Source organism: Xyrauchen texanus, chromosome 25, assembly GCF_025860055.1.
Source record: "Xyrauchen texanus isolate HMW12.3.18 chromosome 25, RBS_HiC_50CHRs, whole genome shotgun sequence".
NCBI lineage: Eukaryota > Metazoa > Chordata > Actinopteri > Cypriniformes > Catostomidae > Xyrauchen > Xyrauchen texanus.
The window spans coordinates 4,501,664-4,617,632 of record NC_068300.1 but is presented as its reverse complement, the minus strand read 5'-3'; the positions used below and the strand labels follow the sequence as shown (position 1 = coordinate 4,617,632).

General features: G+C 39.1%; 6 protein-coding genes, 1 long non-coding RNA gene and 2 pseudogenes across 9 annotated transcripts; 5 read left to right on the top strand and 4 right to left on the bottom strand.

Moving 5' to 3' along the window:
- The first annotated feature begins 2,042 nt into the window (after positions 1-2,042).
- Positions 2,043-19,522, top strand: LOC127618554 (zinc finger protein ZFP2-like). 2 transcript variants are annotated; one of them, XM_052091073.1, is made up of 4 exons: positions 2,043-2,062; positions 10,079-10,219; positions 10,316-11,543; positions 18,219-19,522. In XM_052091073.1, the coding sequence occupies exons 1-4, from the start codon at positions 2,051-2,053 to the stop codon at positions 19,301-19,303; spliced, it is 2,466 nt and encodes an 821-aa protein (XP_051947033.1). In that variant the 5' UTR covers positions 2,043-2,050; the 3' UTR covers positions 19,304-19,522. The 2 variants fall into 2 exon arrangements, with proteins under 2 accessions (XP_051947033.1, XP_051947032.1); XM_052091072.1 differs by lacking the exon at positions 2,043-2,062 and adding an exon at positions 9,542-9,695 and having other exon boundaries at positions 10,042-10,219.
- Positions 2,207-8,792, top strand: LOC127618617 (gastrula zinc finger protein XlCGF49.1-like). 2 transcript variants are annotated; one of them, XM_052091187.1, is made up of 3 exons: positions 2,207-2,342; positions 4,681-4,749; positions 6,256-8,792. In XM_052091187.1, exon 3 carries the CDS (start codon positions 6,261-6,263, stop codon positions 6,960-6,962), a length of 702 nt encoding a protein of 233 aa, XP_051947147.1. In that variant the 5' UTR covers positions 2,207-2,342; positions 4,681-4,749; positions 6,256-6,260; the 3' UTR covers positions 6,963-8,792. The 2 variants fall into 2 exon arrangements, with proteins under 2 accessions (XP_051947147.1, XP_051947148.1); XM_052091188.1 differs by lacking the exons at positions 2,207-2,342; positions 4,681-4,749 and adding an exon at positions 5,747-5,788.
- A 10,781-nt stretch (positions 19,523-30,303) lies between the features above and the next one.
- LOC127618944 (gastrula zinc finger protein XlCGF7.1-like) lies at positions 30,304-31,170 on the top strand. The gene has a single exon (XM_052091646.1). The coding sequence runs from the start codon at positions 30,304-30,306 to the stop codon at positions 31,168-31,170; it is 867 nt and encodes a 288-aa protein (XP_051947606.1).
- Positions 31,171-33,610: 2,440 nt separating this feature from the next.
- LOC127618556 (zinc finger protein 721-like) lies at positions 33,611-54,641 on the top strand (annotated as a pseudogene).
- A 2,690-nt stretch (positions 54,642-57,331) lies between these two features.
- On the bottom strand, positions 57,332-66,460 carry LOC127618585 (E3 ubiquitin-protein ligase TRIM39-like). Its single transcript, XM_052091136.1, has 8 exons — positions 66,312-66,460; positions 65,595-65,681; positions 64,146-64,705; positions 63,959-64,054; positions 63,643-63,876; positions 63,422-63,560; positions 63,312-63,338; positions 57,332-63,143 (listed from the first exon to the last, which is right to left on the bottom strand). The coding sequence occupies exons 2-8, from the start codon at positions 65,659-65,661 to the stop codon at positions 62,599-62,601; spliced, it is 1,668 nt and encodes a 555-aa protein (XP_051947096.1). The 5' UTR covers positions 65,662-65,681; positions 66,312-66,460; the 3' UTR covers positions 57,332-62,598.
- A 14,888-nt stretch (positions 66,461-81,348) lies between these two features.
- LOC127618641 (uncharacterized) lies at positions 81,349-82,605 on the bottom strand. Its single transcript, XR_007967474.1, has 3 exons — positions 82,122-82,605; positions 81,895-81,995; positions 81,349-81,616 (listed from the first exon to the last, which is right to left on the bottom strand). It is a non-coding gene; the product is annotated as an uncharacterized LOC127618641 (long non-coding RNA).
- Positions 82,606-86,395: 3,790 nt separating this feature from the next.
- On the bottom strand, positions 86,396-91,301 carry LOC127618581 (zinc finger protein RFP-like). The gene is made up of 9 exons (XM_052091132.1): positions 91,154-91,301; positions 90,539-90,574; positions 89,080-89,166; positions 88,328-88,869; positions 88,123-88,218; positions 87,808-88,041; positions 87,575-87,725; positions 87,465-87,491; positions 86,396-87,296 (listed from the first exon to the last, which is right to left on the bottom strand). The coding sequence occupies exons 2-9, from the start codon at positions 90,555-90,557 to the stop codon at positions 86,749-86,751; spliced, it is 1,704 nt and encodes a 567-aa protein (XP_051947092.1). The 5' UTR covers positions 90,558-90,574; positions 91,154-91,301; the 3' UTR covers positions 86,396-86,748.
- Positions 91,302-97,392: 6,091 nt separating this feature from the next.
- Positions 97,393-102,229, bottom strand: LOC127618582 (E3 ubiquitin-protein ligase TRIM39-like; annotated as a pseudogene).
- Positions 102,230-105,071: 2,842 nt separating this feature from the next.
- Positions 105,072-112,942, top strand: LOC127618564 (gastrula zinc finger protein XlCGF57.1-like). The gene is made up of 3 exons (XM_052091089.1): positions 105,072-105,123; positions 106,364-106,835; positions 111,396-112,942. Exons 2-3 carry the CDS (start codon positions 106,364-106,366, stop codon positions 112,913-112,915), a joined length of 1,992 nt encoding a protein of 663 aa, XP_051947049.1. The 5' UTR covers positions 105,072-105,123; the 3' UTR covers positions 112,916-112,942.
- Positions 112,943-115,969: the final 3,027 nt, after the last annotated feature.

Sequence of the window (115,969 nt, the reverse complement as noted above, 5' to 3'; positions counted from 1 at the left end):
TGGACGAATGGCTGGAGACCGTGGGTATGAGACAGCGAGCGGGGAGGGGCTCCTGGAGCGGGAGAACCGCTGCCAGGGGCAGTGGAAACTCCTTCTGTTTCCCGAGAACACGGCGGGGCGTTCTGTCCGCCAGGGGCCGGAAGATTGCCTCCGATCCGTCTGGGGAGGTGCAGCTGTCATCCATTGGAGGTTGGAGGATTGGGCGAGGACCAAGCTATGGCATAACGGAGAACCGGCGAATAAGTGTTTTTTTCTCTCTCCTCTCTCTCTCCCAATGTCACTCTATGTTGGCCTTTCCTTCTCTTTTTAAAATGTTTTGTTCATTTGGCACAATCACCTTTACAGCGTGTAGGTGCCACATTTTTGGTTTGTTTGGGATAAAGACCAACAGGAGACTGCAGTGGGACAGAGAGAGAGATTTACGGGCAGCTATTATATATATTGTCAAGCCGGTTCTTGCCTCCTCCTCCTTTCCATTAATCCTTTTACAGCATTTGGTTTAGAGAATTGGGTTTATTGTTTTTGTAAATCGTTTTCCCACGGCCCATCTTTTTTCAAGCGCTTGTTGTCATCTAGTGGAATGAAATGAGACCTTTTAAAGTGAGGTAGAGTGAACCGAACCAGAATTACATTTTTACAAAGTTAGGGCCAAGAAGAAAAAAAGATTAAAATAAAATCTGTTTATCATAAGGTTATAAACACACACAATATTATTTATTATTTACTTGCTTGTTTTGGTTATTAGAGGTGGCACAGAGTTTAATGGTTCAGGACAATATATACCACATTATTAAATTATCACATTGTATTAGGTTTATATAACAATTTTACAGGATGCACACATATTGAATATAATGAAAAGATCGTGAATGAATACAATGTTTTTTCCTTTTATACTCCAGTCCAGTAGGTGGCGGTAAAGCATCAAGAGGTGGTTTATAAACCGGTAATAACTCCGAAGAAGAAGAGGAACTCCATTCGGTATGTGTTCACTGTGTTTACATCATTTATGAGATTTATGTTTATTTGTATATTTTTTTTGTGGATTTTGTTTTTCACTCTTTGGCGTTTTAATGATTATAAATGGAGTTTAATCGCCGTATGTGGCGCTTTTGTGTTCAGTTTCAAAAGAAACAAGCGGAAATCTGAGAATATCACGTTTAATTCTTGATTTATGAGCTCGTTAAATCCATCGGATGATTGTAAATTATTTCAATGAAGACGGTTGTGTGTTGTACTTAGACTTCTATTGACAAATTTCAGGGGTTTTCTGGGCCAGAAATGGTCTTTGTTGGTGGTTGACGACATGATCATCAAAGTTGGTTTAACACGTTTTTACTATATATTATTATTTAAAGTTATGTAGTTGTATATAATGTCTATATACAACTTTTTTTATTCATCTTGTAAGCATCTAACTTAAATGTAATTATCATCTTCTAAAGTGTTTGTTATAATATTCTGACTGTACATGAATACACACATTTCTGAGTTGAGATTGTGATTTTAGTGAAAATGTTTGTTTTTACTCCTTCACAGATATTAACATAAAATCTTTTAATTAGACTCTAAATTATTTTAATAATCTTTATGAATATCTGAAGGCAAACATGGCCAGTTTGTTTCCTGATATTGATATCATTAAAACAACATATTTTACACTGGAGGAGAAATTTGTTCATAATATGATCATAATTCTTGGAGGTCCGGACTTTAAAGCCCTTTTTTCTACAGGTGAAACAAGCAGAAATATCTGAATATCATGTTTGATTTCTGAAATATGAGGTTGTTAATTCCATCGGTTGATTGTAAATGAGTTCAGTGAATGTGATTATATGTTGAGTAAAGTCTGTTATAGGCTTAAAACCAATAATATTCTTGCTGTCATGAAAATGAAACCAAACACAAAGCACACATTTGTATTTATACCTTCTCAGAAACAGATTTTGTTTAACAGAGCTGTTCATGTGTATAAGCTTATAATAATTTTTTACATTTGATGAATGTCAGTTTATTATAATCATGATGTTTCTGTGTTCAGATGTTCATCATGAGAGAGCAGGTGGATGTGATCTACACTGGAGAACAGCAGATGCTGCAGACACCAGTGAAGATTAAAGTGAAACAGGAGGAGATAAAAAGAGAAATCACAGCAGAGCAACAACAGAGAGATGATGATGATGATGATCAAACCTCCACAGAGTCTCTGACTTCTGTCTGTAATGCTGGAGAACAGCAGATGCTGCAGACACCAGTGAAGATTGAAGTGAAACAGGAGATAGAAACAGAAATCACAGCAGAGGAAGATCAAAGTGAAGATGATGAAGATTTTATTCCTTCAGGTATGTTTCTTTAATGATGTTTAACATTTGCAAGACAATCGACTGTCATGTTGGGATCTGTTACCAGATTATTTTTGACACTCAAGTCACAATAGTCCCTCATTGGTTTTATTGTTTATAAGTGCTCAGTTGTCTTTTAGAAAGGTAAATCTTTTTGTAATATTTGTTTTTATTTTTCCAAATTCATAACAGTTCTGCAGTGACAGTGACTCTGTTTCTGCTTAATGTCTTAATTATCATTATTGTTAGTTTTTTTATGGCACTAAAGGAATTGTCCACCCAAAATGCTAATTTTGTTCAATTCATGCTCAATTTTTCCATTTATTAAATGTTCCTTTGTGTCTGATAAGTTGAAAGATGCAAGATAGATACGCATTTAAAAAAGCACTAATATGACATTGTAGCGCTTTTAAAGGTTGCGTTTTCAGAAACTAGAAAAAACTGCTGTCTACCATTTAAAACACATTTTTTTTTCTCATTCAATAAATTTAGTGCTCAATATATATATATATAATTTAACAGAATTTTTCACAATTCCTGACATTTCATCATAGAAAACATTCCCTGTCTTAGGTCAGTTTGGATCACTACTTTATTTTAAGAATGTGAAATGTCAGAATAATAGTAGAGAGAATTATTTCAGCTTTTATTTCATCACATTCTCAGAGGGTCAGAAGTTTAGATACACATTCTTAGTATTTTGTAGCATTGCCTTTAAATTGTTTAACTTGGGTCAAATGTTTTTGGTAGCCTTCCACAAACTTCTCACTATAAGTTGCTGGAAATTTGGCCCATTCCTCCAGACAGAACTGGTGTAACTGAGTCAGGTTTGTAGGCATCCATGCCCACACACGCTTTTTCAGTTCTGTCCACAAACTTTATATTTGATTGAGGTCAGGGCTTTGTGATGGTCACTTTAATACCTTGACTTTGTTGTTTTTAAGCCATTTTGCCACAACTTTGGAGGTATGCCTGGGGTCATTGTCCATTTGGAAGATCCATTTGTGACTAAGCTTTAACTTCCTGGCTATGTCTTGAGATTTTACTTCAATATATCCACATATTTTGAGAAGTGCAACAGTCCCTCCTGCACCAAAGCACCCCCACAACTTGATGCTGCCACCCCCATGCTTCACGGTTGGGATGGTGTTCTTCGGCTTCCAAGCCTCACCCTTTTTCCTCCAAACATAACAATGGTCATTTTGGCCAAACAGTTACATTTTTGTTTCAACAAACCAGAGGATATTTCTCCAAAAAGTAAGATCTTTGTCCCCATGTGCACTTGGAAACTGCATTCTGGTGTTTTTATGTTGGTTTTGGAGCAGTGGTTTCTTCCTTAATGAGCACCCTTTCAGGTTATGTCGATATAGGACTTGTTTTACTGTGGATATAGATACTTGTCTACCTGTTTCCTTCAGCATCTTCACAAGGTCCTTTGCTGTTGTTCTGGGATTGATTTTCACTTTTCACACCAAACTACTTTCATCTCTAGGAGACAGAATGCGTCTCCTTCCTGAGCAGTATGATGGCTGTGTGGTCACATGGTGTTTATACTTGCGTGCTACTGTTTGTACAGATGAATGTGGCACCTTTAGGCATTTGGAAATTGCTCCCAAGGATGAACCAGACATTGATTTTTTTTTTCTGAGGTCTTGGCTGATTTCTTTTGATTTTCCCATGATGCCAAGCAAAGAGGCACTGAGTTTGAAGGTAGGCCTTAAATACATCCACAGGTACACCACCAATTGACTCCAATTAGCCAAAGCTAATCAGAAGCTAATGGGCTTGACATCATTTTCTGGGATTTTCCAAGCTGCTTAGAGGCACAGTTTACTTAGTGATTGCAAACCTCTGACCCACTGGAATTCTGATATAGTCTATTAAAAGTGAAACCATCTGTCTGTAAACAATTGTTGGAAAAATTACTCATTTCATGCACAAAGTAGATGTCCTAAACAACTTGCCAAACTGTATTTGCTAATATTAAATCTGTGTACTGTTTAAAAAATGAGTTTTAATGACTTCAACTTAAGTGTATGTAAACTTCTGACTTCAAACTGTACACACACACACATATATATATATATATATATATATATATATATATATATATATATATATATATATATATATATATATATATATTAGTGCCCGACCGATTTATCGATATTAGCCTTTCACAGATTTATCGTATCGGCGTATAGGTTTTCCAATATGTGCAGATATTAAATGGTTTTTTCAGAACATATACTGCAGAAAACAATGCTTGGGGTGATTTAGAATTGGTGTCATAACGTAGTTTGTCCAGTAGAGCGCGCTCTGACTCCATTGTTTACAGAGCTGAGCTGATGGTGGTTCTGGTGATGGTGGTTCTGCAGACAGGGTGGAGTTAAGCGGTGTCTTCACGGTAAGTTACGAACTAATTTGTGAAATACATATAGGAAAGTTAATAAACAATGACCCCATAATTTTCCCTTATCAATATAACTAAGATAACATTAACCCTGTCTCTTACAACCATGTCACTCATGTTTATCACATCTGTTTGCTATGTTAGCCAGCTGTAGTTTGTCAGTGCAGTCAGTAATGTAGCATATTGAAAGTTAAGCATCAGAGCATCTTTTTGCTGCTCAGCAAACAATGGTGCGGTGGTGGATTGTGTCAGTTGAGTGTTGATTTCATGCTACATTATTACCTAGTTGGTGAGACGCAATGCTAGAAAGTAAATAAAGTCAGTAAATAAATCTAACTAGCTAACCACATAGCTACTTTAATTGCTTGTCAGCTGAGTGGAAGCTAATGTGTAAGCATGTATTCACAAAACTGTTTTGTTTAGGATTCACAGTTTGGTGCCCCCTTCAACCAAACAATTCCAGTCGTTGCATTTACAAAATGTAACATTTAAAAGTCTGGTTTTCCACATTGAAAGTTTCCCCTGAACTTGTATAGCAGAATACACTGTAATATCGCTGCTGCTGTTTATCTCTTGACTCAGCAGCAGCGAACCATGAGTTATTGTTTTTACTTTTTTGTTAAACATTAACAGCGAAATATTGCTGATGATGTTTTGATAAGCAAGAAAACTGTACTTTAGTACAATTTAGAGGTATTTGTACTTGAGTTTTATTATTACTTAATACTTCCACTACATTTCAGAGGGAAATATAGTTTTTTAACAACTATAGTTACTAGTTAATTTTCAGATCAATATTTTAATACGTAAAATATCATTAAAATGTACTGTTATCTCTACATTTAAAAAATGCTCAGTTTAAATAAAATGTTCTTTCCTCTATCACCTACAGATGGCCGAAAAGCGACAGCGAACGGGCAGTAAGGTGTGAGACTACTTCTCCAAAGATGGATTTGTAGTTGTCTAGAATACCTGCAAAGCAAAGATAAGCCAGGGATCTAGCAAATCCAGTCAAAAGAATACCACCAATTTGGTGAGACCAGCTCAGAAATTAACTATATCGGCCACCATATCGATAATCGGTAAATTTTCCCCCTCTAAAATCGGTGTCGTCTCAAAAAACCCATATCGGTCGGGCTCTATTTTATATATATATGCAATTTTATGTATGTTTTATTTATTATATTAAATCGTGTGGGATATCATAATTATATCTGTTCTCTGGATATCATATCAACCATTAAAAAAACTATATTAGTCAACCATTGGTTAAAACAACTTCTATATCAAATCACGTTAATAATAAAAAAAATCACAATACATATTGAATTAACATCTAAAAATCGTTGTAACATCCAATTGGGAGGTGTGTGGCAATACCCAACCCTAATAAATTCTGGAGATTTGTTCTGCTATAAATTAAATTAGGGTTCAGTTTGATTTCTTTTTATATTTGTCCCTCTTGATTTGATTTCTATCCAATTACTGTGTTCATTGTAGATCTGATGGAAGTCAAAGAGGAAAGTCAAGAGCTGAACGAAGTGGAGGAGAAACTTCAGTATCAGAAACATCATGATTTCACAACTGGAGACGAATCTTTGAGTGACTCAAAGACTAAGAATTTCTCACCAGAAAAGTCTCAAAGAAGCACAGCAAAAAATACTTTCACCTGCTCACAGTGTGGAAAGAGTTTCCCATATAAAAGCTGGCTTCATAGACACCTTAGAGTTCATGCTGGAGAGAAACCCTACATGTGCCATCGGTGTGGAAAAAGTTTCACTTTTAAAGGAAACCTTAATGCCCACGTGAAAACTCACACAGGAGAGAAGCCTTACACGTGTCATCAGTGTGGGAAAGGTTTTAAATGTATAAAATATCTTAAGGTGCACACAAGAGTTCACACTGGAGAGAAGCGTTTCTCATGCCATCAGTGCGGGAAAAGTTTTCTTCAAAAAGAACATCTTAATGTACACATGAGAATTCACACTGGAGAGAAACCTTACAAGTGTTCACACTGTGGAAAGAGTTTAATTTGTTCACATAGCCTGAAAGCACATGAGAGAATCCATACTGGAGAGAAACCATACCACTGCTCTTCATGTGGGAAGAGCTTTAACCAATCAGGTCACCTACAGAAACATTTAAAAAATAATTGCTCAAGAGTCAGTGAACAAAAAACATCAGGCCCAACGGTATCAAGTAAATAGTTTTATCTAAATAGTAATAGTGAATTCAGATAAACCCAAAGAGCAAATATCTCCCAAGAGCTGCATCATCTAAGATCAATACAAAGGATATTTAAGACTTATTCAGAGAACTGAATTTTTGAATGGGCTAAATTAATATTTTACTGGAAACGAAAGAGACTTAAGTTTCTTATTACCTTACAGTTATGAAATTTGGCTGACAATTAATTTTTCAAACAAATAATTGCAATTATGATGATTAATTGTAATACAAATTGTCACCTTAAAAAGTTATTGATATTTAACTTGCAATCATAAAATAAGGATGTGTGATTCCCCTTAAAGCTTTAAAAACGTATGGACCACACTTCGCTCTCCGATTGAACCCACAGTTCCTTATTTTTCATGAAGACTGAAGGAAGAGATTCAGTGATTTTGAAAATCGATTTCTTCATTCTATCATCTCCACAGAAATAAAGTGTTCTCCTCATCTGTGTCACTGCGTGTCCTTAACACTGCATGCATGAACCCACAACGACCAAGAACATTTGCCATTACACAATTGTAACATTTAATATTGAATATGAATATTTTTGACCAATCCCGATTTTAACAAAGAACTATTGGCTGATACCGATAGTCAGACATCAGATCAATGTTTTGCTCAGGAATTAAATTTTAAAAATGTACAGAGGCAAAAAAGCTTTTGTTCTAGCAATAAATAATTTCCATTGAACTTGGATTGAATCTGTTGAACACATGACAGGCCAAAGGTAAAGATAAAATTAAAAAAAAATTACGAATATGATAACACAATGATTGACATTTTTTTTATTTTGTACTTCTAAAACATTTTTGCACATTTGTTTTTGCAGTTCAAAACAACATAACTCACATTTGACATGTTTGTACTGTATACAGTATAATAGAACATCACAAATTCGTATTATGCATATGCTGGGCAATTCCATGGAAATTTTAACCACATCATGGAAAAATAAAATGTTACCAAAGGAACAAAACACCCTTTCAAGTTCTATCGTTGTGTAATGTATAATGAAAAACGCTGTCCAGACCGCTAGAGGGTGCCGCATGCTTACACAATGCTGACTGAAGTGCAGTTTGCAGTCTAGTTTTAAACGCAGGCTTTCAAGCTTTTGTAATCACGCAAAACCATATTGTGATTTCAATCTTAATCAAGCAGTCTAAATTGATTCCATAATAATGCTCAGAAGTCAACATTTGCTGGTTTCAAAGCATTTTGATGAATATAAGTGCCGTTTTCACTACTGTCACGTCTGTAACGATGGTTTTTCCTCGCTTATGTGAGAACGAGAAATGTTCTTAGGAGTGCCAACCATTCTACGTTCTCTGGCTATCATTATTATCCATTTGTATTCACAGAGTTTTTACAAAGTGTGTTGATAATTATAAATTAACCATCTGTTTTTCATATCTGTGTTTTCATGTTTATTTTTATGCGATTTTCCTATGGTTTTAATTTGGCCAATAATTGGCTGATAAATATTGTCGGCTGATACATTGATGCATTCCCGCAAGACTTTTTTGACTGTGATGGCCCATGTGGGTACAGACTCATTCAAGGGTGGCACGATGCGTAACTCAACATCCCTGATGTTATTATTATTAATATTAAGGTGTACATTTTCATGGACATTTTAATAGCTGAATGTTACTTGGCTAAATAATTGATTAACTGATTTTAAATATTAATACTGCAAAACAGATTCAGTATAATTTGAATGTATGTAGTGTCCCTTGAAACTGCATAAATTTGATGGACACTGCTAATATGAACTATTTTGTTGAGTTGTTGCTGTTGGAGGGATGACCGTATTGTGACGTAATACTATCAAGTATGCCACTGTTTAATTGAAGACAATAAAGATATTGAAGATATTTCTTAATCTTATCATAGGCCTACACATAGTTTTGTTTAGGCTCCTCAATTTAGCCAAATACTGGGACTGCCAAATGTAATTTGATTAATTATGCAGTGCTTAAAAACAACTTGAATAATTTTATATTAAAAATGTTTTCCTGATTTCCAAAAATAATACAAATTTTGCATCTTAAGACAAAGGAAATAAATACAGGCTATATGAAGACTCAACTTTCTGCTAATTAAAAAATTGGTAGGTGTATTTATTTAATTTGAACTCCCAACACATGATTATGATAAAGAACCTGCCCAATTTTACAAGCCAAAATCCCTTAGATTAGATTATATTAACAGAATTTTTAAATGATCTAAGAGTCTGTTTTTGAATGTTCTTGATTTCAAACTTCAGCGGCCAAAACTTACACACAATCCATTTAATCTGCTTTAAAATGCTCTTTCTTTCTTTCTTTCTTTTAATCTTACTGTAAGACCTGTACAAACTTTAAGCATTTTAAACTACTTTTTGTCAAGACTAAGATTTGACTCACTAAACCACAAATCTAGACTTCCACTCCTTTAATTTGACTAAAAACAAACCAATTAATTTCTGTGTAGTTACTTATGGGATTGTGAAGCTTACATTTGCTCGTATAGTTAAAAAAAAGACACATTTGCGACAATTTATTTATTTTTATAAACTTTTTTGTAATAAGACTTTTATTATTTAAATGCATACATTGTAATACAATATCAAACCCATAATGAGTTTTCTCAAGCGCGTGCACACTCCAGTCCAGCAGTTGGCGGGAAAGCGCCATTAAACACAAGAAGAAGAAGTCAGCCCTCAGTCGGTATATGTTCAATGTGTTTAACTTAATTTGTGAGATTTATATGTTATATTTTTTGCACATGTTGTACTTTTTTTTTTCTTTGGCGTTTTAAGAAGCGTAAAAGAAGCTTATTATCGCCGTATGTGGCGGTTTTGTGACGGACGCTTTAAAATATTCAGTTTCAAAAGAAACAAGCAGAAATCTGAGAATATAATGTTTAGTTTTTGTTAAATCAAGCAGCTGATTGTAAATGAGTTAAATGAAGGCGATTGTATGTTGAATAAAGCGTATTAAGGGTTGTATTCCGATATTCCTGCTGTCAGGAAAATAAAGCCAAACACAAAGCACACTTTTTTTTGTTTTACAGAGCTGTTTGTGTTCAGATGTTCATCATGAGAGCGCAGGTGGATGTGATCTGCTGTAAATCAGTAGGAACTGATCTGTCCATGCTGGATATTGATGATTTCATCACAGAAATCTCTCAGCTGAAGAAAGAGGTGACGTCACTGAAGACAAAACTGATGGAGAGAGACGACAGGTTACAGGTTAAACATTCATTTCATCCTTAAAGTTGAGATTGTAAGCTTTCAAATGATGTGATATGATGGACGGTACAGATGTGATTGTGTTGTGTTTGTCAGGAGCTGGAAAAGGTTTCCTGTCAATTTTCAGTGTGTGTGACTGATGGGACCTCCACAGAATGTCAGGATTCAGTGTGGAGCGGCAGAGATCAGTCCACACCACAGCGACTGCTGGACAAACTCTCTGAACAGAGATCCAGAGACACACAGGACTCACAGCTCACTTTACTCTGTTCTACTGACGGTAATCAGGGTGATCAAACCTCCACAGAGTCTCAGACTTCTGTCTGTAATGCTGGAGAACAGCAGATGCTGCAGATACCTGTGAAGAATGAAGTGAAGCTGGAGGAGATAAATGAAGAAAACACAGCAGAGGAACAACAGAGAGAAGATGATGATGATGATGATGATGATGATGATCAAACCTCCACAGAGTCTCTGACTTCTGTCTGTAATGCTGGAGAACAGCAGATGCTGCAGATACCAGTGAAGATTGAAGTGAAGCTGGAGGAGATAAATGAAGAAAACACAGCAGAGGAACAACAGAGAGAAGATGATGATGATGATGATGATGATGGTAATCAGGGTGATCAATCCTCCACAGAGTCTCTGACTTCTGTCTGTAACGCTGTAGAACAGCAGATGATGCAGACACCAGTGAAGGTGAAGATGTGTTCAGTGAATCTGCTGGACTGCAGGAACCTGATGAAGATGAGAGAAACCACAGCAGAGGAACAACAGAGTTATGATGGTGATGATGATGATGATGGTAATCAGGGTGATCAATCCTCCACAGAGTCTCTGACTTCTGTCTGTAATGCTGGAGAACAGCAGATGCTGCAGATACCAGTGAAGATTGAAGTGAAGCTGGAGGAGATAAATGAAGAAAACACAGCAGAGGAACAACAGAGAGAAGATGATGATGATGATGATGATGATGGTAATCAGGGTGATCAATCCTCCACAGAGTCTCTGACTTCTGTCTGTAACGCTGTAGAACAGCAGATGATGCAGACACCAGTGAAGGTGAAGATGTGTTCAGTGAATCTGCTGGACTGCAGGAACCTGATGAAGATGAGAGAAACCACAGCAGAGGAACAACAGAGTTATGATGGTGATGATGATGATGATGGTAATCAGGGTGATCAATCCTCCACAGAGTCTCTGACTTCTGTCTGTAACACTGGAGAACAGCAGATGCTGCAGATACCAGTGAAGAATGAAGTGAAACTGCTGGAGATAAAACAAGAGGAACACAGTGATGAAGATGGCTATTTTATTCCTCCAGGTATGTTTCTTCCTTTAATGTTTTACATTTTCATTAAAATAGACTCATGTGAGGACCACTTGAAAAATTATGTTTTTTGTCATTTAAAAGTCAAACTCTGGTTTTACGCTTTTTAAGATGTTAAAAGGTACAGGTTTTACATAATTGAAAATAATGTTATAACTCGTGTTTACTCGATGTTTTACTGTTTATTCACTGTACATATGAGGGTATATTGGCACCACTTAGCATTCATTAATTGAAAATGTTAAACGAAGAACATATTGCAGCTGTTTTGGTTACTTTTATGTTTCTAGATTTTGACATTACATCTATAAAATATTTATTTCCATTTCAAGCACTGCAAAAAGTGACTTGCTGTTTGAAGATGAGCATTTATGAATATTAAATTTACTGGGAAATAAAATGCAATTTATAATGAATCCGCACCATTGGAGATCCTTAACATTAAAACCAAAAATTACATTAGTAAATCAGTGGGAGAAAAAATTGGGAGACAGTTTCAGGGGAACCTTTACAAAAAATATAGTAACTTCACAATTCAAAACACACTGAATAAAACACAAAGTAGTAAAAGCAAATACAAATGCAAAAATCGATTGTATTTTTTTTCTCCCCGGTTACTTTAAGAATGGATTATTGTCCTTCAATTTTACTTTTTCTAAATTGTGACAAGAATTATTATTTTTGTTTATGAATAATTGACTTATCATCAATTGTAATTGTAAATTGCCTTGCAATTTGTGCTGTGAGCTGTTCTATTAGCACAGGGTGTGGGTTAGGGAATGGACTGCATGTAAGTTGAGAAATAGTTTAAAAGGCTTTCCCAGGGGTCGACGAAGGCGCATGTGCCACCTTTGTCACGTGGAGAGGTTGGCACGCGGGCAGTAGCAAGAGAGTGGACAAACCATTCGCTTGACCCACTGAGCGCCAACTTGGTGGCAAGCACATCTCTACACTAAGCGGGTCGCACAAGCACAAAGGGTTCGGCTTTGCGTTTTTAACTCCACGCAGTGTATGAAAGGGGTTTGATCTCTCGCTGGCTGGCAGAAGCTGGCACTGAAGGGTCACATGTCAGTCCTCCTGCCACTTGAATCCCTTTTTTCTCTAAGTTTAATTATAAAGCAGATTAGACTAGCAATAAACAATGGTGACCTCTTCTGAATTGCTTTTCATTTCCTTTTAAATTTAGGGTTATTAAACTTACGAATTAAGACTTTTATACATTGTTTACTTGCAATTTACTATGTCAGTTTATCCTTGTACTACGTTCCAAGATGGCGGTGCGGTAGCACGCAGAGGCCACACCAGATCCAAAATGGTGCTATTTTTGTCATTTAGCCCGACTTTTACGGCACATGGACATCGGAGCAACTGGTGTTCGTGTCTACCATCGCCAGACACTGTTAATATATAAGATTCATCTAACAACCAAGCTGCATGATGATCTGCAGGAGTTGCTACGCAAACTCTGCTTGTTGCGGAGACCAGGCCTCCAGTCCTCGGCGTCGCCTAATGCAGGTGCCCGGGGGAGGGGATGTCGTAAACGGTGTGCGAGGAAGCGAAAGCACGGCAAGAGGGCGGGGTCCATGCTAGGCTAAAAACAAACCCTAGCCGGCCGGCTCTCCAGTCTATCCTGCTCTCAAATGTTTGCTCCCTGGACAATAAACAGGACTACATCCGACTCCAGCAGACTACGCAGCGTGAACTTGGAGACTGCTACCTCTTTGTTTTCACGGAGACGCGGCTCAGCGACAGAGTTCCGGACGCCGACATTCAGCTAGACGGGCTCACCTCGTTTTGTGCCGACAGAAATGCAGCTCTGTGTGGTAAGACGCGGTGGTGGCTTGTGTGTTTACATCAACAAGGAATGGTGCAATAACTCTATGCTAGTGTCTAGTTACTGCTCATCGCTGGTGGAGCTTGTGACTTTTAGATGCAGACCTTTTTATTTACCAAGGGAATTCACCACTGTTATTATAACCAGAGTTTACATTCCCCCCAACGCTAATGCTAAGGAAGCGCTCTGTGAATTGTATGGGGCTATGAGCGAACTGCAGAACGCTCAACCTGACAGACTGTTTATTGTTGCCGGAGATTTCAACCATGCAAATCTCAAGACAGTGCTCCCTAAATTCCATCAGTATGTGGACTTTGCAACGAGAGGGGCGAACACGCTTGATCTTATTTACACAAACATCTCAGGCGCGTACCGGGCAGAGCTCCGCCCCCACCTCGACTACTCAGACCACATCTCTGTTATGCTAATTCCAGCATACAGACCGCTCTTCAGACGCACAAAACCACTCCAGAAGCAGGTGAAAACCTGGCCAGCAGGAGCCATCTCTGCTCTTCAGGTCTGTTTTGAGTGTACTGACTGGCACATGTTCAGGGAGGCTGCAACATATGGCAACTCAACCAACTTGGAGGAATACACAGCATCAGTGACCAATTACATCAGCAAGTGCATTGATGATTTCACCTTCTCCAAGTCCATCACCACACGCTCCAACCAGAAACCGTTGATGACTGCGGAGGTGCGTGTGCTGCTGAGGACCCAAGACTCCGCCTTCAGAGCAGATGACAAGGCTGCCCTAAGAACAGCGAGGGCCAAACTGTCCTGGGCCATCAGAGAGTCAAAGCGCGCACACGCCCAGAAAATCCCTGGTCACTTCCAGGACAGTGCATGTGGCAGGGCATCCAGGCCATCACCAACTACAGGACAACATCAGTTGCCTGTGACAAAGATGGCTCCCTTCCAGATGCGCTAAACGACATCTACGCTAGGTTTGAAGCACAGAACGACATGGTGGCAAGGAAGACCACCCCTCCTCCCAACAACCAGGTACTCTGTCTTAACGGCTGATGTGAGGAAAACTCTATGTAGAGTCAACCCAAGGAAGGCTGCTGGACCAGACAACATTCCTGGCAGAGTGCTCCGAGGATGTGCAGACCAGCTGGCAGATGTTCTTACCGACATCTTCATCTCTCTGAGCAGCGCCATCGTTCCAACGTGCTTCAAGGCCACCACAATCGTCCCTATGCCAAAGAAGTCTTCAGTGTCCTGCCTCAACAACTACTGTCCCGTCGCACTCGCACCCATCATCATGAAGTGCTTCGAGAGGCTCGTCATGAGGCACATTAAGACCCAGCTGCCCCCCTCAACAATAAAAAACCACTTGACTTAATTTCTAATAGTAAGGAAAATTTTACTCATGTTGGCTGGCTGGCTGAGTGCCAGCTGCTTATTGCGTTGAACAGTTCAGAATGTTGCCCTCCTCACTCCAAGGAATTACATTATTCTATTCTTATAGATCTTTAATGCCTTTTTACGGAATTTACTTGCCATTGAGAGCAGTTGAAATACCGAACTGGCAGAAAACTGCTACATACGGGTAAAAATAGCAAATTAGTCATGTCAGTTATTCCAAAAATAATTTCTAATGTCAAAGTTTAGAAAAAAGTAAAATTGAAGAAAATTAGAGAAAAGAGAAGTTATCCATTCTTGAGGAACCAGACAAAAATGAAAGTTTCAAACTGTTTATCTATTTTTGCATGGATTGGTATGATCTGAAAAATGAATTGCAAAGTGTTAAATGAACGACACAGCGACCTGAAAACTGTATATTTATGATGTGATGCAAATAAATTGAGATGCTCAAAGCGTTCGTCTTACACGTGTACATTCATGTGTCTTTAGCAAAGCACTTATAGTAAGTCTCGGACTGATTGAGGAATTCAATTGCGAAATGGATTGCTGTGGACTGTGGGCCAATAGCCCCTTTCACAGATGCAACAAGGTAAATTACAGGAAAATTGTTGGGTTGCTTTTACTATTAAATGTACCACACATGCTATTCACACATTCAATGACTTGCAAAGGCTTCTTGTTTAAAAACATGGCAGGATAGTATTTTGTACAGTTGAAGTCAGCAGTGTACATACACTTTGGATCAATAAAACAAATTTTTTTTAACTACTCTGCAAATTTAATATTAGCAAGTAGATTTGGCAAGTTGTTTAGAACATCATCTTTGTTCATGACATGAGTAATGTTTTCAACAATTGTTTACAGCGAGATTGTTTAACTTGTAATTAATTGACTGTGTTACAATTCAAGTGGGTCAGAAGTTTACATACACTTAAGTTAACAGTGCCTTTAAGCATCCTGGAAAATTCCAGAAAATTATATCAAGCATTTAGACAGTTAGCTTCTGATAGGAGGTGTACTGAATTGGAGATGTACCTGTGGATGTATTTTTAAGGTCTACCTTCATACACCGTGCCTCTACTTGACATCATGGGAAATTCAAAAGAAATCAGCCAAGACCTCAGAAAAACAAATTGGTTTGGTTCATCCTTGGGAGTAATTCTCAAATGCCTAAAGGTACCACGTTCATCTGTACAAACAATAGTATGCCAGTATAAACACCATGGGACCACGCCGTTCATACCTTTCTGGAAGGAGGCGCATTGTGTTTCCTAGAGATGAACGTAGTTTGATGGGAAAAGTGCAAATCAATTCCAGAACAACAGCAAAAGACCTTGTGAAGATGCTGGAGGAAACAGGTAGACAAGTATCTATATCCACAGGGAAACAAGTCCTATATCGACATAACCTGAAAGGCTGCTCCTCAAGGAAGAAGCCACTGCTCCAAAATGCCATATAAAAAAAGCCAGACTACAGTTTGCAAGTGCACATGGGGACAAAGATCTTACTTTTTGTAGAAATGTCCACTGGTCTAATGAAACAAAAATGTAACTGTTTGGCCATAATTACCATTGTTATGTTTGGAGGAAAAAGGGTGAAGCTTGCAAGCCGAAGAACACCATCCCAACCGTGAAGCATGGGGGTGGCAGCATCATGTTGTGGGGGTGCTTTGCTACACGAGAGACTGGTGCACTTCACAAAATAGATGGCATAATGAGGAAGGAAAATTATGTGGATCTATTAAAGCAACATTCAAAGACATCACTCAGGAAGTTAAAGCTTGATCGCAAATGGGTCTTCCAAATGGACAATGATCCTCTAAATTTGTGAAAAAATGGCTTAAGGACAACAAAGTCAATGTATTAGTGTCAATCAGAAAGCCTGACCTAAATCCCATAGAAAGTTTGTGGACAGAACTGAAAAAGCTTGTGCGGGCAAGGAAGCCTACAAACATGAATCAGTTACACCAGTTCTGTCTGGAGGAGCTTGGAAAAGGCTACCCAAAATGTTTGACCCAAGTTAAACAATTTAAAGGCAATGCTACCAAATACTAACAAAGTGAATGTAAACTTCTGACCCTCTGAGAATGTGATGAAATAAAAGCTGAAATAATTCTCTCTACTATTATTCTGACATTTCACATTCTTAAAATAAAGTAGTGATCCAAACTGACCTAAGACAGGGAATGTTTTCTATGATTAAATGTCAGGAATTGTGAAAATACTGAGTTTAAATGTATTTGCCCAAGGTGTATGTAAATGTCTGACTTCAACTGTATCTGAACATATGTGGTTGGGAATGTTTTACATTTTTGGACAAATGTTTATGCAGTTGCTTGAGACTCAACGACATTGTATGCGACGACTTCAAATAAAAATGATGCACTCCAGAGAACAAAATTCTGTTGCTAGCCGAAGGCGGAGAGGTTTTCTGTGGCTGAAAAGCACAGTTGTGTACGTATATCGCTACAAAGAGGTCTGCACATTCCTGAAGGAGGCTGAGGATTTTATCATATATTGCTGAATTGCTTACAGTTCCTTTAAGCTGTTGGAAAATGTCTTCAATCGTTTTGACTATCTGACCAATTTGTTGACATTTTTCTTACATTTGATTCACCGGTGTAATTAATCATCTCTGAAATTGGTAATCTTATGGCTCTGCTCACACATGCCATCAATATGGAATTTTATAGGTAATGATACAACTTCTCATTTAAGGGAAATTGCCAAAGCAAAATTCACTGAGAAATTTTCAAAAATGTTGTTCACACATGACCTCTAACCTGAATATTGCAGCGAATTGTCTGGAAGATGCTGTATGTGTGAAAGGGGCTGATGTTCAATAATTGTTCAATAACAATATGGAAATAAGCAATATATTAGATTCTAAAGCCACTTTTAATATTGTCTTGTCAATATTTTACTTGACTGTCTCAATAATTGAATGCATTTTAATTGTTAGAATTACTAAGTTTTTAATAATAATATATATATATATATATATATATATATATATATATATATATGATCAGCCACAACATTAAAACCACCTGCCTAATATTGTGTAGGTCTCAATTCTGAGGCTGTTCTATAAATATATATATTTTTTTTACTAAATATAGCTACTTCTGATCAACCCATATCAATTTCGGGCTTAAAAAACTTCCGGTTTCCTTAGCCCAGTTCTGGTTTAAGCTGCGCCCATTCCAATTATGGATACGGATACACCCAATTTTCAATGGGTCAGAGCTGTTTGAGGCACGAGTGGGACCTACACAGTATTAGGCAGGGGGTTTTAAAGTTGTGGCTGATCGGTGTACCTTTTGCACAGCAAGAATCACAAATTAATACTGTACCAGTTTTGTGTTCTGCCATAAATTAATTAAGGGTTCAATGTGATTTCTTTTTAAATTTGTCCTTCTTGAATTTTAATAGATTTTTGTCAATTTACTGTGTTCATTGTAGATCTGATGGAAGTGAAAGAGGAATGTCAAGAGCTGAATGAAGAGGAGGAGAAACATCAGCATCAGAAACATCATGATTTCACAACTGGAGAAGAATCTTTGAGTGGCTCAGAGACTAAGAAGAATTTCTCACCAAAATATCCTCAAAGACGAGCAGCCAAAAATACTTTCACCTGCCCTCTGTGTGGAAAGAGTTTCATGTATAATAAAGCTTTTAATAAACACATGAGAATTCACACTGGAGAAAAGCCTTTCTCATGCCATCAGTGTGGAAAAGGATTTATTCAAAAAGAACAGCTTAATGTACACATGGTCATTCACACTGGAGAGAGACCTTACACATGCCATCAGTGTGGAGGGAGTTTCACTTTTAAAGGAAACCTTAGTAGACACATGAAAATTCACACTGGAGAGAAGCCTTACTCATGCCATCAGTGTGGAAAGAGTTTCACAGATGCAGCTTATCTCAAGAAACATCTCCGCTGTCACTCCACTGAAAGAGCATTTGAATGTGATATATGTGGTAAAACATTTGTTATTGCACAATACTTGACAAAACATCTGAAAACGCACAGGAATGAGAAGCCTTACAAGTGTTCTTTTTGTGAAAAGAGTTTTTTACGTCTGTCCTATTTGAAAGAGCACCTCAAAATACATACTGGCATGAGGACTCATGTGTGCTCTGAATGTGGAAAGACATTTACTACAGTCAGCCACTTGAAAGTTCACCAAAAAACTCATACTGGAGAAAGACCTTACAAGTGCTCATACTGTGAAAAAAGTTTCCCTCTGTTAAATTACGTGAAAACACACGAGCGAATTCATACTGGAGAAAAACCTTTCAAGTGCTCACACTGTGAGAAGAGTTTCACTCAGTCACAACACCTGAAAACACATGAGAGAATCCATACTGGAGAAAAACCATACAAGTGCTCGACCTGTGGAAGGTGTTTCAATCAGATAAATTCCCTGAAAACACATGTGAGAATTCATACAGGAGAAAAACCATACAAGTGCTCAACCTGTGGAAGGTGTTTCACTCTGCCAAAGTCCCTAAAAACACACATGAGAATTCATACAAGATAGTCTTGTCTGATTATTGTGATGACTCCACCACAAGATGTCAGCGCCTTCAATCATTAGATTACATGCACGCATTGACGGCATTATGTTTACAACTAATGTCATCAGAACATGTTATGTCGTTCTGTATAGTGGTTCTTGTGTTCCAGGAGCTGAATCTTATTAAATGTGAACATTCGCAAAAGCGATGTATTAAATGTATTTTTTTTTTCATTCATGAGATAGCTGTATAAAAGTTCCTCATTTTCATAACATACGTTGTTGAGTTATGTTTCAGCTAGCGTTGCATTCAGAGGAAAAGAGTGGACGATAGAGATGAGTCATCTTTAGCCGTTCTTGGCATATTTATTTTCAACTGCAGACACATCATTCCCATGGTCGAATAGCATAGAGTAATATATATTTTTTTAATTACGGTAAATCAACTTGGACAAACATAATGATGCAAACGCGTCCTCCATAGCTTGCACTTTAGTGCCCTCTTGTGACATAAACATATGCACAACACAGAACAGTACAGCATTACACTACACAATATACAACTGAGGACATAGTGAACATACTTTAACACCCCCACTTGTACTCAGGTTGCTATACTTTAAGCAAAAAAAAAAAAACAGAATGAATGTGGACCTTTGTCATACACATTTACAGTTATGCATTTGGCAGACGCTTTTACCCTGAGCCTCAACCACTGAGCCACCACTGCCCCACACTTTACACATATCAATCTCCAAAAAGAGCACCTGCAAATCTCTTCAGTTTCAACTTATTCACAGGTTTGGTCATTACATCAGCAATCATGTTATCAGTAGAACAATACATCAAAGTCACTCTTCCCTCATTCACAGCAGACCTGATAAAGTGGTACTTTATGTCGATATGCTTACATCTCCGTCTGTTTACAGGGTTTTTGGCGAGAGCGATTGTTCCCTGATTGTCCTCATGTACTATAGTTTGTGTGTACTTGTAGTTATCTATACCTCCCAGTAACTGCTCTAGATATAGACACTCCTGTATAGTTGAAGCCAGTGCCATATATTCTGCCTCGCATGTTGACAACGCAACAGTAGGCTGCTTCCTAGTCTTCCACGAGACCAGGGAGCTGTCCTGACTAAGGCTCACACAGTATCCCGTGGTACTGCGTCTGTCACTGGTATCAGCCGCCCAGTCGGCATCACTGTAGGCCTGTATGCCTAGCTTTTTATTGTCGTTTCTCCTAAAACTTAAGCCTTTCTCTGCTGTGCCTTTGAGATACCGAAGTACGTGCTCCACAGTGACCCACTGCTCCTCTGTAGGCTCAGCAAAATACTGTGATAACCTGCTCACTACAAAGCTTAAATCTGGTCTGGTGCAAGTAGTCAGGTATATAAGACTTCCCACAGCCTCCCTATACACCCTGACATCTTCCATCTTTACTGCATCCTCAGTATACTCTAACTTTTGCTCACAGGGTGTTTCTCTGGTCCTACAGTCTTGCATATTAAAACGCTGTAGTTTCTTGTTAGTGTACCTTTCCTGTGACATCTTTACACATCCATCTGACTGACTGATATCGATACCCAGAAAATGCTTGAGTTTGCCCAGATCTTTCATTTTAAACTTTTCTGCAAGCATCTTTTTCACCTTTTTCAATCTCTCTTTATTGCTTGCTGCAATGATCAAGTCATCGACCCATATGATTATGATCACCTTCCCTTCTTTTGACTCTTTGGCATTACACAGTGATCGGCTTGGTTTTGTGTAAACCCGTCCTCAGTTAGACAATCGTGCAAAACTCTATTCCAATTTCGCCCGGATTGTTTAAGGCCATAAAGTGATTTCTCTAGCTTATAAACTATACCCTCTTTCTCTTGATAACCCTCTGGTGGATTGAGGTAGATCTCACAGTCTATGGGCGTGTGCAAATATGCTGTTTTCACGTCCATTTGGTGCAGGAGTAAATTCTCCTGTACTGCTTTCTGTAACACCACCTTTACACTTGTCAAATCTGCCGTGGGTGAAAACGTCTCCTCATAGTCTACTCCCTTTCTCTAGCTGTAACCCTTAGCCACAAATTGTGCTTTGTATTTGTCATTTCCATCTACATCAGTCTTGATAGAATAAACCCATCTACCCCCCACTGTTTTCTTGCCTATTGGCAGTGTTGTCGGGGTAAAGGTTTTGTTCTCATTTAAGGACTGAATTTCCTCATCCATGGCTTTTATCCATTCTTTTGAGTTAGCTGACTCCATTGCTCCCTCAAAAGCCTATGGAATGCCACACACCTCTCTGCAGCAGTAGTCTACCGTGATATGAACCTCATCACTATCACTATCTTCAGTTACGAAGTCATCTAAGTAGCTCTGTGTTTTTCTTTCTCTAGTCGGATACCTCTTAATCTCCGGTTCACCACATGTCACACTCGGTTGTGTTTGATTATGATCACTAAACCTCGTTACTGCACTTGGACTATCACTATGTACACTTCTACTCCGCACACTTTGCTCTGAAGCATTTTCTGTACACCTACTCTTCTGTGATCTCACTAGTCCTGGGTCGCACACTGTCATAGTCATCGCTTAGATCTGGCTCACCTGTCTGTGTCTGTTTTTCCACAGCTGCCTTGCTCACAAACTTCACTAGCCTGTGTTTCTGTACTTTATTCGTATCTGGATGATACACCAAATACGCCGGGCTGTTCTTGTCATAACCTACAAAACGCCCCTGGTCACATCTGGAATCAAGTGTTCCCTTGTCCTGTTTGTACGTGTAGCACACAGACCCAAACTTGTGCATCTTAGATACATTAGGCTTCTTGTCGGTTAGCAACTCATAAGGAGTCCACCCTGTACGCCTGTTAAAACACCTGTTGCGTACCATTGCTGCTGTTTGTACTGCGTAGTTCCATAGCTGCTTTGGTAGTACACTTTCAATTATCATGCATCTACCATCTCAGAAAGAGTACGCCAACCCCTCTCTGCAGTTCCGTTCTGATGTGGCGAATACAGAGCTGACGTTTCATGCCTAATCTTGTTTTTCCTCAACAGTGCTTGGAAATCACTGCACGTAAACTCTGTTCCGTTGTCAGATCTGATACACCTCACTTTCCCGTAAGGGGATACATCTGCCAGGAACTTTTCCGTAGCCTGTACTGTATCACTTTTCTTCTTTAGAAAATATTCAAATACTGCGCTTGAGTAATCGTCAGTAAATGACTGCACATATTTGTACCCATCTATCGACTCTGTGGCTATTGGACCTGCGAGGTCTGTGTGTATCATCTGTAAGGAAGCTTTTGCTCTGGTATCAGGGTCCCTATTTCTGGTTTGGGCAAACTTTCCCTGAATACATACCTCACACTCTTGTTCGGATCGGCCTGTTTTGCCCTTGATTTGCATACCTTCGACAACATTTTGCAACTTAAGAACATCGTCATAGTTACAGTGGCCTAAAATCTCGTGCCATGTTTGTATGTCGTGACATGCATTACACTTATCATTAGACTCAGCTTCAGTATGCAAATAATACAGCCTACCATATACGTGAATGTTAAATCTGTTACCGTCTCTGGTTATCAGGGAGTCTTTATCTTCTTTAAAGACAACCGTAGCCCCACTTGTGGTGGCTGCCTTCACTGAGAAGATGCTCTGGGGGTACGACGGTACGAACAAAGCGTCTTTCAGCACTGCCTTGTGTCGCTGTCCTCTGCTGTCGATGAGGGAAACCTCAGCATTTCCCCTTCGCTGAGCGATCCCGCTGCATCGGGTGCCGTCTGCCAGCTCAACACTGTGTGTTTCTGGCCTGAACGCGCAGTCGAAGCTCTTGAACATGGTTATGTCCGTGATGATATGAGAGGTAGCCCCCGTGTCCACCATCAGACCCCTCTCTTGGATGCTACATGTCGATTGCCGCTGGATACTGGTTCCTCCGTCTCTCATCTTGAACATGTAATCCTCTGCTTCTTCTGAGGCTTTACTCGCACCATCCTTTTTGTCCTTACGCCTACATGTGGCGTCTTTGTGTGTGTCATTTCTGCAGTGACTACACCATGTTTTCTGTCGACATCCTTTCGCTCTGTGGCCTTTGGTGACACACTTGAAACACACCATCTCTGTGTCATTCTTGGTCCAGCCACGTGCGTTCGTCTTCATCACACTGTCGCTCGACTCAGCTGCTTTTATCTTCTCTGTCTCTCTTCAAAATTACGTAGCTTAGTCTTGAATTCTGCAAATGTGATTTTATCGTCTGTGTGAGCCACATGTATTGCAAATGGCTTAAAACTCTCAGGCAATCCCTTTAAGACCATAGCCACTAGCAGTCCGTCTCCTAACGTTTCACCCGCGTTCCGCAGTGCTGTGATGGCAGTTTCTACTCTGATAATATAGTCCATTACACTTTCATCGTTTGCCTTCAGAAGCGATGTCAATGTGGTGTACAAGTTGATTATACGGGGCTTTCCCCTCCCTGCATAATACTCTCTCAATATTCCCAGAGCTTTTCTTCCATCGTTGGGCGCATTCCTCATAACTAATGAGAGGCTTTTGTCATCTAGTAGTAAAATCAATTCTGCATAATGCGTCAATGTTTTTCTCCGCATCTGCCGCTATCTCGGCTTCTGACTCTGGTTCTTTAAGCACTGTGTTCTTTAGCCCTGATAAATGAAAATGTCCCAACATTTTGGTCTCCCAAAGCTCATACTTGGTCTCATCTCCGTCGAACGTCAATCGAGGCAACCTGCACGCCCTTCGTTGTGTTGGCTTACTATTTTTCTTAGCCAGCAGTCCGTTAGCACGCAGTCCGTTGCGACTTTCTAAACGGTGGAAAACGACAAACTTATCTTCCGAACGGCTCCTGGGCCCATAACCTGTTGAGTTATGTTTCAGCTAGCGTTGCATTCAGAGGAAAAGAGTGGACGATAGAGATGAGTCATCTTTAGCCGTTCTTGGCATATTTATTTTCAACTGCAGACACATCATTCCCATGGTCGAACAGCATAGAGTAATATATTTTTTTTTAACTACGGTAAATCAACTTGGACAAACATAATGATGCAAACGCGTCCTCCATAGCTTGCACTTTAGTGCCCTCTTGTGACATAAACATGTGCACAACACAGAACAGTACAGCATTACACTACACAATATACAACTGAGGACATAGTGAACATACTTTAACATACATATAGTACATACACTCACTTAGCACTTTATTAGGAACCCTGTAATAGTACTGTGTAGGGCCTCTCATTGCGCTCAAAACAGCCTCAATTCTTCATGGCGAGATGTTGAAACACAAGATGTTGGAAATATTCCATTGAAATTTTGGTCCATGGTGACATGATTAAATCAGGCAATTTCTGCAGATTTCTCAGCACAGAATGAGCTTTATTGCCAAGTATGCTTACACATACAAGAGATGTGTAAAGACGGACGCTTCCAGCACACAACAATACAAAAACAGCAGCAAGACATAGATAAAAATAAAAAAGATAATGGCAAATAATTATACACATACAGTGTATATATATATATATATATATATATATATATATATATATAAATTTGATAATTTTCCATGGCACAAATGGCATTCTTTTTTGGCAAACTAGTGGGCACAGTGGTTGGGAAACTCTGGTTTAGGTAGCCACATTTTTATTACAGAAGATTTGTCTGACATCTCTCAGACAGCCACAGTTTCTTCTCCTGTCTCCCGAATTCACTTTCTTGGAGTGCATGTGAAGAGGGACGGGGAGGGATGACAGCTGTTATCTAACAAAAATTTCACTTTTAGAAATTAGTTATTGCTTGCATTTGAAGCAGGAAGTTTAACATCCAACCACAGTAATGATGTTAACAAATTAATCAGAGACCAAGTAAAAATGTGGTTGATTCCGAGACAAGACTGAGACCTTCAAAAAGTGGCCAAGATCGATCTCGAGTACTACAACACTGGATATTGTTTTGAATGGGAACTGTATATTACACTTGTCAGAGCAGTAAACCACATGTCTTGTTGGCAACACTAAAGATGCACTAAAGACTTCAGTCTTCTCTCCTTTGTGAAATCTCACGTGTTCATTAACATGGTGTTTTTGTTTCGGGTGATCCGATCACATGTGGTCATCCCTAAATACAGATCTGATCGTGGTTTAGACCAACAGAATCCAGTCCAGTTTTTGTGTGTATAGATAGTACATGTAGGAAAAGTCACCAAACCTCATTCCACTGAGATGAAGGGAACCATGTGTTTTTTAAAGAAGCAAAGTTCAAAATGATATTAAAAAAGACCCCAACAGAAGATATGGGTGAAGTAGAATAGATCACACATGTTGTAAGCAAAGGAAACAGTAGGTGGCGGTATGTGCCTGAGTCTCGAAAGAAGAAGAAAAAGAGGAACTCAGAAGTTTAAAGTGGATTATTGTGAATTTAAGTGTTTTTCTACTTTATTCCGTTGTGGGAAATCAAACTAAAAAAGGTAAATTTCATGAACATTTCTAAAGTGTTTGTATAATATTCTGACTGTAAATGAATACACACATTACTGAGTTGAGATTGTGATTTTAGTGAAAATGTTTGTTTTTATTCCTTCACAGATATTAACATAAAATATTTTAATTAGACTCTATATGATTTTAATAATCTGAAGGCAAACATGGCCAGTTTGTTTCCTGATATTAATATAATTAAAACATATTTTACACTGGAGGAGAAATTTGTTCATAATTCTTGGAGGTCCAGACTTTAAAGCCCTTTTTTCTACAGGTGAAACAAGCAGAAACAAACAAGTTTGATTTCTGAAATATGAGGTTGTTAATTCCATTGGCTGATTGAAAATGAGTTCAGTGAATGAGATTATGTTGAATAAAGTCTGTTATAGGTTAATATCAGGTAATATTCCAGCTGTCTGATTTTATGACAACCCACATCAATCACTATGTCTGTGCGCTATTTGATGATGATAAACCACAAAAGTCATAAAAGTGTGAATAAAGCCGGTGCTCTTTCTCCCAGATGAAGTTGAAATTTAATCTGTGCACAAATGCAATGTTTCAAACATAACTCTTTGTGGTTTTAGTGGAGTCTCCTCATTACCATGGTTAGGTCAGTGTAGCTAGTCTTAAATAATAGTAATAATAATAAATTATAGTATTTAAATTTTTTCAGATAAGTCGAAATATACGTGGTATATTTTTGATGGGACTTGACTAATCTCAGGGTAAAGTTGAGACCAAGTCCAAATGCTCCCAAGTCCATGACAAAACTAAGACAACAAAATTATGGTCTCGATTCTCGGTCTCGAGTACTACAACACTGATGAATACCTCGATGTCGAGAATTGTGTGCGCAGAACACACTGTGCTGCCTGGCTAAAGTATAAACATGGCTAAAAGCATATCAAGCCAGCGTTCTAAAATTTTAAATGTAGGGAAAACCCTGATGGCAAAATTTGGTCGCATATTCGTATGCTTGACTTGAATCGATATTGGGATTTAAAAATGTATATTGGGAACGAGCAAATAAAATTTGCAAAGCATCCCAAAATCAATATTTTTACTAACGTTTAACATTAACTTTACTTCTTTCAGTTTAGAATAATTGAAACTGATGTTAAACATCTTGGTTTCTGATGTAACCTCTGTTCCCTGATGGAGGAAACAAGATGTTGTGTCGATGTACTGACATTAGGGGTTCGCTCTTGATAGCCCCAATCACCTTTGCTTTATTCAGAAAAGGCCAATGAAACTTGGCGAGTGGAATTTGCATGCCGCTCTCCACCCCAGACATACGAGTATAAAAGGAGATGGCGTGCACCACACTGAGAGAGAGTCCCAGCCATGTCAGCGGTCGGTTCAGCGCCTCGGCAGGAGGGACACGATATCTCGTTCCCTACATCAGGGAACAGAGGTTACATCAATAACCAAGATGTTCCCTGTCTATCACTCACTCGATGTTGTGTCGATGTAGTGACACTAGGGGTTCCTATGCGAAATGCTGCAGATGCTGAACCGTGTCACGAGGTACGGAGGAGCGGACACGGGCAAGCTGCACACAGCTTCACAGTGAGCGCTCGACCACATCATGACGTTCCTGCGAGTTAGGTAATGCATCTCCCTGGTCCTGTTAAGGGTGGGAGGAGGCACTTACTCGAGGAGGCTACAGGTGGTGGCCTTTCCTGATTTTTGTAAACCTGCTCGAATAGCGCTGGGGATGTGCTCTTCCCTCTCCAGGAGGGAGAGCACTACAGAGACCACATCCTACCAGAGGGAGGTTAACATGTGGAGAATACCTCACATGGACTTACCAATGGGGAAGTTCACATATGGAATTATGCCACTGGCCTACCTACGGAGAGTACACAGCAGTGGCCGGGGCCATTTCCCCTTAGGTGAAACACAGGGTTTCAAACTTTCAAAGATGTCGGATTGTGGTACTATTCATATTACACAACTGTCTGTCTTGCCATATAGTCATAGCGTTTTAAAATTACACGAGGAATCAGCGACATGGGTGAACACATTACACTGAAGACATTTCACTGTTGACGAATCCCAGACAGCTCTGCCTGGACTCCAATTTACATTTCCCAACAGAGTATACGCGAGAAATGATACGAGATATGAAAACAAATGCATGATCATATGTTATGCATTTCAAGATATGGTGTGTATGTTTTTAATCGCCTAAAGGCAACATATATTTTATTGGTTACAATATGAAAAGTACCTCATACTGAAAAATCTTTCTATTTGTTTAACCTGACTGTCCAAGAGAATTGGCATTTTCTCTCCAACTCTTCTCTTTCTCCACCTGGTTGTGGTACAGTTCAGATGAAAGATCAAATCTGGTGTTCCTGCCAATGTTCCATTCATTTTTCCTCCATTGCTTCTGTCCATTGTGACTTTCTGGATACTGCAGCCTGTTGCAGGTACATCAGGACTCACACTGAAAGTTCCCGTCCCCTGTTTCTTGCTCTCTCATTGGCTGTAGGTCAATGCTGCTGTTGTATTCAGTCAAAACGTATTTCACATTGCGTGAGTTGGAATTGCCGACTGGTCCAGATATTTAACATTCTGACATTCAACGCGTCGCTGACATCGGCGATGCGTTGGCAATTCTCTCAGATCGCGTCTTTGATATTTCATACATGAAAGCCCAACCCGCTGCGTGTAGCCCAACCCGCTGCTCTGCATATGTCTGTTAGAGAGATGCCCCTCGCCAGTGCCCAGGAGGACACAACACCTCTAGTTGAGTGCGCCCGGACTCCTAAGGGGCACGGCAGGTCTTGTGATTGGTAAGCCAAAGAAATGGCATCCACAACACAATAGGCCAGACTCTGTTTGGAGACAACTTTCCCCTTCTGCTGCCCTTCAAAACAGACAAAGAGCTGCTTCGAGTGTCTAAAGCTCTGTGTGCACTCCAGATAGATACACAGGGTGTGAACTGGACACAGCAACGACAAGGCTGGTCTTCCTCCTCTGAAGTGAGTGCATGCAGGTTCACCACCTGATCCCAAAAGGTAGTGGTGGGAACTTTGGTCACGTAGCCGTGCCAGGGTCTCATGATCACATGAGTATGCCCGCCCGAACTCTGTCTTCAGACTGGTATACTTGTCCCTCGAAGGTAAACCGAAGAAAGGGTCCATGTCGAGGAAGGATCGATATGTGAATGTACGCGTCCTTCAGGTCGATGGTCAAAACCAAACCTGATGTCTTACTGATGCCAGGATGCGCTTCTGCATCAACATCTCGCACAGGCTTTGTTCAAGGCACACTGATCCAGAATTGGGCTCAACCCACACCCTCTCTTGGGCACGATAATAAGAGATGTAAAAGCCCTTGTGCATCTCGGCTAAGGGGACAGGCTCTATCGCTCCCTGTACCAGAAGGGCGGAAAACTCTGCCCGAATGACCGAGGTATCCTCGCCTCGCACAGCAATGGACAGGATGCTACTGAACCTGGGCGGCCGTCTGGCGAACTGGATCACACAACCGAGACGGATCGTCCTGATGAGCCATTGTGAGGGGCTAGAATGTGCTAATCAAGCTCCCAGCCTCTGCACTGATGACACCGGGGAGACGATTGATTTCATCATGCCCTGGGTGGGTGGTTCGCGGCGAAGCAGGACAGACACCCCAATGGGAAGATCGTCCTGGGGAGGCGAGCTGCCCGGCGAACCCGCAACAGTGGCAGGGGAGGGCAAGCGGCCCCCAAAAACTGGCACACTTACCTGTTTGCTGGCTTCCTTTTGATGGAGAACAAGGGAACACGAGACACCGCGTCACGCTCATTGATCAGAAAGAATTTCAGCGCCTGGTCGTCGTGAGCGTGAGGGCTGGAAGGGCTGAGCATAGGAGAATGACCCAGGGAGTGAGGAAACTTTACTGACCCAATTGGTGCCAGGGCCCAGAAGGCCCCTTGTGATGTTGTGAGGGTACTCACCTCGTGGTGGCCCAGGGGTGGGATTGGAGCCCATACGCATACCAGGGTCAGGCCAGTCGAAGTCAGCAACCTTTTTCCTAGGTCGCCTGTCTATAAAAGGAGCTGGGACAGGCGCACTGATAAAGGTACTGACTACTGAGATTTTGGTACTGTGAGAACACTGTAGATCTTATACTATAATAATTATACTTATTATAAAAACATTATGAATAGTTGCCATAGAAATGTGAGCACCCAAAAATCTAAATATACACTTTGTTACACACATATTTGTTTTCTGTTATTAAATTGGGGTCCAATTTGATGTTTCACATTTGTTCTTCTTAAATAGGTTTTTGGCAATTTACTGTGTTCATTGTAGATCTGATGGAAGTGAAAGAGGAACGTCAAGATCTGAATGAAGTGGAGGAGAAACTTCAGTATCAGAAATATCATGATTTTATAACTGGACTAAAATCCTTGAGTGGCTCGAAGACTAGGAATTTATCGCCAAAAAAGCCTCAAAGAAGAGCATCCAAGAAATCTCTTACCTGTTCTTAGTGTGGAAAAGGTTTCACTTCTAAAAGCAATTTTAATAAACACATGAGAATTCACACGGGAGAGAAGCGTTTCTCATGCCATCGGTGTGGAAAATGTTTTATTCAAAAAGAACAGCTTGATGTACACATGAGAATTCACACGGGAGAGAAGCGTTTCTCATGCCATCAGTGTGGAAAAGGATTTATTCAAAAAGATAGCCTTTATATACACATGAGAGCCCACACTGGAGAGAGGCCTTTCTCGTGCCAACAGTGTGGGAAAGGTTTTAATCAAAAAGATAGCCTTAATGAGCACATGAGAGCTCACACTGGAGAGAGGCCTTACACGTGCCATCAGTGTGGAAGGAGTTTTGCATATGCAACTAGTCTCAAGAATCATCTCCGCTGTCATTCTGTAGAAAGACCATTTGAATGTGATAAATGTGGTAAAACATTTGTTTTGAATTCAGGCCTAAAACAACATCTGAAAACTCACACAAATGAGAAGTCTTACAAGTGTTCTTTTTGTGGAAAGAGTTTTGCTCGCCTGGCCTATTTTAAAGAACACCAGAAAATACATAACAGTGTGGGTGCTCACATGTGCTTTGAATGTGGAAAGACCTTTATTACAGCCGGCATATTGAAACGGCACCAAATAATTCATTCTGGAGAAAAACCTTACAAGTGCACACACTGTGGAAAGAGTTTCACTCTGTCAGGAAACCTGAAAACACATGAGAGAATCCATACTGGAGAGAAACCATACAAGTGCTCACACTGTAGAAAGTTTCACCCGGTCAGAAAACCTGAAAAAACACAAGCGAATTCACACTGGAGAGTCACCATACCACTGCTCTTCATGTGGGAGGAGTTTCAAACATTCAAGTCATCTACAGAGACATTTAAAGAAGAATTGCCCAAGTTATCATAGTGAGCAAAATTCATCTTCAGGTCCAACAACATCGAGTAAATAGTTTGAAATTCAGAAAACCCTAAAGACTGATTTTCTCCCAAAAGAGCAGCATCATCTAAAAAAGTAACAAAAGACATTTAAAGTCTTTTTGTTGATACAGAATTTTTTCAGAATGCTTTTCTGTTACGTGTGGGCTAAATTTTCATTTTAATAGAAACTAAGGATGTTACAGTCAATCGGCCACTTAACAGTATTGGCCCTCTAATCACTTCCTATGACTTAAGGTCTCATAATTTGGCCAATCACAAAGGCTGCAAAAGTCCCAAGGCTGCTTTAAGACGTCAGTATCACTGTCATTTAATCACAGGTGTGTGAAACAAATGACCAAATTTTGTAACACAAACTTGATTCCCCAGTAAATAATGATTCAGTGTGAGGGGTATGGAGAATATGAAAAGCTTGTGTGAATGCTGTTTCACACGGGACACTTTCCCTTGTCATCCTACATTTCTGAAATCCACCACCATTCCAGCTGCAGATGTTGAGGGCTCCTTATTGCACCTAAAAAAAAAAGTTGTCACTTGGAGCAAAGCTGAGAAATGTGACTGATTCAAAGTGGGCCCAAACTCTCTGAATGTATGAAGAGATGCAACGAACAAGACAGCACACAAATATTGTGTAATGTACAAGTATTGTGTGATGATCCCTAAATGAAAACATGATCCTGGGGCTGATAAACAAAAAAATCAATCATGCAAAAAAGTTACTCATGATGAAGGTTTAGGAGTGGTCATCTGTATAGCATGATTATAACATCAGTTAACTGTGTGAACGTTAGGTGTTTTGGTCACTAAATTATGTAACCCTACTGTTCCCCTTTGGGCATAGATACAGTATAATGATTACACAGGTTACAAGATGGGGTGTATTCAAACATCTTAATTGAATTACTCACGATCAAACGACATTAACAGTAGCACCTGTTCAGTTCGCAACAGGGGCATCGCTAGTTGATAGTTACCATATGCAGATATGAAAAAAAATGCTTTCCTTTTAATTTTAGGTGATAATTTGCATTATTTAAAAGATGTAGGTTGATTGTGATGCCAGTTGAAGTGAACGTTTCCTAGGTAGTGATCTATCCATTCACCGCTCGTGCTCTTCCGTTGTTTTCCTCCTGGAGTGAAACCTCATTTGCAGAGATGTTATTACTAGCCAACTCAAGATTGGGGTTAAGTAGAACACAGCCGTGGCCAAAAGTATTGCCAGTGACATATATTTTGTGTTTCGCAAAGTTTTCTGTTTCAGTTGTTGTGGTGTTGATTCACATTGTTTCTAGATTATTGTGAAGAGTGATCAGATGCATTTAAAATAATTACAAAAAGATTAATTGGCCAGAAAAAGTAACTGTGTCCTCCTGAGGAGTCGTCGGAATCGTGTCACCCCCAGTGCAGAGCTCAATATTGGCAGCAAGTTGGTGTGAGTGCATCTGCACGCAGCTTGATGCGAAGACTTTTGGACAATGACCCGGTGTCAAGAAATGCAGCAAAGAAGCCACTTCTCTCCAAGAAAAACATCAAGGACTGACTGAAATTCTGCAAGAAGTACAAGGATTGGACAGCAAAAGTTGGTGCAAAGTTATTTTCTCTGATGAAGCCACCTTCCAACTGTTTGGGACCACTGGAAAACCAATAGTTCGGAGAAGAAAAGGTGAACGCTACCATGAGTCCTGTGTTGTGCCAACAGTGAAGCATCCTGAGACCATCCATGTGTGGGGTTGCTTTTCATCCAAGGGAGTGGGCACGCTCACAATTCTGCCCAAAAACACTGCCATGAATAAAGAATGCTATCAAAACATCCTGCAAGAGCAACTTCTCCCAATGATCCAGGAGCAATTTGGCATGATGGAGCACCATGTCACAAGGCAAGAGTGAAAATGAAGTGGCTCGGAGATCATTACATTGAAATTTTGGATCCGTGTCCAGGCAACTCCCTGGATCTTAATCCCATAGGGAACCTGTGGTCAATCCTCAAAAAGGCGAGAGGACAAGCAGAAGCCCACAAATTGTGATCAACTCCGAGCACTAATAAGGCAAGAATGGATCGGCATCAGTCAGGATTTGGCCCAGAAGCTGATATTCAATATACCAGAGCGAATTGCAGAGGTCATGAAGAACAAGGGTCAACACTGTAAATATTGACACTGCATATATTGAGTGTTTTTGCCAATAAAAGCCTTTAAAACTCATGAAATCCTTATCATTGTTTTCCAGTATACCATAGAAACATATGAAAAAATGATTTACAAATACTGAAACAGCACACTTTGGAAAACACAAAATGTATGTCACTGCCAATACTTTTGGCCACGGCTGTTGATCACACATGTGGTAAGCAAAGGAAACAGTAGGTGGCGGTATGTGCCTGAGTCTCGAAAGAAGAAGAACAAAAAGAAGAAGAAAAAGAGGAACTCAGAAGTTTAAAGTGGATTATTGTGAATTTAAGTGTTTTTCTACTTTATTCTGTTGTGGGAAATCAAACTATAAAAGGTAAATTTCATGAACATTTCTAAAGTTTTTGTTATAATATTCTGACTGTACATGAATACACACATTACTGAGTTGAGATTGTGATTTTAGTGAAAATGTTTGTTTCTTCTTTTTAACAGATATTCACATAAAATCTTTTAATTAGATTCTAAACGATTTTAATAAACTTTGTTTATCTGAAGGCAAGCATGGCCAGTTTGAGTTTTGCTGTCAGGAAACTGTTGATTAGAATTGATCCATACTAATATATTTATGTAGCCCAATGACACGTTATCCATCAGTGCCAGCTTCTGCCAGCCAGCGAGAGATCAAACCCCCATAATTCACTGCGCGGAGCGAACAACACAAAACTGAACCCTTAAAGTGTTGAGATGCGTTTGGTGCTCAATGGGTCACGCGAATGGTTTGTCCACCCCTCTGCGTGGTAAAGGTGGCACGTGTGCATTCGGTTGTCGACACTACTTAAACTACTTCTCAATGTCCGTTCCCTAATCCATATAAATATATGATGATAGGTTTAATCATATAATAATCTTTTGGGGTTTAATGATGGCAGTCCATTATAATGATGATGTTTTTGTGTTCAAATGTTCATCATGAGAGAGCAGATGGATGTGATCTACACTGGAGAACATCAGATGATGCAGACACCAGTGAAGATGAAGATGTGTTCAGTGAAGCTGCTGGACTGCAGGAATCTGATGAAGATGAGAGAAACCTCAGAAGAACAACAACAGAGTGATTCTGTTCATTCAAGTATGTTTCATCCTTTTAATGTTGTTTTAAATTCACTCATTACCTACTTATTAGGCTAATATTTGAATAATAACAAGTTACTATACAAATCTAGAAAACCACATGACACTGGATTTGTGTAGATAGAAAGGTAGATGAAAGCATTTCAATATATTAAAGCTGTTGTCATCTCAACTACAAAAGAAGCTGTAAATTCTGAATCATTGTGCTGTTTAGATGAATAACATGTTTGTAGATTATGCCTTAAAAGGAGCATATTATGCCTTTTTTTACACAATATAATATCAGTCTCAGGTGTTCCCAGAATGTGTCTGTCAAGTTTCAGCTCACAGATCGTTTATTCTACCATGCCTTTACACCCCTGTTTTGTAGCTCTGTTCTTGCAAGTCTGTAGTTGGGTCAGAGAGATTGTATCAATGCATCCATGATCCTTAGCTTATCCTTGGCATGTCCACGTTAGCAATCACATTTTCTAAAAAATAGTTTTTTAATTAAACCAAATGTACAAACAGTGCATAGTGAATAAGACATTTCCTAATAGCACACGTGAAGTGCTTTTACCTTGGGCTGCATCCGAATACATATGTAGGTGACTTGCTATCTTACTGCCTAATCAGTTAATGGCTTAACTGACATCTGTTTTGAATGAATGTAACTCTTAAGGAAACTGGTCTCCGAACAGTGTGAAAAGCACCTTATTTTCACTGTACTTCTGTATACAGCCTTCAGAGGCAGGAGTTTCATATTAAAGTGTTTTATTGATTCACATAAATGAATGTAGAAAACAAAACCTATACACACAGAATCAATATTAACCCCAACTATTACCCTTCCCCCTCCAAACCCCTAATCCCACCCCCACCCTGGCCCCAACAACATCCCAGTGGTTGTAAATGATAAAGACACACACAAATAAATAAATAAACAAATAAATATATAATATTAATAAACTCACATCCATAAATTACTTATACCCTTCCCATTTGTCCACGAACAAGATGTACTTCCCCATTCTTCTTGATGACCCCTCCTCAAAGGCTGCCACCCTTCCCATCTCCGAGCACCACGCCAGAATTGATGTAACCTGTTTCCCTCAGCGGATCTCTGGGCCTCTGTGAGATCACTTGATTTTCAGCTTATGGCCTGTTATGTCAAGCAGACTCGGGAAGATCTCTTCTAGGAATTTCACCATATCTCTTCCTTCCTCATGCTCAGGAATTCCAACAATTCTGATGTTGTTTCACCGATTATGATTCTCATGGTCTTCCAGCTTGTCCCATACGTGCTGCAAATCTACTTTGGTTGCAACTCAGAGAATTTTGCCTCCATGGAAGTAATCAATAAATATTTTACCGCAAGAGCTCCACAACCTTTGCCAGCATTACAGACATGCTGAACAGCTTGCGTTGAATTTCTCCTGCTTCACCATCCAAACCGACTACCTGGTCTGCGGGCCTGTCTGGGGTATCAGCTTGAGCACTCAAGTGTCTTTTAATATCTCCAGAGCCAGAGGATTTTGAATTCTTTGATATTAGGGTTGTGCCGATGGACGATATCATCGTCCATCGTGATGGCTGACCAACATCACGATGTCGAGCCACCATCGTGATGCCACGCCCCCTTTTGCGAGTCTTGCTAGTGTGACTCACTAATCCTAGTCTCTTCTATAGTTAACCTAAAAACTTTACAGGGATTGCTCTGTAAATTAAATTGAGAATATAACTAATGCATATATGCTATTTTAAATACTGTAGTATATGCCAGAGACGTGACGTGTTAGTCTGTGAAAATACCGTGTCAGGCAGGCTGCAAAAATATTGATCTTGACATTGTTAGCTTCTTGTCTTTTTTTTTACATGTCTTACACTGTACATTTAGATTAAAATATTTTATTTTAAGCCTTTATTAATTAATTATTAGTAGTTGTACTGTCTCAGAAAATCTTGCTCATTGTCACATAGCTCTTGTATACACTGAAGCGGCAGTTTAAGATAAACCCAGACCAGCGAACGTCAAATAACTTTTGTCTGGTTAATACTTTTAAAGAAAAATTTCCTTGGCCATAAATCCATAATGTCAAATCAAGTGAAAGAAACAAGGTGAATATGAATAACACACATTTATTAAAACATAGAAGAACAACAAATAAAGAACTAGAAAACGGGAACAACACTCAGACCGAAACTCGGCATTAACATTTCACTTATAATTAGCAGCACAATTAACTTCAGCACAGGCTACAAAATAAATTATGTTATTGAAATATTGTAAAGTGGTCATATGAACTACACAAATGAACGTTTAAAAAATAATATGCAAAGAAGTCTAATATCTTTCACCATAGACCGTGTTTAAATTTCGATGTTTCTGGCCAGAAATACCAACATATTCACTTTATCTGGTTTTAATAAGCTGCGGATTGGAGTAACTACACTACCCGCTGTGCTGAAGACCCGCTCTGATGGAGTACTGGTAGCACACATGCACAGATATTTCCGTGCTAATCTTGCCATGAACGGAAACCTTTTGTCGTTCGTTTTCCACCAAGTCAGCGGGTCCTCTTCCCCATCAATGGCCATTTCCTGCAGGTAGTCATTTCTGCCTCGACCTTTTGCTCATCAGTGAGTAAAATAACGAAATTATAGTTTTTAAGTGGAAAATAGTATTTATGTAAAGAGATATATTAAAATAAAAAGTGCACAACTCTTCTTAAGTGAAAGCTAAAAAAAAAAATGCTTCACGTGTCGGTGCAACCTACTGATAAAGCGCCGACGAGTCATTAGTTGGGTTAGTAAAATAACGAAATTATAATTTTTCATATCATTTTTGAAAATTATATGAAATGATATTAACCCCGATATCATCGTCCATCGCAATGTTTTACTGTCAACATCGTCAACTGCCAATTTAGGGGACATCGCCCAACCCTATTTGATATGTTGACTTCTTAAAACAGTTATGTAACAGGTTGTATCGAATTTCACTGGCTTAAGACTCAAAAATAATTAAAAACTAGCTAAGTGCACAGAGTTCTTTGTTCATACATTCAACCACCTCATGATGCCACGCAACTCCCCATGGAGGCTGCATTTTCATGGTGTCGGACGCAGCCTTGAAGTTGCAGTCACACACTTGTGCAGATCCCGCACGAGCCTCAAATCACCTGACAGTTTAAACTGCCTGGATCACCCACTTGGAATGTCACAGACTAACCATCATGATTTGTGAATGAGAGGAACTTTTGATCCTGATCCTGAAGTTTTTGATTCTGGCTGAGGACGTCATGATGACAACATCGTCCTCTGTCTGTTTTGTCAAAGAGGCCCTTATCTTTTTCAGCTGCTGCTGACATGCTGAATCAGAGATTCCAGGGAAACCCCGATTGACAGCAGTAACATACGCACGACTCGCACAAAAGGTAACTCAAAATACAGAGGCAGGCCGATACTGTAACGGTCAGTCTCCTGGCTTCCCAACGTGAACATCAAACAAAAGAAAAAAGACAAACAACATGAACACTTAAAGAACTTGAAACACCATAGCAAGGGAGGGAAGGTGAAACCAGGGAAGGATTTAAAGGAAAGTGGAGGGGTCTGACATACTGGGAGGAAGCCTTAGGGTAGAGGCAGGGTCTGGCGGCCAAAGAGGAGGCCTCAGGGTGGAGGCGATACAGGACTGGGCAGTAGCTGCTTGGCAGGGGACAGAGAACTGGGCAGCAACTGCCGGACAGGGTTCACAGGGGAGCGGCTTAGGGGGCAGAGCCATGGCAGCTCAGACGTAGACGCTTAATAGCGGCATGGGAATGGCCTTCATGGCCGTGAGCACTGGCAGCTGGAAGCGGGGAACAGCCTCCATGGCTTTGAGAACTGATAGTGACAGGAACAGCTTCCGTGTCTGTGAGAACTGGCAGTGATGGGGGAACAGTGTCCGTGACTGTGAGCACAGGAAGTGACAGGAAAACAGCCTCCTTGGCTGTGAGCACAGGCAGTGATGGGGGAACAACCTTCATAACTGAGTACTGGCAGTGATGAGGGAACAGTTACTATGACTGAGTATTGACAGTGATGGGGACCGCCTTTCTGGCTGTGAGCACAGGCAGGGTCGGGGAAACGACATCCATGGTCATGGGCACTGGCAGTGGATGGGGAACAGACTTTGTGGCTGTGAATACAGGCAGGGACAGGGAAATGGCCTCCATGGTCATGGGCAGTGGCAGGGAAAGGGGAGAACAATCTCAGTGGCTGCGAGTGCTGGCAGTGACTGTGGAACGGCCTCCATGGTTGTGAGCAGTGGCAGGGGAACAGCCTTGTGGCTGTGAACACAGTCAGAGACAGAGAAATGGCCTCTATGGCTGTGGAAGCTGACAGTGGCAGAGAATCGGGCATCTGGCTCCTCCTTACCCGGCAGTGATCGGTTCACCACACTGCAGCATGACTGGGTCGAACACTCGACAGAACTCTGAGCTGAAATCCAGATACGAGGTGCAACACAGGCATTTATTGTCCCACATGGCAGTTCAGAATACGGCCCTGGTGATCTATATACTGTAGCAAGGGCAAAAGACAACAGCATTATTAGTTCAAAAGACTCTAACATATATCTTGTTCTCTGAGTAGCACCAAAAACTTCACTGTAAATTGCAGCAACACATCCTCCTCCACCCTTCAGATGTTTATGACAATAATAACCCGATGGAGTAGACTCATTTAAACAAATGTATCCATCTGATTTCAGTCAAATCACATATGTGTGTTAAATTGATGCCATCCATTTAATGGCATTAAATTGAACCCCAATTTAATGCCATTAAATTGGGGTTCAATTTGATGTTTCACATTTTTCCCTCTTGAATACATTTTTGACAATTTACTGTGTTCATTGTAGATCTGATGGAAGTGAAAGAGGAATGCCAAGAACCGAAAGAAGTGGAGGAGAAACTTCAGTATCAGAATTTCAGAACTACAAAACAATCTTTGAGTGTCTCAAAGACTATGCATTTCTCACCAACAAAGCATCAAAGAAACGTATCCAAGAAACCTCTTACCAGTTCTCGGTGTGGAAAAAGTTTCACTTTTAAAAGCAACCTTAATATACACATGAGAGCCCACACTGGAGAGAAGCCTTACACATGCGATCAGTGTGGAAAGAGTTTCTCACAAAAAAAAAGTCTTAATGTGCACACAAGAGTTCACACAGGAAAAAAGCTTTTCACATGCTGTCAGTGTGGAAAAAGTTTCATTATAAAAAGAACCCTTGATGTACACATGAGAATTCACACTGGAGAGAAGCCTTTCACTTGCCATCAGTGTGGAAGGAGTTTTGCATATGCAGCTAGTCTCAATAATCATCTCCGCTGTCATTCTGGAGAAAGACCATTTGAATGTGATCAGTGTGACAAAACATTTGTTTTGAATTCAAGCTTAAAACTACATCTAAAAATTCACACAAATGAGAAGCCTTACAGGTGTTCTTTTTGTGGAAAGAGTTTTGCAAACCCGTCCTATTTTAAAGAACACCAGAAAATACATACCGGCGTGGGTGCTCATATGTGCTTTGAATGTGGGAAGACCTTTATTACAGCTGGCATATTGAAACAGCACCAAAGAATTCATACTGGAGAAAAACCTTACAAGTGCACATACTGTGGAAAGAGTTTCAATAAGTCAGAAAGCCTGAAAGCACACGAGACCATTCATACTGGAGAAAAACCTCACAAGTGCTCACACTGTGGAAAGAGATTCACTTGGTCACAAAACCTGAAAACACATGAGAGAATTCACACTGGAGAGAAACCTTACAAGTGCTCACACTGTGGAAAGAGTTTCACTCACTCACATAACCTGAAAACACACGAGAGAATTCACACTGGAGAGAAACCTTACAAGTGCTCACACTGTGAAAAGAGTTTCACTCAGTCACACGACCTGAAAACACACGAGAGAATTCATACTGGAGAAAAACCTTACAAGTGCTCACACTGTGAAAAGAGTTTCACTCAGTCACAAAACCTGAAAAGACACGAGAGAATTCATACTTGAGAGAAACCTTACAAGTGCTCACACTGTGAAAAGAGTTTCACTCAGTCACAAAACCTGAAAAGACATGAGAGAATTCATACTTGAGAGAAACCATACCACTGCTTTTCATGTGGGAAAATTTTCAACCAATCAGATCAGCTACAGAAACTTGTAAAAAGGTATTTTCTTTAATAAAGTAAAAACTAAACTGGATATAGTTTTTATCAACAAAATTGTGTAACTGTATAGTGTCATTTTCAATCCCTTTCACTGCATGCCCAATTATTAGGCAAGTTAGTATTCTGATCATATCATTATTTCCATGCACATTTTCCAACTACAAAGCATATCAACCTGAATGCTTATTGGATTCAATCATTTTCAGGTGATATATATTTGTGTAATGAGGGAGGGTGTGGCTAAAGTGACTAACACCTTATGTCCATAATTATTAGGCAGCTTCATTACCTCAGGTATAATGGGCCAAAAAAAGAGATTTAACTGACCCTGAAAAGTCAAATATTGTAAAATGCCTTTGAGGCGTGACCACTCGACAATCAAACGGTTTGTTGCAAATAGTCAACCGCGGCATACAAAAACACATGGAGAAGAAAAGGCACAAATTAACTACAATAGACTAGAGAAGAATTAAACTTGAAGCTACTAGGAACCCATTATCCTCCAATGCCACCATATTCCAGAACTGCAACCTACCTGGAGTGTCTAGAAGTACAAGGTGTCAAAAGCTCAGAGACATGGGCAAGGTCAAGAACACTGAAATACAACCACCACTGAATATATTCACAAGTTGAAGTGTCAAGATTGGGCAAAGAAATGCATGAAGACAGATTTTTCAAAGGTTTTATGGACCGATGAAATGAGAGTGAGTCTTGATGGACCAGATGGACGGGCCCGTGGCTGGATCACTTATCAGGTGCCAGCAATGGGGAAGGGGGGTAATGGTATGGGCTTCTATCATTAAGGATGAGGTAGTTGGATCTTTTCAAGTTGAAGATGGACTGAAACTCAACTCTCAAACCTACTGCCAGTTTCTGGAATGTACTTTCTTCAAGCAGTGGTACAGGAAGAAGTCCTCAGCATTCAAGAAGACCATGAGCTTTATGCAGGACAATGCTCCATCACATGCATCCAAGTACTCCACTGCTTTGCTAGCCAGCAAGGGCCTCAAAGATGCCCAAATAATGACTTGGCCCCCTTCCTCACCTGAGTTAAATCCTACTGAGAACTTGTGAGCCCTTCTGAAATGTCAATAACAATTTGGATTGAGAGCATTGTGTTTGTTCTACAATCAAATAAATCATGAGGAATACATTTTGCCTAATAATTGGGCACACGGTGTAGATGATACAACAGTAGGAGTGCTCCTAATTGATGAAGGGTTAAAAGGATGTTTTGGTCGTTGTTGACTAGTTTTCAAAGTAGGTTGTAACACCACATAAGAAACGGCACTACGGAATGGTTTGGGGAAAACACTAAGGGAGTCATTGCTTTAAACATGACTGGTGAAATATGGACTAACATGCTAGAAGCTCTTCCATTAGTTCCATTAATATCTGCTTTGCAAATTTACAATTGGGCGGAGTTGTTTTTGAGGCAGTGCTGGTCAACCGATTAGGCGACATGGGCAACAGCTCGGGGTGCCAATTTACTGAGCCAGTTTCAGCAATTGTCCTGTCTGCTTCGAACAAAATGCAACCTGCGTGTTACAATAGCGTGTTGTGGCGCCCTCTACAGAACATCTAGACTGTGTAGTGAATGCCTTACTACATACTACTCTTGCTGTTTCTGTTATATCTGTGTTTGTCAAAAACATTGAGAGCAGTATGGATAGTATGCCATCGTGAACTTGGCCATAGACTCATAGACAAGTGCGGGACTCGTGATTCAGTAGCGATGTCCAATGCGTGAGTAATAATCACTCTTAATCACAGCTGCAGATGGTGAGATCTCCTCATTGCACCTCAAAAAAAAAAAATTGTCATTGGAAGGATGCTACAGTCGCCATTGGTGAATTTACATAATTGTCGGCACCACTTACATGTGGGATTCCTCAAGGATCCATTTTGGGACCCATCCTGTTTCGTTATATATGCTTCCAATTGGCGCTATTTTTTTTAAAAACACAAAGTATCATTCCGTTGTTATGCGGATGACACACAAATATATATATATATATATATATATATATATATATATATATATATATATATATATATATATATATATATGCCAGTAAAAAGGAGGATAATTCGTTATCTAGCATGTCTGAATGATTTTAAGACTTGGTTGTCTGTCAATTTCCTGCATTTAAATGAATTTAAAACAGAGATTATTGTGTTTGCACCCCTTAACGTATCTGGGTCCACCTGTTTTGATTTAGGCACTTTATCCATTTATGGAAAACACATGACAAGCAGATTAATGCAGTTGTCCATCAAGCTTTTCCCAATTAAGAACACTGGCAAAAGTCAAGCCATTTTTGTCATTTTATTATTTGGAGAGAGTGATGCACGCATTTGTGTCATCACGTTTGGACTACTGTAATTTCTTATATGTAGGGATTAGTCAGTCAACATTGACACGATTGCAAATTGTTCAAAATGCTGCAGCAAGATTGTTGGCAGGTTCTTGAAAGCGGGACCACATCACTCCAATTTTGCTTTCTTTACATTGGTTTCCAATCCGTTATAGGATTGATTTTAAGAATTTGTTATTTGTTTTTAAATCTCTAAATGGTATGGTACCACCCTATTTCTCAGATTTATTACAGATATACTTAACGTCAAGATCACTTGGGTCCTCTGACCAAAAATGACTGATTGTCCCGAGGTCTAGACGAAAACTTTGGGGTGATCGTTCTTTTTCAGTGTTGGCTCTGAAGCTATGGAATAGTCTGCCTTTGCGTATTAGACCTGCATCCACAGTGGCATTTTAAATCTCTTTTAAAAACTCATCTTTTTTTCTCTGGCTTTCTTGTCTAACTCTTACTGATATGTTGCTGATATGTTAGTAGCTTGTTGTTTTTGTAGAAGTTAGATGTACGTGTTGTATAATATTAGTGTTTTGTGTATTTTTGCTCTTTGCATATGTTTACAAATTGTACAGCACATCGGTCAACTACCCTTTGTTTTTAATTGTGCTATATAAATAAACAACCTTACCTTACAGTCAATCGGCCACTTAACAGTATTGGCCCTCTAATCACTTCCTATGACTTGATCAGTGGTCTCATAATTTGGCCAATCACTAAGGCCGCAAAAGTCCCAAGGCTCCTTTAAGACGTCAGTATCACTGTCATATAATCACAGGTGTGTGAAACATTGGCCAAATGTTGTAAAACAAAAAACTTTACTCGCCAGTAAATAATGATTTTGACTTTCTTTGAATTCCATCCTGAATTAACTGCAGAAGTACACACAGATGCAGTATATTGTGTTATTTGACCAGTGAAGGCTTTAGTTGACAGTAATGTATTGTCCATGTATTCCATTTTAAGAGAGTGTTGTCCATCATATGATAGAGATGATGTAGGCAGAGGTCAGTGTGGTAACTCATAGTCTGACAGGAAGCTTGGCAGTTCATTTTGGTGATGTCCATCCGAAGTCTGAGGTTCAGGCAGTTGCCAGTGAAGTGTCCAGTGTATTACGGTTGGGCTTGGCAGCAGTTCTTCCTCTGTGAAGTCCATTGTAGTCATCAAAGCGTCCCTCGCTGTCTGGTTGGCACAGGCTGCAGTTAGTAGTCATGAGACAAGAAAACAAATAGAATAATATAAGGGTAGATTCCATTTCAATTTAAAGCAGATTTATAGAATATGAGAAGTGTTTCCAGTTCCAGCAGATCTAACTGATGCAGAATACAGTGCTGTGAAAAAGTATTTGTTCCCACCATGATTTTTTCTGTTTTTCAAACAAAACCTTACATAAAACAAAGCAATCTAAGTAAATATGTAATATGTTTTTTTTAATGAAGCAAAAAAGTCCAAAACCTATATTACTCGTGTGATATACTAACTGCCCCCTTAAACCTAATGGCTGATTGTGCCACTTTTAGCAGCAACATCTGCAACCAAATGCTTCCGATAACTGGAGATCAGTCTTTCACGATGCTGTGGTGGTATTTTGTCCCACCCTTCTTTGCAGAATTGCTTTAGTTCAGCCACATTTGAGGGTTTTCGAGCATGAACAGCCCATTTAAGATCGTGCCACAGCATCTCAATCGGGTTCATGTCAGGACTTTGACTAGGCCACTCCAAAACTTTAATTTGGCTTCTTTTGAGCCATTCAGAGCTGGACTTACTCCTATGCTTTGGATCCATGTCTTGCTGCATAATCCATTTGCGCTTGAGCTTCAACTCACGTACTGATGACCAGTCATTTTCCTTTAGGATTTTCTGGTAGAGAGCAGAATCCATGTTTCTCTCAATTATTGCAAGTCGCCCTGGCCCTGAAGCAGCAAAGCATTCCCACACCATCAAAATACCACCACCATGCTTGACCGTGATAAAAGAGTAATATATTAGAGATGCCAGGGACCGGAATTAGCCGATTTTCCGCATGCTCGGCCGGACCGGTGACCGGCCAGTCAGCCTCACCTCTTTCCGATTCCAAGCCGGTCCGTTTTGTTGCCAGCAGCGCAGGCAATATTGTCACGTAAACATGTCATTGGCGTGGAAGATCATCACTGTGAAGAATACATAAAGTTCGAAATGTGTAATAATTGTAAGGCCAAAGTAAACCGTGGGGGAACCACCACAATAACTTTCAGAACAACAAACCTAATTAGTGGTGCTTGCAAAGCATCACTATTGTAATCTCACATACTTATTATTTTTATTTTTATTTTATTTTTATATCTCCGTACAAAAGTTCGGCACCTAACTCGTCCCGCACCGTTTGGCGTAGACCCACGAATGAGGTATCAAATCGAACGGCCTATTGAGGACACGTGTGCTATGACTTTTGTAGCTGATCGAGTACGGTATTTGCCCCAGGGGCAAAAAAGCGGCCGCAAAATCCCATAGACTTAACATTGCGAGAAACTTTGACGCATCACAGCTCCGAGCGAGGATTTCGCAGAAACGTGTGATTTGCTACATTTGAAGAGGCTGGCAGGCTCTGTAAGAGCATGCCTCAATATGGGGTAAAAGTTGCACCCCTGGGGGCAGGAGCAGCCCAAAGTTGCCCCCATTGACTTACAATGGTGTAGGACCGGACCATGAAATAGGGATTTTGTATTGAACATAGCTCTGGATCACAGTGTCAGTAGAGACAAGGGGTGGGCTCATTTTACTCAGACGACCAATCAGTCTCTCGGGATCATTGTGAAGCTATCAAGCCACGCCCTAACAACAATTTAAAGCACCTTAGCAACAAGTCCCATAGACTTCTAATGAAAGACATCAAAGGGTTATCTCCGGATAGAAGCGCCATAGAAACACAAGGGTGGTCTCGTTTGACTCGGGGCAGCAAACAGCCAATCATGAATCACCTCAACACTTCCTAGCCCCTCCCTAGCAACCATTGTCGAGCACCTTAGCAACCAAAATCCATAGAGGCATATCTTCGATTCTGAATGTCACAGAGGCATGGGAGTTGGTTTATATCACTCATACTGACAAGCAGCCTTTGAAGTTTCACGATTAGCAGCTGCCAAGCCACTCCCTAGCAACTAAACAGAGTACCCTAGCAACCGTTTAGCTACAACTATATCTCTGCACCAGAAAATCAGAGAGACTTCTGGGTTGATTTATTCCAATCAGGATGGCAAGGACACTTCATAAGTATCACTACGGTAACTGCCTATCAACCACATGGGGTTACCCTAGCAACAGAGTAACAAATCACATATCTCTGCATTGGAAAAACGTAGAGACTTCCGGGTTGACTTATTTCGCTTGGGATGGAAAGGAGCCGCGTATTGTATTACCTTGGTAACTGCATAGCAACCACACGGGCTTACCCTAGCAACCGAGTAACAAATCACATATTTCTGCACCAGAAAATCGTACAGAATTCCAGGTTGATTTATTTACGACCGTGATTTTTGTTCTTTTCGAGTTACAGCATGCTGTTTGACGAGTTTTGCCACGGCAAGCACCACTCACATTTTCTTCAGGAAATGTACCCATCTAGTTAGACATTTATAACACCCTCACCCAGCTGAAAATGCCCATTTTAAAAAAGAAGCTAAAATGTGAAAGCGGCTAAAGCTAGCCAGAGCTCAGAGCCAGCCACAAGTCAGCAGCCTCTCCTATCATTCCTTGGAATGAGCAGCGAAAAGACCAAAGCAATTATGAGGAAAATTATGGAATTCATGGGCCTGGATGACCAGCTGTTCTCCATAGTTGGGGACAGAGGGATCAGAAATCTGATAAATTTCCTCGATACAGAATAGGTGGTTATTTTCCGACGTTGCATTGCCCGAGTTGTTTAATCTCGTGTCATGTCACACACGCAGCCTGTTATCTGTCAACATTTGGTTACTCAAATCCGGGAGAGGGGAAGGGGGGTGATGGATGGCAGAGGCAGGCTAAATACTATACAAATTGTGCCATTGTGATTTAATTTTTCCCACCGTGTCCGATATTAAAATCAGTGCGACATGCATTGCAAAAGGCGTGGGCATTGTCGATATGGTTTCGGGATATGAAATTAAATTCTTCCATCCAGCTGTTGTTAAATGTACATGTATATTTAGTTTTTTTCACCGGAGCACCAGCTGAGTCTTCCTCTCTCATCTACCAGTGATGCTTGATTTAACATCTACTGCCTGCGCAGATATCAACAGCACAAATGGGTTGTAGGTTGCCAGATTGTGGTCATAAATGATTTGTAATGTGTATGATGTGTTGATTGTGTGTGTAGGATGCGTTTCATTCAAGATCTGGCAACTGGACCACCTTGGAATAATATATTGATGTGATTATTCATATAACGTGGTTTGGGCCATACAAATTACGGGAGTTTTTTTTGGGAGAAATAACCAAATGGAAGACTCCTGGGAAAACCGGGAGTGTTGACAGAATGGCTTGTAACTTACAAGCCGTTCCCGAAGCAGTGCTCAGTTTTACAACTGATATTTGTACATCTAACGTAAGTTGAGCGTATTGGACACTTCAGTTTTTCAGATCTTTGGAATTGTTTTGTTAGACGAGTAATAAAGAGAAAAAGGTCCATTTATAAATATAGTGGAAAATGACATTTGTTATATAAAGAAACTCATTTGCATTTAATTGTTATTTCTACCTCTTTCCAGTCACAGAGCACTTTATTTTGAGAGTTGTTTAAGTGAGAGAAGATCCTGTAACTTAGTGCAGTTTGGGGGAAATTGTAATGTTTAATAATTTATTTTATTATGAAAATAAAATGTTGCATTGAAGAAAGGTAGATTTTGTTTGTATATGTGGTCAGTAATAGTTCTTACAAAGAAAATCTGAAAAAATCGGTATCGGCAGGTCACACTTGCAAAAAATCGAAATCGGAATCGGCCAAGAAAATTGCAATCGGTGCATCTCTATAATATATATATATATATATATATATATATATATATAAGTAACAACCTTTCCATTTACCGTCAGTCAAGTATACGTCTAAACATGTAGGCGGAAAATTGCTTACACAAATGAAGACATAAAAACAATTATAAATGTAAAAATAATAACTGAAATGTAAATCATGGTTCGAGGTGAATGTGTTTTTGTATTATTTTATGTTTTAATCACAGATGTATAGGCTGTAGAGTTGTGGTAACAATGAACTTCTCTGTGGAAATAAATTGAACTGAACTCAAACCTGAGCTGAGACATCTGAGGACATTTGCAGCATTCATAGATACTATTTTTGCCAAAAAAATTCAGAAGACAGAAACAGAAAGAGTGAGAACCTTTTATATGCACGTGTTCCACGATACTGCACACCCCCGTACCGACATACATGCGAATATGGCTTTTCTGTCATCTGTTCTTAATAATATAATAAAGTGTTTCTTCAAGTGCATGTCTGTGTGTCTACTGGCAAATTATTTGTAATATTAATTTGATAATAATAATAATAGCCTAAAAATAATTATTTAATAGATTAATGGGAAAACAAACCAAATATCGTCTTGACATGGTCAAAGGCATCAGTTATTGGTGATCACTCTGACATCGTCGATTCCCGAGATCATAGTCAGCACAACCTTAATGTGCATTTATCTCTATAAATTAACAAAAGGTTCAGTCTCCTTGCTAGTTTTTCCGACACATTCAGAATCATTACCGATTTTGCCGGTGTCACTGCGGCTCACTTCGTGTGTGCACTTGTAAAATGTATATTTGAAAGGCTCTTTATTACGGTTTAATATTTCTCTGTAATGTAGAACAGTGTTAGAAATATTACTTATAACTTTCTTTCTCAGCCCTGGATCTTAAACCATTTTCTGATGCCCCCAATATATATATTTAAGTAATTAAATTAATATCATAAACGTGCGACTAGTCGACTAATGGCTTAAATTAACGCCTACTAGTCGACTATGAAAATCTTTGGTTGGGGGCAGCCCTGCTTTAATTAAACTGGGAGAGTGTGTTTGAGTCCCAAACAATGATAGGAAGACTTTTCTATTAGGGATGGAGCAATGCCATTATTTCTCATCCAATCCAGTTGTGATACCTGAACTATCAGTATCGGCAGTTCCCGATTCGATACCAGTGTTGTTTATAGCTTAATGAGTTTAAAACATCAATAATTCACTGTGTGGAAACAAAAACCTCTCATTTCATTGTAAAACAAGAAAACGATAAACAATTACTTAAGAGTATGTTCAAAACTTTATTAACTGGTCTGCCGGATGCAGCAGCAAAAATAAAAGTTATTCCAGTGAAAGTATTCAGTAGAAAAGAAGCCATTTCTCTTTACACATTTTAACTTGTATCTGGACTTAACCTGTATCTCTCTCTCTCTCCCTTATTTATATATTTAATTTTAGCTTCACTAGTATATCAATCTACTTTTCAATCACACAGTAATTTTTGGATCCCAGTTTTTTTTATTGTTATTTATAATAATAATAATTTCAGTTGTAATTACTTAAGGCTTTTATTTTGAAAATCTGGCATTGAGTGCTCCAGGAACTCTGTGCTTGAGTGTTTGTAGGCTAATTCACATTAATATAATGCACTTCTCATTCAACATTTGATCAAATGGAGTCACGTGACTACATGCGAGGATCGGACTTGTGAATGGAGAGCTATGCGCACTTGGCTAGTTTTAACACTTCCAGTGATATAAACTGGTGAGTTTCAATAACTCACCATTTCGATACGCTCAAGCTGACACCCTTGAAAGGGCCGCAGAAAAGTAAACATCTACAATTCAGATGTCTCAAGCAGATTAAAGATAAATTAGGAAGAGTCATTATTTTTTTAGCTGAAATTCAGGGACAAAGTTTTATTTTGGCTAATATTTATGCACCTAATGTTGATAATCAGGGATTTTTCATAGATCTTGAAGGGATGCTGCACCCCTCATGATATAATATTGGGAAGAGACTTTAATCATCTATTGATGGATTCAGTCCTTGATCATAGTGAAGCAAAAGTGTGCAAGCCCCCTAGAGCAACCTTGATGCTTCACAGGATGTGTAAAAATCTTGGCCTTACAGATATTTGGAGACTTTTGAACCCATCTGGGAGGGACTATACATTTTTTTTCATCAGCCCATAAGACATCAACCCATTCCTTTTCTGCTGCAGCATAAGATTTTTCAGCTCCGTGCAACAGCCGGGATGCATACGCCATTACATGTTCTTCTTCACTGGTTTCTTGAGTTAAAACAGCTCCCAAGCCCATATCACTTGCATCCGTTTGCACAGTAAAAGCTTGGCTAAAGTCTGGGGCCATCAACACTGGAGTTTTCTCAAGACATCCTTTAAATCTTCAAAAGTCCGTTGACATTCAGGAGTCCATTCCCAGGATGCATTTTTTTTCTTAAGTTCATGTAGAGAGGCTGCATGCTCTGAAAATCGAGGAATAAATCAGTGATACCACCCAGCGAGGCCCAAAAACCGTTGCATGTCTTTCACATTTTTGGGGGATGGAAACCTACTAACGGCATCAACTTTGGCTGACTCCGTTCTAATTCCCATCTGGTGGGATATCATGGAGGAGATTCATCGCATTCAAAAAGAGGAAATTTCCTTCCCGAATGTCCCACTGGAAAGTGTACTCTCCTTCCAGTCTACGCAACAGAATTATTCAATTGGTTCACACATCACTCACCTCATTTCTCTTTACACATTTTAACTTGTATCTGGACTTAACTTGTATCTCTCTCTCTCTCCTTTATTTATATATTTAATTTTGGCTTTACTAGTATATCAATCCACTTTTCAATCACACAGTAATTTTTGATTACAATTCATAATAAAAGCTAGATGTCTGAAATTGAAGACATTTTATAAAAATATATTACATATTATATAACTGTATAGTAACATTTTATATTACTGTAACAGTAATAATAATAATTAATCAAAATATCACAAGCTGTTGAATAAAATCTGGGGAAAAAATGCAATGGTATGTTGAAAAGTTATATTTTCACTTGTTAAACGTTTTAAGAATGTATTGATTAAACACCATTTTGATGATGAAACTAAATTAAACTTTAAAAAGTGTTCTGGAATGTTCTGAAAAATAATAATTCAACTGTAATTATTAAAATAATTATTAAAGAATTAAAAATAACTAATCTGGTGTGTTAAATAGCACATTATTATATTATCATATTTTTGCTGTGATATAGAAATTGGTATTGAGAACTGTGAAATTTCACTGGTATCGGTACCGACTACTGAACACTATTCTATAGTATCAACATCTCCAAATGACAGAATTCAATTTAGGGTATGATTGTGGTGATGAGTTGGTCCTGTCACATTTTGTCTGACTCCAAGAGAGTTGAGAATATCTTTAAATGCTAATCACAATGTGTCATTTTCCTTATCTATGTGAATGTTGAAGTCACTAAAAGTTAAAGCTCTATCAACAGGAACTACTAGATCTGACAGAAAATATTCTAGTTCAAAAAATAAATCAGAATATGGCCCGGGTGATCTATATACTGAAGCAAGGGCAAAAAACTAAAAAAAAATATTTATATCTGACGGTGTCACATTAAGCATTATTAGTTCAAAAGACTTAAACAAATATCTTGTCCTCTGAGTAGCACCAAAAACTTAATTGTGAATTGCAGCAACACCTCGTCCTCCACCCTTCAGACGATGCTCAGGTTTATAACAATAATAACCTGGGGGAGTAGACTCATTTAAACTAATAGATTCATCCGGTTTAAGCCAGGTTTCAGTCAGAGTGCATCCAAACTATTATCTGTAATAATTTAATTTACAATTAATGCTTTGGTTGAAAGAGATCTAATGTTTAGTAGCCCTTCCTTTTATATGATGTTTTTTTTTTTTTAAGTTTTACTTCAATAACAATTTTTCTAAATTATTTAGTGAGGGGTTTTTGTTTGGTATGTTGGGGAACATACACAGTCTCTATGTGATATCTAGGTGATACAGTCTCTGTGTGGTGTAGTTTATGTGACTTGTGTGACGTCTCAAAACAGCTAGCAGATGTTCGGATTAACCAGTTTGTCTGCTTCCAGACCTGGGCCACAGTTAGTCAAATGCTATCACTATTAAGACTATGAGCCAAATTTCTAGAGAGGAGAATGTCACCTTCCCTGCAGGGATTGAGTCTGTTGGTGTATGTTACATGAATCTACTATAAACTATGTCACCATAACAAGCAGGGAGGGGGCCAGAGCACATTACAATGTCTGACATAGTTTTTACTTTATGTTTACACACATTTTAATTTCTCTTGTGATCTCCAACTGGCGAAGTCAGACATCGTTTGCGCCGATATGAATAACAGTTTTAGAAAATCTATGTTTAGCGTTAGCCAGTACTTGTACATTTTATATAATGTTTGACATCCAAGCCCCTGAAATGCATTCAACAATAGTGGCTGGAGTCTCCATGGTCCTTACAATAGAATAATTTTTACCAGGGCGCTTTCAACACAATTCTCAGTGGCTGCATAACTGAGTGGGGAGAATCAATTGGAAACCCTAACAGGTACAGGAGAGTGGTGTTGCTGAACACACATCATACTCGCTGATTTTGCAAGTCAGAGATACATTTGTCAGATAAGTCGAAATGTTCATGGTATATTTGGTACAACACTGATGAATTCCTCGAGCTGCTGAGAGCTGCATGCACAGAATCCACCGTGGTGCCTGGCTAAAGTATAAACAAGGCTAAAAGTGTGTCAAGCTTGCATTCTAAAATGTGAAATGCAGGGAAAATCCTGATTTTGGTTGCACATTCCTGTGCTTGACTTGAATCGATCTTGGGATTTAGGAATTGATATCGGGATTGTTCAAATAAAGATTGCAAAGCATCAGAAAATCATTATTTTTAACATTAACTTAAAATCTTGTTTTCTTTATTTGTATCTGTTGTTATATTGTGTTATTTGTTCTGTTATTTATTATTATTATTTGATCCTTTGTTAACTGTTTACTTCCTGAATAATTACTTGGAAAATGTAAACAATATTTACTTAATTTTAAAAAATTGTATTCGTTTTTGCTTTGGTTTTGAGAATCATCAAATTTCACTGATAAAGGTACAGACTACTAAAATGTTGGCATCATGAGAACACTGTACATCTTACTTATACTATAAAACTTAATATAATAACATTATGAAAGTTAGATCTGTTGCCATAGAAGTGTGAGCACCCTTGATCTAAATATATATACATCTTGCACTCCAAAAATCAAAAATATACACTGAACATTTGTGTTTTGCCATTAAATTGGTGTTCAATTTGATGTTTCACATTTGTCCCTTTTGAATTAATTTATTTTGTTCATTGTAGAGCTAATGGAAGTGAAAGAGGAATGTCAAGAACTGAATGAAGTGGAGAAGAAACGTCTGTATCATAAACATCCTGGAAAAAAATCTTTGAGTGGCTCAAAGACTAATCATTTCTCACCAAAAAAGCCTCAAAGAAGAGCATCCAAGAAATCTCTTTCCCGTTCTCAATGTGGAAAAAGTTTAACTTTTAAAAGCAACCTTAATATACACATGAGAGCCCACACTGGAGAGAAGCCTTACACATGCGTTCAATGTGGAAAAAGTTTCATTATAAAAACAACACTTGATGTACACATGAGAATTCACACTGGAGAGAAGCCTTTCACGTGCCATCAGTGTGGAAGGAGTTTTGCATATGCAGCTAGTCTCAAGAATCATCTCCGCTGTCATTCTGGAGAAAGACCATTTGAATGTGATCAGTGTGGCAAAACATTTGTTTTGATATCAAGCTTAAAACTACATCTGAAAACTCACAGAAATGAGAAGCCTTACAAGTGTTCTTTTTGTGGAAAGAGTTTTGCAAACCCATCCTATTTTAAAGAACACCAGAAAATACATACCGGCGTGGGTGCTCATATGTGCTTTGAATGTGGAAAGACCTTTATTACTGCTGGCATATTGAAACATCACCAAATAATTCATACTGGAGAAAAACCTTACAATTGCTCACACTGTGGAAAGAGTTTCAATAATTCAGAAACCCTGAAAGCACACGAGAGAATTCATACTGGAGAGAAACCTCACAAGTGCTCACACTGTGGAAAGAGTTTCACTTGGTCACAAAACCTGAAAACACACAAGAGAATTCACACTGGAGAGAAACCATACAAGTGCTCACATTGTGGAAAGAGTTTCACTCAGTCTCGAAACATGAAAACACACGAGAGAATTCACACCGGAGAGAAACCATACAAGTGCTCACATTGTGGAAAGAGTTTCACTCAGTCTCAAAACCTGAAAAAACACGAGAGAATCCATACTGGAGAGAAACCTTTCAAGTGCTCACACTGTGGAAATTGTTTCACTGAGTCTCGAAGCCTGATAACACACAAGAGAATTCATACTGGAGAAAAACCTTATAAGTGCTCACACTGTGGAAAGAGTTTCACTCAGTCTCAAAACCTGAAAAGACACGAGAGAATCCATACTTGAGTGAAACCATACCAATGCTTTTCATGTGGGAAAAGTTTCAATCAATCAGATCAGCTACAGAAACAGAAAGTGATCACAGTGATTAAAAATTACCTTAATGGAAACAAATTAATATTATTCATCAGGTTTTGAAGGGCTTTGGTTTAATTGCATGGTTAATGTTGCATTTTCTTTAGTAAAGTAAAAACTAATCTGAATATAGTTTTTATAAACAATTATTTTGAACTGGATAGTGTAATTTTCAGTTCCCTTTCACACTGCTCACATGATGTTACATAGATGATACGATGGTAGGGGTCATGCCTGATAGATTAAGGGTTAAAAGGATGTTTTGGTCATTGTTGACTAGTTTTCAAAATAGATTGTAACACCACATAAGAAATATCACTAGGGAATTGGTTGGGAAAAACATTAAGAAAGACATTTCTTTAAACTTCTAGGGATTCAATGTTATTTCCATTGTCTAGGACAGGATAGGTATTGTACAAAGCATTATATGGCTAACATGCTAGATGCTCTTCCGTTAGTTCCATTTAATATCTGTTCAGCTAATTTATAACTTATAACATACAACATATAGTGCGCCATCGCTTTGGGTGCGCCGATCTACTGAGCCAATTTCAGCATTTGTCCAATCTGTTTAGAACAAAATGCGCCCTGCGTGTTACAGTAACGTATTGTGGCGCCCTCCACAGAACATCTAGACCATGTAGTGAATGCCTTACTACATACTACTCTTGCTGTTATTTCTGTGTTTGGCAAAAACATTGAAAGCAGTATGGATAGTATGCCATTGTGAACTTGGCCATAGACTCACAAGTGCGGGACTCGTGAATCAGAGCGATGTCCAATGCGTGAGTAATAATCACTCTTAATCACAGCTGCAGATGTTGAGATCTCCTCATTGCACCTCAAAAAAAAAAGGTTGTCACCTGGCACAAAGCCAAGCAATGTGACTGATTCAAAGTGGGCCACACCCTCTGAATGTATAAAGAGATGCAATTAACAAGACAGCACACAAACATCATGTAATTTACAAGAATTGTAATTGTGATCCCTAAATGAAAACATGACCATTGGGCTGAAAACAAAAAACAAAGTAAGCACACAAAAAAGAGATTATAACACCTTTATGTAACCCAACTGTTCCCCTTTGGGCATAGATACAGTATAATGATACACAGGTTACAAGTTGAGGTGTATTCAAACATCTTTATTGAATTACTCATGATCAGACGGCATTAACAGTAGCACCTCTTCAGTTCGCAATAGGGACATCTCTAGACCCCTTTTACTGTCATGAGCCCTAGTACAATTTTATTGATACTGTTAGGTACTTTTTGTCATGGAATATATTTGATTGATTATTCTTGATCTGCAGTCCCGTCTCGATTAGGAGTCTCAGCTGATGGAAGAAAGAAGTGACACAGACACCAGAGCGTATCAGATCCTTCTTCAACGTTTATTGTCCAGCTCATCATTATATATATATATATATATATATATATATATATATATATATATATATATAGACACATCCTCTTGCAGAACAGGAAACAGCTTTACGATTCTGTTTAGTCATTTCACTTGCGGCATGTAATTGTTCTTTTACCAAATCGAAGGCCTGTTTAGTTTTATTAAAGAAACGTGGCTGATTATAATATAATAACATCTGATCCAACACTGTCTAGATATACTTCAGGGTCAATTGAGGCATCACTTTTTAGGTACCTTCGTTTCTGGGTGTTTACCCGTATCTTCATAACAGAAACGTCTTCCTGTAACATTACCATAAAACATAAACCATCAAATGGTGTTGGGGGTGTGATAAAGAGTTCTGAACCATTACCAGAACATACCCACCACACATCTGCCACCCCTCTCATATTGTTAAATGTTTGTGTGGATACACAGATGCTTTGATTTGAGTATATGTGGTTGGCATTGGTTCCCTTCACCTGAGAACAGTATTTGATCAGAAACAATTGTTTTATTGGAGGAAGTTTTGTTACCCGTATCAGAGAATTTGTAACATTCAGTCTTCTTGAACTTGACCCAGGAAACCAGCTTGGGTGGACTGGCACCTGGCACTGGCCAGTTGGTTCATTGGGAATTATCCAGCATAGTTTCGTTAACATGTCCACTGGCCCTGTAAAGTAAATGGTTAAAAGGGCATATTGAATCACAGAAGCACTGTTGTTACATTAGTGCAGGTCCGATTTGTTTTGTCGGTACTGGATAGTGGCGGATTGATTGTATAGGTCAAACATGGAGGCCTCCTATTAATCAGCTCCTCCTGATGAGTTAAGCATGTTGTTGTATTCATTGGCACGGGGATAACATAAGAAATCGCTGTTTGTGATCATTTACCACCAGCAGTGTTGTTCATCCACAACCACCATACATTATTTCTAGGAATTGGAATTACACTTGTGAGTCCTTGCTGATGTGTTGACGCTGAATGGGCGTAGGCAAGAACGACTGCCTGCCATATGCAGAGCGACAGTAGGAATTTTTTCCTGGTTGGGCACTGGCGCTGCATGTTCAGCTCCTCCAGTGGTTTCACCATTCACCCTTGAATCAGTAAGGCCCTCCTCCGGTGCAGGCTTCGTGCAGCTTGCATGGATCCACTGCGGTTCATGGTCAGTCAGCACTCCTGTTCTGGTCACCGCCAGTAAAGTAGTCAGACTCAGGTAATTAGGCTCACCTAACTTGGTTCGTTTCAGACATTTCATCAGGACCTGCTGGTTTGGAACAAATGAATGAGTGGGCTTTTCTGTGGGCATAGGTATAGGTATAGAAAGAGAAATATCACCATTTATGCCATTCAATGTTTTGATCAGAGAATCCACATATTCCTTGATCACCACCTCTGAGTTCAGTCAACACAGCTGGTAGAACATCAACCCATGTTCTTCCGGTTTCGGTGCAGGCTTTGTTTAAGCATATTTTTAATATCCGATTTGTCAGTTCAACCACGCCTGCCGACTGTGGGTGATACGGTATGTTGAAATGTAAATTTATGTTCAATTCCTTCGAGTAGTTGTGTAACTTTGGATTTTTTGCAATTTTACAGGCAACTGTGCTGCTCTCAATTATTCTGAAACCAGGTTATGATGTGATATGGGTTTGCATTCATCTGTCTTGAAATCTCTTTCCTCCCACATTCAAGCAAAATCATGTACCGCCCCATAAGCATACTTTGAGTCTTTGCCTTTATACATTTATTTACCTTTAGCCAATTGGCATGCTCTGAACAATGGAAACTACTCAGCAGCTTGTGCAGATTTATATGGGAGTGCATAAGCTTCAATAAATCGATTCAGAAGTTCCGTTACAGCATAAACACTCCGTATACAGAACCAGTTGGCTTGGAACAGGACACGTCAATTTACCAATGGTCCCCCTCCTCCAGGGCAGATGATGAAACATCCGGCCTGCAGGAAGTACATGTTTTCAGCCGATCGAGGCAATCATGTTAATCGTTGTAAAATTCACCTTTAGTTAGCAATTTGTGTAATGATGAAGTCGGGCCATGTACAACGGTTGTTGGTTTCACAGTCAGATTAGCAGTAGCCATTAAAATAGCTTCATACCCCGATTGACATTGTGCTGTCTTGTGTTGTGTGGTATCGTTGTGCATGATTGCTCCTACCTGGTGAGAGATGTGCATGACCAATGGATGTGATAGAACAATGCGTTCTGCATGTTGTACCATCAACGCCGCTGCAGCCAATGCTTGCAAATGTGCAGGGAGGCCTTTGGCTACTGCATCTATCATTTTTGACAAGTATGCCACTGGTCTATATGTTCCACCATGGGAATGAGCGAGGATCGCTGCTGCTGTGCCTGCCGCCTCGTGCATGTAGAGATGAAATAGTTCATCATAATTCGGTAAGCCTAGTGCAGGTGGAGAGCTGAGGCCGTTTCGTAGATGTTTAAAAGCCATGTCCATTTCAGCAGTCCACTTGATAGGTTCCTCAGCTCTTGAGAATGTTGCTTCTCTCAGTATTTTGTCATATAAAGAGCAGTTTGGCACCCATGCTCGACAGTAGTTCACTAAACTGTTCCTTTCTGTAGCTCATGACCCTGATAGTTAACTTTCAGTTTCACCCATTGTAGCTTGTCTTTGGAAGCCTTGAAACCCGCGTGATTGAGCATGTTGCAAACAATCATCGATGCTATTGTACAGGACTCAGCATCGGGATGGGTACCAAGATATCATCAGCATATTGTAGCAGACAGGTCTGTGGTGGCAGCTTTGTGTCTTTGAGGGTAGTGTGCACTACAGCAGAGAACACAGCAGATGAGCCTCTAAATTCCTGGGCCATCCTGGTCCAAGTGTACTGTTGGACTCCATTTGTGAATGCGAACAGGGGCTGCGTAGTGGGTGCGACGAAGAAGACAGAACACAAATAAATAACAGTAAAATGAGTGTGGTCTGCTGGAATTTAGTTAATGGTAGTGCACATATCCGACACCATAATAGAGCATTCATAGCAATGCACTGTTAATGAACTTTTAGTTGCACCAGTATCGACGAGAAAGGTATACGGTTTGTGGTCAACATTTAACAATAAAAAAGGCAGTGCCGAGTTATCGAAACACAGCATTGATGCTAATGCAAAAGTGCAGGACTCAGTGCTCTGTGGGCTTCCTTAGCGGGGTGTCCATTCTGTTGGGTATTGAGGTGTGGAACGGTTGTTTGGGCCATTTTCTCGCAGTGGGTCAGAGCGGACTCCCTGCTGTCTGTCATGTCGGTCATGCCACTGTGGTTCTCTCTGGTCTCTCATTCATTTACAACAATCTGAGATGTCCTTGCTTTCTGCAGTAATGTCATGTCCGAGATTCATACGCTCGGGGCGCATTTTGTGGCGTAAATTGAGCCATTGTTGGCGCCGTTTTGGAGGAGGTACGCTGACAGCCCTTGAAGGCCCCAGCGGTGGACAGCTCACGAAGTTGCCATCCGAATTCGGAAATTGTCATCCCGGTCAAACCAGCTGTTGTGTTACGAAATAATCAAGTGGGATCAGGGTCCATGTTGTTTAAGAAGGTGTTTATAAATAGGATTGCTTGGTCATCGTCAGCTGAAAGGGATGATTCATCGATCCACAAAGCCTTAAACCGAGCAAAGAATGCCACTGGACCTTTGTCCCTTTGTTTTTTCGTATTAGCCGGATATGTTATATCTTGTCTGGATGCGGCCATGCCCTGCAGGAATTTGAGGAGGTCTCTAAAAAAACATCGGTAATACATCATCATCTCCCCATGCCCAGTCTATGTTTGTTCCCTTAAAGCCTTTTCCTGACCTGGTTTTTCCTTCCTCTACTCATGGCTGGTCGAATTTCGAGTCCAGCAAAGGCACTTTGTCCACTAACCCTGTTTCAGTTATATCTGGAGATAATGTTTTGGACAAGATGAATCGATAATCGCATTCTGGCAATTGACTGTATGTCGTGAGTTTCTTTAAAATATTCACGTATTGTAGGGGATGATTTAACTGGGTCGGGTAACTCTTTGCATATAGCCAGCACCTCTGACATTGCTTGTGGAATGATTTTATATCCGTCTGGGCACTGGATAAAAGGAAATGCCGCTGTTGTAACTTCGCTCATGTCTTTGACTATGGCCGCGGCTGCAGCGAATGTGTTGCCTTTAAATGGTTTTAAGTCTGGATATAATAGTGTGCATGGTGTCGTTGGGGTACTAGGGGTTAAGGGGCTGTTCACGACAATATCATATTTAGGCGGTTGTTCTGACACAGAGGCAGCAACGTGCATTTGATTGGCCTCTTTTCGTTCAGGACCTTGGTCCCAGAGTGGTTTCATTTTCTTCACACCTCATATGACTCTTTCATGTACTTATAATCCCACTGAGGGTCCCCCCACACTCTTTTAACCATAGATTTGGATTCGCTCATGAATTGATCACTAAATGGGCCATCTCTAGGATATGAATCTGTATTCTCTGTCTTTTCCTCAATACAATTCCGTCCCCTTATTCACACCAGAATTAGGATCAATTTTAAACTGCTGCAGCGGTGATGAGTTAAAACCTCCTTCCTATTTTTAATAGGGCAATATTGTCTCTATGAAGAGGCCCCCGCATGCAGAGTTATTAATGATATCAAGCCAAATTAAACTACGTAATCTTCAATCTTTCATCAGACAGGTTAATAATTGATAATAAATCAGTCTTACCTGTCTGGAGAGATCCCGGACAAGCCCCCAGTTTTGTTAGGTACTTTTTGTCATGCAATATTTTTGATTGATTATTCTTGATCTGCAGTCCTGGTCTCGATTAGAAGCCTCAGCTGAGGGAAGAAAGAAGTGACACAGACACCAGAGTGTATCAGATCTTTCTTCAACGTTTGTTGTCCAGCTCATCATTATATATGTTTGAGCTATGTGTGATACATGAGAGTACAGAAACAGGAAATACATTCCTATAGACACATCCTCTTGCAGAACAAGAAACAGCTTGCAACTGTGTCTTGTAATAACAAAGCTGTACTAACAAAAGAAGTTGTTGAGAGGCCTTTATTATTTTACAGATAGAGATTACCATATGCAGATATGAAGAGAATGCTTTCCTGTTCATTTTATGTGATAATTTACATTATTTAAAACATGTAGGTTGATTGTGATGCCAGTTGAAGTGAACGATTTCTAAGTAGGGATCTATCCATTCACCGCTCGTGCTTTTCCGTTGTTTTCCTTGTGTAGCGAACCCTAATTTGCAGAGATGTTATTACTAGCCGACTCAAGTGAAGAGAAAGACTGAAAGCTAAACTGTGTGTTAATGAGTAGCTATTTGTGTTTCATTGAATGAGTTGTTCATGGATATGCATTTTCCTCTCTTGCTTCTATCACAAACAATGTGATTTATTCATAAGTGCAAGCTATTTGTTGTAACTTGGGGAGCTACTGGCTCGATTGATTTCTCACTGAAACGTTAGATTTGAATGAGATGTGTACGTTGTCTGAAGAAAAACTTTGGTGCTGCCTGCCATGGCTAAACACATCACCACAATGTCCTTTCAAAGGCCTCAGTACACTGTCTTAAGTCGAAACAACCCACCCCCATGTCTTTACAGTGTTCTTGTGCTGAGATATGGTGTGTCTGTATGGTTTATAAGGTGCTCTTGATAGTTGCTAGGCAGTTGCCAGGGTCATATTGAAAAGCTGCTTGCTAGCCTGAGTTAAAAGTGCCCAACCCCATGTCTCTATGATAATTCTGGTGCTGAGAAATAGGTGTTGCTACACGGTTGCTAGTGTGCTCTTGAATATTACTAGGGTGTAGGCTGATTCTTAATGGCTGCTTGTGAGTCAAAAGAGCAATCTGATTATTGATTACATAGTTTCTGCCAAAATACCATAATTACTGAAATTATTATTACTAGGCCTTAAGCTTTACATTCATATGGTAAGACTTTCAAACTGTGTAAGAAACTTACAGAATCTTTGTCTTATGAATAATACCTTGTTACGGCAGTGTTATTGTAGAGACAATACCTGTAAATAAAAGCAGTTGCCTTTTTACATGTATGTAGGAGCAACAAAATATGATGCTTTGAGGTGATATATTTTCCAGTTAAAACATTATATATATATATATATATATATACAATTTGATAATGTGTTTGTATTCATGTTCAAGTGTTTTTAAATGTATAAGTTTTAAGTCTTTGAAAAAAGATTTGTCATAAAAGTGTATAAATAAACGGATATAGAAATACAGTATATTGTACAGTGTTGTATTAGTTTGGGTCCCAGGTAAACACAACATTTCTTATTTAAGAACTCCTGCCTTAAATGCATCTTTAGAAACTTTATATTGCATCTATTAGATCTTCAAGTTGAAAATGTGAAAGCATTTAATGATAATTATATTAATAATAAAATATTTTACATTGTTACATTTAAAATATTGTTAAACTTTGATTATTTCTATATGAACTTGTCTTCCAAATTAAATATGTTCATGTAGTTTTTCATATTTTTGGGGTGTAAATTAATTACGTATAACTGACGGGTGTTATGATCAGTGGAGTTGAGTTTTTACCTTTATCATTAAGACCTGGACTGAAGAATGGAAAGAGTGTTTGAGTGAAATACTGACCAGTGAAAGAGTAGATATGAGAGCTGGACTCCACATCATAAAAGGAGACCAGACCCTCTTCATAATCCACAAACACACCAACTTTCTGTGGCTTCACTCTCAAACAAAGAGAGACCAGAGTATTATCACAGGCTTTATATTCATTCTCATTCCTCAACCTCACAGTCCAGAATCCATTCAGTGGAGTCAGATCGATCTCTCCCTTCCTGTTAATGGATTCTCTGACAACTCCTATATCCCACTTACTCTTTCCCTTCACCTGCACCTCAAAATAAAATTTGCCTGAACTGAATCCCTTCTTTCCCAGAACATCTGCATATAGTTCAAATCTCTCTGGTTTATCTGGACGTTTTTGTCTAATGTCTCCATCTCTCACTTGTTTTCCATCATCAGACAGGATGAGACCAGGATGAGCTGTATCAGGATCCAGAGTCACATCCACTGAGAGAGATCAGAGAATATCAGTCACTTCAGAATACAAACATGTTGATATATGTGATATTAAATACAGGATATAATGAAAGTGTAGTGCATTAAGTCAGCTGTCAGTATATAAATGTAAAGTATTGTAAGTGTATATGAGAGAACAGTGAAGATCACACACTGTACCTGCATACTGCTGCATCCGCCTCAATACTGTCAACACAAATCACAAGAAAACATCATCAGCTGTTTATAGAAAATAAAATAAAACTACAATGCATTTGATATTCACTTACCATTTTGATCTAGAGTCTCATCTAGAGTGTTCTTGAGTCGAGTCAGAACTGTATTCAGAGTGTCCACATTCACGTGAGTGTCAATACTGATCTCAGTCCAGTTCTTAGTGTTTTTAGGCCTGTACAAGGACGAGTAAATCTACAGCAGGAGAGAGGAGAAATCCATCAGCATGAGGAGTGTTTTCTAATCATTCTCATTGATGATAGAGATGGACACTGACCTGTAGGAGATCAAGATTATCTTTAGTGTGTGAGATCTGCGCCAGCTCAGAGTTTCTCCTCTTTAGCTCATTGATCTCCTGCTCCAGCTCTTTAATGAGATCTTCAGCCTGTTTCTCTGCTGCTTTCTGCTTCTCCTCCAACATCTCAACAACTTCAGTCTGACATCTCTCAATGGAGCGGATCAGAGCCGTGAACATCTCAACACTGGATGACTTCTCTTCTTCTGTGTTTCTCTGATGAGATCAAGTCACAGTTTAAATGGATTTAATTCAGCACCTTTATTTATAAAGAAGATTGAAACTAAATTTGACTCACATTTCTCATCTCTACAGAGTGTTGGATGTCTTGAATCTTCTTCATTCTGTCCTGGATCATCTGCTGCACGTCTGTCTGTGTCTTTACCAGCTGATTCTACAGACAGAGAACAACACAGACACATTTCATCACTCAACAGCTTTTCCATCTCCAAAATAATTATTGACTGAATATCAGTAACTCTTGCCTTCTTCTCTGCACTCTCGTCCTCTATAGGAACAGTGTTGTGAGTCTTGTGGTCTCCTTCAGTGCAGGACAAACACACACACATCTGATCATCTCTGCAGAACAGCTCCAGAGGTCTCTCGTGTTTCTGGCATATATAATCCTCCAGATTCTCCACAGCGTTCATCAGTTTGTGTTTCTTCAGACCCGGAACTCTCCGATGAGGCTCCAGGTGAGTTTCACAGTAAGAGCTTTGACATGTCAGACAAGACTTCGCGGCTTTCTGCTTTCTTTCATCACAGATGTCACAGAGAACTTCAGATTTACCCAAATTCAACTTTTGCTTTTCCTTAAAGTGTTGCACAACCTCTCTAAGTGTTGTATTAATCTCCAGATCGGGTCTTTTGCTGAATGTTTCTTTACATAACGGACAGTTGCAGTCCTGAGCGTTTTTCCAGCAGTCATTCAGGCAGGTCTTGCAGAAGTTGTGTCCACATGGAGTTGTGACCGGATCAGTGAACACATCCAGACAGATTGAACACTGAAGCTCCTCATTTAGTGCACTACTGGAGGACGACACGACTGGAAATACAGAGTGAAAACATATCAACATTTCTGAATTGTACCATTTTTATTAAATTATTTTAAAATGCTCCAGGTTGGGAATGAGGTTTTGCCCCAAGTGAAGGAGTTGAAGTACCTCGGGGTCTTGTTCACGAGTGAGGGGACAATGGAGCGGGAGGTTGGCCGGAGAATCGGGGCAGCGGGGGCGGTATTGCATTCGCTCTATCGCACCGTTGTCATGAAAAGAGAGCTGAGCCGAAAGGCAAAGCTCTCGATCTACCGGTCAATTTTTGTTCCTACCCTCACCTATGGTCATGAAGGCTGGGTCATGACCGAAAGAACTAGGTCGCGAGTACAAGCGGCCAAAATGGGCTTCCTCAGAAGGGTGGCGGGCTTCTCCCTTAGCGATAGGGTGAGGAGCTCAGTCATCCGTGAGGAGCTCGGAGTAGAGCCGCTGCTCCTTTGTGTCGAAAGGAGTCAGTTGAGGTGGTTTGGGCATCTGGTAAGGATGCCCCCTGGCCGCCTCCCTAGGGAGGTGTTTCAGGCACGTCCAGCTGGGAGGAGGCCTCGGGGAAGACCCAGGACTAGGTGGAGAGATTACATCTCCACACTGGCCTGGGAACGCCTCGGGTCCCCCAGTCAGAGCTGGTTAATGTGGCTCGGGATAGGGAAGTTTGGGGCCCCCTGCTGGAGCAGCTGCCCCCGCGACCCGACTTCGGATAAGCGGTTGAAGATGGATGGATGGATGGATGGATATTTTAAAATGATTATATAGCATATGAAGAATGTTATTGTCAAGAAAGAAAAATGTCTCAAAGAAAGAACTAAGAAGAGAGGTGCATTACTTAATGTTGATTATGATATTTATTAATTAATTATTTATTTCTTTTCTATGTTACTGACTTACTTGGAGGTTCATTCAAACTGTTTCTCCTTGTTGGATTTTGTTTTGGTGGTGTTGAAGATTCTGCCATTGCTCTTCCTCTCTTTAATCCTGTTTAGGACACAACACTCCAACATCTCATTTCACAGCATGAAACATGACCAAAGTGTGTTAAATATTAAAGATGACCTTCTCAAGAGGACATTCAGTTCACTTCTGAGTGTCTGTAATCCAAAGTACTAAATGTTGAAGTTTAAAGCTGATTTCAGTACTTAGTGTGCAGTATTCTGTTAGCAGTATGCTAGTACACCATTCTGATCATGTACAGAACATCTACAGCACCTCTTACAGTACAGACAATTCACATACAGGGAAATGTTATTGGACAGAACAAATTGTCTTCCTAGTTTCCCTTCAATAGTTTTCCTAAACAGTAAAAGGTGAAACATTTTCACTGCACGTGTTCATTCTGTCTGCAGTTCAACTACTTCCTGTTTCTGACACCTTCAAGTTATCTGACAACATGACAGACACATTAAACTTTGCTTCATAACCGATTAAATTATGTACTTTTAATAACGTTCTGATAACAATTCAGTAAAGTAGTTCATGTTATTAACTCATGGTTAAATCTGGTTTTGTGTAACTTTATTCCAGTGTGACACAAACTCCTCTGAATCAGACCACTAACTTTAGAAACCTGTTCAGGGAAATTTCTCTTATATTTCTATGATCACTTACCTGTGAGTGAGTATCAGTTGTGAACTCTTAATTTTACCACGTATATTGAATAAATATGAATAAATATTCCGCCTTTTTAAAGAGAGAAAACGTTTAAAGTCTTCCTGTTTAAATCAGTTTCACTTTCACTGAGCTGCAGTGATGTCATAGCTCCGCCCCGATCTTCTTTAGATTCATTCCTATTGGCTGTTTTGTGTGTCTGTATTAACACAGGTGTGTTTTAAAGGTCATTTGTCAGTTTGCCAACAATACAGATTTTCCATATTTAATCCATATCTCATATTTCATATGTGTCTATTCAAGGAGTCTTCAACCTTAATTTTTTTGTACAGCCATAAATGTAATGATTCAGATTCATCTTAACAGTTCTTTAAAGTAAGAAATATCAGTAACACTTTATAATACTGTATCTTAATTAATGCATAACTAATAAGGAATTACTGCAGAACTAATAGGTAATTCTTCATTAACACTTAAGTCACTACTATTAACTACTAAGGAAGATGTGTTAACTAATCAGTATGTAATAGCATTTTATAGTTGTGTTAAGTAACAATTAGCTAATCAATAACTATTTAATTCAGTCATGCCTCATAATGAACTACTTTTAATTATCTACTAATACAGCTTCAGGAGAAATAACTATTAAGTAACTACTAATCAACAGTCGATTAATTATAATTAATTACAATAATATAATAAAAATTAGCCATTACATTATTCAGGTTGTGGCCCTTTCTTCTTCCTTACTTCTATTGTTATTATTACTATGGAAATGCAATAAGCATTTCGTGGAATTACTACACTCCCAAAATGAGTCATTACAGTGAATTTAGTAGTTTTGGCCTGTATGGTCAATTGCTTTGTGAGTGTGGTCTGTAACCAGAAATCAACTATGGAATGGAACCCCATCCCCACTATAAGTGACTAGCCCACTTACCTCAGGCAGCTTTATGATTTATATTACATTTGGGTAAATGATTCCTGTATGTAAGGCAATGACTGAGGGGAAGGGAACATACAGGGAACCCATGAGTAATTAATACAGAATTACCACATAATTATGAGGGAATTACTTACAACCTGGAACAGTATTCTAAAGCGAAAATACAGGGAACCCCATTAATGAATGATTATCTGGTACAGAACTGTAATTCCACATTACAAGATGACAAATTATAAGTGTTGATAACATGCTTTCAATATTTTTTTACATTTTATTTCCACACTAGAAAACAAACAGAAAGTGAACACTGTAATAAAGAAAGCATTGTTTTAATTCAAAACTTTTACATCAAATGACCAAAAACTGACCAAACAACAACAGATAAAACTTCAAGAAATAAAATAAATGTCTTCGCACTCACAAGACCTGAACCTGAACACTGAGCAATGTTTCTCTGACACAGGTGTGTATTAAATCAAGTTACTTTATTTTTTTTGACAAAGGTCAATTGTCCCTTTTTTTGGACAATGACACTTCAAAGTGGCTCCTTCATGCACATTTCTTTGCATTGTTCTGCAAACTGTGACAGTTTCTGGCCTCTATGGAACGTTTCGCGCAAGGTCTTGTAGGCTTCAACATCACAAGCCTCTAGCTCAGCTATTGCTGCAGTATCTACAAATGTTTTGCGGTCCACCCCACACTTGTGGTACGCCAGCATTTTGGGGATTCCCTGTTCCAGGTACTGCAGGACCTTTCTGTATCTTTGTGTTGCATGCTCTGGTAGAAACACTGGGAGAGGAAAAAGGTGCATGATTAGTAACTCAATAAGACTATCGTCTGTTGTGACAACATCAATCACAGAGAGTTCACAGCCACATATGGTACGACCCCCATTAGGTCCTGATCTCATCATTATTGAGTCTGGGATTACATGAACAAAGTTGGTTACACCGAATATTCATTTAGCTTTCTATGATGTTAATTGAGATGTGAAAACTATTTATGGCATTGGTTTTGATAACGTATCTCTAGACAACATTTTTTCTAAGACTGTTCCCAGAACTTTAGGACACCATTATGACAATGACAACATAAATCTTCTGCTTTTTTACATTTTGTGTTTTGCTTTCTTCTCTGATTTTTCCTTATGTTTCCTCGATTTGTGGGGTGAAGAGGAAACAGATGAATCAGAGGTGGAATAAGATACAGATTCATCGGAAAAGGATGAAGAATCAACTTTTTTTTCTTTTCGCCTTCTTGTTTTCTTCATGCAGGCCGTCTACTTCATCGGAAGAGTCAGTGTTAACAATCAAACTTGGGGTTTTGGAGGAAGCTCCTTGCATCTCATCCTTTGTTGACAACACTGATAAAAAATACAAACAAAACTACATTTCATTTCATTTGAATTATTTGGCAACCTACACATGTGAGCTACTACATTGATTAGCACAAACCAATGCATTGTGACAAAACTTGTGTGCTTGTAAATTGTTTACCAATTTAAATACTCTTACAATTTAAAATAATTACTTAGCATATATAAATCTTCAAAATACAGCACAGAAAAATAATATAAAGACGATTTTATTAATGTAGTAGATGCTTTTATCCAAATAAACTTAGAATTGAAGAAACAAACACACCAAAATTATCCTTATTAAGCAACACAAAATTGCTGATGTTCTGTTGAAACAAAAGCCAAAGTTGATTGGTTTTATTAATTCATTTTCTCGATGTTGTGATAATATGAAAAGTTACAGAACTCAATATGTTCCACTGCCCAAAAAGAGCATTTCATGTTTTCACCCTACAAAAACAACTAGTTTTAAAACGCAGAAATGTATATATTTAAGTAATGCGTGTAATCGAAGTAATGTTTACCACAGTTTTCACTTTACTCATTAAACTGGTAACCGAGGTTTACCAGGACTATTCACTAGCAGAAAACGTCTCTGGTTACTTGACTGTAACCCCTGTTCCCTGATAAAAAGGGAACGAGCTGATTTTAGCGCTTTGGGAACAGCTTTAGGTGTGACCAGCTGTGAATATGTGCGCAACACGTCAATGAAATTGACTAGAATTTATAGCGTCTGCTGGTGACATCAATTGAATGCACCTGTAGCAGGGCTATAAATAGATGCGTCACAGGTGCATCGTCAGTTATTTGTCTGAAGTGCAGTCCTGGGGCATCCCAGTGCGGCAATGAAGCGCAGCATCTCGTTCTATGACGTTAACTGTTGGACAAAACAGCGCAAGCGCATAAACACAGCGCGCAAGTGAATCACAACAGTGTGAGCACCATGACACAGATCGCATGTAAAATGTAAACCTGCAGAACTTGCAAAGCACAAACTCGAGCACAAAAAATATGATTGTGCACACAAATTAACAACTCGCGAGCAGAAATAACAATACCGCGAGTAATGAAGTCCCACGCGCGTACAGATATACACAAGCGCGAGTTATTATCTGCACACATGCGCAGCTGAATTCTTTACGAACACAAGTCGGCGTGGCCCAATAGACCCTTTTACAGCCCACGTGATCAAATAGTTGCGCGCGCATTTTGGCAACGGAAGTGGTGTTGTTTCCCCACTGGCTCTAACGTGTTAGCAACTCCGAAAGTGTATCAAAACGGTTTCCCAGCATCAAAATGTCTGGTTGTTATGTTTACGGTTGCACTAATCGATATTCCACCAAGGGGCTTAAGTTTTAGAGGATTCTGACAGGATCACGGCCGTTGCAGAAGAACCGGCGGCGCCTGTGGCTGCAGGCGATTAAACGTGTTGATTGGAGCGAGGACATAATAAAAAATGCTTGCGTCTGCAGCGCCCACTTCATATCAGGTAAGTTTATCTATGTACTCTTGAGTTTAATGGAAAGCATGGTTTACATTATTGATTGTCTGTAGCCTACGGTGTAGTTTTTTTTTGTTTTTTTTCTACGGTGTAGTTTATCAATGCAGCTGAAGTTTGATGACCACATGCAGCTAGTACAATAAGCTGGTGTTGGATTTGGCTAGTAAACAAACTGTGTGTGTGTTATTTGCCGATGAAGCATTACTGGACTCTAGTAATCCTCGTTTACATTAGTGATTGTCTGTACGATGTAGAATAATATTCAAATGCAGATAAAGTTTGATAAACTGGCGGTAGATTTGGCTAGAAAACAAACGTGTGTGTGTGTTTTATTTGAAGGTGAGGCGTCATTGGACTCTAGTTGTCCTGATTTTGTGCCTTCTGTGTTTGTGTACACAAAACCGAGCCAGAACCCCGAAGCAAAGTTGGAGAGGTAAGAATATTTAATTTCCCCCTCTGTTCTATTTAGTTTGTTTTTCTCTCTTGCATAACTGTACATTTCTGCTGTTTTTATTGTAGGTACCATAGGAAAAGGAGGAGAGATGATAGACCTATAACGGCAGCAAATCTATGTGTTTCTTCTAAAACTCTGAAACAAGAATGCAGCATGGATCATTGTCCAGGTATGAATATATTTCATCTTAACTGATTGATTGTCAGGGTGTGTGTGTGCTCCTGCCAGGCATACTGCTCTAATTGCATATCTGTATATGAGTACACAGGCCCCTGGATGAGTCAAATGCAGATGAAAAATCTCGCCCTGTGATCAATAAAGTATCTTCTCTTCTATCATGGAAAAGTTTTGAAAAATCATTGCTAAAATGTGTGAGAACCCCCAATTGTGAAATTGTCTGCATTGGTTGCAGCACATGCTAATTTTTCACTTTTCTTTATTAAAGCTGAAGACGACATCCCAGTTACAAAGAGGGAATATGATGACCTGAACCAGAGACACTGTCAGCTTCAGGAGGACTATGTACACCTGTGTCAGAAGTATGAGGCACTACAAGCAGAAAATGTAAAGCAGAAAGAGGAGCTGCAGAAATCTACATTTTCCTACACAACTGTCAAGTGCAACATTGGACAATTGTTTTTTCTCACCGGACTGACCTCCGTGCTCTTTGAGTGGCTAGTTACAAAAATAACAGGCAGCTTAGAAAGAATTATCCAAAAACTTACACTAGAAGACCACCTGTTGGTTATATTGATGAAATTAAGGTTGGGTCTATGTAATACTGACTTGGCATATAGATTTAAATTATCAAAAACCACGATTTCAAATATTTTGTGGAGCTGGGTCCCTGGTATGGCCTTGGTCCTTAAGCCACTCATTAAATGGCCAAGTAAGGGCATAATACTTAAAAATATGCCAAAAACATTCAAGCGGAACTTAAAAACTGCCGGTGCATAATAGACTGCACAGAAATTTTCATAGCTAGACCCAGTAATCTGACTGCTAGGGCCCAGACATGGTCAAATTATAAACACAACAACACAATTAAATATATAATCGGCATCACTCCAGCTGGTGCAATTTCATTTCTATCTCCTGGGTGGGGTGGACGGGTTTCAGACAAGCAGATCACAAAAGAGTCAGGTTTCTTAGAACTTTTGGAGCCTGGGGATGAGGTTTTAGCCAACAGGGGATTTCTCATCAGAGACGAGCTTGCAGCTTATGGTGCATCCTTGCATCTCATCCTTTGTTGACAACACTGATAAAAAATACAAACAAAACTACATTTCATTTCATTTGAATTATTTGGCAACCTACACATGTGAGCTACTACATTGATTAGCACAAACCAATGCATTGTGACAAAACTTGTGTGCTTGTAAATTGTTTACCAGTTTAAATACTCTTACAATTTAAAATAATTACTTAGCATATATAAATCTTCAAAATACAGCACAGAAAAATAATATAAAGACGATTTTATTAATGTAGTAGATGCTTTTATCCAAATAAACTTAGAATTGAAGAAACAAACACACCAAAATTATCCTTATTAAGCAACACAAAATTGCTGATGTTCTGTTGAAACAAAAGCCAAAGTTGATTGGTTTTATTAATTCATTTTCTCGATGTTGTGATAATATGAAAAGTTACAGAACTCAATATGTTCCACTGCCCAAAAAGAGCATTTCATGTTTTCACCCTACAAAAACAACTAGTTTTAAAACGCAGAAATGTATATATTTAAGTAATGCGTGTAATCGAAGTAATGTTTACCACAGTTTTCACTTTACTCATTAAACTGGTAACCGATTGTGATTGTCTGTACGATGTAGAATAATATTCAAATGCAGATAAAGTTTGATAAACTGGCGGTAGATTTGGCTAGAAAACAAACGTGTGTGTGTGTTTTATTTGAAGGTGAGGCGTCATTGGACTCTAGTAGTCCTGATTTTGTGCCTTCTGTGTTTGTGTACACAAAACCGAGCCAGAACCCCGAAGCAAAGTTGGAGAGGTAAGAATATTTAATTTCCCCCTCTGTTCTATTTAGTTTGTTTTTCTCTCTTGCATAACTGTACATTTCTGCTGTTTTTATTGTAGGTACCATAGGAAAAGGAGGAGAGATGATAGACCTATAACGGCAGCAAATCTATGTGTTTCTTCTAAAACTCTGAAACAAGAATGCAGCATGGATCATTGTCCAGGTATGAATATATTTCATCTTAACTGATTGATTGTCAGGGTGTGTGTGTGCTCCTGCCAGGCATACTGCTCTAATTGCATATCTGTATATGAGTACACAGGCCCCTGGATGAGTCAAATGCAGATGAAAAATCTCGCCCTGTGATCAATAAAGTATCTTCTCTTCTATCATGGAAAAGTTTTGAAAAATCATTGCTAAAATGTGTGAGAACCCCCAATTGTGAAATTGTCTGCATTGGTTGCAGAACATGCTAATTTTTCACTTTTCTTTATTAAAGCTGAAGACGACATCCCAGTTACAAAGAGGGAATATGATGACCTGAACCAGAGACACTGTCAGCTTCAGGAGGACTATGTACACCTGTGTCAGAAGTTTGAGGCACTACAAGCAGAAAATGTAAAGCAGAAAGAGGAGCTGCAGAAATCTACATTTTCCTACACAACTGTCAAGTGCAACATTGGACAATTGTTTTTTCTCACCGGACTGACCTCCGTGCTCTTTGAGTGGCTAGTTACAAAAATAACAGGCAGCTTAGAAAGAATTATCCAAAAACTTACACTAGAAGACCACCTGTTGGTTATATTGATGAAATTAAGGTTGGGTCTATGTAATACTGACTTGGCATATAGATTTAAATTATCAAAAACCACGATTTCAAATATTTTATGGAGCTGGGTCCCTGGTATGGCCTTGGTCCTTAAGCCACTCATTAAATGGCCAAGTAAGGGCGCAATACTTAAAAATATGCCAAAAACATTCAAGCGGAACTTAAAAACTGCCGGTGCATAATAGACTGCACAGAAATTTTCATAGCTAGACCCAGTAATCTGACTGCTAGGGCCCAGACATGGTCAAATTATAAACACAACAACACAATTAAATATTTAATCGGCATCACTCCAGCTGGTGCAATTTCATTTCTATCTCCTGGGTGGGGTGGACGGGTTTCAGACAAGCAGATCACAAAAGAGTCAGGTTTCTTAGAACTTTTGGAGCCTGGGGATGAGGTTTTAGCCAACAGGGGATTTCTCATCAGAGACGAGCTTGCAGCTTATGGTGCAACCCTTCATATCCCTCATTTCACAAAAGGAAAAAAGCAGCTTTCTGCACAGGAAGTTGACACATCTAGACAACTTTCTCGTGTGAGAATCCATGTGGAGCGAGTTATTGGTCGGTGGAAAAACTTTAATATTTTGCACAGTTATTCCAGTGTCGCAGGTTAACATGTTAGAAGATGTTGTGACTGTATGTGGTGCCCTCACAAACCTCTGTAAGACTGTTGTTTCCAAATGAGTAACACATTACCATGTATTAGTTTTAACGTGATTTACATTTGTAAAACCTATTTACTGTACATGAAACATAATGCATTATAATAAACCTCCCAACATTGGCTGCCACTGGTGTGTATTATGTACTTCCCCCAAGATTATCTCAACAATTGGCTATATGCACGGTTACTTCCTGGTTTAGATAAGCCAGCTCAGTCATTTCCGGTCAACTGTCAACTGTCATTCTCGAAGATGTCAGAGATGTTCTATACTCGCTGCCTGCAGGATCTACCTCGCGTCAACATAAATGATGTACATCGCATGATTCAGTCAAATTCAAAGGCGTCATCAAGCAAACGTGAAAAGGGATTTAAGCTGTACATATCCAGCTATATCCATGACTACGAAGGTAAGTTGGCAAAACTACGCTGTAATTGTTTCGTTCTTTAAGCTAGCTATAGACAGCTAACGTTGTCGAACGTAAGTTAGTTGCTGTTAAGTTGAAAGACCAACGATAGCTTAACTTTAGCATTGGTAAACAGAATATAACCGCTAAATTGACAGCATTTAGATATATAGATCTGTCTCCAGCTACTCTCCTTGACATATCCAGTGCTTGGCACTAGTATAACATTTTGTCTTGCTATGTGGTCCTTGCTTAATTCATTGACTCTGTTTCTCAGTTTCTGACAAGAATGAGGCAGGAGAGGTGTCTGTGAGGGCAAGCTGCTTCAGGTCGATGAGGAAAAAAGAGAGACCACACAACTTGAGTGTAGGGGAATGAGAGCAGGTTCAATAATGTTAATAAGTTCTGCTTTCTGGGAATTACATGTGCCAGTATAAAATAGGCTGAAGAATAGATAGTGACTGTAATATTGTTTGGACCTACAGCCTACTGTTGCACCAACAGAACCGTGCACCAACTAGGGCCTACACTGTGTGTTTCAAAAAGTATTTTACTCAACAGTACATAGTACACTCTATGTGTAGTAGACATCGTGGACACAGGTAAAAATTCCCAGAGAGTAGAGGTAGGTAGGTTGCCACCATTTGACATTGTACACAGTGAGCATGTTTAAAACGCATAAATAGCTACACTGTGACCATGTAGTTCTGTTATTAAATATGTATTTCAGTAATCTCAGCCACTCTCGATAAAATTATTTACCTGAACCTCAAAACACATAAGCTGTAGTATAAATTGATAATTATTATTATTTCTTTACAGGTTGTTCTCAAAGACTCTAAACCTGTTGAGCTGTCATTGCTCATGTGTGGCAGGGCTTGCACTATGCAATCATGTTGCAGCTCTGCTGTACCAGACCTCACATTACAGCCAGCAGGGAGCAATGGCTGTCCCCCCTACTCACAGCTGCACAGGGTCTGAGCAGCAGTGGCACAAACCCAGAACCCAGGTGATGTTTTCAACACTACCACAATTAACATATTATGTTACATATGTGTTTCACTTCTTCCTGGTTATGTCATGTAAATCGTGTCAACTTTCAAGGCTCCATGCAGCATCCTGCCTTATAAAAATGTTATCATTTGAGCTAAACATTTTTTACACAAAGTAAATAAGTTATTGTACAACATTTCTTGACAGGGTTTTAAGCCTGGACCAACAAATGATATGATAGTGTTATCAGCTAGGCCCAAGGAGAGAAGATTGGCTGAAGGGATCAGGTAATCTGTAGAAATGGGCAGGATGTCTGCTACATGAATTAAAATATGTACTGGAAATGTAAAATTGTTCTTTGTATTTTTAGACTAGTCTTTTTTAGGATTAAGATGAATCTCTAATTGAACTGAATGTCCATACACAGACACATACACACACAACATCCCTGTAGCGCAACACTGAAGTAGAATTTGACATGAAAAGCATTAATTTATGATAATAACAAACAGTACATAAACGCTTGTCTAACTGTTCAGTTGTATATATTTTCAGGAGTAACTTGTACAAAGGGGCCTGTGACCGGACCTGTGACCTTCCAGACATGTCAGTTCTGCGTGTGAATGACATATACCAAGGAATGCCAAGGGAAACTGCTCCACCCATAACAACAATGGGAATAACAGGGGATGTACCATTGGTGGACAGTGCCTTTGGAAAAGTTCAAGAGGGGAGTGTTCTCTCCTATCACCTTCCAGCATGGAGTCCACCAAAAACTTGCCCACATACCACCACACCACCACGACCATCCTTACCTCTTTATGGCTGCTGTCTGGGCCCCTCAGAGTGCTGTTTTGTGTTAAGCTACCATCAACAGCTGCACATGAATTCTCTAGCAACATCAGAGGTCATGGCGCACCAAATTGAGAAAGGCACAAGACAGCAAAGCACTCTGAAGGAATGGCATCAATTAAGAAAGCCACGTGTGACTTCCTCTAGATTCAGGTAATTGTAAACTTTGTGACACGAACGTCAGCATTTTGTTTTTCATGTTATATAAAAACTTATGGTGTTTGTATATATTAATGTATTTCTAGAGAGGTTTGCCATGTGAGAGGACAGTCCTCAGCAGAGAGCCTGGCACTGAGAATTTTGCGGCCAGGCTATCAGAGTGGAGAAATGAAGAGGGGCCTTCAGATGGAGCCCAAAGCAGTAGAAGAATACTGCTTTGTTAAAGAGGTAAATCACTACCCTTGTGGTTTCATAATCCACCCTGATGCACCTTGGCTTGGTTCATCACCAGATGGGTTGGTGTATGACCCTAAAGCTGAACCTGTGTTTGGACTGCTGGAAGTGAAGTGCCCAAATGTGAGAAGCTATGTAGACTGTGCCTACCTTAGGGTCTCCGATGGGGTGCTACAGCTCAAACAGTCTCATGCATACTACTGGCAGATACAGGGCCAACTACTCATCACTGGTTCAGAATGGTGTGATTTTGTTGTTTACACTGAAGATGACATGTTTATTCAAAGAATCTTCCATGATGGGAGAGTCATAAAAACTATCAAACAAAAGGTTGATTACTTTTACTTTTACCTACCTATTCTTTTGGCTTGACAATGTCCTTTCAATCAGTTTTTTTTACAAAGTTCAAATAGTTTGGTTTTTAATTACATTTCTGAGCAGTTTTCATGTGTCACTATTGTCATCTGGCACATATATTGTAATAAAATATAATTCTTGTATACAAATTAAGTAGTTGAACATGTCATCATTCATTTATTAAATTACATATTTTCCTATAAATGAGTGTTTGAGGTTATATCTCATTAGTACCTAAAAATAGTATTGTTTAAATGCTGTTTGTAATGGCCACAATAAAATACACAATGCTTTGGGGAGCCCTTTAAAAAAGGCAGTTACAAACAAATGTAGGTTTATTCACTGGAAGCATGAAATTGAAAATGGGTGAAAAATACAGATCCCTGTATGAAGTTGTAGATATGTAAATCCATTATTTATCATTGAACAAAAGCAGTAGCTAACAACAGTAAAATAGTTTAAATGCTAAACAGAACTGCGCACTGGTCTTTATGCATCTATTTAGACCAAGCTTTTACAAGTGGGCCACTCTGGTAATTTAACAGAAGGCATGCAACTACATAGAGCTGGTTAATGTTACCAAACATATTTATGGGGATAACCGTGTCAAAGAATTTGTGTTCCTTTAAATGGCGAATAAGGCGCTCAACATGCACTCTCAGATGTGCAATAGCCTGGGTCTCCCTGACCTCGTGTGCTGGCATCTGAGGTTTCCCAGAAAGAAATGCAGGCCTGTACACTTTACAGGGCACACAGTCATCCACAAGAAAGCCTCTGTCCACCATTATTGCCATATCCTGCCTAAGTAATGGAAGTATTCCTGACTCTGCAAAGATCTGCTTGTCACTTACTGAGCCAGCAAAGAGGGGAGAAACAAAGGTTATAGCACCATGGGGGGCCATTCCAATCATTCCCTTCAGGGTACAGTGGGACTTGTAGTTTGAATACACTTCACTTTGGAGCAAAGGGGAGGTAGGTGTTTGGCATCTGAGCTCTGTGCAGTCCAGGATTACGGTAGTGTCTGCGTAATCTCTGAACTCTACTGGCAAGTGCTCATTAATTTTGTGTTGGGGCATCCAAATTCGCTGTGAACCAAGAATACAGAACAAAAAACTGCTCCATGTAAGGATGATCCTGCTGACGGTAGATTGATGGATCCCATACCGATCAGCCAGGTCCCTCTGCTTCAATCCAAGGGCAAGGTAGTTCAGGAAGAGGAACAGTTCATCTATTGGCTGTAAAGACTGTCAGATGAAATATATATTTAAAAAAAATATTCTTACATTTGCTGTAATGCAGAATAGGATATTACTGTTAATATGAAATTAATGTTTATGATTACATGATAAAATCGTAAAAAGTAATTGTAATCATATACCATGGCAGCACTTTTTGCAGAGTCACCGTTTGGAGTTCTTGCTCTGGAAACTCGAACCATGAATTGCAGCGATGGTTCAATGAGCTGCCAAAACTGCATCAGGTGGTCATAAGAGGAGAACCTGGAAAAATAGAAATGTCATGGTAAGCATATATTTCTTGCATTTCTTGATAATAGTTAAGTTATTTTTTAGTAAATTCGAGGTTTTTATTTTGATAGACTACTTTGTTAGTCAGAGCTGAATTTTAAGTAACTTGCATTGGCATGTCTGTCGGTTCGCATTCTTATGCTACGTTCACACCGGACGCGAATAGCGCGTCAAATTCGCGCCTACCGCGTCTAGTTATACGCTTGACCACTTTGAATCCATTCGCGCGTCAAGAGCTGAAATTGACGCCGTAAAAAACAAAAGTTTGAAGCGAAATTTACGCTGCGTGACGCGCGTCAGAGGCGAAATCCGTTGACGGCCATCTTTTTACAAGATGGCTGATGTTGATCGAGCATTCGTGGAGAGAGTCACCGCTCTGTATTTGCTCTGGAGAGCAGAACAGCGGCGTATGGGTCGTCGTCGCCGTACTTGGGTCCACCAGACCCTCCGGAGGCGTTCCCAGTTCGGCGAATTTCATCATTTGCTCCAGGAGCTGCGCCTGGATGACGGCCGCTTTCAGCGGTACTTCCGCTTGTCCCGCGCCCAGTTTGATGACCTGTTGTCCCGCGATCGGAGCGAGGATCACCCTTCAGGACACCAACTACAGGCGCTCTATCCCAGCTGCGGAGCGCCTGTCCATCTGTCTTCGGTTAGTAAATGTATATAAAATGTTAAATACAGTATATTAAATATATGTTAATTTACGCTATGCCAGCAATGTTTTTCAAACTGTGTGGTACGGATACCACTGTTGGTGCTCTTTCTAGTGATACTCAGTTAACTGCTGTAACGTTAACCTAAAAAATAAAATATTATTTTGGCAGACGTGATAATGTCTCTATCTGTAAGCAATATGTAGTAACGTTACTCTTTCTTTTGATAATCAGTTATTGGTTATTGGCACACTAGTGATTTAAACCATATACACATATACCCTTTTGTTTTGAAGATTCCAAACTTTGTTAAATTGCTTGCAAAATTGCTAGCAAACAAACAAATATGGTGCATTAAAGTAAAACAGACTGGTTATTGTATATAGTTGAATATGTAACTACAAGTGTACTTATAAAAATATTTTCTAGGTTTCTTGCCACAGGGGACTCATTCAGGACCATAGCGTCCAGCTTCAGGGTTGGTGTCTCAACAGTGAGCCAGATCGTCCAACAGGTTGTGACTGCAATCTGGGACTGTCTTGTGGAGGAGTACATGGCTGTGCCCACCACTGATGACTGGAGGTCCATCGCAGAAGGATTCGAGGAGCGGTGGAACTACCCTCTATGCTGTGGAGCGGTGGATGGGAAGCACGTGGTAATGAAGGCACCCCCCAACTCAGGATCCCAGTTCCACAACTACAAGGGAACATTCTCCATCGTTCTCCTTGCAGTTGTGGATGCGAGGTATCGCTTCCGGTTGATCGATGTTGGGGGGTACGGCAGGACCAGCGACGGTGGGATTCTGGCAAACTCCGCCTTTGGACAGGCTCTCCGTGCTGGTACACTTCATCTGCCTCCTGACCAGCCTCTTCCCGGTGCTGATGAAAGAGGACCCCAGCCCCATGTCTTTGTGGCTGATGAGGCGTTCCCGCTGCGGAGGAACCTCATGCGGCCCTTCCCTGGACGCACCCTTCCTCCAGAGAGGCGTGTCTTCAATTACCGCCTCTCCAGAGCCAGGCTGGTGGTGGAGAACGCCTTTGGCATCCTCTCCTCACAGTGGAGGATGTACCGCCGCCTCATCGAGGTCCACCCAGAAGTTGCGGAGAAGTGTGTGAAGGCGACGTGTCTTCTCCACAACTTTCTGAGGTGTTCGGAGGGGAGAGAGGCACCTGCTGCGAGGGGCGCGGACATGCTGGAGAGGAGCCACTGCCAGGTCTGGGTCGGGTTGCGGCCAACAACTCCTCCAGAGAGGCACTCCGGGTGAGGGATGTCTTCATGGCACACTTCTCGGCGGAGGGAGCAGTACCATGGCAGCCGACGGAGTAGCGTTTGAAGTCCTCCTCATGACTTCCCCACAACGGCTCTTTTAAGAGCCACCCACAAACCTATAAAGAGCTAAACTATCTAAAAATAGTCCATTATTATTATATTTTGTTTTTTTTTCCCAGGTTGTCAGCCCCAGTTCCAGGATGTCAGGTCCACAACATGCACATTTATTAAGTTGAGACTTTTTAAAAATGTCAGGTTTTCCATGGTAGTATATCAGGTTAAATTATTTATTTATTTTTGTTTTGATGATAAATGGAGCCAGCCTCAAAAAGTAATTAACCTGTCCTGTGTTTTTTTCCTTATTCAACACTGTCCAGACACTAATGTTGGTTGTCTTTACATTACAATAATAATGTTTCATATAATCTAGATTTAGATATGGAATAAATAGCAATCAATACAAAATCAAAATGTCTCATATATTGAAATCAAGTTATGTGATAAAAGATTTGCTTTGTTTGTGCATTAGAACCACACCAGGCATTTAGTCATATTACAAAATAATTTATTGAGGCCAAACATATGAAGTAATTTTAGGTATAACATTAAAAAACATATTTAGGCAAAACGTAAAAAAAATTATTTAGGCAAAACATATAAAATAACAATATGAACTGAAAAAAATGAACAATATGTGCAAACTATTTACATTAAGAGACAGGAACAAAAAGGACCTCGCTTGGAAGGTGGAAGAGCCACAGGGAACGGCATAGGAGAAGAGGAAGGAGGGCATTCTATGTTTCCTGCAGAGCCTGCCGCCTCTTTTTTTTTTTTTTAAAGTTTACTGTGTGGGGGGTCCAATTGTTCCAAATTTAGCACAATGGTGCTATTTTCCATTGCCAATTTGTATATTTGAAATTTAACTTTTTCTTTTAAATGAGGCGGCATGCTCTGCAGAAAAGGCAGAAGGCTGAGGAGGAAGTACTCATCAGCGGAGCGTGGCGGTGGGGTTGGAGGTCGCGCCAGAGGTTGTGTCAGAAGCTCCAACAGCGTCTGCTCCACCTCCGACGGACCATCCTGGGACCGCTCACGGGGCCGCCGTCGGGCTCTCCTCCTCTGTTGGCCTGTGAAAGCAATACACAGTGCAATGAGAAGGCAGAAAGATGATACCTGATTTTCATGTTCACAGTAAAGGTTAACAATTTAATTGAAACAACAAAATTGTCTAGATATTGTGAGAATACTATCTGTGTCAGTGACATAGACAGTGCTTAAATGCAAGTGTGAAATTGTTTTGAACTATATATCAAGTAATTACAAGTTATACTTCAGACATGTACATAGATAAACATGCAAATGAACAGTAGCTAAAAAGTATGTATGTACTATTGCCTTCACACACCTGTGAGTTCAGCAGCAGGGGCTGAGGGACCAGGGACTGGGGAGACAGGAGAAGAGGCAAGGGATCTCAAAATATCCTCTTCCCCCTCTGATCATTTTCCTCTGTCAAGACAATATTAAATGTTAATACAACACGTTGGTAACAATGATCATAGAGAGATTACATTTCTTCATCTGTAAACAATGACAGCATATATGCCTTGTAATGTGGATTCATTGGAAACACACCAGTCTCTGTCTCCCACGCCGTTTCTCCAGGCTGTCCCTGGTCCTCGAGGTGGTTGTCCTCTCTGATCCGGGCCTCGACCCCCTCCATGTTACCACTAGTCTCCCGTGGGGTGACGAAGGGGTCGAGGAATCCCAAGATCTGAGAGTACTTCCACCTCTTCCCAGACCCTGCTGCTGACCCACTCCTCTTGTCCATCTCCTTCCTCTTCTCCTTCAGATATGTGTCCCTGAGGCTCTTCCACTTTTTTCTGCAAAAGTCCCCTGAATAAACAATATCTTGTAAGCAAAAAATGTAGCTGAATATAAGCGGGAAAATAATTGTAAAATAGCGCAAGGCAGCTTGCTAGCTGGTTAGCAGGTCAATAACGTGACTCAAAAGTAGCAGGAAAATAGTTAAAAATAGCTAGCTGCTTAGCAGGGCAATAACGTGACACAAAAGTGAAATGTGTAATTATATATATATATATATGCGCGTGTAAAAAATATACCCATAAATATTTTGTTCAAGAAATTACAGTGACTGTAGCATTTCTATCGTAAAGAAGTGGACAAATATTAAAGATTAATTTGTATTTACAACTTACCAGGTTGCCCAATCTCCTCACTGACCCTCTTCCAAGCGAGGTCCTTTTTGTTCCTGTCTCTGTAAAAATATGAACTGGAATCGTACAATTCCGGGTGACTGCTAACAGCAACAGTAGTGCCGGCTACACACACAGGTATGGTGAGAGATGGTTAGGTTCACTCTTCTTATATTTGAGATCCATTTCTTTCGTTGTTGGTCGTCGGAGGGGAAAGTGTGAAAACTAATAGTAGAATTGAATTTAGCTGAGGATGAACACTGAGGGACGCAACAGTGCTCCGCTGTCGTCCACTCACAACGCTGAAATTTAAACGTCTTTTTCATTTCGTTCACTTATTTTTATAAGCTATTTAAACAAGTGAATAAATGTTAGGCCTAACTATTACAACAACAAAAAGATTGATATCGCCTTACAGGCTATTTAGACTGTCTGTAAGAAAATTCAATATGCGCTACTGCAAGTGACGTTTCACCGGAAGTTTTTGAGCTGGCTTATATTATTCCGGAAGTTGTAATTAACGTTCCATGCATATAGCCCATTCACAGTGCTTTTCAATTTCATTTGTAATTGTTATTAGTAGTTTAACTGCAATGTATGCAAGCAACATAGTTACTATTAAAGTACTATAGCATTACAAAATAAAACTTTAAACAGAAGTGCGTCAACATACAGCAATCAATCAACATAAAATGTTGTCTTGTGTCCTTGTCTTTTGACTAGGAAGAATTTCTGATTTCAACACACAAAACTCTGAGTCTATGTCATGGTATTTGACGTTCTGTACATGACCACAGACAACAATATTCATAAGCATCCAGTGATTTATATGCTCGTAATTTCTCTCGGGTGTACACGCTCGGTTTCTCAACTAAATACGTATATATACTTGGCCATCTGCTAACGTCTTTTATCCACTCCACTATAGTACACGGATCTGGTAGCCGGATACCATTTGATAAAGTCAACTTTTTGAAATAACTTTCTCTGTCTGTGTTGCTTAATCCGCTCGCGTAGCTTGACAGGCTGCTGATTCTCGCCATACTTCCGTTGCCAATATGCGCGCGCATACGTTGCCACGTCATCATTGTGTACAAACAGTAAAAGGGTCTATCCTTTGTTAACAAATGCTATTGGCTGCTGATCAAATCCTGTTTTGATTGGCTGCATCTCGTCGAAGCTCGTGATTGGCTGTTTGTTGGACGAGGACAGACAGAAAGCGGGAAATTTTTTTTTTTTTTGACAAAAAACTAAATACAAAACTTTGTTAGAGGAGAAATAAGAAATATACATCAATTGGAACAATACAATTATTGTCAGTGTAAATGAAAGAAAAACGTCCCTTACACTATACTGAACAAAAAGCAAACAAGGGGTATTAGTTAAAAAAAAAGTGCAAAAGAGCAAAAGTGAAATGCAGAGGAATAAGGAACAATGAGATTCCAAAAATATTGAGTTTAATCTTTTGCTCTTTATTTCAGAGGGAAAACAAAAACATTAACTACAGTCTTGGGCAGCACTTTAGGTTAACGTGCCAAAGGGTGGCTCAAACATCTCTCCTTGAGAGGCAATGCAAAGGATAAATCCAGACGTCCACAAACAATTTGCAGAAACGGATATCCAAGAACAAAACAGAAGACTCACAAAATCAAAAACCTCAGAACATCCTTAGGAATGGCAACGCTTAGGAAAACATCAGGACTGAACAAAAACAAAAGGGCAATGAGGCCTTAAATAGGGTCTATCATTAGGAGTGATTCAACACATGTGAGAGCATTGCAACTAATTAACAAGGTAGTAATCAGAGTTGAAATTACGCCATATAGTGGTGAAATCATGTAGCTTCAGTCAAAAACATTACACTCTTACCAATCACTTTTAAACAATGATTTCCTATTAATAATAATGACCCTGTTATTCCATAGGGTGGATCCATGGAGAGAAAAGTTCTGGGTAAATGTAATTTTACAGTATTGGAGAAGTTGTTTCTGGAAGTTTGATCATTTAATAGTCTATGAATCTTAGTTACCTATGATTTCAACCATTTACCCTTAAATGCCCCAAACATTGATTCAAAGTCCAAGGCATTAATACCACCCTTATCATACTCTTTCCCTAACTGTGATTTCCTAATATAATGTGTTTTATTTTTCCAACAGAAGGAACTGGGAAGATTGGGAATTGGATGATGGCAGACAGCAAAGAGGTTATGGTTTCTTTCTAAATTTCTCCTTCATTTCTTGTAGCTGTACACATATAAACATATACACATACATACATACATATATACATACACGCACAAAACATCTTACAGCTACAAGAATCATCTGATTCCCAATCGTCCCTATTTCTGTCTGTCCTCGTCCAACAACAGCCAATCACGAGAGACTCGACGAGATATAGCCAACAGAAAGGATTGGGCCCCGCCCCTGAGTGAGCCCATCATTCATAATCTGAGGATCTGTCTGGTGTTTGATTTGCATTTGACTAACAAAGATTTTGGTATTTAGAGAAATGATGTCTCTACTGTGGGTGTGTCTTCAATGTAAATGAGTCTATTCCTATTGTTTACCATTGGATAATGTTTATTCTGGTCTGGATACTTAAGGGGGATTCAGAAGAGGTTTGGGGGGATTCTGTAGCCAGATTAACTTTTATTTGATTTATTTTTAATCTTTTATTCTCAGGGTAACATAGTTGCCCAAGTTAATGTGGGATATTGGCAGTGTTGTGGTCAAAACCACCTAAATCGAGACCAAGACCAACGTGTATTGAGACTGATACAAGACCAAGACTTTGAGGGTTTGAGACCAAGTCAAGACCAAGACCAGACCAGTGCGAGTCCCACACTGCATGACACACTTACGATAAAATGTGGAACATGCAAACCATAAGCACTCCTCAAATTGATGATGTTAATGTGGGATATTGGTTTGAATGGAAACTCATATGTCTTATTTGAAACACTAAAGCATTTTAAGACCCCAACAGAAGATATGTGTGAAGTAGAATAGATCACACATGTTGTAAGCAAAGGAAACAGTAGGTGGCGGTATGTGCCTGAGCCTCTAAAGAAGAAGAACAAGAAGAAGAAAAAGAGGAACTCAGAAGTTTAAAGTGGATTATTGTGAATTTAAGTGTTTTTCTACTTTATTGTGTTGTGGGAAATCAAACTGAAAAAGGTAAATTTCATGAACGTTTCTAAAGTTTTTGTTATAATATTCTGACTGTACATGTATACACACATTACTGAGTTGAGATTGTGATTTTAGTGAAAATGTTTGTTTCTTCTTTTTAACAGATATTCACATAAAATCTTTTAATTAGATTCTAAACGATTTTAATAAACTTTGTTTATCTGAAGGCAAGCATGGCCAGTTTGAGTTTTGCTGTCAGGAAACTGTTGATTAGAATTGATCCATACTAATATATTTATGTAGCCCAATGACACGTTATCCATCAGTGCCAACTTCTGCCAGCCAGCGAGAGATCAAACCCCCATAATTCACTGCGCGGAGCGAACAACACAAAACTGAACACTTAAAGTGTTGAGATGCGCTTGGTGCTGCAGACACCAGTGAAGATGAAGATGTGTTCAGTGAAGCTGCTGGACTGCAGGAATCTGATGAAAATGGGAGAAACCACAGAAGAACAACAACAACAGAGTGATTCTGTTCATTCAGGTTTTGTTAGGAATGTTCAGGATTGGACCCGAAGTTTTGTGTTCCTTGACACAGTCGCTTTCGGCTTGCTCACACAAATACAATTATTATTTCATTTATATACACAATTTACAACAATATTTAATCAAACTCCACAATGATCACTGTAAGGCTTTATATTAGGGTTTTTTTATGCATTATTTCCTGTAAAGCTGCTTTGAAACTGTGTGTTGTGAAAATGTATATACAAATAAATATGACAAAGTACACAGAACACCATAGCAACTGCCTAGCAACAACCCAGATCTCACTAGCAAGAACAACTCATATTTTCTTCCAAAACACATATGTTCATGTAGTCTTTCATATTTTGGGGGTGTAAATTCATTCAGTATAACTGACGGGTGTTATGATCAGTGGAGTTGAGTTTTTACCTTCATCATTATTACATGGACTGAAAAATGGAAAGAGTGTTTGAGTGAAAGACTGACCAGTGAAAGAGTAGATATGAGAGCTGGACTCCACATCATAAAAGGAGACCAGACCCTCCTCATAATCCACAAACACACCAACCTTCTGTGGCTTCACTCTCAAACACAGAGAGACCAGAGTATCATCACAGGCTTCATATTCATTCTCATTCTTCAACCTCACAGTCCAGAATCCATTCAGTGGAGCCAGTGTGATCGGTCCCTTCCTGTTAATGGATTCTCTGACCACACCTAAATACCACTCACTCTTTCCCTTCACCTGCACCTCAAAATAAAATCTGCCTGAGCTGAATCCCTTCTTTCCCAGAACATGTGCATATAGTTCAAATCTCTCTGGTTTATCTGGAAGTTTTTGCCAAATGTCTCCATGTGTCACTTGTTTCCCATCATCAGACAGGATGAGTTTAGGATGAGCTGTATCAGGATCCAGAGTCACATCCACTGAGAGAGATCAGAGAATATCAGTCACTTCAGAATACAAACATGTTGATATATGTGATATTAAATACAGGATATAATGAAAGTGTAGTGCAGTAAGTCAGCTGTCAGTATATAAATGTAAAGTATTGTAAGTGTATATGAGAGAACAGTGAAGATCACACACTGTACCTGCATACTGCTGCATCCTCCTCAATACTGTCAACACAAATCACAAGAAAACATCATCAGCTTTTTATAGAAAATAAAATAAAACTACAATGCATTTGATATTCACTTACCATTTTGACCATGTTTTTGATCTAGAGTCTCATCTAGAGTGTTCTTGAGTCGAGTCAGAGCTGTATTCAGAGTGTCCACATTCACGTGAGTGTCAATACTGATCTCAGTCCAGTTCTTAGTGTTTTTAGGCCTGTACAAGGACGAGTAAATCTACAGCAGGAGAGAGGAGAAATCCATCAGCATGAGGAATGTTTTCTAATCATTCTCACTGATGAGAGTGATGGACACTGACCTGTAGGAGATCAAGATGATCTTCAGTGTATGAGATCTGCTCCAGCTCAGAGTTTCTCCTCTTTAGCTCAGTGATCTCCTGCTCCAGCTCTTTAATGAGATCTTCAGCCTGTTTCTCTGCTGCTTTCTGCTTCTCCTCCAACGTCTCAACAACTTCAGTCTGACATCTCTCAATGGAGCGGATCAGAGCCGTGAACATCTCAACACTGGATGACTTCTCTTCTTCTGTGTTTCTCTGATGAGATCAAGTCACAGTTTAAATGGATTTAATTCAGCACCTTTATTTATAAGAAGATTGAAACTAAATTTGACTCACATTTCTCATCTCTACAGAGTGTTGGATGTCTTGAATCTTCTTCATTCTGTCCTGGATCATCTGCAGCACGTCTGTCTGTGTCTTTACCAGCTGATTCTACAGACAGAGAACAACACAGACACATTTCATCACTCAACAGCTTTTCCATCTCCAAAATAAGTATTGATTGAATATCAGTAACTCTTGCCTTCTTCTCTCCACTAACCTCCTCTATAGGAACAGTGTTGTGAGTCTTGTGGTCTCCTTCAGTGCAGAACAAACACACACACATCTGATCATCTTTGCAGAACAGCTCCAGAGGTCTCTCGTGTTTCTGGCATATATAATCCTCCAGGTTCTCCACAGCGTTCATCAGTTTGTGTTTCTTTAGACGTGGAACTCTCCGATGAGGCTCCAGGTGAGTTTCACAGTAAGAGCTTTGACACGTCAGACAAGACTTCACGGCTTTCTGCTTTCTTTCATCACAGATGTCACAGAGAACTTCAGATTTACCCAGATTCAACTTTTGCTTTTCCTTAAAGAGTCGCACAACCTCTCTGAGTGTTGTATTAATCTTCAGATTGGGTCTTTTTCTGAATGTTTCTTTACATAACGGACAGTTGCAGTTCTGAGTGTTTTTCCAGCATTCATTCAGGCAGGTCTTGCAGAAGTTGTGTCCACATGGAGTTGTGACCGGATCAGTGAACACATTCAGACAGATTGAACACTGAAGCTCCTCCTTTAGTGCACTACTGGAGGACGACGTGACTTGAAATACAGAGTGAAAACATTTCAAAATTTGTGAATTGTACCATTTATATTAAATGATTTTAAGATTATTATATAGCGTATGAAGAATGTTATTGTCAAAAGAAAGAAAAATGTCTCAAAGAAAGAACTAAGAAGAGAGGTGCATAATTTAAAGTTGATTATGATATTTATTAATTCATTCTTTCTTTTTCTATGTCACTGACTTACATGGAGGTTCAATCAAAATGTTTCTCCAGGTTGATCTTTGTTTTGGTGGTGTTGAAGATTCTGCCATTGCTCTTCCTCTCTTTAATCCTGTTTAGGACACAACACTCCAACATCTCATTTCACAGCATGAAACATGACCAAAGTGTGTTAAATATTAAAGATGACCTTCTCAAGAGGACATTCAGTTCACTTCTTAGTAAGTACTGATATAGTCTAGATCAGAGGTTTTCAATTGGTGAAAAAACCCATAATGGTTCACATCTGTACACATCTGTCCTGCTAGCTTGTGTGCTAAAGTACGTGTTGTGCATATGCGTGTTGCAAAATGGACCACTTTGTAGTGTCTACAGTACAAAAGTCTACAGTTGATGAGGCAGATTCTGGGCCAAGCAAAAAAAAAAAAGGAGGAAGTATGATCACGAATATTTGAAGTTGGGATTTTCGCGGACCTGTCCCGATGATGCGCCGCTACCACAGTGAGTTATTTGCAAAGAGGTGCTAGCAAATGATATTACGATACTCCGGCGTCACATTGAGGCCAAGCTCTAGTCTGGTGGCCAAGCCACTGGAATTTTTGGACAGAAAGCTGAAAAGAATTGGAAACTCAAAAGACTTTTAGCTCTGTTAAAACTAAGGTGACTGAAGCATCATATCGCGTTGCTTTATGTACAGGACTGAGTTTCCCCACCTCTCTCGAAAGGCTGTGAAAGTCCTCATCCCCTTCCCCTCCACTTACTTAGTGATTGACTCTGCTTAAAAGCAAATAATGATCAAGGCTGCAGGTGGAGGATGATTTACGTCTATTCCTTTCTAACATGCAGCCCTGCATCGATCACCTGTGTGCATCAAAAAGTCGAACTCATTGTTCCCACTGATGAAGGGGCGATGAAAAGGAAGAGGCAAAATCGGCAATCAGATTTTTCACTTTTCTTTTTTCCTTTTTGCTTATCGTAGGCCTATATGGAAGTGATTTTATGCATTTGATACTGTGACAAAACAGCGCTGTCCATAGCTGATGTAGTTCGATTGGCTTAAGTAGCCTAAAATCTCCAGAATAGCTCTTATTCAATTGATATAATCTTAGTAGCCTGTAGCTGTTAATGAACATGTTTCCAGTTTAGTTATTTGACCATCGAGGGTTATCTGTTCAGTGATCAGATCACTTTCACCCAATTTGAAAACACCTGGTCTAGATCTCCAGTTTTATGAAATGACTTGACGTAAGATAGTGGTGTGTGGTTGAGTGTCGATCCAGGGAGAAGGGAAGCGGTAAGGATTCATTTCGGCATGATAATTAAGTGTAAAGTTGTTTCTTGTTTCAGTAATTCGGGACGAGCGATAAGAGGAGCCCAAGCCAGAGCCCAGTGAGAGAAAGTGTTACACATGCTGAAGCTACACGAGTGTGCTTAAAAAAATTATAAAGACTATATTAACAGTGACTAAAGAAGTGTGACGTTACCTGAACCCTGCCTCTTCATTTCTGCACTGTCCAGACCTGTTACATAGTCAAAAGTTCAACCATTAAAAAGTGTTTGTAATCCAAAGTACTAAATGTTCAAGTTTAAACTGATTTCAGTACTTAGTGTGCAGTATTCTTTCAGTACTTAGTGTGCAGTATTCTGTTAGCAGTATGCTAGTACACCATTCTGATCATGTACAGAACATCTACAGCACCTCTTACAGTACAGACAATTCACATAAAGGGACATGTTATTGGACAGAACAAATTTTCTTCCTAGTTTCCCTTCAATAGTCTTCCTAAACAGTAAAAGGAGAAACATTTTCACTGCACCGTGTTCATTCTGTCTGCAGTTCAACTACTTCCTGTTTCTGACACCTTCAAGTTATCTGACAACATGACAGACACATTAAACTTTGCTTAATAACCGATTAAATTATGTACTTTTAATAACGTTCTGATAACAATTCAGTAAAGTAGTTCATGTTATTAACTCGTGGTTAAATCTGGTTTTGTGTAACTTTATTCCAGTGTGACACAAACTCCTCTGAATCAGACCACTAACTTTAGAAACCAGTTCAGGGAAATTTCTCTTATATTTCTATGATCACTTACCTGTGAGTGAGTATCAGTTGTGAACTCTTAATTTTACCACGTATATTGAATATATATGAATAAATATTCCGTCTTTTTAAAGAGAGAAAACGTTTAAAGTCTTCCTGTTTAAATCAGTTTCACTTTCACTGAGCTGCAGTGATGTCATAGCTCCGCCCCGATCTTCTTTAGATTCATTCCTATTGGCTGTTTTGTGTGTCTGTATTAACACAGGTGTGTTTTAAAGGTCATTTGTCAGTTTGCCAACAATACAGATTTTCCATATTTAATCCATATCTCATATTTCATATGTGTCTATTCAAGGAGTCTTCAACCTTAATTTTTTTGTACAGCCATAAATGTAATGATTCAGATTCATCTTTAAAGTAAGAAATATCAGTAACACTTTATAATACTGTATCTTAATTAATGCATAACTAATAAGGAATTACTGCAGAACTAATAGGTAATTCTTCATTAACACTTAAGTCACTACTATTAACTACTAAGGAAGATGTGTTAACTAATCAGTATGTGATAGCATTTTATAGTTGTGTTAAGTAACGATTAGCTTATCAAAAACTATTTAATTCAGTCATGCCTCCTGATGAACTACTTTTAATTATCTACTAATACAGCTTCAGGAGAAATAACTATTAAGTAACTACTAATGAACAGTCGATTAATTATAATTAATTACAATAATATAATAACAATTAGCCATTACAATATTCAGGTTGTGGCCCTTTCTTCTTCCTTACTTCTATTGTTATTATTACTATGGAAATGCAATAAGCATTTCGTGGAATTACTACACTCCCAAAATGAGTCATTACAGTGAATTTAGTAGTTTTGGCCTGTATGGTCAATTGCTTTGTGAGTGTGGTCTGTAACCAGAAATCAACTATGGAATGGAACCCCATCCCCACTATAAGTGACTAGCCCACTTACCTCAGGCAGCTTTATGATTTATATACAGTATAGTGTGTGTTTACCTCAGCACATTTCACATTACATTTGGGTAAATGATTCCTGTATGTAAGGCAATGACTGAGGGGAAGGGAACATACAGGGAACCCATGAGTAATTAATACAGAATTGAAGAAACAAACACACCAAAATGATCCTTATTAAGCAACACAAAATTGCTGATGTTCTGTTGAAACAAAAGCCAAAGTTGATTGGTTTTATTAATTCATTTTCTCGATGTTGTGATAATATGAAAAGTTACAGAACTCAATATGTTCCACTGCCCAAAAAGAGCATTTCATGTTTTCACCCTACAAAAACAACTAGTTTTAAAACGCAGAAATGTATATATTTAAGTAATGCGTGTAATCGAAGTAATATTTACCACAGTTTTCACTTTACTCATTAAACTGGTAACCAAGGTTTACCAGGACTATTCACTAGCAGAAAACGTCTCGGGTTACTTGACTGTAACCCCTGTTCCCTGATAAAAAGGGAACGAGCTGATTTTAGCGCTTTGGGAACAGCTTTAGGTGTGACCAGCTGTGAATATGTGCGCAACACGTCAATGAAATTGACTAGAATTTATAGCGTCTGCTGGTGACATCAATTGAATGCACCTGTAGCAGGGCTATAAATAGATGCGTCACAGGTGCATCGTCAGTTATTTGTCTGAAGTGCAGTCCTGGGACATCCCAGTGCGGCAATGAAGCGCAGCATCTCGTTCTATGACGTTAACTGTTGGACAAAACAGCGCAAGCGCATAAACACAGCGCGCAAGTGAATTACAACAGTGTGAGCACCATGACACAGATCGCACGTAAAATGTAAACCTGCAGAACTTGCAAAGCACAAAAAATATGATTGTGCACACAAATTAACAACTCGCGAGCAGAAATAACAAAACCGCGAGTAATGAAGTCCCACGTTCGCGCAGATATACACAAGCGCGAGTTATTTTCTGCACACATGCGCAGCTGAATTCTTTACGAACACAATCGGTTATTACACAGGGGCGTGGCCCAATCCTTTCTGTTAACAAATGCTATTGGCTGCTGATCAAATCCTGTTTTGATTGGCTGCATCTCGTCGAATCACGTGATTGGCTGTTGTTGGACGAGGGCAGACAGAAAGCGGGAACTTTTTTTTTTGACAAGAAAAAAAAAAACATACAAAACTCTCTTGGGGGAGGAATAAGAAATATACATCAATTGGAACAACAAGGAGGGATTGTTTAATAGTCTCGAGTGCAAAAGGCTAAAGAAAAAATTAAAATAAAAGCATCCATTAGACGTAGCATACAAGTGGATATTTATCAAAACAATTGTCTGGATATATCAGTATGCCTACACATCTTTCTTGCAAATTTACTTGACGTTACTTTTTTCACTGAGGAAAATACAATATACAAAAAAATAAAACATGAAAAAGAAGGCTTTGAATATCTCCACTTACTACAATGATATATTTACACATGAGAACAATCATATTAACCAAATCAGATAGGGATGAATCTACATGATCCATATAAAAGATAATTTGTGATAAGTCAAATGTCGGGATGTCATCAATCTTAAATTACAGCCAATTAAATCAGACCAGAAGATTTTACCCGTAGGACATAAGAACAAGTGTTCCAGAGTCTCACCAGCTGCCTCACAAAATACACAGGGATCTACTTCCAATTAAAACCTCTAAGAAAATCAGCAACCGGATATATTTTATACATTATTTTAAAGTGAGTCTCTCTGACTTTAGGGGAAATGGGTCATTTGATGAATTTGAAATGTGGTTTATCTATGGACAAGGCATTCATATTTGTAACTTGTACACACAATCCTCTATAATAATCCAAAAACATTCTAGATTTCAAAAATCATTAATACATTTGTTATTACATTTACTGTAATGTAAATTACATTCATTAATTACTAGATTTGGTAAGGTTGGTGAAAGTCTTATTCTCACATACATCAATGTGTTTTGAATTAACTGTAATAATAGTATTGATTTACACATTTTATTATATTCTCTAGAAGTGCGGTTAAGATTATACTTGAGGAAAAGGGCAATATGTTCCAAGAAGTTACTATTATCATCTAATATATCATTCACAAACACAATACCCGTCTCATACCAATCACTTTTAAACAATGATTTCCTATTAATAATAATGACCCTGTTATTCCATAGGGTGGATACATGGGGAGAAAAGTTCTGGGTAAATGTAATTTTACAGTATTGGAGAAGTTGTTTCTGGAAGTTTGATAATTTAGTAGGAATCTTAGTTACCTCAAAATCACATTTTAAAAGAAATTCAAGCCCACCTATTTTATTAAATAGAGATCTAGGTATGTGAAACCACATAGAGTAAGGTTGTGATAAGTATGATTTCAACCATTTACCCTTAAATGCCCCAAACATTGATTCAAAGTCCAAGGCGTTGATACCACCCTTATCATTCTCTTTCCCTAACTGTGATTTCCTAATATAATGGGTTTTATTTTTCCAAAGGAGGGAACTGGGAAGATTGGGAATCGGATGATGGCAGACAGTAAAGAGGTTATGGTTTCTTTCTAAATTTCTCCTTCATTTCTTGTAGCTGTAAGATGTTTTGTGTGTTTATATATATGTGTGTTTTCTGTCTTTGATAATAACTGAAAATAGGTGGAAATACAGAATGCAGTAAGGCATTTAGTGAACCTGTTGAGAGGTATCCTGAACGCAGGTCCATCTAACAGTAATGTTGAAGGGAACGTTAGTGTTTCACAAAATGGTAAGTGTAGATAGCTAGATGTCAGATAGTTCCCAGCTGTTAGTGTGGTACCGCAAGGGCCACCCATCACTCATCATCCTTTACATGAATTCATTAGATGAACTGCAGGCTCAGAGAGGAAGCCAGTCAGGCCCTAGGACCCTTGGGACTGGGAAAGCACAGCAAGTGCAGCAGAATATGGCCAGGTTATGAAATCAAGAGTACATTAAGATTCTTATTACACGGCTCTCTGAAATGGTTGATTCTGATTTGTCAGTCGCAACATTATATGACCGATAATGTTCGTCGTCAGTAGCAAGGCTTTATAATGACCGCTCATCCGGCCTTTCTTTCATGTCTCTTATCACACTTCGGATGGATGCGCTCTTGATTTATTCAAAATGTTTTATTGCCTCTCATATACATATACAAACACACAAAACATCTTACAGCTACAAGAAATTAAGGAGGAATTTAGAAAGAAACTATAACCTCTTTACTGTCTGCCATCATCCAATTCCCAATCTTCCTGCTGTCTGTCTGTCCTCGTCCAACAACAGCCAATCACGAGATTCGACGAGATGCAGCCAATCAATACAGGATTTGATCAGCAGCCAATAGCATTTGTTAACAGAAAGGATTGGGCCCCGCCCCTGAGTGTCAAAACCGACTTGTGTGCGTAAAGAATTCAGCTGCGCGTGTGCAGAAAATAACCCGCGCGTGGGACTTCATTACTCGCGGTTTTGTTATTTCTGCTCGGGAGTTGTTAATTTGTGTGCAAACTCATATTTTTTGTGCTCAAATTTGGTATTTGCAAGTTCTGCAGGTTTACATTTTACGTGCTATCTGTGTCATGGTGCTCACACTGTTGTAATTCACTTGCGCGCTGTGTTTATGCGCTTGCGCGGTTTTGTCCAACATGTAACGCTATAAACATGTCTCTATGATAATTCTGGTGCTGAGAAATAGGTGTTGCTACACGGTTGCTAGTGTGCTCTTGAAGATTACTAGGGTGTAGGCTGATTCTTAATGGCTGCTTGTGAGTCAAAAGAGCAATCTGATTATTGATTACATAGTATCTGCCAATACCATCATTACTGCAATTATTATTACTAGACCTTAAGCTTTACATTCATATGGTAAGACTTCAAACTATGTAAGAAGCTTACAGAATCTTTGTCTTATGAATAATACCTTGTTACTGCAGTGTTATTGTAGAGACAATACCTGTAAATAACAACTTTTGTTTTGCATTAACTATACAGCTGTTGCCTTTTTACATTATTAAAAATGATTATTTTTATTATTATTTCTATATGAACTTGTCTGATGTCACTATTAAAGCCCATCATTCATAATCTGAGGATCTGTCTGGTGTTTGATTTGCATTTGACTAACAAAGATTTTGTTATTTAGATAAATTATGTCTCTACTGTGGGTATGTCTTCAATGTAAATTAGTCTATTCCTATTGTTTACCATTGGATAATGTTTATTCTGGTCTGGATACTTAAGGGGGATTCTGTATCCAGATGAACTTTTATTTGATTTATTTTTAATCTTTTATTCTCAGGGTAACATAGTTGCCCAAGTTAATGTGGGATATTGGCAGTGTTGTGGTCAAAACCACCTAAATCGAGACCAAGACCAAAGTGTATTGAGACTGATACAAGACCAAGACTTTGAGGGTTTGAGACCAGGTCAAGACCAAGACCAGACCAGTGCGAGTCCCACACTGCATGACACACTTATGATAAAATGTGGAACATGCAAACCGTAAGCACTCCTCAAATTGATCATGTTAATGTGGGATATTGGTTTGAATGGAAACTCATATGTCTTAGTTGAAACACTAAAGCATTTTAAGACCCCAATGGAAGATATGTGTGAAGTAGAATAGATCACACATAAGCAATAAGCAATTTCATAATTCTTGGAGGTCCGGACTTTAAAGCCCTTTTTTCTACAGGTGAAACAAGCAGAAATATCTGAATATCATGTTTCATTTCTGAAATATTAGGTTGTTAATTCCATTGGCTGATTTAAAATGAGTTTAGAGAATGTGATTATATGTTGAATAAAGTCTGTTAAAGGTTAATATCAGATAATATTCCAGCTGTCAGGAAACTGTTCATTAGAATTGATCCTTAACAATATATTTATGTAGCCCAATGACACGTTATCCATCAGTGCCAGCTTCTGCCAGCCAGCGAGAGATCAAACCCCCATAATTCACTGCGCGGAGCGAACAACACAAAACTGAACACTGAAAGTGTTGAGATGCGCTTGGTGCTGCAGACACCGGTGAAGATGAAGATGTGTTCAGTGAAGCTGCTGGACTGCAGGAATCTGATGAAAATGGGAGAAACCACAGAAGAAGAACAACAACAGAGTGATTCTGTTCATTCAGGTTTTGTTAGGAATGTTCAGGATTGGACCCGAATTATCAAGTCTGGTCTGCAGTCGCTGTCTCGATCCGGATCCTTGAGGGGAGAAATGAGTGACAGACACAGAACACGCATCGAAGATTTCTCATACTTTATTGCTAGAAGTTTTGTGTTCCTTGACACAGTCGCTTTCAGCTTGCTCACACAGTATCTAAATACAATTATTATTTCATTTATATACACAATTTACAACAATATTTAATCAAACTACAAAATGATCACTGTAAGGCTTTATAGATATTAGTTTTTTTTATGCATTATTTCCTGTAAAGCTGCTTTGAAACAATGTGTGTTGTGAAAATTGATATACAAATAAAAATGACAAAGTACACAGAACACCATAGCAACTGCCTAGCAACAACCCAGATCTCACTAGCAAGACACATATGTTCATGTAGTCTTTCATATTTTTGGGGTGTAAATTCATTCCGTATAACTGACGGGTGTTATGATTAGTGGAGTAGAGTTTTTACCTTTATCATTAAGACCAGGATTGAAGAATGGAAAGAGTGTTTGAGTGAAATACTGACCAGTGAAAGAGTAGATATGAGAGCTGGACTCCACATCATAAAAGGAGACCAGACCCTCCTCATAATCCACAAACACACCAACTTTCTGTGGCTTCACTCTCAAACACAGAGAGACATATTCTCACAGGCTTTATATTCATTCTTATTCCTCAACCTCACAGTCCAGAATCCATTCAGTGGAGTCAGATCGATCTCTCCCTTCCTGTTAATGGATTCTCTGACCACACCTAAATACCACTCACTCTTTCCCTTCACCTGCACCTCAAAATAAAATCTGCCTGAGCTGAATCCCTTCTTTCCCAGAACATGTGCATATAGTTCAAATCTCTCTGGTTTATCTGGAAGTTTTTGCCAAATGTCTCCACATGTCACTTGTTTCCCATCATCAGACAGGATGAGATATGTATTAGCTGTATCAGGATCCAGAGTCACATCCACTGAGAGAGATCAGAGAATATCAGTGACTTCAGAATACAAACATGTTGATTTATGTGATATTAAATACAGAATATAATGAAAGTGTAGTGCAGTAAGTCATGTAGTGCTGTCAGTATATAAATGTAAAGTATTGTAAGTGTGTATGAGAGAACAGTGAAGATCACACACTGTACCTGCATACTGCTGCATCCTCCTCAATACTGTCAACACAAATCACAAGAAAACATCATCAGCTGTTTATAGAAAATAAAATAAAACTACAATGCATTTGATATTCACTTACCATTTTGATCTAGAGTCTCATCTAGAGTGTTCTTGAGTCGAGTCAGAGCTGTATTCAGAGTGTCCACATTCAAGTGAGTGTCAATACTGATCTCAGTCCAGTTCTTAGTGTTTTTAGGCCTGTACAAGGACGAGTAAATCTACAGCAGGAGAGAGGAGAAATCCATCAGCATGAAGAGTGTTTTCTAATCATTCTCATTGATGATAGAGATGGACACTGACCTGTAGGAGATGAAGATGATCTTCAGTGTGTGAGATCTGCTCCAGCTCAGAGTTTCTCCTCTTTAGCTCAGTGATCTCCTGCTCCAGCTCTTTAATGAGATCTTCAGCCTGTTTCTCTGCAGCTTTCTGCTTCTCCTCCAACGTCTCAACAACTTCAGCCTGACATCTCTCAATGGAGCGGATCAGAGCTGTGAACATCTCAACACTGGATGACTTCTCTTCTTCTGTGTTTCTCTGATGAGATCAAGTCACAGTTTAAATGTATTTAATTCAGCATCTTTATTTATAAAGAAGATTGAACCTACATTTGACTGACCTTTCTCATCTCTACAGAGTGTTGGATGTCTTGAATCTTCTTCATTCTGTCCTGGATCATCTGCAGCACGTCTGTCTGTGTCTTTACCAGCTGATTCTACAGACAGAGAACAACACAGACACATTTCATCACTCAACAGCTTTTCCATCTCCAAAATAAGTATTGATTGAATATCAGTAACTCTTGCCTTCTTCTCTCCACTAACCACCTCTATAGGAACAGTGTTGTGAGTCTTGTGGTCTCCTTCAGTGCAGAACAAACACACACACATCTGATCATCTCTGCAGAACAGCTCCAGAGGTCTCTCGTGTTTCTGGCATATATAATCCTCCAGGTTCTCCACAGCGTTCATCAGTTTGTGTTTCTTTAATCGTGGGACTCTCTGATGAGGCTCCAGGTGAGTTTCACAGTAAGAGCTTTGACACGTCAGACAAGACTTCACGGCTTTCTGCTTTCTTTCATCACAGATGTCACAGAGAACTTCAGATTTACCCAGATTCAACTTTTGCTTTTCCTTAAAGTGTTGCACAACCTCTCTGAGTGTTGTATTAATCTTCAGATCGGGTCTTTTGCTGAATGTTTCATTACATAACGGACAGTTGCAGTCCTGAGTGTTTTTCCAGCAGTCATTCAGGCAGGTCTTGCAGAAGTTGTGTCCACATGGAGTTGTGACCGGATCAGTGAACACATCCAGACAGATTGAACACTGAAGCTCCTCCTTTAGTGCACTACTGGAGGACGACGTGACTTGAAATACAGAGTGAAAACATATCAACATTTCTGAATTGTACCATTTATATTAAATGATTTTAAAATGATTATATAGCATATGAAGAATGTTATTGTCAAGAAAGAAAAATGTCTCCAAGAAAGAACTAAGAAGAGAGTTGCATCATTTAATGTTGATTATGATATTTATTAATTCATTCTTTCTTTTTCTATGTCACTGACTTACATGGAGGTTCAGTCAAACTGTTTCTCCTGGTTGGTTTTTGTTTTGGTGGTGTTGAAGATTCTGCCATTGCTCTTCCTCTCTTTAATCCTGTTTAGGACACAACACTCCAACATCTCATTTCACAGTATGAAACATGACCAAAGTGTGTAAAATATTAAATATGACCTTCTCAAGAGGACATTCAGTTCACTTCTTAGTAAGTACTGATATAGTCTAGATCAGAGGTTTTCAATTGGTGAAAAAACCCATAATGGTTCACATCTGTACACATCTGTCCTGCTAGCTTGTATGCTATAGTACGTGTTGTGCATATGCGTGTTGCAAAATGGACCACTTTGTAGTGTCTACAGTACAAAAGTCTACAGGAGATGAGGCAGATTCTGGGCCAAGCAAAAAAAAAAAAGGAGGAAGTATGATCACGAATATTTGAAGTTGGGATTTTCGCGGACCTGTCCCGATGATGCGCCGCTACCACAGTTTGTTATTTGCAAAGAGGTGCTAGCAAATGATATTACGAGACCCTGTAAGCTCCGGCGTCACATTGAGGCCAAGCTCTAGTCTGGTGGCCAAGCCACTGGAATTTTTGGACAGAAAGCTGAAAGAATTGGAAACACAAAAGACTTTTAGCTCTGTTAAAACTAAGGTGACTGAAGCATCATATCGCGTTGCTTTATGTACAGGACTGAGTTTCCCCACCTCTCTCGAAAGACTGTGAAAGTCCTCATCCCCTTCCCCTCCACTTACTTAGTGAGTGCGGGTTTTCCGCTTTGACTCTGCTTAAAAGCAAATACTGATCAAGGCTGCAGGTGGAGGATGATTTACGTCTATTCCTTTCTAACATGCAGCCCTGCATCGATCACCTCTGCGCATCAAAAAGTCAAACTCATTGTTCCCACTGATGTAGGGGCGATGAAAAGGAAGAGGCAAAATCGGCAATCAGATTTTTCACTTTTCTTTTTTCCTTTTTGCTCATCGTAGGCCTATATGGAAGTGATTTTACGCATTTGATACTGTGACAAAACAGCGCTGTCCATAGCTGATGTTGTTTGATTGGCTTAAGTAGCCTAAAATCTCCAAAATAGCTCTTATTCAATTGATATAATCTTAGTAGCCTGTAGCTGTTAATGAACATGTTTCCAGTTTAGTTATTTGACCGATGAGGGTTATCTGTTCAGTGATCAGATCACTTTCACCCAATTTGAAAACACCTGGTCTAGATCTCCAGTTTTATGAAATGACTTGACGTAAGATAGTATTGTGTGGTTGAGTGTCGATCCAGGGAGAAGTGAAGTGGTAAGGATTCATTTCTGCATGATAATTAAGTCTAAAATGGTTTCTTGTTGCAGTAATTTGGGACGAGCGATAAGAGTCTACATCAGAGCCCAGTGAGAGAAAGTGTTACACATGCTGAAGCTACACGAGTGTGCTTAAAAAAAACTATACAGACTATATTAACAGTGAATAAAGAAGTGTGACGTTACCTGAACCCTGCCTCTTCATTTCTGCAACTTCCAGACCTGTTACATAGTCAAAAGTTCAACCATTAAAAAGTGTTTGTAATCCAAAGTACTAAATGTTGAAGTTTAAACTGATTTCAGTACTTAGTGTGCAGTATTCTTTCAGTACTTAGTGTGCAGTATTCTGTTAGCAGTAGCTAGTACACCATTCTGATCATGTAGGCTACAGAACATCTACAGCACCTCTTACAGTACAGACAATTCACATAAAGGGAAATGTTATTGGACAGAACAAATTGTCTTCCTAGTTTCCCTTCAATAGTCTTCCTAAACAGTAAAAAGTTGAAACATTTTCACTGCACCGTGTTCATTCTGTCAGCAGTTGAACTACTTCCTGTTTCTGACACCTTCAAGTTATCCGACATCATGACAGACACATTAAACTTTGCTTAATAACCGATTAAATTATGTACTTTTAATAACGTTCTGATAACAATTCAGTAAAGTAGTTCATGTTATTAACTCAATCATGTGTAACTTTATTCCAGCGTGACACAAACTCCTCTGAATCAGACCACAAACTTTAGAAACCAGTTCAGGGAAATTTCTCTTATATTTCTATGATCACTTACCTGTGAGTGAGTATCAGTTGTGAACTCTTAATTTTACCACGTATATTGAATATATATGAATAAATATTCTGTCTTTTTAAAGAGAGAAAACTTTTTCTTCTTCTTCTTCGGTTTTATGGCGGGTGGCACCAACATTAAGGTGCATTATCGCCACCTACTGTGTTGGAGTGTGGACCAGAGTTTACCCATTGCGTTAAAAAAAAACTAAATTCTCTTAATTAACTCTGTTTTCTTGAGATAATGGAATAAACTCTCTATTCCATGAATAAGTATATTTTTAAGCTTTATTTCTTGCACTCCCTCCCTTTCCATTATTTCTCGTTCATTGAAATACATTTGGCAGAAACAAATAACATGTTCTACTGACTCCTCTATTGCACAATGCTCACACAGTCCTGTTGGATGTTTATTAATTAATTTTAAAGTTTTATTCAGCATGGTATGCCCAACTCTTAACCTTGTTAAAATATTTTCCTCTTTGGTGCTTCTTTTTCCTATCCTAGCTAATCCTACTTCTCTTTGTATTTCATAAAGTTGACGTCCTGTGTTTCCTGTATCCCATTTTTGTTGCCACTCCTTAAAAGTATATGCTTTAATTATTGCTTTTGCTTCATATTTACTGAGCGAGATATTCATGATCTCCTTATTTTCCAAAGCCTGTTTTGCTAACCCATCAACCACTTCATTGCCCTTTATCCCCCTATGAGCTGGTATCCACCGAAATATTGTCATGATGTTCATATTCTTTAATCTATACAGATTTTCATATATCTCGTTTACTATATCCTGTCTACTGTGAGATGTGAATGATTGTAGTGACTGTAATGCCGAACAAGAATCTTATAATATATTTAATATATAATATAATTATTTTAAAGTGCACGTTTGTGGAATAATTAATGCTTCTCAACAACTTCTCTGGTGATGTAATGTGGAATAATGAAGGCCTCTTTTATGTATCTCTTGTTGGGGGTAGCTACAGCTGCTCCCTGTTCTAAAGATGTTCTAAGGAATTTGTTTCTTGTCTCTCACGTTTTGCACGTAGCCTCGAATGTATGTCACCCCCATATAAGGTAAAGAACTATGTCATTGGTGAGGGTCCAGTGGAATGTGGTTTTCTGGACCATAAAACAGAGTGTTGAGACAATAAACGTGGAAGAGGAGATTTGATACCATGGAGTCTCTGTGTCATTTCTTTTCTTCCCTCAGCTGAGCCGTATTGAGACGGGGATTGCAGATCAACAAATAAATTAAATACATTGGATGACAAAATTATCTAACAACGTTGTAATACAAAAAACGACAACAACAAAAAACCTCAGGACTCCTTTTTCTCTAATTCACAGCACACAGCGTCACTTGACACTAAGCCATAGTATATGGGTCATGTGTGTCCATGTTACTCATTTTGATTTTGCATGTCAGATGTGTACTCCTTATATAAATTGAAGTATTGTTGTGCTCTACATTCAGGAGGGGGTTTGGTTATTAGCAATAATTAATAATTACCAAGATAATGATTAAAATCAATGTTAGCTTTTTAATCCTTTAAATCAACAAAGATAGCCATCAAATTCAATAGAATATTAATTATTACCAAAGATAATTGAACGTTGATTAAAATTAACACTTTTTATCTATATCTATTTTATCCTTCAAATCAACAATCAAAGATAATTATCAATGATCAAAATCAATAGAATATAAATAAGGGTTAATATCACCGGAACACCACCCTGGAATCAGGGACTTATATCCAGAGCGTATAACAGTCTCAATATAGGATTGTTCTCTTAGGAAGGTCAAAGTTTGCAGACATTCAAAAGGAAAGCAATAAAGGCTTGAATCCGAGCACTGGCATCCCCTGTCAGCCTTTGACACAGGTGTATGCAAAACAAACCAAAACACTTCTCTTTAAAGTATAACAAAGTTTAGTGATGCAGTAATATCAATTAATAATCAATACAATGCAGTTAATACACTTCAGACTTACAACAACAAACTAAACAGTGACATGATTAGATATGGTAACACAAAACTCCTATAACACATGAGAGGAAGGTATGTGTGTGTGAGTGGGTATGATGTGCACAAAATGGCGGACGTGACTCTCGTGCAGAGTACGTCACGCGAGGTTTCAGGCCAGAGAATATGGCCACGAATATGGGCGGAGAGAAACGGTTAATGGCGTCTACCCGTATACTGCGTGTCGCTTCTAGTACAATAACCTGGGGACAAAGCTGAGCTTTATATTAAGTTGTCTACTAGCCAAATATGTGTGCAGGTATGTTTGTGAGGGGTCGCGTGTGGGTCAGTGTGTCTGCCTGATTAATATTATTAGGCTAATATAGTATATAATATAGTAGGCTAATTCTGTTTTCTGCTTTTAATCTCATATAGCATCCCATGTTTCGAGGATACAGTAATATTTTGACAAAAGTTCATGTTAAAGCACATATATATTTAAATCTTAGATTCCATTATTATGACTTATTTAAATATTTATAGCAATGTACATTAAAAGCAATTTATGAACTAAAAAGTTATATTTTAGAACTGGAAATTATAAAGTTGCTTTCAGGCAGATTAGAACCCAGGGCCTCTCTAATTAGTTACTACATGACCACCTAGTCCATCTCTTAACAACAGTGCTGATTAATTTACTTCTCCAGTGACCAACAACATTTCAAGACCGAAAGTAGCAGACATAAAGTTATCATTTATTGTGTAAAATGTTTTTTTTTTCCTTGAATTGGTCATTAAGAATGACTATTAATCAGAACAGACCATATAAAATAATATTTTACGAGTGATCCTCGTTGCTGTGTGACTTCAAATTAATGTCGTGTAAGAATCTCGCGAGATTGCCGAAAGAGGGATACCTTCTAGACACGACCTTTTATACTCCAGTCCAGTAGGTGGCGGTAAAGCATCAAGAGCTGGTTTACAAACCGCCAACTGATCTCAGAAGAAGAAGAACCTCCGTTCGGTACGTGTTCACTCTGTGTTTACGTCGTTTATGATTATTTGTATATTTTTTTGTGCATGTTGTTTTTCACTCTTTGGCGTTTTAATGATTATAAATGGAGTTTAATCGCCGTATGTGGCGGTTTTGTGTTCAGTTTCAAAAGAAACAAGCGGAAATCTGAGAATGTCACGTTTAATTTGTGATTTATGAGCTCGTTAAATCCATCGGATGATTGTAAATGATTTAATGTTGGTATGTGTTGTGGAAAATCAAAATAATGTTAATTTAAATATCATATTCTATGGTTTTGTTATAATATTCTGACTGAATACACACATTACTGAGTTGAGATTGTGATTTTAGTGAAAATGTTTGTTTTTACTCCATCACAGATATTAACATAAAATCTTTTAATTAGACTCTAAATGATTTTAATAATCTTTATGAATATATGAAGCAAATATGGCCAGTTTGTTAAAACAACATATTTTACCCTGGGGTAGAAATATGTTCATAATATGTCCATCATTTTTGGATTTCCAGAATTTAAAATGTGCACTCAGTCATTTTGTCCCCATTAACATTTTTTACTCCTAAAGAAATTACTTATAATTTTGAAAAATATGTATAAAATCAGGAACACACATGATTGAGGACTCATGTAATATCAGTAATCTTTTAAAAGCTGTTTTATTCTACATGGGGCAGCCATGTTAGAAGCACATGAGCAGCCGAATACTACTCCCTTAATCTCAGTAACCGTACTATTATTGGACACTTTCACTCCTGGATTAAATTAATCATGGCTGACTGTGAATAGTGAATTTCTACAATTATATCTGAAACTGAAAACTATTGATTTTGAATGAAGCTGATTCCAAGCTTCAAGGTGTCAGAAGTCCAAGATGACACAAACAAAAAATAACTGAGAGCACCTTTAAAGCCCTTTATTCTACAGGAGAAACAAGCAGAAATATCAGAATACCATGTTTTATTCCTGATATACAAGCTTGTTAAATCTATCAGATGATTGTAAATTATTTATAATGAAGGCGATTATGCTGAATAAAGCTTGTTGTGGGCTAATATCTGATAATAATCTTGCTGTCATGAAAATGAAACCAAACCCAAAGCACACATTTATGTTTATACCATCTCAGAAACAGATTTTGTTTAACAGAGCTGTTCATGTGTATAAGCTTATAATAATTTAAGTTTGAAGAATGTCAGTTTATTATAATGATGATGTTTTTGTGTTCAGATGTTCATCATGAGAGAGCAGGTGGATGTGATCTACGCTGGAGAACATCAGATGCTGCAGACACCAGTGAAGATTAAAGTGAATCAGGAGGAGATAAAAAGAGAAATCACAGCAGAGCAACAACAGAGAGATGATGATGATGATCAAACCTCCACAGAGTCTCTGACTTCTGTCTGTAATGCTGGAGAACAGCAGATGCTGCAGACACCAGTGAAGATGTGTTCAGTGAAGCTGCTGGACTGCAGGAACCTGATGAAGATGAGAGGAGAATCCACAGTAGAGGAACAACAGAGTGTTGATGATGATGATGATGATGATCAAACCTCCACAGAGTTTCTGACTTCTGTCTGTAACGCTGAAGAACAGCAGATGCTGCAGACACCAGTGAAGATTAAAGTGAAACAGGAGATAAAAAGAGAAATCACAGCAGAGGAAGATGAGAGTGAAGAAGATGAAGTTTTTATTCCTTCAGGTATATTTCTTTCTTTATTGTTGTTTAACAATTTCAAGACAATCGTCTGTCATGTTAGGCTCTTTGATTTTTATCTATCAAAAGTCGCATTAAATAGTTTTGTTTTAGAATGATCCAAATATTACGTAACTTGACAATTCTTGGTAAGTTTGGAGGATGGATGTAAAGACAACGTTATAATTTGGTAATTTAATGGTAATGAAATTACAGGCATGTGATTTCCAAAAAAGACGAATAAGTTACATAACTGGTACGTTGTGCGTTTGAGCAAAAAATGCAAATTCTGTGAACATGTACTCTCCCTCATGTTGTTCTATACTTTCTTTGTGTTGCCCACATTCAGTCTAAATGATTATAATCAGGAGATGCAGTTATCATTCAGAATTACACAGCAAAAACAAATCACAAATTAATACTAGGGGTGGGGCAAAAGGAACTCCTACAAATCTTAGGCAAATTATTTTTAAACTGTCTCCCTAATAAACAATAAATTAACATTGTTTTATATGATATATAAGATTATATATATATATATATATGATTATAGTTATTTAGCCTATTCACATGTTAACGACCAATCACATTTCAGTTTGTTGTAATGTGCCATCGAGTTAATACCCTAATACAATGTCTAATTTAAACTCGCTTATCAGAGCCACGACAGACATGCATGAGCTCACAGTGTTTAAAGTGTTCATGTATTTCATTTTCTTTCTCTCTCCTCAACAGTTCCCTGTAACTTGTAATTCTCTTGTCTACTGACATAATGGCAAATATTAATAAAACTTCTATCATATACCATCCACAAATATGCAGATATATCATTTAAACATAGGGCTGTGTGCATGTGTGTGTTCAAAGAGTGCTCATGATGTGGATTCGTGCAATAATGCTCAAAAACGCTTACAAATTCTGGAAAAATACACATCTGGTGACTTATCAAGGTATGAATGTTAACACATGGAGTTATTTCTAAAGCAAACGCAAACTGTGGGAAAAAGCCTGAGACGTATCAAAATATTTCTATTATAAATGTGTAATTCCAGCTCTATCACCAAGAAAAACTTTCACTGCTCTTGGCTGGATTATTTGAGCTTGTATTATAATCTTGCAGTGAAGACCACCAGTAATAAGTAGAATATATATATATATGGAACCCACTTGAAAATCCTGAGATGTCATCATCATTCCCACTCATAACAGCAAGGGCTCAAGGTATATGCAACAAACAAGGGATTGTATCACCTAGTCCTAAATAGAATCGATTATCTGAAGTCAACCAGTGACTGCTGTGAAAGAGCAGCTGGCTACTTGGGAAAGACCTTGTGACAGCCTGGAAAGACAGCTGACAGGAGGAAACAGACACAACGGGGCCTGACATGGGCTAGCTACCCATGGTAGGAGGAATCCAGCACCGTTAGTGTATCTCACCCACCCCTGGCTACGGTATGTTCAACAAAGAAAATACCCCCAGAGTCAGCAAGAGTGGGGGCAGAAGATGACTCACAGGTAGACCACATGGCAAATGACCCAGGAACGGACAACTAATATGATGATCAGCACTATACCTGAGACTACAACAGTTGCACCAGGAAACAAGCTCCAGAGGTGCATTTGGGGCTGGGCAAAGGTAACCACCATCGCAGGCCTGAGAATTAATCAAGGCAGGAACAAGTACTTGAAAAGGAGTGGGAAACAGTCAACACAGACCTCAGCAAAATCTTGGAGCAACTGGAGAGAATGGGAGAACTGGTCTACAGCTACGGAGTCGATCGCTTTGGAGCCAACCAAGCCCAGGAGGCAGCAGGAGTTAGAGCATCTTATCAAGGAGAGAAGGCAGCTGAAGAAGCAGTGGAGGAAAGTTTCAGAGGAGGAGAAGGAGGGAATAGACCTGCTGCGGTTAGAAATAAAAAAACAGTTAACAGAATTGAGGAGAGCTTAGAACCTGAGAAAGAGGTGCAGGAAGATGGAACAGACAAGGTCAAGCTTCTTCAAAGATCCCTTCAAGTTTGCGAAGGGTCTGTTAACGAAGGAGAAAAGTGGCAAACTCAAAACATCTAAGAAAGAACTCGAAGTCCACCTAAAAAGTACCCTCACTGACAGCCGGCGGCGTGAACAGATCACTCTTCCACCCGACATGCCACCAATACATCCCCCAGAACAGCAGCTGGATGTCAGTCATACTAAGTGGAGTGAAGTGGAAAGAACTGTAAATCGGGCAAGAGCTTCATCCTCCCCTGGGCTCAACGGGGTCCCATACAGGCTCTACAAGAATGCACCATGCATCTTGTGTTTTATGTGGAGACTGATGAAGGTGGTGTGGCAAAAACAAGCAATACCAACAGCCTGGCGGAGGGCAGGAGGTATCCTCATCCCAAAGGAAAAGAACTCTGTTGACATAAGCCAGTTTCACCAAATCAGCCTCCTGAAATTTGAAGGCAAAATCTTTTTCAGCGTAGTGGTTCACAGGCTGTCTGTCTACCTATAAGGGTACCACTTTTTCAACATATCAGTGCAGAAAGCTGGAATTCCAGGCTCTTCTGGGTGTTTAGAGCACTCAAGCATGATATGGCATCAAATCCAAGCTGCTTAAAGGGATGGAAGAGATCTCCACGTTGTGTTCCTGGACCTTGCCGATGCTTTTGGCTCAGTTCCTCACAACCTTCTTTTGTCTGCATTCAGCTACTTCAGTGTCCCCAGAGGCAGTCACTACCCTTGTCAAAACCTACTTCCGTGCAGCTATGCTTGACGACAGCAGAGTACACCACAGCATGGCAATGCCTGGAAGTAAGCATCATGGCAGGATGTACCATCTCCCCGCTAGTCTTCACCATGGCGGTCATCATCAGAGCATCACGGTGGGTGGTGGGATGAGAGCAGCTAAAACCTGGCCTGCGGCTTCCTCCCATCAGGGCATACATGGATGACATGACCACACGCACTAAAACCAAGGCATGCACCATGCGACTGCTGAGAAAGCTGCAGGAGAACATTGAGTGGGTCCGGATGAATATAAAGCCGAGCAAGTCCAGGAGCATATCAGTCATTAAGGGGAAGCTGTCAGATCAATGCTTCCACATTGGTGATGAGCCCATACCATTTGTGAGTGAGAAGCCAGTCAAAAGCTTGGGACACTTGTACGATGCAACCCTCAAGGACACAGACCAAGTGGACCATCTTAGACAGGATACCGTCCTTGCTTTTGGCAGGTTGAAGCTCTGGTGCCCTCAGTTTGGTCTCTTACCCTGGCTAATATGGCCATTGACCATCTACGGGGCCTCAATATCAAAGGTTGACAAGCTGGAGAGGAGGATCAGCTCATTTGCCAGAAAATGGCTTTGTCTCCCCATGTGCTTTAGCAACATAGGGCTCTATGGAAAAGGCATCCATGAACTTCCCAACTCCTGTCTTTCAGAGGAGTTCAAGTACACCAAGGTAATGCTGGTGATGACACTGACAGAATCCTGTGACCCATGTGTGGCCCAAACTGCTCCCACTCTGGCAGCTGAGAGGAAGTGGACCCCATCGGCAGATTCACAGCAGGCAAAGTCAGCTCTCAAGCACAGGGACATTGTTGACCAGGTGCAACAAGGGAGAGGTGGCCTCGGCCTTGGAGAGAGCAAACTATTCTGGTACAGGGCAACTCCATTTCGGCGACCTGGTCTCATGGTCGAGGAGGTGTGCCGGCAAGAGCAGACAGCGAGGTGTGCAAAGGCCATTCTCAGCCAAAGCAAGGGCCTGCTTTAAGACGTAATAACATTTAAGAGAATGATACAACCACACATCAACATTTGCAAATACATTATCACGTAACTACACTCAAAAAGTGAACCCTAAGTGAACTAGTGAATGAGATGGGAGGGAGTTGAGAAGAGAAAGTTCTCTTAGAAGGAGTTGTGGGACATGGAAGCATTTTGAACCAGCTTCATTATACAAGCCACATACAATGGCTTCTAAGGGATTGTACTATCAAGTCCTATAAGCTCAACAAATTTGTTTTCCTTCTGCTCTTGTGTGCTGATGGGGTGCCATGCCTTGTATATTTACTGTTACAAATGTAGTCTGAGATGCTTACATAAAATACAGCTTTTTGCAACATGGTGGACAATACACTGCAGCATTAGAATATAAGCTCCAGGTGAAAGTAAAGTAAATAAGACAGAAATCTATTACTATTGTGTACAACAAATCCTCAAAGTAATAATAATACTTATTATTAGGTACACATAAAAAAAGCACTAATATGACATTGGAGATGTTTTAAATGTTACTTTCACAAATATCATATTTATATCATAATTGTATCTGTTCTCTGGATATCATATCGACCATTAATTAAAACATATCAGTCAACCACTAATTAAAAGAACTGATCACAATCATTTAATTTGTAATACATATTGAATTGGCATCTAAAAATCATTGTAATATCAAACTGGGAGGTTTTGGCAATTCCCTGTTGGAGATTTGTTGTGTTCTGCCATAAATTTCTTTAGGGTTCAATATGATTTCACATTTGTCCCTCTTGCATTGATTGTCAATTTACTGTGTTCATTGTAGAGCTGATGGAGATGAAAGAGGAACATCAAGAGCTGAATGAAGTGGAGACGAAACTTCAGTATCAGAAACATCACTATTTAATAACAGGAGAAAAATCTTTGAGTTGCTCAAAGACTAAGAAGAATTTCTCACCAAAAAAGCTTCAAAGAAGTGCAGCAAAAAATTATTTCACCTGCTCTCAATGTAGAAAGAGTTTCATGTATAAAAGCCAGCTTTATTTACACATGAGATTTCATACTGGAGAGAAACCTTACACGTGCCAACAGTGTGGGAAAAGTTTCACTTTTAAAGGAAATCTTAATGCACACATGAAAACTCACACAGGAGAGAAGCCTTACATGTGCAATCAGTGTGGAAAAGGTTTCAAATGTAAAAAATATCTTAAGATGCACACAAGAGTTCACACTGGAGAGAAGCGTTTCTCATGCCATCAGTGTGGGAAAAGGTTTCTTGAAAAACAACATCTTAATGTACACATGAGAATTCACACAGGAGAGAAACCTTACAAGTGTCATCAGTGTGGGAAAAGTTTCACCAGTAAAGGAAATCTTAATGCACACACAAAAACTCACACAGGAGAGAAGCCTTACACATGCCTTCAGTGTGGGAAAGGTTTTAAATGTATAAAATATCTTAAGGTGCACACAAGAGTTCACACTGGAGAGAAACGTTTCTCATGCCATCAGTGTGGAAATAGTTTTCTTGAAAAAAAACAGCTTAATATTCACATGAGAATTCACACTGGAGAGAGGCCTTACAAGTGCCATCAGTGTGGGAAAAATTTCACCATGAAAGGAAATCTTAATGCACACATGAAAACTCACACAGGAGAGAAGCCGTACACATGTCATCAGTGTGGAAAAGGTTTTAAATGTATAAAATATCTTAAGGTGCACACAAGAGTTCACACTGGAGAGAAGCGTTTCTCATGCCATCAGTGTGGAAATAGTTTTCTTGAAAAAGAACAGCTTAATATTCACATGAGAATTCACACTGGAGAGAGGCCTTACATGTGCCATCAGTGTGGGAAAAGTTTTGCGTCTGCTGTCTGTCTCAAAAATCATCTACGCTGTCACTCTGGAGAAAGGTCATTTGAATGTGATAAATGTGGTAAAACATTTTTTTTTAATACAGGACTAAAACGACATATGAAAACTCATACAAATGAGAAGCCTTACAATTGTTCTCTTTGTGGAAAGAGTTTTGCAGACCTGTCCTATTTTAAAGAACACCAAAAAATACATACTGGCGTGAGGAATCACGTGTGCTTTGAATGCGGGAAGACCTTTATTAGAGCCGGCAAATTGACAGAGCATCAAAGAATTCATGCAGGAATAAAACCATACAAGTGCTCACACTGTGAAAAGAGTTTCACTTGGCAAATAAGCTTGAAAACACATGAGAGAATCCATACTGGAGAGAGACCATACCACTGCTCTTCATGTGGTAAGAGTTTCAACCAATCAGGTCACCTACAGAACCATTTAAAAAACAATTGCCCAAGTAGTCACAGTGAGTAATTTTTTTTTTACAATCTTCACTCGGGAGCCACAATTTTATCTCCAGGCATTTTTGCACCCTCCCCTTCCAGTTTCTCAAATGTGGTGCTCTAGGAATCAGTTCTTATCTAATTGCAAGCATAGGCCCACCTCACACTCCTTGCACTTCCATGGGTTGCTCCTTTTGCATCGTTTGCAATGACAGCACCACTTGTGATATGTCCTAATGGTCACTCACATGAACAGACAGGTGATTGCTGCTTCTCTCTTTGGAGCTGCCGTCCAGGGTTACGCCTATGAGCTGAGCAGCCAGCAGCTCCTTGAATTGTTGACGTCATGGTCTTGTCCTGGTGGATGGCACATAGCTCTTTGTGTATAATGAAGCTGTTGGTCACTGCAATGTCCAGGAAGTGCTGCAAAACGTACCACTTCCATGTTTTATGGTGCACCGACTTTGTTACCAGCATCTGGACAGAGATGTCAACTCCACCCATGTACTCATTGTACTGTCTAACTGCCGTGGGCCTGGGAACAGGGACCCTCTGTTTTTGACCATCCTCTGTTGTCTGCCACCTCAGCACAGTCTCCCCACTGCACACTGTGTGGACATTTGTGCACACGGAGACCTCCCTTGCGTCCATCCACTTCACAAACAAAAGTTCATCATATCTGAGCCATTGGATGGAGCCTCTTGGTGACCTTTTGTTCAAGGTGTTTTCTTTGGTTGAAGGAACACCAGCAATTCCTTCACGATAAGTCCCACATGCAACAAATCCCAGCTGGTGCAGGTGCCAAAAGAGGAGAGGACTTGTGTAAAAATTGTCACAGTAAATAGCATAGTCTGACCCCAGGAAGTCTCTGTTCACCAGTGATGTGACAACATTAAAAGACAGGCCATTTCCCAATGAAAAGTTTGACTTCCTAGTGTAAATTTTGAAGTCAATGGTGTTGACATCAGCCATTGCAAAGAGTTTTATGCCCCACTTGGTGGGCTTGGCCTTCATATATTGCTTGAAGGATTTCCTGGCTTTAATGGTAACTGTCCTCTCATCAACAGCAATGTGCTGTTTAGGGTGGTAAATAGACATGCCCCTGTTCCTCATCATTTCCAAGAGTGGTTTCACTCTGAGGAGAGAGTCATACTCCTCTGTGCCCAATTTCTTGTCATTCTCTGCATCTTCCATTGGATCGCTGGTATGCAGATTGTAGGAGATGGTCAGGAAACGATCTCTGGACATCTAGGTGATGGAAAGGGGACTTAAAACCTCCCTCACTTTTTGTTCCATTACCCCATGTCAAGAAGCAGTACTTCTTAATTTATTCAGGGCATATATCAACATTCTTATTTGTGTTTGCACACAAGATCTTTATGACCTCTTCATTAAAATATTCACTGAAAATGTCAAGTGGAGACTGTTTCCCAAAAATGAGTGGAGGCTCATGAGTGGAACCCAAAGACGAAATATCATCCAAAAGAGCAGCAGCATCAAAGATAATAACAAAGGACATTTTAGACTTATTCAGAGAACTGAATTTTTGAAGGAATGCTTATCTATTTATGAGTAGGCTAAATTATTGTGTATCTGACTCCGAATCTGACTCCATTAATAATTTGATCAGATTAAATTATTAATGATCATCGATTGAGATCTAATTTAGATTTGGAGGCTTGATTATTCCATTCAATTCTACACTTTTACATTGCACTCGTTAATTTGGATTCCTGTTAGTAGAGTCTACAAACCTGTCGGGTATACGTGATCATTCCACAAACTGGTTCAGTTTCGGATAATTATCCAGAGGTAATTAACTAATACTATTCAGACAAGTTGCTCCCTTCATAATTTTATCTGAATAATACATTAATGATTTAGCAGATTGTTGTAAAGAAACTAGATGTCTAATATATGCAGATGACACAGTAATTTATGTATCAGCTAAGACTCCTTATGTGGCAGCAGATATATTAAAAATAAATGACTGGTGTCTCAGTGGTTGCAAAATAACTGTTTGATTATGAACTGCACAATGTTTCGACGTGTTTTTCAATCAGAAGGAGGGAAATGGATGGTTTTATTATTAAGATCGATCAAAAGGCCATAGAGACAGTTGATGATTTTAAATATCTTGGTGTTATTTTAATTCTAAATTAAAATGTTATATGCATGTAAAGAGGATGTGTAGTACCATCAGAACAGACCTGAATTGTTTTCATATTATTAGACTATATATATATATATATATATATATATATATATATATATCACATTAAAGTAGCTAAGTTATATATGCATGCAATGGTCTTTTCACATTTATCCTACAGTCTGGAGTCAGACCTCTCAATTAACTATCAAACCAGCTATGTCATTATATAAGCAATAATTAAACATAATGGACAAGAAATCAATATGATGGCATCACTGTAACATCTTACAAAAACAGAGTTAACATAGTTTTTTCTTATAAAAATGATTTAAAAATGTTTAAACAATCTTGCTCCTGAATTCATTTGCCAACTTATAACAAAACAAAGTAGTAAGGGGATCGCTACAAGATCATAACTGCAGAGTACAGGTGAGAAAAACTAAATTGGGACAATCCACATTTTCAGTTAAAGGTACATTGCTTTGGAACAAACTACCAGTTGAACTAAAAATACAAACACAGTGGACATTTTTCAACAAAAAAGACCCTAATCAAATGGTTTAAACAAAAGCAGGTTTGTGAACACTGATGGCTATACACAGTCTCAGCCTTTTGTTGTTGTTTGCTTTTAGTCTTCTTTTAATATACTAAATTGTATTTTTTTTTATTTTTAAAAAGACAAGCCAGAGACTGGGGCTGCAAATTAATCTATGGGTAGAAGCCTGTATGTAGAGCTGCTTCAAACTCTATGTAGCAATGTTATTCTACATTGTCCATGTCAAATAAACAAACAAATAAGATAAATAATAGTTTTGTTTTGTCCTACTAGATCTTTAATTAAAATAACACTACTCTCAGACAGAAGGAGAGACTGATACAATCTGGATAGGCCAACCAACACTACCATATCCAGATAGTACTTTTAGTCAG

Bases quoted from the DNA above. Each gene is read 5' to 3' on its own strand.
- LOC127618554 (XM_052091072.1), top strand. From the start codon at position 10,058: ATGTTCATCATGAGAGCGCAGGTGGATGTGATCTGCTGTAAATCAGTA. The intron at 10,220-10,315 runs GTTAAACATTCA...TGTGTTTGTCAG, and splicing joins AGAGAGACGACAGGTTACAG to GAGCTGGAAAAGGTTTCCTG. The intron at 11,544-18,218 runs GTATGTTTCTTC...TGTTCATTGTAG, and splicing joins TGGCTATTTTATTCCTCCAG to ATCTGATGGAAGTGAAAGAG.
- LOC127618944 (XM_052091646.1), top strand. From the start codon at position 30,304: ATGAGAATTCACACGGGAGAGAAGCGTTTCTCATGCCATCGGTGTGGA.
- LOC127618564 (XM_052091089.1), top strand. From the start codon at position 106,364: ATGTTCATCATGAGAGAGCAGGTGGATGTGATCTACGCTGGAGAACAT. The intron at 106,836-111,395 runs GTATATTTCTTT...TGTTCATTGTAG, and splicing joins TGAAGTTTTTATTCCTTCAG to AGCTGATGGAGATGAAAGAG.
- LOC127618617 (XM_052091187.1), top strand. From the start codon at position 6,261: ATGGAAGTCAAAGAGGAAAGTCAAGAGCTGAACGAAGTGGAGGAGAAA.
- LOC127618581 (XM_052091132.1), bottom strand. The intron at 88,042-88,122 runs GTGAGTCAAATT...TGATCTCATCAG, and splicing joins ACTCTGTAGAGATGAGAAAT to AGAAACACAGAAGAAGAGAA. The intron at 87,297-87,464 runs GTACAGTGTGTG...GATCTCTCTCAG, and splicing joins GAGGATGCAGCAGTATGCAG to TGGATGTGACTCTGGATCCT.
- LOC127618585 (XM_052091136.1), bottom strand. From the start codon at position 65,661: ATGGCAGAATCTTCAACACCACCAAAACAAAATCCAACAAGGAGAAAC. The intron at 64,706-65,594 runs GTAAGTCAGTAA...CTGTATTTCCAG, and splicing joins CAGTTTGAATGAACCTCCAA to TCGTGTCGTCCTCCAGTAGT. The intron at 63,144-63,311 runs GTACAGTGTGTG...GATCTCTCTCAG, and splicing joins GCGGATGCAGCAGTATGCAG to TGGATGTGACTCTGGATCCT.